General features: G+C 37.3%; 4 protein-coding genes across 8 annotated transcripts; 1 reads left to right on the top strand and 3 right to left on the bottom strand.

Moving 5' to 3' along the window:
• Window positions 1-7919: 7919 nt before the first annotated feature.
• Window positions 7920-17783, bottom strand: rest (RE1-silencing transcription factor). Its single transcript, XM_053650425.1, has 4 exons — window positions 17553-17783; window positions 13001-13869; window positions 12556-12639; window positions 7920-11678 (listed from the first exon to the last, which is right to left on the bottom strand). The coding sequence occupies exons 2-4, from the start codon at window positions 13857-13859 to the stop codon at window positions 9646-9648; spliced, it is 2976 nt and encodes a 991-aa protein (XP_053506400.1). The 5' UTR covers window positions 13860-13869; window positions 17553-17783; the 3' UTR covers window positions 7920-9645.
• Window positions 17784-24003: 6220 nt separating this feature from the next.
• b4galt1l (DP-Gal:betaGlcNAc beta 1,4- galactosyltransferase, polypeptide 1, like) lies at window positions 24004-69173 on the top strand. 2 transcript variants are annotated; one of them, XM_053650413.1, is made up of 7 exons: window positions 24004-24567; window positions 25020-25198; window positions 35517-35752; window positions 45185-45372; window positions 52272-52394; window positions 55382-55486; window positions 62315-69173. In XM_053650413.1, the coding sequence occupies exons 1-7, from the start codon at window positions 24545-24547 to the stop codon at window positions 62442-62444; spliced, it is 984 nt and encodes a 327-aa protein (XP_053506388.1). In that variant the 5' UTR covers window positions 24004-24544; the 3' UTR covers window positions 62445-69173. The 2 variants fall into 2 exon arrangements, with proteins under 2 accessions (XP_053506388.1, XP_053506380.1); XM_053650405.1 differs by having other exon boundaries at window positions 24007-25198.
• Window positions 69174-91229: 22056 nt separating this feature from the next.
• Window positions 91230-103514, bottom strand: LOC128623354 (uncharacterized). Of its 4 annotated transcripts, none has more exons than XM_053650365.1 (7): window positions 103253-103514; window positions 101889-102218; window positions 100231-100473; window positions 98229-98387; window positions 97698-97802; window positions 97078-97161; window positions 91230-95438 (listed from the first exon to the last, which is right to left on the bottom strand). In XM_053650365.1, the coding sequence occupies exons 1-7, from the start codon at window positions 103338-103340 to the stop codon at window positions 95251-95253; spliced, it is 1197 nt and encodes a 398-aa protein (XP_053506340.1). In that variant the 5' UTR covers window positions 103341-103514; the 3' UTR covers window positions 91230-95250. The 4 variants fall into 4 exon arrangements, with proteins under 4 accessions (XP_053506340.1, XP_053506349.1, XP_053506357.1 ...); XM_053650374.1 differs by having other exon boundaries at window positions 98325-98387; window positions 103253-103512; XM_053650382.1 differs by lacking the exon at window positions 98229-98387 and having other exon boundaries at window positions 103253-103512.
• A 7429-nt stretch (window positions 103515-110943) lies between these two features.
• LOC128616830 (uncharacterized) lies at window positions 110944-112348 on the bottom strand. Its single transcript, XM_053639660.1, has 3 exons — window positions 112247-112348; window positions 111575-111898; window positions 110944-111251 (listed from the first exon to the last, which is right to left on the bottom strand). Exons 1-3 carry the CDS (start codon window positions 112299-112301, stop codon window positions 110944-110946), a joined length of 687 nt encoding a protein of 228 aa, XP_053495635.1. The 5' UTR covers window positions 112302-112348.
• Between the last annotated feature and the right edge of the window lie 8426 nt (window positions 112349-120774).

Here is a 120774-nt window from a genome sequence, read left to right as displayed (position 1 = left end):
GATCATTATAACACTATAACGTGTAAATTAATGTTTATTTTCTTTTAAAAGTTATCAGAGTATCTATACATTGAATTATCAGACAAGAAAACACAAATCTTCACAAGAGCCCTGAGGACCACAAGTAATCAAAAGCATCATAGCATCAATGATTCAACACTGTATACTGTACAGTGCCTTCCAGAATTATTGGCCCCCATTATAAAATGTGCAAAAATTCCACATAATTCATATTTTACTAAACTAAACTAAAAATAAACTTTTTTTCTAACAAAAAAGAATCATCCTCATTATAGCTAGTGATGCACTAATTGTACTAATGTATTGTAATGTTTTAAACAAATAAATAAATAAAAATTCTTGAAAAGCTTGTATTCATTTTCCAGAAAGTCTGTTGTTGCCATTATAACCATGTCTTCAGGTAATGTACATAAATTTATTTAATGCCTATAAAGTACATATGCCATTAAAAATGCCATTAAGCACAATTATGCCCGTATCAAAATGTGATATCAAAATCTGACCCATTAGCACATTGTTCCCCACACAGTATAAAGGATGGTGAAGAAGAAAAAAAATACAGCAACAACAAAGATCACAGTTTTAGAATTAAACAGAGCTCATTCTTGTGGTTGACAGGTTTCGAAATCAACTGCTAAATGCCACTTCATTTGTAGAAAATATATTATGAAGACACATTATGAGTTCATTCCATCTTTTTAACACTAATGAGGTTTAACATGGTTATCTTTGCAGATGTATCCTGTTCCTGTGACTGTAACAAGGACAGATGCTTAAAAAATATAAAACATATTGTTAAACTCGAAATGAATTATAATTACCTATAATAAACTAACCTTATGCACTGACATAACTCCAGTTATTATTACATATTACACTGTTATTTATAAGTTTAATAGGTTATTTAGATTTGATTCATGTAATATTTTCTACATTGTGTATGTTACATGTGTATGATCAAATATATTATGACGTATTTCTTTATGCTGCATTTAGTTTGCAAATGTATCTTTGTCTACATAATATGGTTAGTTTATATGCACTATTTTACATTAACTTCTACTATTCTTCTCAAACTGCACAATACAGTGGAATTCAACTACATGGTCATGTTGAGACTGCACATGTTAACAGAGAAGACTGAATGAAGCATAACTATATACAAATTGTAACAGTAATGTAAAAATATAATAAACCAGGTTAATGATCATTTACATGTAACCTGAAGTACCAAATTTAGATACTTTGAAATGCAAATTGTCCTGTGTGGTCCCAATTCGTAGTTTCTAATCTTTTCTCACTCTAGCTGTGACTATCAAAACCTGAAGCGGCACACAGATACACACCGAAACACACACATGAAAGCTCTATCAAGCATTAAAGTTTTCTGATTTGTTAATCAAATCAGCTTCAGCTGTTCAGGTTCAAGCCTGAACAATGTGTAATATGATCAAATATTACACATTTTAATATATTAATATACATGGCCAAGAATGGACTCACTTTTCACTTATAATGTGTGTGTGTGTGTGTGTGTGTATAGTGTCCTCCACTAATATTGGCACCCTTGGTAAATATAAGCAAAGAAGGCTGTGAAAATTTCTCTTTATTGTTTAACTTTTTGATCTTTTGCTCAAAAATAATTCTCAAAAATAAGCTGCTCTCATGGATATCAAACAGTTGCAAATAAAACACATACTACTTTGTGCTACATCCCTTTGCCAAGATAACAGCTCTGAGTCTTCTCCTATAAAGACTGATGAGGTTGGAGAATACATGGCAAGGGATCTGAGACATTCCTCTATACAGAATGTCTCCAGATCCTTCATTTTGCGGTACGCTGGTGGACTCTCCTATTCAGTTCACCCCACAGGTTTTCTATGGGTTTCAAGTCAGGGGACGGGATGGCCACAGCAGGAACTTGATTTTGTGGTTAGTAAACCATTTTTGTGTTCTCCCTTCAAAAGATTTACTATATCCAGTCCTGATAGCATCATAGTGAATAAACTTCATCCACACCAGTGGTTTGTTCAACTGTTGTCTTATTCAGTGCGTGTGGTTGCTTCCAAAATCTAGATCCTCTGCAGGAGAGACTGAGAGTTTCTCCAGGTTTCTTCTGCTCTGTTGTTTGTAATGGTAGAAGACTTTGACTTTTCACACCTGCTGAAGCAAGTTGAATATTCAATTAATTAAGTTTAGTGCAGGTACATACAGATAAATGAGTGAATCACAGGTTTCAGTGGAGAACTCACTGATAAGGCAGGAAGAAGGAGAGTGGGATCTTCATGGTGAGTCTTGATGAGACTCGACTGCTTCACTCAGCTCAGCTGCATTTAAAAGCAATGTTCACACATGCAGAGATTTAATTGCTGCAAGTTGCCAGGTGCACAGGCCTCAAATCCTAGCTCCTTCTGCCTTCGAGCAAGGAAGGCTACGAATCAACTGTCTTTACTCCCATTGGTAGAAGCTGCACCAAGTCACTCAATATTTGCATAAAGTTAAACTTTTCTCAACTTTGTCGCATCTCTGGACACTCCCACATCTACTCGCCACGGGTCGCTTTGTCGCCGCATGTGTGAACATACTGTATGGACACACAGCACTCTGGATTTTCATTAAATGTTACATTGAATGTATTTTTTGCATCTTTAGTGTATTGTGTTCTCCCCTATGTTTTTGTCAAGGCTGATCAGATGTCTTTAAATGTTGTCTGCATGTCTTATTTGGTTTGGTTGTTTCGTTGTGTTAACATGTAGTTTTATTTGCTCCCTTATTTGGAGCCTATTTTAGTTACTTTTTTACCTTGGTTCTGTTCAATTAACCTCATTGGATTTTTTTGGTTGTTTTTTTTTTTTTCTTTTTTTTGGAAATTAAAATACATTTTTGACCAGGTAAACCTGTCTTACTGTCTTGGTCCATCACAGTGAATATAAAGTTAAAGTGAGTGAAGAATAGGCCCATCTGTCTTGACATGGTTTCAGCCTCTTGGCTAACTTGACAACATTTCAAGTTCTTGTAATCAGTGATGATGCTGGGGAACTTAGCTTCCTCCAACCAGTATTGCCACACCTCCAAGGTTTTAAGCCCTCACAGCTCCCAGTTCCCCACATCATAGTCCCTTTCTGAAGCTGTGAGTTTTCTGGAGGCATTACTATGAAACACTCTCTAGTACAGTAGCTATGATAACATTAACATCAATTATGCCTTGGCCCCTGTTTTTGTGATATTCATAGCCTGTACTTGTCCTCAGTAACTGATAAAAGAGCTACAAATCAGTCTTATACCAACAAACACAATGGATACTTTCAAAAGTCTGATTTTGAAAAGGTAATAAAAAAATAATGCTGGAAATGATGGAATTAAATCAGATAAACTATGAAAAAACTATCAATATATTGATTCCATAATTCTTTCATAAGTCATTTTAGGCTAGTTTCACTGTAAGAAACCACAGGCAGCAGTGTAGCTAAAAGAACAGGTGCATCCTGTTTGTGTGACAGTCATTAATTTGTAACCATATCCAATATTTATAAATGTATATTGTAAATGTACAAAGTTGCATGAAAGTTTGTGACCCTCTGGAATTATAAAGATATTTGCATTGATTATGAAATGTCCTCTATATACAATAGCAACAAATAACTCCACTTGTTCATTTCAATACACCATTTAAATAGCCACAGTATAGGTTTTTTAAAAGTATACGAAACTCTGTGGCCTCCAACAACCTCTCAAAAAGCTAAACAGGTGTTATGATTCTTAAGATAAGATGGCAGATGAGCGATGTAGAGATACCAACCCCTCTGCCTATTAAAAATATACTAAAATATGTACCCACTCTGGTTATTGACAGAGTGTGCGTTTCTTAACAAAGATGTACTCTTGAACCATGCCCCAATCAAAAATAATTTCAGAGGGCACTATTTGAAGAACTGTGCATATAAATACAACTAAAAAGAAGGCTAAAAAGTATTTCAAAAGATCTGGTTGTTCAATCTACACTAAATATTGTTCAAAAATGTGTATAAATATCAAGAACTTGCAAATGTAACCAGGTAACATCCACTAAACAAGAATGGTGTTAATAAAAGTACACTATGGAAGAAAACATTGCAGATCTCATGTCTGCAACTCTCAAGTCTCTGCTTCAAAACTGCTGGGACAGTGCTATATGGACAGAAACCTTACAAAACATTTTAAGATAGACTTTTTGGCAGAAATCCATAAAGAAAAAAAAGCCACTGCACATCAACTTTAAAACATTAACCTAACTGTGAAGCAAGGTGGTGGGAACATCATGGTTTAGGGCTGATCTGCTGTTTTGGGGTTTGGAGACCAATGGGAGGAGAATGACAGGGTAGTGACCAGTCACCTGAAGCTTAGTTAAAGTTATTTAATGGCTCAAGGACCCAAAATACATGAATGAAAACAGAATGATTAAGAAAGAGAAAATAGTTGGGGAAAGCCCATTCGGAGTCCAGATCTTAATCTAATCAAGATGCTGTGGTCAAAATTATTTATGCAAAACTATTTATGCACAGTTTTGTAAGGCAAGATAGTGTACTATTCCTCTTCACAATTATGGAAATCTCAATAGTGCCTACAGGAAACCTTTGTCAAAGTTATTACTGCTAAAGGATTTTCTACAAGGGTTTACATATTTGTTTCAGCCTGAAGAATTTCATATAATTTGGGAATATGTGAGTTTACAGTGTAGACTGAATGAAACATTACTATATACAAAATTGTATAGAATCATGATATAATTATCGTGTGTTTATGATAAGTTACAGTTAGACTATTTGAAATGCACATTTTCTAGGGCAATGTCCCTATTCATAGTTCCTAATCTCTTCTTACCCCAGCTGTAATTATCAGAGCCTGAATCAACGCACAAAAACATTCCAAAACACACATAAAAATCTTATGAGATTAAGAGTTAAACTTTTGTTAATCAAATCAGCCCAAAATCTGTCCACTGTGCCCACAATGGGTTTAAGGTATTAAACACTAATATGACATTTTTGTTAAGCAAATTGAAAATTAAACTCTTAGTTCATGTGTACTGCAATAGTTCTTCAATCTTCAAAGGGACTGAAGGTTGTGATGGAATGTAATTAAAAAGAATTCTACTATCCGATTGAGCTGTCTTTCTACATTTTTTTTTTTACACACTTTAAGCTAGTGGTTATAATTTGAAATGAAATTGCAATGGAATGTAATTGTGTCACAAACCTGGTTATAAATGTATTTAAAGCCAACAGTCCAAAATATAATAATAATAATAATAATAATAATAATAATAATAATAATCCCTAATTATGCAAAGAGGAGTTACTGTTACCACCCTGAAGTTGATTATTTTCCTATAACAGCATATTGGTCATACCACAGCAATTTGCCAATGATTATATTTTTTACTGATTATAGAATGTCGCATCAAACTTTTTGTCCATTTATTGTTACATTTAATGTTGTGGAATGTACACAAAACAAGTTAGTCCCTCTTATTAGATACATTATAGCAGCTATAAACTGATCCCCTACCACTTTTTTCTCTCTCAAAGTTGATAAGACAAAAGCCACAGTTTGTCATAACCTCATAACTTGTGAGAAAGCAGGTTTCGGCGCCCTCTGCTGAATGTGTGGTTAATTGCAATTTGTATTAAATTACAAGTCTGATTTCGAACCTGGTCTAAGAATTCAGACACAGAGATACAAATTTCATTTTTTGTTTGCCATTTCAAAAAGATAAGAGATAAGAGAAAGGCAGAACGCTTTCTAAAGACAAATTATATAGTATGTCTAAATAATATCTGCTCCAAATATCAAAATTTACATGAGCTGTAAGTACATTTATTTCATCAGGTCCTGAATGCTCAAAACAGTTAAAAGTATGTGCTATTTGATACAAATGTACATGTGAATACATTGTCAGTTTATAAGTTGATATCTGGTTTACATTTACCTAAGAATTATTATTATTTTGGTATCAACAATCCATGTCTCATTTGTTAATTGTCTATACCCACAGATTACAAAGTTTAAAATTATATAACCATACTGCACAAATTCTAAGCTGTCAGTCCAAAACTACAATAGTATACAGCCAGTTATGATAAATAGGGTAAATATTGAAGGTACAATTGTAGAGCAGTTTTGTGAGAGGACACAAAATCATGTCATCATATGACCAGATGACGTAGGGGATGTTCAGAGAAACACAGGCTAAAAAATTTTCAACCAATAATAGTTTACATCAAATCTGTTTATAGTTACATCGATATATAAGAACAATGTACAGTTGTTCCCTCAAGTTAAGATAAAAGATGCAGTTTGTTACGAAGAAGCTGTACCTGTTCCCACTGTATCCTCAAATTCCTGTTCTTGGCTGACAGGAGTGGAACCGGCTGTGGTCTTCTGTTATTGAAGCTCATCCACCTCAAGACCCAGAATGCTGTGCATTCTGAGAATGGTTGTAAAGATTGGTCATTTGAGTTAAAGTAGACTTCCTGTCAGCTTGAACCAGTCTGGCCATTCTCCTCTGAACTCTTTCTTTAACAAGATATTTCCATCTACAGAATTGATGCTCGCTGGAGGATTTTTGTTGTTTTTCTCACCATTCTGTGCAAACTCCAAGGATTGTTGTGTGTGAAAAATACTCAAACCAGCCCATCTGGGACCAACAACAAAACCACGGTCAGCCACAAAGATCACATTTTGCACATTCTGATGTTTGATGTGAACATTAACTGGAGCTCTTGACCTGTATATGCATTATACATTACTACATTATGCATTGCACTGCTACCGAATGATTGGCAAAATAAAAAAAATCGCATAAATAAGCAGGCTGTAGGTGTTCCTGCAGTGACCACTGAGAGTATATAGAGTATATGTAGTCCATTTATACCTAGCCAGCCAGCCAGCCAGGTAGAAGGCATTTTTTCTGCTGATACCTAATGTATTAAGGCAGCAAATTATATACAGGTGATCCCAAAAAAATTATACTGTGGAAAAGTTTATTTATATTGTGGAATTTATATCACTAATCATGTAATTTTGTAGGCTTAAATTAAATAAACACCTAAATATAAAAAAATAAATAAACGAGGTTTTATTTGAGCACTTCCGACAGTGAAACAACGTGTCTTGTTGTTGCAATGAGAAACAGCCTGGGGGCGCTGTGGGATACGGTATTGTGATTGACCCGGGGAGAAGAAGGAGAAGTGCAATGAGGAACTTGAGAAGTGGGCAATGTTGCACGTTTCTCTCTCGTTAGGCACAAATCCAAGATGTTCCCAGGTCGTTGGGTTTCCCCAACAAGATCCACCGCAGCGGCAGAACCCGAAGTGAAACAGCAGAATTCACCTGACTGGATTTTGCCGCTCAAACAAACCCGCACCAAACTAACAGACAACACCTTATAAGGCGTTTGATTATGAAAACGTAATTTGTGTATTAATATAAAATCTCCCGCTATATTGTAGGCTATAAATACTAATTAATATTACAACTGTTATTATTATTACACATGCATACAAAACGTTGTACTTTGTACTTATAGCTCACACAAGCAGAAACATAACGTGGCGTGTGACGTGACGTCACCGCGGTAGTCATGGAGATAATTAACTGATTAGATCTCTTCTCAGGTCGACCTTTCTGTATTATAAATTATTTAATCTAATATTTGAGATACTGGATTTTTCCATGAGCTGTAAGCCGTAATCATTAAGATTAAAACAAACAAAAAAAAGGCTTATTTCACTTTGTGTATAAATATTTCAAATATATTTCACTTTATGTGTAATGAATCAATATGGAAGTTCAACTTTTTGAATTGAATTATGGGGGGGGGGGGGAATGAACTTTTCCACTATATTCTAATTTCTTGAAATGCACCTGTATCATTAGGAACATTTGAAAGCATTTTGCCTTTTATAACACCAACTGGTTAGATGACTAGATGTTAAAATGTTTTTATGCCAGCTGTTTACCTTTAATGTTTATTTGTACCTTTTTTGCCAAGAGACATTCACATTTAAGAGTTCAATATTTTTAATGATATATTGGTTCTTACATACAAGTACACAGAATCACAACAGTTTCTAAGGAGCCTATTTCTTCCACAAAACATTTAAACAGATCCATTGTTAGTATCTGCACATATTATGAACTATAAAGCACTCTGGATTACATCTGTAAAAGAATATGCAAATCCATATGTAAGTAAAATCTCCAAGAAACATTTACAGTAATAGCAATTCTAATCTAACTTTTATTCTTTACAAAAGAGAGTTAGTTGTGGGTCAGGGGAGTTTTTCCACTTTGGTATATCCAATATACATTATTGCACTTCATAAAAAAATCTACTTGTATTTTGTTTTTAAACAGCACAGACAAGTTAGGTGGCCATGAAAATTGAGCATGGTTCTAGTTCACACACATCAGATCAATGGCACAAGGTTAGAATCAGAATTCATTTTGATGAAAATTAGCAGACAAAGCAGGAAAGAGAAAGTCACAATAACAACAAAAAGTACAAAATGACCAAAGGGAAAAAAAAAAGATTGTCAGAAGCATCTGGAGTTACACATACAGTGTAAAGCTCAACAGTTTTCTCCCTACCCCCATATGTAGTTTGCTGGTTTAGCTTTGCACTCAAGCTACAAATTTAACGCTGCTAACCAGTAAGAGAAGCTTACAGTATATAGTTCAAGGGGAACAATGTGTGCATTTCATTTTTGGCCAAACTCTTCCTTTAAGGAACAGGAGCAAGAGACCGTCAAACAGTCTTAAACAATCTTTGGACTGAATTATGAAGCTGAAAATGAACAAAATATTCAGTCTCTCTCCACTCGAGTGCTCAAAGATAAAAGTATGGAAGGAAAAATCAATCTACAAAGTAACATTTGCTTGTTTCTACACATGATTAATTCCCATAGGATTACATAATAAGATAATTATCAGGCATGTGCTGAGATCACATATTATGATGATTTTGTGTAACAGTTCTGAAAACTTTCACAGAACTTTTGTCTTATAAATGGAATTATGTGATTACCTTCTGAGAGGGATACACAGTTAAACCGTTTTTTTTTTTTCTTTCTTCAAATTTGTCCACAATAAGCAACCATACAAGACACCCACCCTTAAATAAAGGCCATCTTTAAAAAAAAAAAATAAAATAAAATAAAAAATAAAAAACTTTGTGTGCAAATATTTTTGTACGCCAAACTGAACAAAAAATTCCAGGGAGACTGACCAGTTTTGTTAACGCTGATTTTCTTCGTACTCAGGTGCACATGTTGATAAATGCTAATCAGACAGAAATTACCAACCATATTCACAGCACAGCTGATTTACATTTAGATATGCCCAGAAAAAGCTCACAGGGAGAGGTAAATGACAAAATGATGATTAATTGGTGAAAGAATGCCTCCTAAATGCACCGTCTGCTAAATCTTCCAACTGTCATCTCTGTATAAAGAATGCTGAGGCTTTAAGTCAAGATGTCTAGAGGCAAGTCAGGCTTTAAATGATAGTCGAAATCCAGCTGCCTTGAATTATGGTTGCTACTGGACACTTTTAAATGACCAAGATGACTGAAAATGAAGTCTACTATTTCCCCGGTGTTGCAGTGTCCAGGTAATAGACGTTAACCAGGTGGCGATTGAGATGCCGCCTGTAGTCCATCTCCAGCGGGAAAGTGCGGTCACAGAACACGCACGTGTGGCTGAGCAACTGTGTGGGCGACGGAAGCTCTTCAGTCGGTGTTTCCGGAAGCTTCCCGTTGAGCCCGGAGTCGTAACTTACCTCCGAGGCACAGTCGCTGATGTCACTAACGCTGTCATGGCTGTGGATGCCCTCATCGTCTTCACCATCCTGAGATTTGCTACACGGTGGTTTGGACAGGTCCAGTGTTGGACTATCTGTCCCACTATCAATATCTGAAGATGTCTGTGCTTCCACAGTGCCCTTTCCTTCAGTGGTGGTCTTCACGCTTGTGATTTCATCTTCTAAAGACGGCTCCTCTGATGGATTTTTGGTTATGCTCAGCTCTTCAGAAGTGCAAGACACTTTCTCTGTTGAGATTTGAACTTTTACTGGGCTGGACTGCACTTTTTTAGGTTCGGAGGAATGTTCCAGAGCTTTTGCTGCCTCAACACCTACCGCCGCCTTGCTTGTCTTTCTGCTTTGCCTTCCATTGCCCTTTGACCTCTTCACCTCTTCAGATGTGCTTATGCTTGTGTGTTGACTGTTTGCAATCTTCACCTTCCTGCGTTTGGTCTTATCTGCCTGAGGAGAGGGAGCACTCTCTGCTTTTTTGCATTTCACCATTTTCGGCTTGGCTTCCTCACGATTCGGAGGCTTCTCCAGAACATCACAATTCACTGCTCCTGCCTGTTTCTTGGTTGCTTTCCTGGTTAGTGCCTTTTTGGAACCTTTAACATTTTCCACCTCTCTTTTCTGTACATCATTTTTCTGGAGTTTGCTTTCCTTCTCCAGCCTCTCTCTTTCTCTCCATTCCTCCTCCTGCTTTTGCTTCAGCTCCTTCTCCCTCAATTCTCTCTCCACTCTCTCGCTTTTTCTTCTTTCCTCTTCCTCCTCCTGCTGCTTCAGCTCTTTTGCTCTCATTTCTTTCTCCAGCCTCTCCCTCTTTCTCCGTTCCTCCTCCTCACTTTTCTCCTTCATTTCTTTCTCCACCCTCTCTCTTTCTCTCCTTTCTTCCTGCTCCTTCTCCCTCATTTCCTGCTCAAGTCTTTCTTTCTCCTGTTGCTCTTTTACTCTCCTCTCCTCCTCCTCCCTGTGCTTCTGTTCTTTCTCTTTCTTTGCTCTCTCCAGTCTTTCATACTCCTGCCTCTTTCTTTCTCGTCTTTCCTCCTCCTCTCTTTGCTTCTGCTCCTTTGCTCTCGTTTCTTTCTCAATCCTTTGATTCGGCTGCCTCTTCTCGAGATCTGCTCTGTTTTCCTCTTCAGAACCATCCTGATTTTTGGTGAGTATGTCTTTCTTTTCCTTTGCAGCCTTTTCTTCTTTTTTAGTGCGACTTTTAGTGACTCTGTCAGCAGATTTTGCAACCTTCTCTGCTTTTTTCACCTCCTTGTCTTTCTTTCCATCTTGTTTCTCAACACAGGGGACAGTTTCTTTAATTCTCGCTTTCTTGCTGCTTGTTTCGTTTCCTTCATTTCTTGGCGCAGCTCTTTTCTCCACTCTCTTCAAACACGTTTTTTCTTTCGTGGGTTCGGATGTGGGTTTTTTGGCACTCTCACCATCCAAATTTGTCTTTCCACTCTTTTTAATAGAGAGGTTGATGGGGCCTACGTTTGAATCATCCCCATCTGCTTTCTTCACCCTCAGCCTGACCTTGGACACGTCCATGGAGATATCAGAGCATCCTGGGTGCCTGGACTTGATGTGATACTGCAGGTTGCATTTCTTGGATGCAGCATACTTGCAGACGGGGCAAAGAAACTGCCGTGGATTGAGATGCAGCTCCACATGCTTTTTGAAATTGCTGCGATCGGCTGTTTTGTACTGGCAGTAAGGACAGCTGAGTGGTTTGGGTCCGTTATGCACCTGCCTGGCATGACGCGTCACCTCGTGTTGATTGGCTGCCAAATAGCTGCAGCTGTCACATTTGAACGGTCGCTCACCTGTTGTAGAGATACATGAGATCAGGATATGGTTGTAAATACTATGGTTTACTTTGGGGAGTGACTAAACACAAACGCCGACCTCATGCAGAAAGAATAACACACACATACAAATGCAATCCAATCACACTCACTCATAAAGGTACATAGTACAAACCTTTTACCATTTTATCCCGAACCATCTGGATGCATGGTATGCAACAAAGAAAAAAGGTTTAGTGATAAAATGAAGGCAGACAGCTCTCCTAAACTAAGCACTAATTGTTAAATATGTACTATGCACAACAGAGATAATAAATTCATATTTGTTTAGGGGAGCTGGTGGTTAACACCACAGTGACTATACTTATAGCGGCTACAGTTAAATTTTTTTGTGATTAGCCTTCAGTGGTTTAAAACATGCTGAAAGCTTCCACCTCTTTAAAAGAATGTTGTTTCAGATTTTAAACCACACACCATGCCTGGGAATAACATTATTTTGATATCATCTACTGGTGTAGCATAACAGGAGTGGACAAATCAGTAGCCCAAGCACTTGGGACAAACAGCTCCACCTATCTGTTTTTATTCAAAACTGCTGAAACAGACAAGTAGGAGTTTGAGTGGAAGAAATCGAGTGTCCTGTGCAGAGCCCTGACCTCCACCCCACTGAACACCTTTGGGATGAATTTAAACACAGACTGCACCCCACACTCACACAGTACCTGACATCCATGCCTGACCTCACTAATGCTATATAACAATTTAAAATGTCATATCATGGTATGACACACAAACACAGTATCCTAACCAACATAATACAAGCTGAACTGACAGACCAGGCATTGTATCGTGTACTGAGAGTTTTGAGGCTTCAGATGATGAAAGAGTGACTCACCAGAGTGTGTTCTCATGTGCCGCGTGAGATGGGTCTTCTGAGAGCTTGAATAGTCACAGTAAACACATTGGAAAGGACGCTCACCTAGAAAACAAACAGGAAATGGCAATTCCATTCTAAAAATAAATGATATTACAAATTAATGTAATGTAATTTAAAAGGCATGGCAACCAGCAGTAAACTTGTTCTATACTATGTGCATCATGTGTTGTTGTATGGTTGTGTACTGCATTGTGGCTGTGTGTTGTTTAACCGCTTCATCACCCTGTATAAATATAAGTAGAAATTAGATGACAAAAATAGGTGAGACTCAAAAATGACCATGAAAAGAATCATAGAATATGATGCCACCATATTGTGTGTGTGTGTGTGTGTGTGTGTGTGTGTGTGTGTGTGTGTGTGTGTAGTCTTGTTTCTTCTATAAACCGGAACCAAGGCTGCATACCAGTGTGTGTGCGAATGTGCTGGATGTAGTTATTCTTCCTGTCAGAGAAGTAGCTGCACTGGTTGCATGTGAACAGCTTGCTGGGAAAATGGTTCCTCAGGTGCTTCTTCCAGTGATACTGGCTGACAGTGGAGTATGGGCAAATGGTACACCTGAACACTCTCTGCTCGTCCCCTTCGTTCTTGTGGTGCCTCAGGTGTGCGACATAGTGATCGTAACGGTTAGTGTTATAGCCGCAGCGCTCACAGCGGATCACGCCCTTGACACAGTTTTCTGCAGATTTTTGCTGTGCCTGATTTGATTCGTCATCTGAATTTCCACTTCCTGCCTTTTCTGCAATCAGTTTTTTAGCACTGTGGACACGGATGTGCTGGACAAATTCCTCTTCACACTCAGCTTGAAAGTGGCATGGCTTGCAGTAGAACGGCTTCTTCTTTTTCTTTGCAGGTTCTGTTGCTGCAATTGGCGCAGCAACAGAACTTTGTTTAGGCTTTGCGGAAGGTTCTGTTTCAGGAGATTTCTTTGAAAGGTCAGTTGGCATCGTCTCAGTAGTTTCGAGGACTTTTTCTACTGAGTTTTCTCCCATCCCGGTCCCTTCGTCCACATTTTCGGCCGCATCATCGAAGCTGTAGTGGACCACGTTCTCGTCCTCGCTGTCTGAGTAGCCACAGCATCCGACGTTTATCAGTTCTGCCATCTGCTTGTCCTCCTCTGGTGGTGACTCTGTGTTTAGGGCCACGTTGGCCAGCATCACAGGTTGAGGCATGGGAAGCTCTGTACCAGGTTCCTCTGGCAGTGAAGCGTCTCCAGAGGTCACAAAGTCATCCGTGCAGAGATTAAACGCTGTCTGGGAAGCCATGCTCAATCAACTGAGAGACAAACACATAATACACACACATTATTTATATATTTTTTACATTTCACATTATGTATTTTTTAACATTTAATTTCATTATTTTTGAAAGCATCATATATATATATATATATATACACACACACACACACACACACACGATATTTTTAATGAAAGTTGTTTATTTTTTATATATATATATATATATATATATTTTTTTTTTTTTTAAAGAAATTTGATTTTATCCAACAAGTTAAACATTAAACATATGCTTAAATACCTATTTTAATTAATAGGTTTAAATATGCAATTTTATTTACAAGCTATTAAAAAACAAAATACTTTAATTTTGCAAAAAAAAAAAAAATCTCTCATTTCACGGTTTACACACTTCTTAATACATGAAAGGTCACAGGAGCATTCTTCCTCTAAGGCAGAAAGCATTTCCTGTCATAAATCATGAAACACATACAAGGGTAACTGAAGGGCTTGGCTTGGCAGGCTTCACGACAAGATACATTGCAAAAGCTATGAAACACAAACATGAAATGCCTAATTGTGATAGCATTACTCTATACTCAAAATGGCTGCACAACTGCGCAATAGTTTTAAGATCAGTGTAAGTATAGCCTCTGGGAATTATCACTCACAGTCACACTCACACACAGCTCTTGTTCAGGACTCAAGAGCCTTATATGGACACACTCCTTGTGACTGTGAATGATTCAGCATACAGAACTTATCTATTTTTTTCCCCTAAATTAAAGCCTGAGGCTCGGAGAACAACTAGAAATCAGAGAACAGACTAGAACTTACACAGAAGAACACTGATTTTTTTTATTTTTTAAAGATTCCTACTAAGTATAGCTTGTGTATATAGAGGTCTAGTAAAATATGGCCAGCAGTCTAGTCTAGTATGAGCTGTACCCTGATAATCTTCTTGATACGCATCACGATAAACAATTTCACTGTGGTTTTACTAACATGAGCTGCTATAGGTTCAGATTTTTTATGTGCAGCATTTAAAAAAATTTTTTTACAGTGAGTAGCAAAGGAGCTCAGATCATGAAGCGTTACCGACACTTTCCTACATAAAAAACACATTTACTGTACCAAAAATAGATGAGGGGGTAAAAGCACTTGGGCAGGTGGGGCACTGTGTGCTGTTGTGACAGGCAGATATCATGTCTAGCCTGATATAAACAAAATAGCATTATATGGTTTATGTAGTCTTAAAAATAAATAATAATATGCTCAGGTCTCACAGCTCAAGTCAGTTTAATTGGAAGAGTAAGGGCAGGCGACTGGAGCGCACAGAGCAGTATCAGCGAGCATGGTCTTTAAAAATGAGTGCAAGGTGCCATGAACTGCATGCACACAAAAGTATTCGGGAGCAGAAAAAAAAGCATGCAGAGTAACTGCCGTATGTGAGAGAGAGCAATTCAGTTCAGCAAGCACTGAGACACGTTTCCATTCACCTTACACACCAAAGTCTACATTTTGCTTGTGAACTAAGTTGATTAAAAATAAGAGCCACGGCTTAAGATAACAAAAGTCATTTATATTCTTTGTTAGTGGTTTTAAATAAAAAGCTCAACTGAAAAATGTGTCTTTTTTATGAGGTACTTTACCACCACCTTTGAGAGCAATCTGCTATTGTGAATGCTATTATTATTATTATTATTATTATTATTATTATTATAGATGGCACAATACAATTTTTTCTTTTCCAATACCGATACCCATCCGATACGGTTTTCTTAAAAACCATTAAGCTTTAAAAAAAAAAAAAAAAAAAAGCTTAGTGGTTAGCATGTTTGCCTCACACCTCCAGAGCTGAGGGTCCCGTGTGCACGGAGTTGCATGTTCTCCCCGTGCTTCGGGGGTTTCTTCCGGGTACTTTGGTTTCCTCCCCAAGTCCAAAAACATGCACCATAGGCTGAGTGGCATCTCTAAACTGTCGATAATGTGTGCGTTGGTGTGCGAGTGTGAATGATTGTGCCCTGCGATGGGTTGGCACCCCATCCAAGGTGTCCCCTGCCTTGTGCCCCAAGTCCCCTGGGATAGGCTCCAGGCTCCCCCGCACCCCTGTGTAGGATAAACGGTACAGAAGATGGATGTATATATTTATTCTCTAAATCCAGTTCTAATCTTAGGCATTTGTTACAAGATGCGATATCCGCTGTTTTCTTACCACAAGTTTTTGCTGGTATTTGCCAATACAGCTACTGGGTATCGGAGCAGTACAGTGTCTAATAATTATTGTTGTTACTGCTTTGTGGGGAAAAAAGGTAGGCCTAATCAAAGTTTAAATAAATAAATAAATAAATAAATAAATAAATAAATAAATAAATAAACTCATGGCCGTCATCCCGTTGAAGTGTGGGCATCAGGTTTTTCTTGCGCCCCACATTTTCTGGTACATATAGTTTTTCCCCTTTGTGTGTTCTTGTGCATATCAGGTTTTTCTTGTACATATTGCTTTTCCACTCATACATGTTCTAGTGCATACCGCGCACATAATGCCCCCCAGGTTCTTACGCATATCGGTTTTATTCCGCATTTTCACGTTCATATACATTTTCTCGTGCATTTCGTTTTATTCTTCACGCATGCTCTTGTGCATATAGGTTTATCTCGCGCACATCGTTTTTTTATTCCTCCTCACACATGACCTTGTGCAGATCGGTCTAATCTCGCATGTTCTCGTGCATCTCGTCTCTCCTCGCGTGCACGTTCTCGTGCACCTTCAGGGTTGTTGTTTTTTTCTCCTCGTGCATTTTTTTCTCAACTCACAGTTTCATGACATGTTGAACTATGCGGCCATTTTCCCACAGCACCACAACGCTGGCAGCCCAAACGCTTCAACTCCCCAGCCTGAATGAGAACATTCTCCCAAATAATAATACTAATAATAATCCGTTAGCTGTTTCTCTGTTCATGTCATAACTTATTAGAAAGTGTCGATATGCGCGAAACAACTACAAAAGAAAAACTTTTTACTCGTGTTAAAAACTGAGCGTTTGTTGGACAGCTCCCAGAGTCAGGAAATAAAATCAGCCATGATGGAATGACGAGGAGGGGAAACACTCCATATTTGATTTAAAAGTTTTTACAACATGTCATACAAGTCGAGTAGTTCTTATTTTCTTAGTAAAGTTAAGTGTCGACTTTTAAAAGTAATTGAAAAAAAATGTTATAAACATTAGAAAGAAAAAATTCCGGCCTCAAAAATCACGTCCAATTAAAAGTCGCTGTCCAGCTTGGTCTCGGACACACACACACACACTTCAGCAGTGTTATAAACTGTATCACACCAATGTTGTGAAGTTGTGTTATAAACCCTGCCTCTACCTGCTAGCTAGGGTTAATAAACTAACTTTAGCTAGCTACTTTTCCGGAAGAAGTACATACATGACCACAACGCTTTTTTATAAATGAACTGTTTAAATATTTTTTTTCTCGACGATTTTGGTGTTTTGTCGTGTCAAACATGTATTTCCAGAGAAAAGCGTTTAGTTGTGAAGTGTGTGAGAGTGTGTTAGCCGTGGTCCTGATCTCCGTTGCTGGACAGCGCCTCTCACACACACCCTGCCTCCATTTTACAAGCCTACACACTTTTACTCAACTCCGAAAATAGTGGAGGAAAAAGTGCGATTTCCGGGCTTTAAACGCTTCTTGGCTCGATATAAAACTTACCCTCGGCGTTCGTCCAACGTTCGTCGTGGTTTTCACGAATTTCTGATAAGTTTTATACTCTCTCAAAACTAACTTTTCGTCTAAACTTGTTCAGGGAAGTCGAGTCTCGACGCATTCCTACACAGCGCTGCGTGGCGGACTTCCAAACGCCTGCAGACTCCCTAGATAGGTACACTGGATAGGCTACGAAACAATGGGCTCATACGCACTAAGTAGAGCGCTGCGTGTCCAATACAGAGCCGTTTGGAATTGGTCCTGCGTTCCATGTTACGTCAGCGCGCTGCACGAGGCCGCCTCTAACTCGAGTTAAGTTTATTGCGCTTGTGTTTACTAAAGAGCTTAAGTAATGAATTGTTGGGTATAAATAACATTGAAAAAGATGCAGTTTCGGTAGATACTGTTTAATATCTAGCATTTTTGCTTATAATATTTTACAACGTTTATAGAGTTTTATACGTTTGTAACTGTATAGAGGGTTAGCTCGAGCTGCGTTTGTTAGACATGACATTTATCATGGCAGTATTTCAAGTTAAAGAAGAACTCGACCTAAAAACACATTAATTATGATTATATTGAAATATTTGTGATGTGTTGAGTAATTCTGTTGCTAATTTGTTAGTTGGTGCTGTAATGCTTTTATGTCACTGTAAGAAGTCTTAGGTTGTTCCACGCTGACATCACAAGGTGACATTAGCCCTATTCAGATTGGATTAATTTACCAAGGGAGCATCAGTAAGATGTTAAGGTCATAAGGTTCCATAATGACAAACGTCTCATATCCGGACAGAAATAAAGTTCCCACAGGACGAGCGAGTTTCTTGCAGGTTGTATTTTCTACTTATGGATGTTTGCGCCACATGGGCATATGATCACGCTCAATTCACAACATGGCTTCTATTCGGTTGAGGATGCACTGGACTAGAGAAGTGATACTGGCTCTTATTTCAAGGTTCCAGCAACAATTTGAAAATACAATAAAAGAATCACAAAGTATACAAGAATCATCAATTCTTCATTTCGCAATTTGGGAAGTGTTTAATATCTGAGGGAGCGTCACTGATACACATTCTACGAGACTAAATACAGCAAATAGCAGCAGTCAAACGTCTTTTGTTTTGTTTGTGAGGCGACGTCTGCATAGAAATTCATGGACATGTGTATCCAAAACAGCAAGAGCTTATTTCTCACTCACCATTTTCCATGTGCAGTCTCATGCTAATGATACAGTCCCCTCCGAATCTACTGGAATGACAAGGCCAATTCATTTGTTTACATTTATTTTTGCTGTAGACTGAATACATTTGGGTTTGAGATCAATGATGAATATGAGAAGAGAGTTTAGAATTTCAACTTTAATTTCTTGGTATTTATCAGTCTGTACAGGATTTCTCTGCTTTTTTTTGTGATTTTTGTGGCCAAAAATGCTTGATTTTGCTGCGGCTTTTTTCAAAATTTGCTATGCGATTTGTGAAATTTTTTGTACTTTTTTTGCAGAAAACCTCTCGAATTTGCATTGATGTTTGTTGATAAATGAGACATTTTAGCTGTACTCATGTTCGACGCACGTGAATCAAAGAGGGCTTTGGCTGAATGCGCGTTGTGATGATGTCACATGACGCGTGTGGGCCCAAATTGTTGGAAAATCTGCTGTAATTTTGAAAAATTGCAAGCTCCTCCGAATATGTAGATGTGTTAAATGTAGATGTGTTAAATGACATAGAACATTTTGTATCACACCACCCAATTTGTAGGTGAAAAAAATATTGGAATATGTGACTTATTACTTGTTACCCAGGTGTGTCCTGTTATGTTGATTGTTTAAACAATAAATAGCTCCGAACATCTACTCTTGGTTTTAGCGTTCAGTTTCACCTGTGAAGACTGCATTTGTTGTTAAAACGGATAAGCCAACATGAAGATGAGAGCTGTCTATGGGAGAAAAGCAAGCCATTTTGAAGCTGAGGAAAGAGGGAAAATCAATCCAAGGCATTGCACAAACATTGGGCATAGTCAGTACAACAATTTGGAATGTCCTGTAAAAGTATGAAACTATGGTGTACTGAGCCACAGACACCAAAGAGCTGATGAAAGAAATATTGTGAGAGCTGTGAAGAAAAACCCCAAAACAACAGTCAGTGACATCACCAACAACCTCCAGAGGGCAGGAGTGAAGGTATCACAATCCATCCGTAAGAATCAGAAAGCAAGATTGGAATTCATGAAGAAAGTCAGAGATGAGCCATAAGCTCTGGAACCAAGATTTACCTCTACCAAAGTGATGGAAAGGCAAAATGAGGAGAAAGAAAGGATCTGATCCAAAATATAGAAGCTTATCTTTGAAACAGACGGAGGTAGAGTTATGGTTTGGGCTTGCATAGCTGCTTCTGGAAAAGCCTCACTAATCTTTGTTTATGATGTAAAAGTGGAAGACTGGCCAAGTCAATCAACAAACCTTAACCCTCCTATTATGTTGGAGAAAAAAGTTACATCCATTATGTTATCTGTCAAAATGACTTACACAGTTTAAATACACACAAAAACAGCAAAGAACAGCTTAAAACAGTACAGCTTTATTAAGGCTCATCTGAGACGAGCCATAAGAAGAAATATTTGCATATAGGTTTACAAATGAGGAAAGTCAAAAAATTTCAAAGACAAAAAGAGAGATTAACCAGTTTTTCAGGCATCTTAAATGTGGAAATTGAGCCATAACATAATAGGAGGATTAACCAATTGAGCAGCATTTCACATCCTGAAGTGGAGAAACCCCCAAACACATATTCACACACTATGGACTATTTAGAAATGCCAATCAGCCTACAATGAATGTCTTTGTATTGGGATGGAAACCGGAATACCTGGTGGAAAACCCCAATGCACAGGGAGAACATGCAAACATGCAGGTCTGTGCACACATAGCGGAGGCGGGATTCAAACTCCCACCCCTGGAGGTGTGAGGCAAGCATGCTAACCACTAAGCCACTGTGACTTAATTAGATTATCAAAAGATTATCAACAATATTGAGAGATCTCAACACCCATCTTTCTGGTAAATTGTCACCTGGGGTGTATGAGTTGCATGTAGGAGTATTCCATGTCTTTTTACAAATTGGAAAGATTTTTAAAAGAAATTAAATGAAATATTTTGAATTTCAGGTAAGAAGGTTTATCTGCATGACAGGACCAATCCATTAGGTGTTTAGCGAGGGACTCAAAATGGCTATGTAGTTAAAAACATGTTGCACTGGGGGTAATTGCACAGATCACTGTGATGTCAGTGAAAACAAAGGATACAACGCAATTGCACTGAGTTATGATAGAGACTCGGCTCAGCTCGTACAAGATCTACACGATGAAGAACACAATTATGTTTATGGCAGAATTAGCATGAAAGCTGAAGCTTGGAAGCTGAATTGTTTGAAAAGAATGTACAGATGAAATGGTGACAGAGCTGGGCAAACTAATGGACTAAATTGCTGCTGCACTGCACTCTTTAAGTTAAAATGAGGCTGGGGTAATTTCTACTGGTACCACTATCAGGAAAATAGGTAGGAATCCATTAACCCGAGGTGACAACAGACCAACATGAAAGAAGTTTAGTATATACAGATGGAATAAATATATTTTATTAGTTGTAAGTATAGCCATAAAAATAGTTTACATCAAACAACAAAGAAGTGGATCAAACAGTGATTGGTTGTTGGAAACAATGGTGATCAGTGGTTGGTCATTGGGAACTATGGTGATCAGTGATTGGTTGTTGGAAACAAAAGGGGCTCAGTGATTGGTCATAAAGAAGTATGGTGATCAGTGGTTGGTTGTTGGAAGATGGTGTTCAGTGATTGGCTGAAGTGCATGTGGAGTTATAGGTCAAATCTGTTAGGTTAGTTAGGTTAGTATGAGTTCTGCCATAATGAGAAATGTAAAATAAAATAAAAATTATCAAGACTCTGATACATTGACATGGTGAAGTGAAACGTCTGTGGCACAAGTGGAAAAAAATGTAACAGGCAAGTGTTACTAGATCGTAAATGCTAGTGGGAAGGACGGAGCCCAAGTCAGCGTTGGAACACATGCTCCTGTCTATCGAAGCAGATTCAACACAGTTTGTCCTTCCCATAAGTGGATACTTCCTAAACATGAGACAATGAAAGGGAATATCGATATGTATTTATATTTATGATTTTTCTTATATTACACCATGGTTGGAGGCTAATGTGATTTCAATGTGCATCCATATTCCGTAACGGCAAGGTCCACTTCTACCACCCATCAACCATTAAGTCTAATGTACATTAGGCTATTTAATCAAGAATCAGTTAGGTTTATTGATAATCTATTATTAGCTATGTTTCTTTTTTTGTGTGCATGCAAGCTGTGTCAGCTCCACTAGGTGAAAACAAGACATAAGGATTTAAAAAAAAAGATTTTTAGTGGTCCTGTCAAGAGCACACTAAAATAATGGTTTATTATCATTTTAGTTGTTGGAAATTTGAGCATTTTCTGGAAGCTTCAAACCTATAGTATTGTGTGAATTATAAAAAACAACACAGTTTTACAGTCTATCATCTATCAAGAGAGGCACATACACACAGGTACACACGAGAAGTGCATAAAAACGCTCGTGCTGACTCATTTCTGACTCATCACATATGTAAAAAAATTTTTTTTAAACAAATACAAGATTTGCAGGTATAAAATATATGTAATATGTTCTACTTAAAAAAAAAAAACCTGTCACACTGCAGTGAAGCAAAACCATCAGCTGGGCATTTTGAAAGCAAACTTCCACGTTTGTTTCTACTCTTTTTTACATTTACATTTACATTTATTCACTTAGCAGACGCTTTTATCCAAAGCGACTTACAAATGAGAAAGATACAAGCAAAGCGATATCAAGCAGAGAACAATACAAGAAGTGCTACCATACGAGATCTATTAGTTGAATTCCAGAAGAAGCAAAGTGCAGAGTAGAGGTGTAAGTGCATTTTTTTTCTTTTTTTTTTCTTTTTTTTTTTATTATGACTTTGTTAGGTGTCCATAGAAGAGTTGGGTCTTTAGTTGTTTTTTGAAGATGGTGAAGGATTCTGCGGTCCGGATTGAGATTGGAAGTGCATTCCACCACTGAGGAACAGTTAGTGTGAAGGTTTTGGAAAGGGACCTTGCGCCACACTGAGTTGGAACTGCTAAACGTCGGTCGCTAATCGATCGCAGATTGCGAGAGGGAATGTAGGCCTTCAGGAGAGAGTTGAGGTAGGAGGGTGCTGTTCCTGACAAGGTCTTGTAGGTGAGCATCAAGGCCTTGAACTTGATGCGGGCAGCTACAGGAAGCCAGTGGAGGGAGATGAAGAGGGGTGTGACATGGGTTCTCTTGGACTGGTTGAAGACGAGGCGCGCTGCAGCATTCTGAATCATCTCAAGGGGTTTGGTGGAGCTGGCTGGGAGGCCTGAAAGCAGTGAGTTGCAGTATTCCAGTTTAGAGATAACAAGAGCCTGGACTAGAATCTGTGTAGCCTGTTTGGTGATGTAGGGTCGCTGTAGGGACCGCTGACGCTTTTTTCTGCAATCCCTATGCAATCCCTATGCCTTCACATTGTATTAAAGAGTTAATGACGACCTGTTAGCTGGGTAAGTTCTACAAATTTGTTAATGCTCTGATTGGTGACAATATTTCACACTTGAAATAAAAAATAGGAATGACAAAAATGAGCAGGTTTTGGGAGTGCTTGCGTGGTGTGTTGGTGTATTTTGTACACACTTTTTTAGTGGCACAGTGCTGCAGTAAGCATGACAACGCAAGGCGGAAGTGCAGAAGCAGCTTATATTTCATTTTAAAATTATTTAAATTCAGCTTTACTATCCTCCCATTTAACTGCCTATGATTAGACATCGGCTTCACTAAGGTGAAGCCTAACTACTGTACGTCCACAAACCTCTGGCCATATAGTGTAAAGTGAAAGGACTTTTAATTACCATTGCAACCACTAGGAGGAGTTCAAACTCAATAAATATCACAAATGGTTTCAATTTAGTTTCCGGCATTTCTCTCTCTCTCTCTCTCTCTCTCTCTCTCTCTCTCTTTGACGTTATGTTTTAATTTACACTTTAAAGTTGACACTAAAAATAAGACATACTGAAAATAGTTGTAGTTCTTAGTTTATTTGTTTGTTTTAAAATTAGAAGTAACTTCAAAAGAAGTTTGAAGAAACTAAACGCACTTTCATGTCAGAAAATATACACAGCTGAATGAGTACAGTAATATTAGGAAACAAACAAGTTTGTAGAAGTTTAAAGTTAAAGCTTAATTCATATTTTAAACTCGCACAGTAGATAGAAGTAAAAAGAAAATATTTATTTTCCTAAATATTCGTGTGTCGTGTGCAATGGGTAAACCTACAGAAAATTAGATAGACAGACAGACAGATAGATAGATAGATGTATAGATAGATAGATAGATGGATAGATGTACTGAGGTTAGAGGGGCGCGTGCATCACTAGCCGTCTTGAGTACTGAACTGATGACGTGTTTTTGTTCACGCGAGCTTCTTAGAGCGCGAGGCGTACCTTATCTCCCAGTGTAACGGGAAGTAGTGCGTCCTAGAACGCATTACGACGGCTCACGGTCTCTTTTATAACTTTCCTTGGACTAACATTTCCTCTTCTTTTTTTTTTTTATACCGTGGGGTTCTTTTAAAACTGTTGGAGAACCGTACCGAAAAGGACGACAAGTTGCCTGAAGGAAAAGCGGATTAAAGTTCGTTCAAGTCACGAGTAATTTAGCTAAGCTAGCTAGTTAGCCGAGTGAGCATGCTAACGCTAATGAAGCAGTGACATGTAACAGTTTTTTTTTGTTTTGTTTTTTTTGTTTTTTAAACAGCATATGTTATGGTAATGGGTTTTAGAAAACGAGTAACGAGTAACGTTATTTAGTGTTGTTTTTTTTTTTTTTGGTAACATTATATAGACCGACCGGCTGTATAGAAAACTAATAAATGTTTGTTGAACAGGAAGTGAGGTAGGTAAATTGGATTAAAAAAAGGTCAAAACTGTAGTATTTATCTTTGTTTTATTATTATTGTTTTTTTTGTTGTTGTTGTTGTTTTTTTTTTTTTTTTTAGCAATTTCCTTGCAAACACTGGATTTTCTTTTTCTTGATTGTACAGTGCCAAATCAAGCGAGGTGTATGTAGATGTAGTATTTATTTTGATGTAGCCGCTTTATTTAGTTAGATATTACTCTGTAATTTACATCAACACATAGCTAGCTAGACTTAGAGTAACAGGTCTTGCTTATTCGCCTTTTGCTTTTTTCTGTTTTTGTTGTTATTGTTTTTTTTTGTTTGTTTTTTTAAATTTATTTAAAGATGCGCGATCCAAATGTGAATTTTAATTTCCTCCATAAGACCTGCACTCTTGTTGTGCTCCTTTGCTTCCTGCACATCTTTGTCACTGTAGTTTATTATGTCAGATCGCTGGACTTCAGACAATCATTTGTACAAAACCAGCAACAAATCCACCAGGTCCAGAGGAAACTGGAAGCGCATACAGGAAGCACCGAAGAACCAAAGACAAGCAGCACTTTAGCTTCTAACAGCACTGTTAAAGAGAAAGAGCTGGAAAAATGCCCTGATCCGTCTCCTTTGCTTGGTATGAAACCTTTTTAAACCTCTTATGATTGTGTTTAGACAACGTTTGCTCAAATGTGGTCATATATTGTCAAAGTTTTCCAATTTCCAATGTTTTTTCGCTGACCCCAGGTTTCACATCTGACATGGGTGAAATTACCTGCACTTACATCACCGAACAATCCAGATTTTTTTCCTCACTGTTTTATGACACAGGTCGGATATTGTTGTATATTCGTTAGTTCACATGCTGAATCCGAACCATATCTGCATTTGACTCCCATCAAACATCACACTTGAATCGTGCAGGGTCGTCAGTGTAGTCCCTTCATTATCCTGGGACACACTGGGTGTGAGGTGGAATACACTCCACACCATTCACGCACACATTCTCACCTAGGGGCAGTTCACTTATTTGCATGTATTTGGACAATGGGAGGAACCTGGAGAAGCCAGAGGACACTGATATCGAAGAACATGAAACTCCTTGCAGAGCGTAACCTCAGGATTGAGCTCAAATCGAGGATGTGTGAAGTGATAATGATAACCCCTTTGCCACAGTGTCCTTGTCAGCTCAGGCTCATGAACAACTTCAATTGGTGTGCTAATGTTTGGGCATACAGGGCTATGAAAAAGCTTCTTCTAGTATAAAACTAGGTGTAATGAATCAGATTTTAGCTAACACTGTTTGTACACTGTAAAGAATTATTTTTTATATCCAGTTTGACCAACTTTTATTTCTTAAATACGTTTACACATGAGGCTGTGCAAATATATTGTTTAGTATTCCTTAACTTCGTCCAGGAACATTTTCTGCAGGTATGGCACCAGTGTGCTTAAAAAGCAAACCGTATCGTTTCAGAGAAATTAACACACAGTCTTTAATCATGAGTTGATACGGAGTCAGAAAGAGAAACGTCTATCTTGTTGCCTGTCCTTTGTCAAACATTGTATCAGTCAGTTCAAGTGACATGCTTAATCATGGTGATATAATCATGTGCTTGTCAAACAAAGAAAGATTTGTTTTTGCAAAGAAAACTTATCTGATTACAAGCAGTTGTGACAGTATCTTTACATGGACAACAATATTAAAATAATACTCTGATTAAGAAACTACCATGTAAACGACGATTATTGATTAATCTGACTATAGTCATACTCGAAGTAAACACAAATCAAATAAAGGCGTGTGGAGTATTCCTGTTTTAGTCGCATTATCGAAGTGTGCATTATAGACATGTACACACCTTAATCACACTATTAATGTAGTGTGGGAGTTTTCACCACATTTTGCGACAGGATACATACATACACACGGCAGTGCTCAACCGTTTGACAGCAAGCAAGAGAGCACGGCTATGTCCGAAACCGCGTACTTACCTACTGTATAGTAGGCGAAATACATGTATTTCGGCTACTGTATAGTAGGTAAGAACGTGCTTTCGGATGCAGCTGATGGCTTCAAGCAGTCGTCTATTTGCACGTATCACATGACCAATATTTAACTGCACTTGAAGCTTTCGTAAAATAAAAAATGAAACACCCAAAACTGTATACGGTACCATAATGAAGACGAACTGTATGTTGATTGTACGTGAAATTCTGGAGGGAACGTCGGACGGCATAGCATGAGGACGTAATGATGTGCTGTTAATCGATTTATGTTCTATAACATGTAAAATGGGAATATGAAAGGATTATTCTAAAAGCAACTCATGTAAACACCTTAACCACAGTATTGTCTTATTCAGAATAAGGTTAATAATGAGATTACTCCTGTCCATGTAAATGTAGTTAGTGAGTGTGTCTACATGCACAAAATTATCTAATCAGGTTTTGGCAATAATTCTTTTCTAAAAAAAAAAAACAATAATAAATCAGCATTGGTGGTTAAAGCACGATAAGTGCAGCTGGAAATGATAAGATCTCTTGTGCAGGGTTATATTTAAAGCGGGACAATCAATACATGAATAATGATGCGTAACCATACAATATATTGGTTGTATGGTTATGGTTGTAAATTAATAAATGACTCCTGAAATTTAAAATGCATTTCCTGGAGATTTTTTGGAGATTACGTTGTTGATTTGTTCTAGATATGACACATTCCCCAACTCTCTGAATGACATCTCAAATGTTGGTACTGTTCCTGATTTCCAGTGTTCTAACATCAAGTTTCTAGCCAGTATTGTACTCTAAGGAGTGGATACTGCCTCAGATCTGTTCATTATAATGTCTAAAGTCCCTGCAGCAAGTGATTGGAGGAACTGTACTGATCTCCATCTTAAAAGCTGTGGATAAATGTTGAAATAGAATTTTTCTTCTATCAACACATTTATATGCACTTAAGTGATATGGTAATGGGAAAAGTGATTGTGTTGATTCATGATTAATTGTTGATATTGGGGAAAGAGGAACCAGTGTTGATGCAGTCAACCTTATAGTTCTTTTCCTTGATGCTGGTTTGGTTCCATCAAAGGTACAGCTTTTGTATGTGTTTTCACCTGGGAAGGAGCATGTGGTATGGTAGGCTGATGTAGGCTGAGATATTTGTCACTCATACAGGGCGCACGGTGGCTTAGTGGTTAGCACATTCACCTCACACCCCCAGGGTCGGGGTTCGATTCCCACCGGGGCCCTGTGTGTGCGGAGTTTGCATGTTTCCTCCGGGTACTCCGGTTTCCTCCCCCAGTCCAAAGACATGCATGGTAGGCTGATTGGCATGTCCAAAGTGTCCGTAGTGTATGAATGGGTGTGTGAATGTTTGTGATTGTGCTTCCTGGGATAGGCTCCAGGTTCCCTGTGACCCTGAAAAGGATAAGTGGTATAGAAGATGGACGGATGGACATTATAGAACAATGAAATTCTTTTATTCACATATCCCAGCTTGTTAGGAAGCTAGGGTCAGAGTGCAGGGTCAGCTATGATGCAGCATCCCTTGAGCAGAGAGGGTTAACAGTGGCGGTGTTGTGGTTTGGACCCCCAATCTTCAGATCATTAACCTGGAACTTTAGCTGTTTAGCCACCACTGCTCTTAATGGTGCCACCCCAGCAACATGGAAATGTACAGTCTGGCGCCTTCATTTCTGAGGGTGTGGAATTATTGGCACGCTTGGTAAGAACTGTTGAAGTTAAGTGAAGTCGTGCTTTATTGTCATCTCAACCATACACGCCGTATGCCAAATGTTTGTGGACACATGACCCACACACTCCATTCCAATACCCTGGCTGTTAATATGGACTTGGTCCCCTCTTTGCTGCTATAACAGCCTCCACTCTGCTGGGAAAGCTTTCCACTAATGTTCTTATGCACTGACTTTGCTAAACCATTCCTTTATGGACCTTGCTTTGTGCACAGTGACATTGTCTTTCTGGAACAAGACTGGGCCTTTTAGTCACAGTAATTTGTGTGCTTCCAGATTAGTGGCAACACTTTAGGGAAGGTACAAATATGGCTATCAAGGTCATTTGTCCACATACTTTTGGCCATGTAGTGTAATTAGCTTAATCCCACAATTCAACCTTTTATTTGAACTAAATTCAGTCTAAGAAAATTAAAAGGTTTTTATCACAAATACAATTATTGGCACCCCTGCATTTACTACTTTGTGCCACCTCCCTTTGTCAGCATAACAGTACAAAGCCTACTCCTATAATCCTTGATGAGATCAGAGAATAGAGCCTGAAGATTTTGAAAACTCTCCTCTATACAGAATCCAACCACATCTTCCAGTCCTAGGTTCTCTCTTGTGAGCTCTCCTTTTCTGCTCCCCACATAGGTTTAGGTCAGGGAACTGGGATGGCTCTGTGAAAAGCTTGATTCTGTGGTCATTGAACCAGTTTGGTGTGGGTTTGGACTCATGTTTTGGGTCATCGTCCTGCTGGAAGATCTAACTAACCTACAACTGACGGAGGAGTAGCAGATCTGCAAATAAACAAAAAACAGTCTTGACTTCTTTAAAAAAGAAATACAAGACTGGATTAGGTAGCTGAATTAAAAATCTGTAATGTGTTAGTTGCATTAAGAAAATAAAACACTGTTGCTTTCAACAACATTAATCAGTGCAGCTCCTTACAAGCCACTCCCACCTAGCTACTGGCTTCACTATTTCACCATGCCAAGCATTGCATTTGGATACCATCTCTTCAAACACTTTCAACTCGTTAACAGGTCCAGGCTCCTGCCAGTTTCCACTGACTATATACTTTTGGATAATCTCTAGTGGGCAGCTGGTTCAGTAGTATCTGTACTGGAGAGTGACCACCAAGGCCAACAAACTGCACTTTCAGTATGTAATGGCAAAAAAATGAAGGATCTAGGCAAGTTGAGTGGGGAAAATACAATGTACGAGCCAAAAGTGGTTTTCATCTTAAAGGTAATTTCCTTCAGGGAGAGAAAAAATTCTGTAAAATGCTTGCTCAGTGTCTAGCAGCCATACAGTCAAATGGCTCCAAAATAATCCTTTGGTTGTAAGAAGTAGTATTGAAGGGCATGTTGCAATTGAGAAACCAATTATTGCAGAAAGGCAACACAAGAGCCTTTACTACTCTCAAGATCATACAACAACCAGAGGCACAACATTTTATAGAAAAATTAGTTTTTAATATTTTTTAAATTTTAATTAGTTTTAAAAATTAATTTTAAATCTTTTTGTTTGTTTGTTTCTAGTATGTCAGGAACATTATTGGAATATGTTTACCTTTAGTTTTAATACTGCAAAAAAAAAAATGTAATAATTCATCCATGCTTTTCTGTAATCTGTTTTTTATTTTTTTTTTAAATCCCTCCAGATTTACCAGGCAGTGTCAGTTAAGATTCATATGTTGATTAGCTCATCTTTGTTTTGTTGTGGAGAAAAATACTCTCTTCTATGGAAGCCCTGAGCAGCCATGCATTATTAATTTTTTTTCTTTCTTGTATTCTCGTGATCTTGACTTAAATTTTCTGTGTACTCGACATCCATCTTCCCGAAGTCAGTGGGGTTTTTTTAATGGGTTTTTGGTTAAATGCCTGAAATAAGGTCTGTGGTTAACACAAACTCAAGATATGTTCACATTTTATACTATGACATAAAATACATCAGTAATACCCCACTCGTGTTTTTTGAAAGCTTTTACGTGTCTTGAAAAAGTGGCTAAATGGTATTACAGAGGTTCTTGGGGACATTAAACGTCATCACGCCGAACAAGAAAACTCATCTGCTACAGCCTCTTTGTTTTTATACTCGTGCTCTTGCGAGCTGTTCCAACTCAAACTTTCCAACTTGTAGATTTATTAGTTTATAGTGTAGTGTAGTAACAATTGTAGTGTTTTTTTTTTTTTTTAAATAAAGACTGAAAGAGTTGTCGGAAGCGTAGCAGTGGTGACGTTGAAGTCATGCGACCGTGGTGTAGTTCGTTTATAGCCTAACATTAGCGTTTTACTTCTGCCGATTGTATTTAGGCTTCAAAATCCATATAAGTTGATTTGTGAAGATTATCTTAATGAAAAAAACATGTAAGAATCATAAACTTTTGTTGGTCACAGAGTTTATTTTCTGCAATAATCCAAAAGCCAATGGAAAAATCCTATTGGTTTTTTTGTCTAGGGAACCATGGTGATGCTAACTTCTGGGGTGGCCTACAAAAATACTTCATCCCGGCAGGACGACTTCTACTTTAGTGTCCCACACTTGAGAAGGGGACACCCCTCTCTCCTAATGCGGAGATAAAGCCCATTTCTACATTATATATTCCATTACACTTATGATGGCAAAGATGCCAACGTGCATAAAACACCAGTCACATTCACAAGGCACGAGATTTTCTCGTGATAAAATTATGTTGTGTGTAAACAGCTTTTGGTTATGTCAAGATCATGTGAAAACAACAACAAAAAAACATTAATAATGCCTGGCAGCTTAGGGCTTCCATATGTTTTGTCATATTTCTGACTACTTCAGTGTTAAATTGTATAAAGGTTGATTCCTCATGCTGTATCTTTGAGAAAATGACTGACTGGTAAAACAGCGTGATCTCGACCATTCAAACACACTGCAGAAATAATAAGATCCAGACTATAGTACAAAAATAGCCTTGTTGTGAAATGTGGAGTGTTTCACAATTTTAGATGTCACTGATTTAAAGTCTCTTTATATTCATGTTTATAGACACAATGATTTGCGGTGACCCAAAACTGACAACATTTGAAACGCCAAATCTTTTTAGATGAAAAGCAACTTGTGCATCCAAATGACACATGATTTGGTGTTCACATGATCTCCTGAGTTTTCACAGTAGTATTGTGTGTGTGTGTGATGTGAAGTGAATTCAGTCCTGTCGTCATAGCATTCAATTGTATGTTTAAGTTGCGCTGCCTGTGAAAGCTAAACTTGACTTAAGCTTCTGAGAGAGTTTTGTATTCCAGGTCAACACAGGATTTGTGCAGATCATTTTTTTGTTGCTACATTAGGATCCAAAGGTCACAGGCATCTATGAGGACCTACATTTATCTAACTGTTTATTTAAAAAAATATATATTTAATCAGAGACACATTTGTGGCTGAAAAATAAATCTATTCTAATCACACCTCAGTTTTTCCATTTTGCGCTAATCCTCAAGAACTGTGCTATCATCTCGCTTATTTTAATTGAGTAAAGACACTTTTGAAGTTATATTAATGAAGAATGATGGACTATTTCTTGATAAATACACCTGAATGACATGTATGTTTAAACTCTTGGTTTTATTTGCAATTTTTTTTCGATATTTATACAATTTTAAATGGCTGTCCGATCGCAATGCACTTTTTGAAAGTAGAATCGATAATGGAAGTGAATTTTTAACCTATTTCCTATTAACTGACATATCAAAATGCTTGATCAAAACCATTCCTTTATGTGAAGTTAATTTTCACTGAACAGCATTGGGTACCAGAGTTTCCTCTGAGTTTCATGGGAGAGATTCAACAAATTAAGCCTGCAGCACAGAAAAAGTTGATTCAGTGCTGGAAAATCAATAGTGCATGACTTCTGAAGCCTGCAACTTTTATGCTCATCTGACATCTTGGTGCCTTTAGAATGGGTTTTCTCAGCCTCCAGTCCAATTGTGTAAGGACATAAATCTTTTTAGGTAGGGAATTTTGTTCCTATCTATAACTCCATAACAGCATCGTGAAAGCACGGAGTCAGTGTCAGTCTTGCTCTTTCAGTTTGTGGTTAATCATGTTTCAGTTCAGTAAGCCAGCCAATAGGTAGTTTCTGGAATAAATGTGCAAGCTAACGTTGGCTTATATCCAAGCTTCTGATCTGTGTGTCAAGTACTTAAGGTACTGATGTTCCTTAAAATCAATATATATATATATATATTTTTTTTTATAGCTCTGCTTTTTTTTTTCTTTACATAACACTGAAGAACTGTTATTGACACATCATAAATTCAATAGCTAGTCCACTAGAATGCAAATGAAAGCTACGATGTGCTGCCAAGTCCCATGTTTTGGTTGAAAACTTAATTGATGCGGCTGAAAAGTTGTAGTTGACGTAATATAACAACATATGGTAAGCTAGTTAAGTGTATTAATAAAGACCAAAGTCCTTTTCTGCGTCTAAAAAAAGTTTCTGATGGAGCACACAGCTGTGGTGGTCTGTCCTAGCAGCACATGTAATCACTCAGTGTGTTTACATGGACAACAATAATCCACTATTAACCCAATTAAGACAATTCTCTGATTAAGAAACTACCATGTAAACAGCAATTTTTAATTACCTTAATCTGATTAAGGTTATACTCAAAGTAAACACAAATCGAATTAGGACATGTGGAGTACTCCTGTTTTAGTCGCATTATGGACGTGTATTACAGACATGTAAACACCTTAATCACATTATTAACGTTGTGTGAGTTTTCACCGCGTTTTGCAACAGGACACGATCACACACGGCAGTGCTCAACCATTTTACTGCAAACAAGAGAGTTCGGCTGTGTCCCAAACCGCATACTTGCCTAATATAGGCCTATAGCTGGCGAAATACATGTATCTCGGCTACTATACAGTAGGTAAGTAGGCGGTTTGGGACGCAGCCCATGGCTTCAAGCAGTCGTCTATTAGCACGTATAGCATGACAAATAATTGACTGCATTGGAAGCGTTCGTAAAAATTTTTTTAAATAAAAACACCCAAAACTATATATACGGTACCATAACGAAGACAAACTGTATGTTAATACGTGAAATTCTGGAGGGACGGCGTGGTGCGGTGACGTAATGACGTGTGCTGTTAATCTAATTATATTCTAGAACATGTAAAACGGGAACATGAAAGGAGTATTCTAAAAGCGACTCATGTAAACACCTCGATCACATTATTATCTTACTCAGAGTTAGGTCAATAATTAGATTACTGCTGTCCATGTAAACGTAGTCAGGGTTTCAACGTACCTCAGATCTTCTCTGCCAGTGTGCATAGTGCAGCGAGTGGTGGAATCAACCTGGGTTATGTCAATAGGAGCTTTGATTAACATAGCATTACTCTCTCTCCCCAACAACTAAAGAGTTTTTTCAGTCATCGTGTATCTTCCCAACATAGGGCATTATCTAAATCAAGTAAATAAGCAGATCTTAAGGTCAGCATGAGGTTCTGTGGTATGTGAACAACCTGATTGAATTCAAATGAGTGAATAAATAAAATAGAATAGAGTACACGTAGAAATTACATGTTGGCAACTTAACAAGCCATTAACTTCTTCCTTTCCCTCTTAAGTATGAATTTGCATGTATGTGTGTCGATGATGGTAATAAAAGCAATGTAACAAGGCAAAAGGCACATCATGGGGCCAAGACGACATTTAAAAAAAAAAAAAAAAGGGCGGTATGTTTAGACACGAGTATTGAAATTTCATTCCAGATCTTCCTGCTTCCAAGAAATTAAAGGCTGTCTAGGGAAAATTATGCTGGGAGTCTGCTGTACTGTACAAATGAACCTCCTGACCCAAGATTGTTGCCATTTTTTTCTCCGCAAACAATCAGTGGGTCCGTCCAAATTTTTTTTTTTTTTTTTTTACTGGAGAATACAGATGAGGCCAAAAAGCTGAATTTAAACCTAGCTGGATGGGAGAAGAAGCCTTTATTTGTCACATATACATTAAAGTACAGTGAAATCCTTTTCGTCGTATATGCCAGCTTGTTAGTAAGTTGGGGTCAGAGTGCAGGGTCAGCCATGATACAGTGCTTCTGGCGAAAAGAAGGTTAAGGGCCTTGCTCAAGGGCCAAAAAGTGGCAGTTTGGCAGTGCAGGAGCTTGAACCTCCTACCTTCTGTTCATTAATCCAGAGCCTTAACTGTTGAGCCACCACTGCACTACTGAGTATGTTTGGATTTTCACTCTCGATCATGTATTGAGAGTGCTGTTGAATTTTGCTTGTTGTCTCCTGTTACCTTGATCATTTTCCGCTCATCTGAGGAGCTTCATGAATTCTACGTATAAGTAGAGAAACATATTATGATTGACAGTTCCAGGGGTTTATGTCAAGGTGTTAAGGCAAATTTAGCAGAACTTCAATGACTAGCCATGAGGCTCAACCCTCTAGCCTTTTGCCTCCAGGAAACACACCTAACACCAAACAGCCCTATGTTTGACAATCTTATTATATAAAAATTTTTTTGAGTCTTATTAAAATTCATATAACACAAATGATAAAATGAACTACATTTTTTTGGACTTTTCACAACATTACGCATAGCTTTAAATGCATGTACAGTATAACGTATATTTTTATGTATATACGTGTGTGTGTGTATATATATGTGTGTGTGTGTATATATGTGTGTGTGTGTGTGTGTGTATGTATATATATATATATATATATATATATATATATATATATATATATATATATATATATATATATATATATAAAAAAACAATATAATAGGGGCTTCATTTATCAATTATGAGTAGTTTTATTTATTTAGTTTATTTTCACAAACTTGTCTCCATGGTATACTTAGTCCCTGACCTAGTCGGCTAGCGTAATTCATGCAAATTACATGATTTGAAGTTGAGGTTTATATTATGTAGTCTTCTAATTGGTAAATTTACACTTTCAGGAGCACGAGTAGGATATGAAGGTTTGTGGGATTTTCTTTAATGCCATTAAGCATTAAGCTTGATGAATGAGGGCCATTGTTAGTAAATTGTTATGGTATAAAAAAAAGTCTGTTTGGAAATGTGGATGAGGAATTTTATATACGTGTAGGGGTTAAAGATCTATAAAGGCAAGACATCCGTGCTGATTGTTAGCATCGCATTAATGGCTGATGTTGCTGTGAAACTAACTAAAGACTGTTCTGTGCTGTTGCAGTGGGTCCACTCCGAGTCGAGTTTTCCACTCCAGTGAGCCTTGATCAGGTGAGGAATGAGAACCCAGCGCTGCAGGAGGGAGGACGCTTCAAACCCAAAGATTGCGTAGCTCTGCAGAAAGTGGCCATCATCATCCCCTTCCGAAAGCGAGACGAGCACCTCAAATTCTGGTTGTATTACCTGCACCCGATCCTGCAGCGGCAGCAGCTCGACTACGGTGTCTACGTCATCAACCAGGTAAGTCCTTCTCAACTCTGTTAATGTGTGTAATTGTATAAAAAAAAAATAAAAAAAATTCAGGTTTTTTGCGATATGTGGTATTATTGAGATTTACTCGTTCATTCATTCATCTTTAGTAACTGCTTTATCCTGACCAGGATAATAAACAAAAATACACTATGGCCAAAAGTATGTGGACACCTGGCCACGACACCCATATGTGCTTGTTGAACATGGCATTATTATGGAGTTAGTATGCTCTTTGCTGTTATAATAGCTTATCTTCTGGGAAGACTTTCCTCTAGATTTTGGAGTGTGTCTGTGGGGATTTGCTCATTCAGCCACAACAGCATTAGTGAGTTCATTAGTGACGTTGGGTGAGGAGGCCTGGGGTGCAGTCGCCATTCCAATTTATTCCAAAGGTGTTCAGTGGGGTTGAGGTCAGGACTCGATGCAGGCCACTCGTGTTCTTCCACTCCAGCCTTGGTAAACCATGTCTTCGTTGACCTTGCTTTGTGCACGGGGACATTATCGTGCTGGAACATGTTTGGGGCCCTTAGTTTAAATGAAGGTAAATTGTAACACTACAGCATACAAAGATATTGTAGACAATCATATGCCTCCAACTTTGTGGCAAAAGTTTGGAGAATGCCCACGTTTGGGGGGTCATGGTCAGGCATCCACATACTTTTGGTCATATAGTGCACACAGGTTCTGGTGGAGACTGCCTGGATACAGTGTGTACTACAGAGATGTTCATTTAGACAAACATGCAAACCATTTTTTAAGAGTAGTAATGCCAGTTTGTTTTTCCACATTAAAGGCAAATGTAGGATTCTGTTTGATAGACAGAAGGTGTGTGAAACAGAACTGTGTCAGAAACAATGCTGTGGTAGTGTAGTAGACCGATTAAGTGTTGGTCAGGCATTATATAGGTGTATTATTCACAAATGAATATGGTAAAAGCCAACAGATGGCTTCAGTAAAGATATCTATTGGTATACTGCTGGCAAAGCTAGTTAAAATTTGCATGCACTTTTATGTGGCTCTGATGGCATTACTTCACGATGACTGATCGGTAGAATCTCTGTAGATTTCTCTTTTTTTTTTCTACTTTTTTTGTGGTTTCACAGCCAGCACAGTGTTATTAAGGTTTGAATTGAAAGTAAAAATTTGGTACTAATGGTACAAACCCTTCATTTGCAAAAGAGTGTGTTTATATTTGCCTTTTCCTCTTTCCAGACTTTTTAACCACACACATTTCCTGTATTGTGTGTTATAGCTATTATCATCTGGTTTACATGTGCATGAAATTATGGTTTCCTTTTCCAAGATCTTGAGAAGTGAATAAAACATACTTACACCTGAGCAATGTCAAACGTTGCTCTTCGTTTCCTCTGAATAGCAAATTTGTACAGGTCTCTTTACAGCATACAGTCCTCTCTCTGAAAGTACTGGAATGGCAAGGCCAGTTCAGTTGTTTTTGATGTAGACTGAAGATATTTGGGTTTGAGATAAAAAGATTGATATGAGATAAGAGGTTAGGATTTCAGTTTTAATTTCCTGGTATTTACATCTAGATCCATTAAAAGGTAGAATAATTTGTAAAACATGGAACATTTTCTATCAGACCACCCAATTTTTAGGTGAGCAAAAATATAGGAACAGATTGAAGTAAATTAAAGTAAACAACACTTAATATTTGGTTGCATATCCTTTGCTTACAATAACTGCATCAAGCCTATGACTCGTTGACGTCACCAAATTGTTGGTTTCTTCTTTTGTGTTGCTTTTCCAGGCTTGTACTGTAGCCTCTTTCAGTTGTTGTTTGTTTCGGGGGGTTTCTCCCTTCAGTCTCCTCTTTATTAGGTGAAATGCTGCTCAACTGGTTTAAGGTCTGGTGATTGACTTGGCCAGTCTAAAACCTTCCATTTTCCCCCCGATAAAGTCCTTTGTTTAGTTTGCAGTAGGGATGTCGCGATACCAAAAATCTAGTAGTCGGTACCGATACCACCAAAACTACACAATACTCGATACCAAAATCGATACCACTGTGTGGTATAAAAAAAAATAATAAAAAATTTAAAAACTCTCCTGGAGGACATCCTCCTCTGGCTGAGAGAGAGAGAGAGGATATTTTAGTTATCAAACACTGTCTAACAATGAGTGGAGGCTACAGTGGAGGTGCACTCCTAAGCGCGCGTGTGCACACCTTATACTCTGAATGCAAGCATTAGTTTAAATTCACTCTCATTGTGGCAGGCCAAAAAGATTTATTAAAAGCATGAACATGTGAATAATTATTAGTCACATTAGGCTACATTTTGCTGACAGGACACGGGCTGAATGGCGATGCATGGTGGCCCGTTAGAAGGTAGTTTATAACACTGCAATGCGTTAGCGTCATTAACAAATAACTGGCTATTGCTAACATTACATGGAGCATAGCGTTAGCTGGTTTCACGGCTACAATGCCAGCTGCCTCAAACAAACATAATATAGGACCGTCTTTCAGGTGCTTCGCCAGATTCCAGGTGTTTCCTCGCTTTGTTTGAAATGAACGATAGCATCGGTTGCACACCGGCTTCAGAGCATCAATTATATGTTCATTGTCATCCGCCTCGAATGAGAAGTATTTCCATATTCCATGTGACTTTTCCTTTCAACGAGTCGGGGTGGAGCTAAACTTCTGTAGTTTTTCCCGTGTGCTTGTAGGCGTTCTTCTTCTTCTTCACCACTTGTGGTCGACTAAAACACTTGTGCGTATTTGCTGCCCCCCCCCTCAGTTCCGGAAGAATTGCAACCCCGGTACCGTCATAACAATCGATACCAACGCTTCTCCAGAAAAACAAGTACTGTCACATTTTAATAATGTTGGTACAGACTTGGTAAAGAAGTATCAGTTCTCATGACATCCCTAGTTGGCAGTGTGTTTTGATCATTGTCTTGCTGCATAATAAAGTTCTTCCTGGTTTGTTTGGATGCATTTCTCTGTAAATTGGAAGACAAAATGTTCCTGTAAATGTCTGAATTCATTCTGTTACTCCCATCATGAGTCACAACATCAATAAAGATTAGCGAGCCTGTTCCAAAAGCAGCCATGCAAGCTTGGGTTTTTCTTCACAGCTCTCACATGGTTTGTCATCAGCTGCTGCTGTTTTTCTTGGCCAACCCATTCATTGTCTGTTGCTCAGTACACCAGTGGTTTCTTTCTTTTTCAAGACATTTCAAATTGTTGTACTGGCTATGCCCAATGTTTGTGCAGTGCCTCTGGTTGATTTTCCCTCTTTTCTGAGCTTCAAAATGGCTTTGTTTTCTCCCATAGACAGCTCTCTGATCTTCATCCTGTGTTATGCTTTTTAACATCAAATTTAGTCTTCACAGGTGAAGACCAAGGCTAAAACCAAGAGTAGATGTCCAGAGCTATTTATTCTTTAAACAGTCAATCTAACAGGACACACCTGGGTAACAAGAAACACCGGTCAGTCTTATGTTCCAGTATTTTTGCTCACCTACAGATTGGGTGGCCTGATGTATGTAATATATTCTATGATTAACACGTCTACATATAAATACCAGGAAACAAAAACTGAAATTCTGAACGCTCTTCTCATGTTCATCTTTTGATCTCAAACTTAAATGTCTTCAGTTTACAGCAAATACATATTACAATACATTACAGCAAATTACCATTCCAGTAGTTTTAGAGGGGATTGTAAACACTTGTCATTTTTATTTCCTTCCTTCTCATAAGCATGGTGTTGAGTGAGGCATTTTTTGTTGATATGCTCACCATTCCATCACAATGCTTTCTTTTGTGCTCTACAATGCAAACACTTCCTTAAACTTGTATGTATGATAGCGAGGGAGTGGCGGAGGATGGGTAAAAAACTGCCATTATGGAAAGAACAAACCTTTCTTTAAATATATGAAACATGGAAAAAAAAAAAAAAAAGCTTTGCTACATATAAAAAAAAAACTTTGCTATGGTAATAAATTATTCCTCTCGCTGTACGTTCAGTAATCACACTTCCATGACCTTTTCCTGGCATGGAAATGGTTTGCAACACTTTAAATAAGCTGAACATGCTGACTGGGCTTGTTGTTCTAGTCGTGTTGACACTAGTTTATGTCCTCCTTTATGGTGTGACTGTAGAAACTGGGATGCATTCATTCACAGTGACTGTTTCCTTCATACAGAGGTCAACTTGACAGATGAACGGTTAAAGTAAAAAGTAGTGGCTCTGTTATGCTGTTGGGGCATTTATTTATTTTGTGTGCATGAGGTTTGGGTCCACTTTTCATCCTTGGAGGGAAACGTCACTGCAAATCAGTACAAGTTCTTCTGACTTCTGACCTTTATATTATGATGAAACATTTCTCTCCTAATGGGCGCAGTCTCTTCTACGATAACCCCACCCAATATACAGGTCAAGAAGGCCTCACTGAATGGTTTGATGAGGATGAAAATTATGTAAAGAATAAAAAAAATAATAAATCAGCTTGTGGGAAAATCTTTCGGAAGAATAGTGTTCACCACTCCAGAGACTTAAACGCCTTTCTGGTGGCTAATGGTGGCCAAATACCTTACTAAAACATTTTTTGTCACCTGTCTGTATGCAATTCTAAGAAAAAGTGTGAAATTGTTTAATCTGTTGTTTCTTAAAAAAAAATAATCTGAAAAATAATCTAAAATTATCTAAAAAATAAATTATTTTATTTTATAATTTAATATAAATTTTATAATTTGCATGAAATTTTCAAGGCAGAGTGGAGGTGAATACAAAACAAAATCCAGTGGAGTTGTTCTTGAAGCAAAAATCATGTCAAAGCATTGACCTTGCACTGAAAAAAGATGGACTGCTGAAGACACCAGATTTCACCTAGAGGTTTAGGTTTATCAGAAACAGCTGTGTGATGCAACATATTTTTCCAGTGTAATTTTCCAGTGTCCATTTTAGACTGTAGGTCATAACAGGACAACAGTCTGATTGTGGACAAAAAAATTTTGGGCAATGAACACTGTCAAAGTTGTCACCTTTTGTATTTGGATCTTCTTTTAATATTTTATATAATTTTTATTTATTTATTTTTTACTGTGCAAAATGTCTGACATTTCTGCTTGCTCGTACCATGTTCCTGTAGCTTCTGGTGTGAACCAGCTGCAGTTCTTTTTGCAAATTTTCCCAAATAAGGGAAAAGCATGAGAGTGCAGCTACTGCTTTATACACTTTAATCTCCTCTGGCTGGTTTTCCAGGCAGTTACTCAGCCTTGTCTCATGCTTTCTGCATTAGTCTGGATCTTTATCTTCAATATAGGTCTGTTTTGGTGTATTAAAAAGGGTGTAGATGTTTTAAAACGATTTTTCTTCCTTCTCTGAATGTTGTCTTTACTTGCTGCTCTGCTCACTCTTCTCTCTAATTTTGTCTCTCGCTCTTTGCCACCCCTCCTTTCCTCTCCACTTCGCCCTTATTCTCCCACCCCACCCCTGGTCAATCCCTCCCTGGCTTCCTGCCATCCTCTTCCTGACCAAATTGCCGGTCTTTTGCATGATGGCTTGCAGTACCTGGCGCTAACAGCAGTGTGGTGATAAAGGTGAGAAAGGTCTACTTGCTCTTTGTCTAGCCAATCATGAGTTGCTACTGAGACTGGGTGTCACTGCTGGTAATGTGTTTCTCTCTTTCTTTCTATTTTTCTCTTTTGCTTAATTTTTCTGCCATTTTCTTATTGTAATGACATTGTTATTATTTTTGGTTGAAGCTTAGTGACTCATGCACAGAAGTGCCATCTAATCTCTTAACTTCTTGAAAGAGGCCTTTCTTTGCTTTGATTTAATATTTCAGCTCACAAAGTTCTTATGTTCAGAATAATAGTTTATATATTCACACACTTTAGGAGTAATGTACCACTGCCCATTTGTGCAGTTGTCCGAACAGCCAATCATTTGGCAGCAGCACAATGCATAAAATTATGCAGATACAAGTCAAGAGCTTCAGTTAATGTTAATCATCATGCATCAGAATGGGGGGAAATGGCATGGTGGTTGGTGCTAGACTTCATGGTGTGAGTATTTCAGAAACTGCTGATGTCCTGGGATTTTCATGCACAGCAGAGTTTTGCCGGAAATAAGGGAAAAAAAAAAGCATCCAGTGAGTGTCAGTTCTGCAAATTGAAATGCCTTGTTGACGAGAGAAGTCCGAGGATAATGGTCAGTCTAACTTGCGCAGACAGGAAGCCCACAGCAACTCAAATAATCACTCTTTACAATTGTTATGAAGAGAAAAGCATCTCCGAATACACAACACGTCAAACCTTGAGACAGATGAGCTACAACAGCAGAAGATCACATCAGATTCCACTCCTGTCAGCCAAAAATAGGAATCTGAGGATACAGTAGATACAGGCTTACACAAACTGGACAGTGCAAGATTGGTCTATGTAAACTCTAGAGATTGTTGTGTATGAAAATCCCACGACATCAGTAGCTTCTGACATAAGTAGCGGCCACACTAAACTTTTCAGTTCCATTAACCTCCATTTATACGCATACGAATGCTGGAGACCAGAAACGCACGCTCAATGTGAAGAAGGTACGCATTTCGCTGCGTTTCCAAAGTTCATGCTTGATGAACGCCGACCTGCGAATCCGAATCACGTGAAGACTTGTGACTAGTAAAGGATCGACATGTTACGGCGTGACCTTTTCAGAAAATCGCAGATGGAGGAAGCACTGATTAAAGCAGTGTTGCACCATACGATTCTATACAACAGAGCTTTAAAAGAAAAATGAAATCAACGTGGAAAGAGAATCTGCCTGGTTTGTGGTGTTGCTGCATTGCTGCATACAGGGACAAATGGTATATTTTAACACCAGAACAACTATTTGTAAATTATTTTGTAATGGTTTCAAGGGTTCTCTGAAATATTTACTGCTTTAACGTTATTACATGCTGCAGTGCTCTGTGGACAGTTCAAAATTACTTTATATTGTACAAAAAATCCAACACCATGGTGCATGTGGTCACACCCGTTTGCTGCACATATTTGCAGCAGTCTCTGAAGAAAATTCACATGCTGAAGTCTAGTGTGACCGCCGCTTTACTCAAACCAGCCTGTCTGCAGCAACAAGCACATCACGATTAAAGTCACACAGACATTTTTCCCCATCCTGATGTTTGATGGGATTCTCTAGTAAAACTCCTTAAAAAAAAATGTCCCTCATTCCCTCCTGCCGTGAAGAACAAGCACAGCCAAGGGCCCTTGCAGGTGACAGATTTCAGATATCTCTGTCTGAATGCTTTTTCTCTTTTCTTTACTCTCTTTGTTTACTGCTCACCGTAGAGAGCATTTAACAGAAAGCCTTTATAGGCTTCATCTTTGACTATCTAAGACTCAATCTTTCACTGCCATTGCGTTTTCAAACGGCAGACTCCTCCAGTCCTCCAGAGACCACAAGGACAGATAGAGGCCTAAAAGCACCTGAAAGGATTTGCATGGGAACTTGAGACGACCTGAGCTTTTGTCCTAAGGCAGGGGATTCTCACATTCATTACATTGATACAGAGCTGTTTGGTTCCAAGTTATCTTCAGGTTCATTGTCATTTTTATTTTTTCACGTTGTGCCATCTTTCACGCTGTCGTATCACATTATGTGCAATATGTTTTCTAAACTAAACACGAAAACAAAATCTATACCTTAAGAAGATGTAGAAACTAGGGAATCACTGTTATCGGTCTGATTGTGTGCTCGTAACTCTTACTCGTAAAAAAATGCAGTGATACCAATATTGGATACCAAGTAATAGTATGTGTTGTTAGCCTAGTGTATGTTGTCGTGCTAATGACATAACGGGACGACACAGAATGACTGCGATCTGGATATATTTTATTATTAATGCATGGTAGTCAAAGCAAAGCAGACTGTAAATACCAAGGTGAGGAACTACAGCATCCTACAACAATACAAGTAACTGCCAACCTGAGCATGTAGAGTGGTATCAGCAAGCATGGTCATTATAATGAGTGCAAGGTGCCATGAATTGTGCACACACACAGCTATTATGGAGAAGTGAAGCACGTAAGCAGAGAAACTGTCACACTTCATTTATGCGAACACTGAGACACATGCTGTTTAATAAAAATACTATTGACATCCTACACAGAAAACTCCACACAAGGAGTTTTTCACGTTTTTGCTTAGCAGTAAACAGCAACAACCAGCATATAGAGAGCTAATTAAAATGTTTAATGACACCTCTGATTGATTAATACCAAGTAGCTTACTTGTTTCAGTATAAACAAATACCAGAAAACATATTCTCAGTATAAAAAAAAATGCAACCAATCAGCGGTCAAAGTAGCTAGTGAAATTCCACATGATGCAATCTTGATACATAACAAAAGGTAATATACACAATAGTGTAATATGAATGAAAAACAATTATCTATCAGCCCATGCTGACCCCATGACAAAAGAGAACATGCGTAAATAGATACTACTCATAACATGCAAGTGCAAAGGGCATTTCTGCATAGATGTACAAGTGCTTTCAGAGAAAGAAATCTGATCCGAGAATGAAACTTCCACCCTGGTTTAGTGTAACACACTGCCATTGTCTGGTTAAACAACTCAACGTCAGGCCGCCTCTTCAATCAGGGCAGTTGTGGTATGGTAAAACTCCACTGTAGGCAAGACTTTTCAGCTTTTATATTCAAGCAACGGAGAATGCCCGGGCATCAGGTTTTGTGTGATCATTAACCTGGTTCTAACAGTGGAACCATGACAACTGGCAGTAAAGTAAAGATGCAAACGCCCAATAGCAAGCAGTGGAGAGAGATTTGCATACTTGAGGGGGGAAAAAAATCTGAATGCTGGTGAGATTTTATTTTCTGAGCTTGATGCTATCATTAATCTGAAACTAAATTATTTTGCAAATTATTCATATATAAACATAAGCTAATGTGAAAGGTCTTAAATGTTGGTAATTAGAAGTGTTTAAAATAGCTTAAAATTGTACAGCATGCCATTTGCCTACTTGAATACATTTTACATCACATTATTTATATATATACTTATATATATACTTATATATATATATATATATATATATATATATATGTGTGTGTGTGTGTGTGTGTGTATGTATGTTGCTGCAATTGTAAGAAATCTGCATACTATAGATATTGCTAGAATTATTTTTTTTAAAAAAGAGAGAGAGCTGTATGCAGCCTTTTTTTTTTTAGCTAGCTGGCTGAATTAATTTTTTCCTTTTTTAAAATGTAAAAAGGTGTATGTGTGTCTGTCATTTTTCACGATATTATCTCTACTCTTCAGCACGTGAAATATGTTGTGTAAACAAGGTGCAAATCTCTCGATTTCTGCTTAGATGTGTAAGTGAGAGTGTTTGTGTATTGTACTTAAAAACATCCATCATGATCTCATCTCTCAGGATGGAGAAGAGACGTTTAACCGGGCCAAACTGCTCAATGTTGGCTACGCTGAGGCCCTGAAGGAATACGACTACGAATGCTTCGTATTCAGCGACGTTGACCTCATTCCCATGGACGACCGAAACACGTACAAATGCTTCAGTCAGCCAAGACACCTGTCTGTCTCCATGGACAAATTCGGCTTCAGGTAACCCATCACTAGTGTTCAGCTCCCTTTACTTTGGGAAGTGAGAGTTTGAAAAAGCAGTTATACATCAGCCCTACAGTTTTCCTTACTTCAGCTCAAGCCCTGTTGAAATTGCAGCATCTTAGTCCAAAAAAACCCAAAACTGATTGGATTTAAATTTATTTGAATTGTTGCAGCCCCATCATTATATCCTTTGTTGTACTATGAAGTGATATTGAGCCTTCCAATTCTGAAAATTGCCGAGGGTGCACACTTAATTATGTTTTAATCATGCTCGCAATTTTGGATTTTTTAAATTAATTAAACATAAGCCTCTGTGATTATTGGTGAGCAGAGTTATGTTTTGATAAAGTTTTGATGAAGTAATGAAGTGCAACAGCACTATGGTGTACTTAATTGTAACAAATAATAGTGAATTTAGTGATGAACAAAATAATTTACTTTTTATCCAAGGTCTGAAGTGCTGTACAACAAATTACAAGAGCTAAATTGCTAAAGAGAACAGTACACTAGAAGACTCTTATTTTCTGGCTTTCTCTGGGAATTGCAGCACTTTCTCCTGAGGTTTAATTTGCATCGAGTCTCAGCAACACCTGTGTTTTTCCATTTTGTTCAGACTTATCTCTGCCTTCCGTGCTCCCAACTAGTACTCTGGAGCCTCATTTGCATTCCATTTCTTTTCCACAACACACACGAACACACACAAAGTAAAGTGTGTTAAACCTGGCTTAAAGTGTCACTATATATGACTATTTATATATACATACATGTACAGTATCTCACAAAAGTGAGTACAGCCCTCACATTTTTGTAAATATTTGATTATATCTTTTCATGTGACAACACTGAAGAAATGACACTTTGCTACAATGTAAAGTAGTGAGTGTACAGCTTGTGTAACAGTGTAAATTTGCTGTCCCCTCAAAATAACTCAGCACACAGCCATTAATGTCTAAACCGCTGGCAACAAAAATGAGTACACTCCTAAGTGAAAATGTCCAAATTGGGCCCAAAGTGTCAATATATTGCGTGGCCACAATTATTTTCCAGCACTGCCTTAACCCTCTTGGGCACGGAGTTCACCAGCGCTTCACAGGTTGCCACTGGAGTCCTCTTCCACTCCTCCATGATGACATCACGGATGGTGGATGTTAGAGACCTTGTGCTCCTCCACCTTCCGTTTGAGGATGCCCCACAGATGCTCAATAGGGTTTATGTCTGGAGACATGCTTGGCCAGTCCATCACCTTCACCCTCAGCTTCTTTAGCAAGGCAGTGGTAATCGTGGAGGTGTGTTTGGGGTCGTTATCATGCTGGAATACTGCATACTTTTCATGCTCTGCTTCAGTATGTCACAGTACATGTTGGCATTCATGGTTCCCTCAATGAACTGTAGCTCCCCAGTGCCGGCAGCACTCATGCAGCCCCAGACCATGACACTCCCACCACCATGCTTGACTGTAGGCAAGACACACTTGTCTTTGTACTCCTCACCTGGTTGCCTCCACACACGCTTGACACCATCTGAACCAAATAAGTTTATCTTGGTCTCATCAGACCACAGGACATGGTTCCAGTAATCCATGTCCTTAGTCTGCTTGTCTTCAGCAAACTGTTTGCGGGCTTTCTTGTGCATCATCTTTAGAAGAGGCTTCCTTCTGGGACGACAGCCATGCAGACCAATTTGATGCAGTGTGTGGCGTATGGTCTGAGCACTGACAGGCTGACCCCCCCCCCCCCCCCACCTCTGCAGCAATGCTTGCAGCACTCATACGTCTATTTCCCAAAGACAACCTCTGGATATGACGCTGAGCACGTGCACTCAACTTCTTTGGTCGACCATGGCAAGGCCTGTTCTGAGTGGAACCTGTCTTGTTAAACTGCTGTATGGTCTTGGCCACCGTGCTGCAGCTCAGTGTCAGGGTCGTGGCAATCTTCTTTTCGCCTAGGCCATCTTTATGTAGAGCAACGATTCTTTTTTTTCAGATCCTCAGAGAGTTCTTTGCCATGAGGTGACCAGTATGAGGGCGTGTGAGAGCGATGACACCAAATTTAACACACTTGCTCCCCATTCACACCTGAGACCTTTTAACACTAATAAGTCACATGACACCGGGGAGGGAAAATGGCTAATTGGGCCCAATTTGGACATTTTCACTTAGGGGTGTACTCACTTTTGTTGCCAGCGGTTCAGACATTAATGGCTGTGTGTTGAGTTATTTTGAGGGGACAGCAAATTTACACTGTTATACAAGCTGTACACTCACTACTTTACATTGTAGCAAAGTGTCATTTCTTCAGTGTTGTCACATTAAAAGATATAATCAAATATTTACAAAAATGTGAGGGGTGTACTCACTTTTGTGAGATACTTTATATGTATACGTGTGTGTGTGTGCACACTAGGTTTCACACTTTTTTACTATGTTACTTTGGCATATAAAAGTTTGGAGACACTTGACTGAAATGTTTCTCATGATCTTAAAAATATTTTGATCTGAAGGTGGATGATTAAATGTTTGAAATCAGTGTTGTAGACAAAAATATAATTGTCAACATATTAATTTCTTTCATTAGAAAACTAACATTTTATTTCCAAAAAAATATTTTTTTAAATGAGTGACTTGAGCAAAATATTCCGAAAAGCAGCCATTAAGTGTCCAGCATAGGTAGGAACTCCTTTAATAGTGTTTAAAAAGCATCTCAGGGGAATTCCCCAAGAAATTGGTTGAGAAAATTTCAAGAATACATTTCTGGAAATTCTAGGCAAAAAGGGTGTCTACTTTGAAGATGCTAAAATACTAAATTATTTTTGGATTTTTTATCACAGCATAATTCCCATAGTTCCATTTGTGTTATTCCTAAGTTTTGATTACTTTAATATTATTCTAAAATGTGTGGGTGGAAAAAAGATAAAGAAAGAATGAGTGTGTCTAAACTTTTGACTGGGTATTTATATTGTGCGCGCGCACACACACATACAGACACACCCACTGATCAGCCATTGTCTTATAATTAAGACCGCTGAAAGGGTAATTGAATAACATTGATTATCTCGTTACAGTAACACCTGTCAAAGGGTGGGGTATATTAGGCAGCAAGTGAACAGTCAGTTCTTCGAAGTTGATGTGTTGGAAGCAGGAAAAATGGGCAAGCGTAAGGATTTGAGTGACTTTGACAAAAGCCAGATTGGGATGGCTAGATGACTGTGTTGGTGCATATCCAAAATGGCAGGTCTTGTGGGGCTCCCTGGTATGCAGTGGTTATTACCTACCAAAAGTGGTCCAAGGAACCAGCAACAGGTTCATGGCCGCCCAAGGCTCGTAGCACAAATTGCTGAAAAAGTTAATGTTGGCTATGATAGAATGGTGTCAGAAAACATAATCCATTGCAGCTTGCTGCGTAGCTGCAGATTGGTCAGAGTGCCCATGCTGACACCTGTCTACCATCGAAAGTGCCTGCAATGGGCTTGTGAGCAATGGGGAAAGGTGGCCTGGTCTGATCACATTTTCTTTTACTTCATGTGGACTGCTGGGTGCGTGTGCGTTGCTTACCTGGGGAAAATATGGCAGCAGGATGCACTATGTGAAGAAGGCAATACAGCGGAGGCATTGTGAATTTGTGAACTCGTTGTGAACTCTGGGTAATATTGTACTGGGAAACCTACTTTGACATGTACCACCTGCCTAAACATTCTTGCAGACCAAGTAAACCCCTTCACGGCAACGGTATCATGGAGTCATGTGAAAAAATAAGTACACCCCAAGGAAATTGTTGGCTTTTTTGACATATTTGGACAAGCAAACATTAGCTTTTTCAATGATTTATTCAACAGAAATATCAGTAGATGTGATATTCTTCTGTGGAAAAAGTAGATACAATATGGAAAAAAGAAGCCTGTTGTCCACACACTGAATTTAAAGCTACAAACAACTTTTTATTGAAAAATAAAAAAAACTCTTGAAAGTTGGAGCTTTAAATTCAGTGTGCAGACGTCACACTGCTTTTTTCCATATTATTATTTTTGTTGTCCTGCACCTAAGCACAATTAGGATGCGTTGGATGTGCACACCTTTTGTTGTATTTTAGAAAAAGTAAATACACCCTTGGCCTCAGAAGCTAGTATTGCCTCCTTTAGTAGGAATAACTTCTTGTAGACATTTTGCACAATTGTCCACCAGGCTTGCTGGAATTTTTGACCACTCTTCCAATATTCTTTCAGTTGCAAGATGTTTGAGAGTTTTTTCGCATGTACTGCCTGTTTCAAATTCCCCCACAACATTTCAATGGGATTCAAATCCAGGGTTTGTCTAGATCATTCCATAACCCTCCATTTCTTCTTTTTGAGCCATTCCTTAGTGGATTTGCAAGTGTGCTTAAGATCATTATCCTGTTGAAAGGTCCACTTTCGGACAGATGGCCTCACACTATCTTCACGCATTCTTTGATATGATGCAGAATTCATAGTTGAATCAATGAATGCAAACTGTACAGTCTCTGAGGCAGCGAAGCAACCCCAAACCATAACATTTCCACCACTGTGCTTCACAGTTAGTATGAGGTGCTTCTCGTGAAAAGCCGTCTTTGGTCATCGCCAAATATGCCTGCTGTTACTGTTGCCAAGCAACTCTATCTTTGATTTGTTTGTCCAGAGCACATTATTCCAAAAGGCCTGGTCTTTGCCTATATCCTCGTTGGTAAACTGTAGTTTTCCAATTCTTTTTCCTGGCACGCCTCACATGCAGGTCAAATTTGTGCAATCTCTTTCTGATTGTAGAAGACTTTTACACCAACAGTTGCAAGACTTACTAGCAGATCCTCTGATGAAATTTTGCGGTTCTTTGAGACTTCTTTTCCCATCAGACGGTCTGCTCTTGTTTTGAATTTTCAGGGATGGCCAGCCCTGGACAAATTGGCATTCGTTTGAAATCTGTGCCACTTGTAGGTTATTTTTCCTTACAGTGTTATGATGCATTTCATATAATTTGGGGATCATTTTAAATGCCTTGCCAGTCAACCAAACATGTGGCAAAAGCATAATGCATATAATCATGCAAATACAGTACAAGAACTTCAGATAATGTTCACACATACAAAAAAAAAAATCAGTGGCATGTTCCTTGTTTGTTCCGGATGGGCTTATTTGAATTTCAGGAACTGCTAATCTCCTTGGATTTTCACCTGTAATAGTCACGAAAGTTCATACAAAATGGTGCCAAAAAATAAACAGAAAAGCATCTGGCAGGTCTGTAGAAGGCACACCCTGTTGGTGAGAGATGCCAGAGGAGAATGACCAGACTGGTTTGAGCTGTTAGGAATTCTACAGTAACTCAAATAACACCTTACAACCGTGGTGAGCAGACAAGCCTCTCAGAATGAACAACACATCTAATCTTGTAATTCTGTCAACCAAGAACATCAGTATGGGGCTACAGTGGACACAAGCTCACCAACAATGGGCAGTTTTCTATGTTTTTCCAATCTTCAACCATTGGTATATAATACAGATAGACAGTTGTCTATATGAAGTTGGCTGTATTAAATGTAAAGATGAGATAGAATCGGACGATTGTGAAACTACGAGACTCTTCCCCTTCTAACACACACATTATCATCCATCTGGTGTGTACGTGTGTTTTATGGCATCTTAATAGCATTTTCCCCTTCCAGTGAACAACCGTTTCTCCTACCAGGTTGTAAAGGCATCTGGTTGTAATTTTACAGCATTAGCTCACAACACAAAGTACAGAGAAAGACATCAGCCAAAGTCTTCATTCTTTATCTGTAAACAGAGGTTGTGACAGTGCAGCATGTGGTCTGATTTTCTGTTGGGGGTAATATCAGGCTTTAGATTTAACAAGGATATATCTTGCACTGGAAAAGGTAAAAAAAGGGAATTTGTTTATATTCATTTAAATTATGCACAGTTATACACTCTAGTTGTGTATTTACACAAAACAAGTATATATAGTACTTTTTCAATTTCCGACAAATTATCAAATTGTGCATAGGCTTTTTCATGTGTCCTTTTTTATTTTATTTTTTTATAAACAAAAGACAATTTGACTTAACCAAAGCACATAAAACTAGATGTTGTACCAATGTTCACATTTGTCTTTGAACCAAACATTTGAAGCATCTGCAATAGATTTGTTCGGATAACGCTCTCTCACTCTCTCTGGGTGACCCCTCCTCCAAACACACACACAGAGCACCATTTCCTAAGCATGACCAGACATTTCCTATCTCATTTCCTTCTGGGTTGAAGTGTAATTTCCGCTCTCACATGCTATTGCAGTGTTGCATCTGTACTGTTTATTTTTGTGTTTGTTTGTTTGGTGTTTTTATGTATTTATTTATTTAATTAATTATTGTACTTCTTCCTAACATCATGTAGCCAAAGGTTGCCAAACTGTGTGCGTGCCAGCTCTCTAAGATAGAAGAACACAAACAGGGAAAAAAAATAACTGATAAGGGTTTTACAAAATATGAGACTTCATGACAGATTCTAGAGCAAGGGTGTCCAATATTATCTGTAAATGGCCGGTGTGGGTTTTCATTACAACCAAGCAGAAGTCACACCTGAGTCTATTGAATGCGAATATCAACTGAATAAACAGGTGGAATGAGGTGTGAATGTGGCTCCTGCTTGGCTGGAATGAAAACCTGCACCCACACCAGCCCTTTGCAGATAAGATTGGACACTCCTGCTCTAGAGGGACATAGGAATACATATCGAATTTTGTAACAAGTTTATTTTTTTGTAATACAATTTTCAGTTTTGTGTATTGTAATGATTAAAATTGGTTTACTTCAAATCAGTGGATTATTTGATTATTGTATTGCTATTCTGATAATTTTTCACACACAAACCTAACACACTTTTCTTTTCTCGTGTAGACTTCCATATAACCAGTACTTTGGTGGTGTGTCATCCCTAAGCAAGGAGCAGTACCTGAAGATTAACGGCTTTCCAAATAACTACTGGGGCTGGGGAGGCGAGGATGATGATATTTTCAACAGGTCTGAGAAGTTCTAGTGTTAAAACACACACACACACACACACACACACAGAGTTCAGATGAGCACAAAGCAGAGTTACTCTTACCAAACAGAAGTTGTAACACTGCAGCGATTAGCCAACAATTACAATTTTATTAAAGAGTTAAATATTGTACATTTTCTTTGTTATGAATGTTAGTACCTGTTATCACCTACAAATAGTCATTCCATCATCTGTCTCTCTCTCTCTCTCTCTCTCTCTCTCTCTCTCTCTCTAATAAGGCAAAAAATGCAGCTTGTTACTGACAAAACTGCAAAGACATGTCAACAAACATTAAACTTTATAGCTTTTATTCTATATATATATATATATATATATATATATATATATATATATATATATATATATATATATATATATATATATAAAACACAGCACTGTGGTATAAACCTCATATTTAACATATACCCAGTAGTCCATTTTGGAAGAGGCTGGCCCTAGGTGCAGCACTTAATAATTTGTACATTAAATATGTGTTTTAGATATATTTACTGTTCTACATCTTTTTATAAAGGTTATGTGATTATTGCAAATACCTAATGAGCAGGTCTGGAATTCATCTGAAAACGTTATCACATAGTTTTATAAATACATGGCAAGATGAAGAAAAACAGACTTTAGGGCAGAGTTGGAATAGTCCCTCAATGCAGACAGTTCTCATTTTCAGTGGCGTCCTGCTTTCAAAACATTTCGGTCTGCTCAGCGTTCTTAGATAAGGTGATTAATGTACACAGAGAGGAGAAACAGAGCCGAAACATAGACCGTTAAAATGTATTTATTAGTATTATTTATTTAGTATTTAAGAGCCAAGTTGAACATTTCTGGCATAGTGTATTCAGAATAAGATGGTGATTTTGTTTATCCAGATGGATGCATTAGTTTTTAAGGCACCTTTAGACAGAAGAGGAATATGAATAGTGTCTTATATTCAGCACAGCTTTTAAAAGGTGTGAGAGATGTGGATAACTGCAGGGCAGTCATAAACAAATCTGTGACGGTTAATGTCCTAGATAACCTAAAACTATGCATTCATGCTTTAATGGTTTTATTTTAGAGTCTGAACAACTTAAGGAGTGAATGCTAACCTACTGACAGCAGGCTGTTGTTATAATTCTATAATTGGGTTATAGTGCTATCCAATCATCTGCACTTGTGCCACTGTTCTGTTTCAACTAAATCACGTGTCCTTTATAGAATATTAGGCCTAATCAGTGAATTCATCAGGCTTTTATTTAGCAAGGTTACCATATTTCTTATGTCTTGTTGGCTTTATTTCAATGTTGCTAAATGTTTTAACACATTTTACAGTATTTTCCTTTCCTTTGTATGTACAGTACTGTGCAAAAGTCTTAGGCATCCTATTTTGTTTAGTACAAATGTTGTTATAGATTTTTATTTTATGCCTTCTACATTATCGAGTCAGAAAACATTTCATCAGGGTTCTTACAAGGGGCTTGATGTGGTTGAATTTGGCTTTTTGAAATTTAAGGACAACAAAACCTTGAAAATAGCCATTTTTTAATCTAGTGGTGCTTAAAAAGTGCTTGAATTATCAAAAGTCAATGAATACGAAATCACTAAATAACTTGTTTATTAATAAAGTGTTTATTTTTTGATAGAACGCATATACAATCCTTTCACTCAATATATGACTCCCCGCTACAGCCCCTTCCTTTTCTCTCTCCTCCTGCTATTTGCTTACTAATTTTAACAGAAATATTGCCGGCCCACTTTTCAGGCCTATTTCGCAGCTTTTTTTCTGCCAAAAAAGCACCTAGTGACAAATCGGCGACTTTTTTCTGCGCGAGGTCTTGCTTTCCCACCGTAGGTACCTCTCTCTCTGTGTACTCTGTTCAGTGAGGGGCAGAGAGGAGGAGTACATTCAGTGTGATGGAAAGGATAAGAGACATTCTGTCACTTCTAACTTTCTCACCGAGTGATCATTTTACATGTAAATATAGCCAAAATCACAGCACAGCTGTTGTCTTTAAGTTGTGTGTCGGGTGAATTTGTCAGACGACATTCGGTTATAAATCAGGATTTTAGCAGTGCAGAGCAGCAGCTGGGAAGTGATTGCTGGTTGACCTGTTGTAGCCTTAATGGGCTGTGTTTCAGTCTGACAACAGAAACAGAAAAATATGTAAATGAGAACAGCTTTATTTGGAATTTGGCTGTATTAATATACAGTATTTGAGCATAGAGAGTAGGAGAGAAGTTAACAAATGTAAAGGGCCAGCACTAGGCAGAATGCAAATATGCGATGACGTAATGAATATGCTAATTGGCACATGGCATCATCCAGCGACATTTAGCGACTTTCTATTGAAAGTTGTTGGAACTGTTCTCCTGTCACTCACATAGATGTTAAGGTGAAGACTAAGCAATGCCTGGGAAATGCAAATTTAGTCCAGCATGGCTGGAAAAGGCACCATATGAAAATTGGTTGTTTATTATTATAATATATAAAAATATGTTTGAATGACATCTGTTGTATAGTTTTCGAAAACAAACAGAAAAAATGGTGCTTGAAAAGTCTTTGAAAGTCCTGGAATTTCATTATGAAGCATCTGTACGAACCCTGTTTTATATTTCCAAACATTAGTTTTCTAACAGAAAATTAAAAATGTTTGTATGTCAGTAAAGAAAGCAGCATATTATATAAGAGACCTTTTTTTTTTTTTTAAACATACGGTCATTAAACTAAGTAGTGACTTTGTTTTATTTATTACTGTACTTTATAGTTTTTTTTTTTTTTTAAGTGTAGAAACCTTTAATTTCTTTCTTTTTGAAGGCATCTTTGCTGTACAGCATTTCTTAAAAAAATTTTCTTTGCATGTGCCTAAGACTTTTGCACTGTACTGTATTTACATTGCAGATGCACAATTTTTATCTTCCCCCTACAGCTGGTCCTGAAGGTTACTAATCAAACATGTTGTGTTTTTCACAGACTGAGCTCCAAAGGGATGTCCATATCCAGACCCAGCGGTGTAATTGGAAACTGCAGGATGATCCGTCATGAACGGGACAAACAGAACGACCCAAATCCCCAGAGGTGAAGCATAGCTCTTATAAGTGTGCTCTGTAAGCACTCATAAGTAAACCTCGGAGTACAAAGGTCCCTTCCAGCATCATTTTTACTGTTTACTCTGTATAGATTAGATTAGGACATTACTATGGACCTTTGAACACTAAGTTAGAAAGACTTTAAAGCACTTGTCTAAATGAATAGGCTCATAATAAAGTGTGTTTACAACAATTAATCAACAAAATCAACCATTTTCATAGCTGTAGCAAACAGTTTATGTTCATATTTATCCATCTTGCCTGCCCTGTCAGAAAATATCATCTTGTGCTACTTTGGCCAAAAAGTCAGTATTTTGAATGAGAACTCAATGGGTTGTAAATGACCAAACATGGTCTCGAATGATTAATGTACGAGATGAAAACCCACTGATGTCATGAGGCATGTGTATTATGCAGTGTTGGGAAGTACCATAGTGTTTCTTAGCATAAACAAAATATATTTTAATATATCTTGTGTGACCAGAGAAGCCATCCTGCTTTTGGTTCACATCGAAGTCGACTCACTGATTCCAAGCACTGAAAATGAAAAGTCACCCCAACCTCATGTCTAATTTGATAATATTCTCATGCTGTGAAAGACTGAGATAAATGTCAGTAATGCAGTATTGCAGTTAGTGGCCTGTTGTTTAATCAAATCTTGTTAAGAGTTATGTAGTACTATTACTTAGTTAATATACTGCAAAGAAGTGTTTTTAAATAAATAAATATTTTTTATGTTTAATATATGTTTCAGACAATACAGCTAATTAATTTTTTTTTTAAAGTAGATTAATTGATTATCAAAATAATTCTTAGTCTCATATCACAGCAAACCTGTGACTATATTTCACATCCTGCAAACATGGCCACCATGGACTACACCGCACACACACACGCGCACGCATGCTCGCGTTCACCTCCGGAATTGTAATCACACACACCTGTTGCCAATCTCACACTCACTCACTCCACGCTATAAAAGAGACTTATTGAACACCATGAATTCACGTAGTATTGAGCGTTATCACCATACCAAGCATTTATACCTTGTTTCTTGTATTGATTCATGGTTTTTCATTTAGTTTCTTGTTACTCGTTCTCAATTCTTGCCTTGCCTCGTTTATGCCTGTTTGTTGATCGCCTCACCCATTGCCTGTTATTTCGACCACACTATTGTCTCACGATTTGGATTTATCTGCTTGCCTCTCTCTAATAAACTCTTATCTGCATCTGTATTTGCATCTGTCCTAACCTTTATTACATGGAATACATGACAGTTGCAGCTCTTCGTTCCAACCTGATAGACGTTTGAAGGCCAAGATGAACTGATTTAAACCCAGATCTGCTTCTTGATTAGTTGGATCAAAAGCATTGTCTATTTGCAGATAAGACTAGACAGCCCTGTTGTAGAATTCAGGTATTCATTCATATAAACGTTCCCACATAACAGGTAATCAAGATTTACTACTATCCAATCTGCACAGCTGAGCCAGATCCAATTTTGCTACACATTTTGAAAAAAATATAGATATGAATAAATAAATACATGAAAATTGTTAATATTATGCTATTTATCTAGAATCTAGAAAAATGGTTGCCTTGGTTATATCTTGTCTGTTAAGTAAGTGTTATGCTACAGTCTAGCACTTACATAACACAGCTACATTATTTAACATTTTACATAATGTTTACAGTTAGGCCTGGGCGATAAAACGGCATCGATAACGATAGAAACAATTTTCATTATAAAGCTCGATAAAATGTAAACAGACATGAAGTTTGGCTGTATGAACAATCCTCAAGCATGTGCCATCCCTGGATCATAAACAGCCTATCATATGCCTTGATAAAGTAGTGTGCTACGAGTAACAAGCAAACAGTCAATAACAAGTTGCGTATCTGTGGGGTTCGGTTGCGTCATCAGAAATCACATGTGAAAATGAGTTCAGAGCCTGCTGATGAGATTGTGAATAAAAGAAGGACGTGTCAGCTTACCAGTGTGGCAAGTTGTTTTTTTTTGGTTTATTTTCGTCTGACCGACATCAGAACACAGTTGTGTATAAGCTTTGCAAAAAAAAAATATGCTGTTTCTCCATATAGCCAAGTACAAGCTGTGAGAGACTTGTAGGGCGCATGAGCAGTGCTCCGCACATGTACAGTGCGTGTGATTCTGAACAGCGGGCAAGAAGAAATGTGACATTTTGCCGCTCTTTGTTTTCTGTTAAAATGTCGGCTCTGGGAAGGATAGTGAGTGTCCTCAGAACAGGAGCTCGACTCGTGAAACACAGACCTCAGAACAGTGTTCTCTGGAAGTAAGTGTTAAAGTGGAAGTTTTATATGAGGTTAGGCTAACTATGCTAACAGGCTGAGCACAAACCAGAACATCAGGAGTCACATTATATGCTATAGTGCGATGTTGATCTCCCTTAAAGTTTGCCTTGATTGTTCTACGTTAACTTTTACATTACACACATTTTGTAACATTTATGTTCAAGAGTTTCTTTAACACTTGTTTATTTCATCTTTAGATATTTGTTTAAATTCTATTTTGTTTTTGACTGTTAAAACTAAAATTATTTGATGTTTGCCTTGACAAAGTGGGTAAATTAAAAATACAATGGCTAAATTCAAACCGTTTTTTGTTTCAAAAACATTAAAAATAAATAATTATCAATACTCAATGATCTGAAACACCATATCGTCATAGATTTTTTTAGCTGTACCACCCAGCCCTAATTACAATTAAGTAAAAAGTTTCAGTATACCGTGTGTTGAAAAACAGGTTCACGTGAACAATAGGACAATGCAAACTTACATGTTCTTAATAAGAAGTGAAGCCTGAAAGGCAGTGGCGTGGCACTAAAGCTGTATAACACACCCTTACACGTTTACAAATGCACAAATATGTATTACTTGAATGGATTCTTTTCTTGTTGGCCTTTCCATACTTCAAGTGGACTGAAGTAAGCAGATTTTATTTTTTACTTTGTTATTTAAATATTTTAGAGACGGGTGTAGAAAAATATACAATATATGTCATAAAATTGTATGCTAACACTCAGGCAAAAAGTTAAAGATTCACTGTGCTGCTCAGTCCAATGTTTTGGTTGTCCTGAATCCTTATTGACCAGGCCAGTGGCTAAAGTAATATAATAAAGTATGCCGCTTAAGTAGAGATGTAACAACAGATTGTATAATGCAAAAAATATAACGTGTTACATGAGGTGTAATATACATTTCAGTGAAATCAAAACCACAACCGGTCCGCTTTATCTCGGTGTCAGGAGAGACTGCAAGGGTTTAAAAACAAGCATGCTGTTTTTCACAAGCCAGTACTATGTATGTGTTAGGTTGAGAAAATTAAGCAATGGCTACGGAAATTCCCCCAATGCTTTAAATGCATAAATACGAACTATTATCCTCTTCTAACAAACTTTATGTAGCACATTGTGTTTGTGCCCTATACAAAAAAGTCTTTGGCCAATTTTTCACCAACAAGATGTGTTCTGTCTTTGCAACTCATGTGAAAGACATTATCTGAGTTTAGCTGTTCACTGTGAGGTGACTTATTTATCGTATTGTGCTAGCTGGAACGTTATATGACAGTTTTGGGCCATGTGTTTCCACATAACCGTGTGTCCCTAGTTCAGAAAAGATCGTCTGTAATTCATGTACACTAAATAATGCAACTAGTAGAACTCGTTCCACCATCAACCAGATCATTCTTTGACCCACATGGGATTTGGTATCTTGGGCTATAATTCAGTTTTATTTGTATAGCGCTTTTTACAATAGACATTGTCTCAAAGCAGCTTTACATAAATATCAACACGGTATACAGATATTAAAGGTACAAATTTATCCCAACTGAGCAAGCCACTGAGTGGCGACGGTGGCAAGAAAAAACTCCCTAAGATGTTTTAAGAGGAAGAAACCTTGAGGGGAACCAGACTCAGAAGGGAACCCATCCTCATCTGGGTAACAACAGATAGGGTGAAAATGTTCATTATGGATTTATATGAAGTCTGTTTGGCCTTAGAAGCAGCCGTAATCCCAGCAACCTGGAATTGGAGTAGATGAGAGCTCCATCCAGAGGTAGGACTGAAACGGATCAGGCAGGTCCGGAGAGCAGAAAGGATCAGGATCTGTAGTATCTCCATAAAATTGTGTGTGGCTCGGCAGAAGGAGAGAGGGAGAGAAAAGATTACTAAGGGTATTACGCCATTAAGCGTATTTAGTTTAGCCGTATGTTTGTAGATAGCTGATCGTCACACCCATATCCATCCCATTCCAGATTTAGTCCCCCTTTGCACTCTTCTGGGAAGGCTTTCCACTAGATTTTGGTGCGTAGCTATGGAGATTTGTGCTCATTCAGCCACAAGAGCATTAGTGAGGTCAGGTAAAAAACCTCTGGAGTGCAGTCAGCATTACAGTTCATCCCAGAGGAGTTCAGTGTGGTTGAGGTCAAGGCTCTCGTGCAGGCTAATCGAATTCTTACACTCCAACCTTGGCAAACCATGTCTTCATGGAGCTCGTGTTGTGGACAGGGACATTGTTGTGCTGAAACATGTTTGGGCCTCTTCGTTCCAGTGAAGGGAAATTGTAATGCAACAGCATACAAACACATTCTATATAATTGTGTGCTTCCTGTTTACAATGGCTTGGGGAAGGCCCACATATGGGTGTGATGGTCAGGTGTCCACAAACCTTTGGCCATATAGTGTAGTTGCATAGCAGATGTAAACTTTTGATTTGTAAAAGTCATTAAGGTTCGTGGTTTTTTTTTTTGTCATTTTCTGGTTCTGCTGGACAAAAAAAAACAGCTAAAAGTCCACACACAAAATCTGCTTGATTGAATTGTCCACTGCTACTAGAAGAATGTTGTACATGGTGTGATGTGAAAATTGAATATCACTATTTGCCTTGTAATTAAAGGGATGTGTTTCATCATATGTCATAATTATGTAATTATAATGTTATGGCACCGTTATTTACCGTAACTGGTTATTGCCACAACACTTGCGATATGGTTTAATGTCGCGACCCAATTGTTTTGAGCGTCCCTATGACTTCATACTTCATAGCAACTGTCATACTTTCTGATTATATTAAACTCACTGATGGAGCTTTAATAAGCATGGAAATGCTATCTTGAAATGTTTCCTGAAATATCAACTGCATTGTGAGCCAACCTTAAAGGTGACCAAGGAGATGAGGAGTACTGCAAGTAAGCAATTACAACCCCAATTCTGAAAAAGTTGGGACAATATGGAAAATGCAAAAAACAAACAAAAAGTCACTTGAAAATTCACTTCACCTTGTATTATATTGAAAACACCATTATTAACTCATTTGATGTTTTACTTTGTGAATTTAATTTATTATTGAAAATATACACTCATTTCAAATCTGATGACTGCAACACACTCCAAAAAAAATGGGAAAGTGGACTGTTCACCACTGTCACACCGCCTTTTCTTTTAATAACACTTATTAAGCATTTGGACACTGAAGACACCAGATGGCTAAGTTTAGCAAGCGGAATTTTCCCCCATTCATCCATTATGCATTTCTTCAGCTGCGCAGCTTTATTTTGCACTTCATAATGCACCACACATTCTCAATTGGAGACAGGTCAGGACTGCAGGCAGACCATGCTAGTACCCGCACTCTCTGCTTATGCAACCATGTGCTTGTAATCCGGGCAGAATGTGGTTTGGTGCTGTCCTGCTCTGGATGGCAGCATATGTTGCTCCAAAATGTGTACATATCTTTCTGCATTAATGGTGCCATCACAGATGTGCAAGTTACCCATGCCATGGGCACTGACACACCTCCATACCATGACGGAGGCTGGCTTTTGGACCTGACTCTGATAACAGCTTTGATGGTCCTTTTCCTCTTTGGCCCGGAGAACACGACGGCTGTTTTGTCCAAAAACTATTTGAAATGTTGACTTGTCGGACCACAAAACACGATTCCACTGTGCTACTGTCCATCTCAGGTGAGACCGAGCCCACAGAAGTCGGCAGTGCTTCTGGACAGTGTTGATGTATGGCTTCTGCTTTGCATAGTAAAGCCTTAATTTGCATCTGTGGATGCAGCGGCGAATAGTGTTGACTGACAAAGGTTTACCAAAGTATTCCCAAGCCCATGTCAGGATATCCATTACAGTCTCATGACGGTTTTTAAGACAGTGATGTCTAAGGAATCAGAGATCACACGCATTCAGAAGTGGTTTTTGGTCTTGCCTTTACGCACAGAGATTTGACTGGATTCCTTGAATCTTTTAATTTTATTGTGCACTGTAGAAGGTGAAATGCCCCAAGTCCTACCGATTTGTCTTTGGGGAATGTTGTTCTCAAAGTGTTGGATTAGTCACTGACTCATCTGTTGACAGATTGGCGAGCTTCGATCCATCCTTGCTCTTGAAGGACTACATCTTTTTTGGAGGCTTCTTATATACTATGATTAGACGATTACCTCACCTGTTTCACATCACCTTCTTATTTCAACTTGTCACATCGCTATTAGTCCTAAATTGCCCTTGTCCCAACTTTTTTGGAGTATGTTGCATGCATCAATTTCAAAATAAACATTTATTTTCAAAAAACTATGCAGTTGATTAGGTAAAACATCAAATACCTTTTTTTTGTTTGTCTAAATACAAGTCAAAGTACATTTTTCAGTCACTCCTCTTTGTTTACCTTAGCATCTTCCATACATTTTCAGAATTGGGGTTATAAATGGCAAGCTGCTCTAGGTGTTTACAGAAAGCCTGTAATTACTGTTCTAATGATGTCCTTTCCTGTCCCAGGTTTGACCGAATAGCACACACCAGAGAGACCATGCACAGAGATGGCATCAACTCGTTGTCCTATAAAGTGGTGAGAGTGGAGAAGGACCAGCTGTTTACCAAAATCACAGTTGATGTCGGCAAACCATAAAACCGACGCATTTTACAAGAACGAACTCCTAAAAGATTTTTAAACTATCAGGAAAACGATGCAGTATCCAAATGTGCCTTGACATTCTAAGTCGCATATACCTTCGAATTTTTTTTTTTTTTTTAAATAATCTATCTTTTCGAAGTGAATTCTATATTTTTAAAAGACATTGGAAATTTATATGCCATCTTTGCACAAGTGATGGTGAACTGAAAGAAAGTGTATGTGTGAATCGAGGTCATAGTGGTGTGTGTTTGAGGATTTTTCTTTTTCTAAAGCACTCTTTACTGGGATATTAGAGCATCTCTTGAGCCACAGTGGATGCAACTTGCCAAGCAAGGCATTATGTAAAGAATGTATGCTGCAGCGTGTGTGTGTGTATGTATGTGTGTCTGTTCTCTTTTTCAGCTTTGCCTTATATCACATCTTTAGACATGATGATTTAGATAGGAGTTTGTGCTGGACTTGCTAAAATTCCAAGTCATGCAAAAAGTTTAAGCCTTCTTAAAATCCTCATTCCACTTTTGTGACCAGAAACCAAAAAGAAGACTTGTGGGGTTTTTTTCTGAATGTATTCTCGGTGCTTTACTCTTTGACTGTAAAGAAATCTAACACTCTGAGGTAGGTAATTTAGGCAAAGAAAATTGTAATATCCCCATTCCTTTCATAATACATATTAAAAATGTAAAAAGTCTATAATCTGTTTGTGGGGAAAAATCATTTCAGTGTTTAAAAAAAAAAGGCATTTAATATTGGAGAAATAGCATACAACAAGAAATGAATGAGAGATACATAATAGGCTTAAGTCCAACAATGCAGTACAAGCCGTATCAAAAGTGCCAACATATATGGTTTATCTGTAGCATTCATGATTCTTGACACTTTACTCTGGTGATATGGGAGACACCTTAAAACACCCTAAAAAAAAAAGATTTTCTGCTTTCTCAGCAATAACAAAGGAAATTCACTGAAGGGGAAAGGACATGAGATTTGGAAAAATTGTAAATTTTTTCTTGCTGTGGTTACTTTCACTTTTTGCAACTTTTTCTAGCTGAATTTGAGCTGTGAAGTTACGAGCCTCAATCTTGAGACATTAGAAAGCAAATGGGCAGGTTTGTGGTCTCTTTGGTTGGTAAAAAGTGGAGGCGCTGCTTATTATTAAGTATCACACACCTTGAATCTGTTTGGATGCATTCCAAAATCTAATCAGTTCTTCAATTCCGTATAAATTCTGCAAAAATTCAACCACTCAGTCATGAGACATTGTTGTAAGGAGAATCTCCTACACACAGACACATGCAAACAACATATGCTAGGGTTTTTGTGGTAAATTTTTTTAAAGGACTTTCTTATTAGCGATGTTGGCACCTCTTCAATGCCCATAATTTACTTCAGATCACAAACAGATAATGATATTCATTGCAACAACAAATCATCCACCCCTACTCTAAGGTTGTGGTTATCTCGGAAGATTAAAAAGCATGTTATAATTTATTACATATCTGAATATAAGTTTGGTTTGGGGAAAACCCATATTAATGTAGGATAGCTGGCCATATGTCTGCATTTTCTATGTTTTATTTGTTTGCTTGTTTTCCCATGAGCCACAAGCCAGATATAATTAATATATTAAAATGCCTTTTGTTATTTTGGGTGATAACTGTGACGTATCCGGGTTTATGGAAAAATATGTCCATTTCTGGTTTGCGCTTAATTTGTTTCATAGCCTTAATTATTTTTCAGGGTTTAAAAACTGAAAAAGTTCAATACCTGATTTTCTTTCTGCTTCTGTACTTCCTTAGGAGGTTCATCTTGTATGGTGAAATGTTTTGTGGACTAGTGTGCTGTCAGAAAGCAGACATGCATTTATTTTGTTGTGAGAGGAAAACAAAGCCATTAAAAATTTCAGTAGCTTAAATATCTTTCTATCTCACTGAGCCTTCTGAACCCAGTATCAATTATTCTTCTTTTTCTTCTTGAATTCCAAGTGGTGACCTTGGGATTGAGCATGATTGGTTCTCAATCCCAAACTGAATGTGTGCTCTCTATAGGTTGCAATTATTTAATACCTTTTGTATTTCTTTTATATAGACAGTAAACAAATTGCTTTTTGTTAGATAGTCAGCAATCTGCCAGCAAACCCAATGCTTTCCTATATACAGTTTCCTCTGAAACAATTGGATGGCAAGGCCAATTAATTTTTTTTTTCTTTAGACCTAAGACATTTGGGTTTGAGATCAAAAGATGGATATGAGATGAGAGATTGGGATTGAAGCTTTTATTTCCAGGTATTCTGGTATCTAAATCTGTTAAACAACATAATAATACATAGAACCTTTTGTATCAGACCATCCAATTTTTTAGTTGAGCAAATGTAAATGAACAGATAAGTAAATTAAATTGAACTAAATTTAAGTTAACATCACTTAATATTTGGTTGCATATCCCTTACAATAACTGCATCAAGCCTGTGAGCCATTGACAACACCAAATTGTTGGTTTCTTCTTTTGTGATGCTTTTCCGGAAATAATGCCATATTCACAGGTGAAACTTTAGGCTAAAACCAAGAGTAAATGTTTTCTTTCTGCTTCTGTACTTCCTTATGACGTTCATCTTGTATAGTGAAATGTTCTTTGGACCAGTGTGCTATTTATTGTTTAAACGGTCAATCTTAACAGGACACACCTGGGTAACAAGAAACACCTGTCAGTCATGTGTTCCAATATTTGCTCACCTACAAATTGGGTGGTCTGATACAAGATGTGCTATATTCTACGATTAACACGTCTACCGTCTACATATAAATACCAGGAAATAAAAGGTGAAATTCTCATATTCATGTTTTGATCTCAAACCCAAATGTTTTCAGTGCACAGCAAAAACAAAAAAGCCTTGTTGTTCCAATAGTTTTGGAGGGAACTGTACTGAGCAGCTTTCCAGGTGTTTTCCCAGCTGGGTACATAATTTACAGAATATTTAAGTCCTGCAACTGAGCGCAAGACACTTTCTTCCTTTCCAATCCACCCCCCCCCACCTCACGACTCTTCTTTCCAGTACTCCCCAAACCCCAGTGACTTCATCAGCATTTCCTGTGAAAGTACTCCCATGCCTCCTAAACTTTCCATTCTCCTCTTTCTCCTGTCAAGCAATGTTGCCATAATCAGGCAGTCATCTACATTTTCTATCTATTTGGACAATGGCCCTTGATCAGAGAACCAACACATAGTTTTGGGGTTGGATTTTTCCTCCCTTAATCATTTTTACAAACACTGTCTGTCTTCATTCTCTTTTTTTATTTGTGTTTGTCATGCTTAATTTCGACACACAAAGATACAACAATTTCTCTTGATTACTGACTTTTGTTTTTCATATTGTATTGCTGAAGATAAATACAGTTCTGATCTTTAAGAATTAAATTCTGATTTATTGTATCCCTGATTTTGTCCTTGTCCCTTTTAGTCTCATTTTATATACAGTATACAGTGCTTTTGCAAACGCTACCAGCTGTCCAAACTGTGCTGTGGATAAGCTTCCATATAATCTGGGCATTTAGTTCAGGTAATAAAAAAAAATATTGAAATATGTGTGATGTCTTCAGAGATTAAGGTGCTAATTTGTTGGTTGATGCTGTTTTAGTTATTCCCATGAGAATATTATTGAATTATTCACATCTCAAAAATAAGGGAAAACGGTCATGTTTCACTGGAATCTCTACCCTGACTCGCCATTTTTTGTGTAAACTTTGGACTCAAAGACCCATAATGCAGTGGTGTTGCCATGGGTATAGAGTGGTGCAGGGATGATGTAATTTTGTACCAGAACCCAGAAATTACATAGCATCACACTAGTTCCCTTGACAAAAACCCAAAAGGATTTTCCCATGGGCTTTTGGATTATTGCAAAAAAAATAAATAAAAAGCTCTGTGAGCAACAAAAGTTTACAATATTAACATCTTTTGTCCATCAAAAATAATTTTCACAAATGAACACAACTTTTTTGAAGTTTGAAGCCTAAATAAAATCACCAGAAATAAAAAAGGCTAAGAAATAAAAAGGGCTAAAATGCTAACTCGTTTCCAGGCTTTGGCATACAAAATGACATCATCCCTGCACCACTCTATTAGAATGAAAGTTGAAACTTTGGAAGCTGATCTGTTTGAGGCGTGTGGAGAGGTTATGAGGTGAGAGATCTGGACAGACTAAAGGACTACTGCATTGCTCTTTTTAGGTAGAGATGAAGAGCTCCCACTGCACTGCTATCATCAGGTATTTGAATGGCATTGTTGGTAATGTAGGAAACCATTTTAAAGTTGAAAATTGTGCAAAATGTCTATGAAAGATGCTTAAACCAAAAAAAGTCTACTCTAAATTTTGTTGGATGCCATTGAATATCACGTTAATTCATGTGGTTCAGAGTGTTTTTTTTTCCTTTAAAAACCTGCTGAATGGCACCGGTTTGGAGCGATTTGAGTGACATGGGGTGGAGAGTGATGTCACACAGCCAAAAAAAAATCATTTTTAATATTTCAAACAATAAACCAGCATAAACGTTCGTTTTTGCAGCACAAATTAGCACAAACGAATGGCATAGTTTTGGGGATTACTTAATTTCATGAGGTGCCAACATCATGTTGGTTTACCAAAACCCTTCTATTTCAGTGTGTTCCAACTTCTGTTACTCAATAGCAGTAGCACTTAGTGATTCTTCTGTGGAAAAAAAACTTGAGAAAAGAGTGTCACCTTTCAAAAGAATCCAAAACCATGCATGTACTCCAAATGGTTCAAGAACAGCTTTAATTTTACTTTGAGTTTGCCTTGGATATGTGTTTTAGGCTAATTTGACAGGGACTTTTAGCTGCTCTGTATTTCTTTATTTGTTGAATATTGGTAATGTACAATCAATACAATACAATCAGTGTTAAAATATTGCCTGGCAACTCCTAAAGTAGTTGCAGCATGTATATGTGTTTGGGTTAATTGTAACACTCATAATAATTACTTGCGTTAACTCCCATAGCCGGAGGCTTTTAAAAACCCAGTCATTAACTTTGTCTGTGCACTTCGCTTGCAGTAATACATTCTTTTGTGACAAAGATTATTTCCTTTGTTTGTTCTCTGTTAGTAATTGAATGATTTCAAAGCACTCCAAAGTTGTGCTCTTTTAGGCATGTATTGTACTACAGGGAGTAGAACCTTTCCTTTCATACAACATTAAATATAAAACTATAAATGGAGATAATGTAAAACGTGTGAATGTTTAATATATAAAAATGTAATCTTTGGCAAATTGCTGTGAAATAAAATACTTTGGGACATGCTGTTAATATAAATTTAATCAAGTTCATCGAGGTAACTGGTACTCCGCTTCATGCCGAGTCACATCGCACCTGTGTGTCATTGAATTTTAAAAAAAAAAATTTTGGGATAACATCATGGCAAACATCTTTGAATATTTCAACTCCGAATGCTCAAAGTATTTTTTTTTTTCCAATAATGCTACAAATTAATGAATTCATCAAGTCACTGTTCAGTTGTTAGTTATTTATCTGTGCTGTTGTAAGCAAGGGATTTTACAATTCCCTCAAATTATTGGAATAACAAGGCCAATTCTATTGTTTTCGCTATACATTGATCACAAACGCAAATGTCTTCAAAGGATGAATGACACGATAAATCAGAATTTCAGCTTTCATTTCCTTATATTTACATCTAGATGTGTTAAACTTAAAATATGCCTTCTTTTGTAGCAGACCACCCAATTTTTAGGTGAACAAAAGTATGAGGAAAAAGTAAGGAACAGAGACTAAAGTTAAGTAAAGTAAATAAAACTTAATATTTGGTTGGATATCCCTTACTCGCAATAACTGCATCAAGCCAGCAACTCACTGACATCACCGAACTGTTGCATTCATCTTTTGATCTCAAACCCAAATGTCTTCAATGTACATGTAAGTGTAAAAAATTTTATCGGCCTTACTGTTCCAATATAGCATGCAGTTTGAATAGCCAAGGAATATGGCTTCAGTATGCCTGAGATGATGCTAAATAAACAAGAATGTATCAAGTTTCTGCTAAACCTATTTCCCAGTTTTTGAACATGTTCTGCTGTACAGGGGCCAATGCAAACAAACTGCAAGGCAAACAGTCTTTGATCTCTTTCAATAAGATTGAAGTTCTATGAAGCTTGCTGTGCTTGTGCCTCTAAAGGCATGAAACAAATCCAGATAGCAGGAACTACTGTGTTAATGACTACTTCAACTTCTAACAAATCTTTATTGACTTACATTAATGCATTTATTATGTCTTATTGTCCTTCAAGCTCTCCTTATTCTTAAGAAAATGTTTTCCTGACACGAAGGGGTGGTAACCTGTGGACATGTCCCTGAAGATGTTTGTATTTAAGCTGTGTGTTCACAGACACAAGCCAGACCAGACCAGATACCATACATATTCTGGAGATTTAGAAACCATCAATGATCAGAGCATTCACTTTAATAATAATTCACATTACATATCACTTTTTGTTTGTTTCCGTTTTTGTGTGCACTTAATACTTGTTAATCAGACAAAAAAAAGCATAGCTTGTTATGTTACAGAAAAAAAAGGCAGAAAAGCACACACCCTCTGTCCTGAAGACTTTCCCTTGTCAGAAAACTTTTACAATGCAGTGACACTGTGGACTCCTCTCATAAATTTTAATAAACATCTTACAAAACAGTTACATAAAATGTATTTGTTTTTGACTTTTTTTTTTGGTATTTGATTAGTTTTTTATAATGTCAGCTGTCCACTATAGTGCAGTGTCATTTCTGACACTGACCTTGAGTCTGCAGTCTTTAGCTGTTTAACTCTCAGTTGGTGCAGCCATGCTGAGCTCCAGCTGTGTTTGGCAGCACTACGTCCTGAGAACAAGCCAAACTCGTAAACACTAACGGGAAGCCCATTTGCTTCGGAACATCTGTTTTTGTTTTTGCAGGAGCTTTGAGAATGTTCGAGGATGGCCTTGTCTTTTATAAAACACATTGTTATTTTGACCAAATTTTATATTGTACTTAGCTGTGTTTGTGGGGTTTTTTTGTATTGTCAATCAGTTTATGTAATAAAATGCTGTTACGTAACAGTAGTAACCTTTTAGGTTTATGAAGGGAAAATGATGGACTGAATTAGCAGGCAGATGGGAATGAAAACTGTGAGAGAACTGGAGAAGAGGATGAAGTGTTTCAGACTTCATTCACTATGCAATGTTCTGTCCATTGTTCGAGAGTGTCTCTATACATTGTATATCAATACATTTCTCTGTGATAGAAACATTCATTCATCTTCAGTAAAATGTTATATCCTTGTCAGGGTTGTGGTGGTCATGTGAAACTATCCTGGGAATACTAGGTGTGAGGCAGGACACCCTGGATTGGATGCACACTCATTTGCACACTCATTCACACCTCAGGGCAATTTAGCACAGCTAAATCACCTACCTGTACCTACCGCAAATTAAAATAGAAAAAATTGCTGTGAAGCCCCTAAATTAGTTCTGGTGCAACCAATCACTATCAAAAACCACATTAGATGAATTGAGGTCACTTATGTGCAATTAAAGTGTTATGTGATCCAATGCAAAAACACCTGTTACTGGAAAGCCCCAAAGCTTTTATCTGCAATTAGGACTGGATTTTGACAGTAATTTTTCCAACACTGTATAGAGTATGGCCAAAGGTTTGTGAACACCTGACCATCATACCCATATATGCTTGTTGAACATCCACTGCAGATTTAGTCCCCCTTTGCGGTTATAATAATCTCCACTTTTCTGGGAAGGCTTTTCACTAGATTGGGATTTGTGCTCATCTAGCCAGGTCAACTTTTGGCTATAGAGTGTAGATTGGTAGTTTTGTGTGAGCAAATCCCAACATCTGTGCCATCCATGTTTCTGACTAGGATCCTTTTTTAATGGAGGTCAATTGGAAATCAACTGGAAACAGATTAGCACACTTATTCTGACATGTTGTCTTTACATTCCTAGCCATAATTAAGAGCAATAGAAAGAGTACAGCCAGGAATAACCCTACAGATACTTCCCAGCTGTTTCCCAGCCCGTTCCACAGTGTAGCATATCACTCCAGTGAAACAGAAACCAGTTACTATTTTTGACACGTGATCCGCTGGGACATGAGTTGGGATGTCTGCTACATCCACGTCAGCCTTCTTTGTGTTATTAGAGCTTCTGAAGGGCTTTTCCTTGTCGTCTGCTAGAGCATTCAGCTAATGTTTGGTCTGTTTACTTTGGCAGTAAGCAGCAGCCGGCGGTTCAGAGCTTTTATGTCCCTTCAGGAAAATAGTCATACATTCATGGAAGATGCTGCCAGGCCAGAAAACGTTCACATCTAGTTATCTGTCAGTTATGTTGCTGTTAAAACTGGGTGAAAATTCAACTGTAAATGAGAGGATTTAAGTCCAAAGGTTCTGTTGTTTACACTGGGAAAGTTAAGTGTATTCACCTGCTTAAGTTACCTTTCTGATGGCACCATTCAAATTCCGCAAATCACTTGCATGCACTTCATGCCTCGGAGGATTTCTTGAATAGAAATGGGAGAGGGTTTTTCAATAACCACCATCTCCAAATACAAACACCTGCCTTTCAGCCTGTAAAAATTCATAGATAGAAAATGCAGACTTAACAAGATTTTTTTCTTTGCTGTCAAATGTAATGTGATGTTACAAAAAGCAAAGAACAAATTAAAAATGAAAAATAAAAAGAAGAAAAAGATGGAAAGCACTGAAATAAACCTATTGTACTCTGATATATTTCCAATATACTACTGCATGACTAGTCTTAGTTATAATGATCAGAATAATCACTGCAAATTTGATTTAATTTAACATGGCTTCCACACTCATTACTCAGCAGCATATAAAATAACACTAGATCCAGCACGTACTATAATTTTGCTCTTTTGTTGTTGTTGTTTTTATATTACATGCCGATAGTTCATTGCACCCACACATTCAAGGAAGCCATGAAATATTAAATCAACATCATGTAAACACAATGTGTGTACATGAAGTAGGCTATTTTATTACACTTTTAGATTTACTATTTTGCGTTGGCAAATTAGTAGTCGTATTTTGTTATTACGATGTGTTCTCCTGTAAAACAAACACACAGCACAAAACCAACATGCCCATGGTTTAAGAATAAGTTGAACAAGCACTCATCCGCTATGCTGTGTTGTCCATAAAAATAATCAGTCCTCGAGATGTTTTATATTAAGATGATAAATGATTAATTAATGAATAATGTTGTATTTATTGGCCTCAGATGGCATTCCATTCTTTGTGTGTATCTACAGCCCAAAATATACATTTCAGCATGACATATTGTGGTTAGATCAAACTATCAGTCAGTGGCGCTGCTTTTTTCTAACATGCAAGAAAATTGGGCTTTAGTCAGAATAGCACTTGAGTTCATAAATCATGTCTGATGTTTGGATACCGATTTGCATACTGTCTATATTAAATCCTCACTATGTGCTTATCTCAACTCTCAATAAATCCCTTCTCTGTGTGTGTGTGTGTGTGTGTATGATTTCAGAAACGAGAGTGTGTGTACTACAGAACACTGTGTTCTTCATCCAGAACTAAGTATGGAGTTATCAAAGCCCTCCAGGTTCATCTTACATGTTACACAGTGCATACTTCACACTGTACACACTAAAGCTCCATTGCAAGATGTCTGTTTATTCAATGTAATGCTTGGTATAACCCTAGTTTCAAACTAGCAAGTGACAGGTTGCTCATGTCATTTATAGCTTGTTGTGGTCGGGTAGAAATTTTTGTTTTGTTTGTTTTTTGTTTTTTGTTTTAGTTCCTTTGAATAGCTATGTAAAGCTTCTAAATATAACTAGTTATCTTAATATTAAATAATGCACTAACCAGTGTGAAAGTAGGTTTTTTGTTTTTATTTTACATATTACATGCTAAGCTGTTTGCAGATTAGCAAAGCAAGCTAAACGTTCTACACACACACACACACACACACTAACATGATGTTATTATCACTTGATTAGCCAACTGAAGTGTTTGGAGTTGAAAAGCTACATACAAAACACAAATTATTTTTAAAATTTGAAAACATTTGCTGCTTCTGTAAGTGAGATTTAGTCCTTAGACATGAACAGGATTCATTAGGTTACAGTAACACCATAAACACACACAGTAGAGGATGAGGAAACATGGCAGAGTCTCAGTGATGTCGCTCTCTAGTGGTTAATATAAACATGTGCAGTTTTGTCTTTTGTATGGAAAAGGCTGTTTGTTTGTTTGTTTTTTGTCAATAATTTATAGTTTCTAAGATTTTATACACAAGATAAATTAAGTCTCCATCCTGATTTACTATTTAAAAAATTATTTTGAATCTTTCAAGAAAACTTCAAATTTAGATATCCATTTTATTAATTTATTCTTTTTCAAACTCCTAGAGCTCCTAATAACAATTAATAATGTTATTATTTAAATTGTTATTTTGTATAGTTGCAAAAATATATTGCAAATATACTAAATATGCTAAGCATTTATTTATTTTATTTTTGCTGGCATGGTTTTGCTCCACTTGTAACCTTTGCCCTACAACGAAACATTTCTATCTTGAAGGGTGTGGTGTCTTACAGGATATCCTTGCCCCTGTCCTCAAAGAACTTTGGAGATTGGCCTGGAATGCTATACGATTGCAGGCTGCAGAGTTGGTGACAGTTGTGGTGAATGCTTCTATAAAAAAAAAAAAAAAAGCCTAACAAACAGACAGGTAGACTAAGTTCAGATACCTAAATGAGGGTCAAAATCATGATTATCAAACTCTTTTATCAATTATCACATAAAGGGTTGGTATCCCAGCTGCAGAAACAGTGCTAACCGAATACGTCACACAGTGTCTGTCTTGGGAGCGTGCTCATGTAGTGCAGTGGTGATTGAGTCCAGGTGTGTGAAATCAGCAGGTGAACATGGTAGCCATGTGTGTAGATGGAGGTGCACTCTGGGAAATGAAGTCAGACACAGCATTGACATGACACTGTGAGGGAAATTATAAATTTTACTTTGTAATAGTTTTGTTCTTTTCATGTTCATCAGAGGATAATGCCTAAGAAGGACATGTCATGTCATTTAGATTAGTACAGAATGTTTATCTGCTTACAGAGACACACATGTTTTTCTGTTAAGGGTTTGACTCTGAAACAAAGCCTGTTTACACTGCCTCAAAGTGCTCCTTATCGGTACACAGAAGTGCATCGTGCCCTGCGCTTCATATATATAGTACAGGTCCTGCACAAGCGCCCTAGAGCACTCTCTTTCTTCTACCTTGTAGTCATCCTTCTGTAATAAACCTTTTTACCTGAGAGAATGAGTCTGCGAGTGTTGTGTAATTTCTACAACAACAGACATAAAATATAAAGGCAAAGTTATTTACCTTAATAACTAGATGAATTCTTGCAACAGAAATAGTTGCAAACCCCACGAAAATCTTGTTGAAGAGGAAAGTCGCTGTTGCTGCACGGCATTTTACAGATGTAGAATATGGAAGCATCTAGATTAAATTTGAGGGTTTTTTTGGGTTTTTTTTGGAAGAGCACATGAACGTAGCCCATTATGGGCATCATAAAAATTTACAAAGTCACATTACCTTAATATTATTTTTAAAAAATTAGTGAATATTCTATTAAATGAATAGACAGATACACAGAGAGAGAGGGGGGGGGGGATTCATCAGTCAGAAGAATTACAGCAGAGATATGCAGTGAAGTTTCCCTGTACGGGGACAAACAGACCCAAACCATGCTAGCAATAATAAACATCCCCACAGCATAACACAGCTACTAGATCCCCTAACTGTATAGCCAAGCCTTCAGGCATCTACTGGTCTCTTGGTGTACACCACACATGTACAAAAATGGTTAGGGATGACATTTTAGGCTTTAAAATGGTTGGCTGTTCCAGTGGATCAACTTCATGCAGAGATTCTGTTTAGTGTGAAATGTTAGTGTTAGATTAGAGTTATGTAATTTATTTATTAATTACAATTTATAATTTATGAGTAATTATACACTCATAAATTAAGCACTCTGATGGCATTTTGGGGGGCAGTGGGTTACTGACTAGAAGGTCGGATGTTCAAGCCCCAGCACTGCTGCCACTGTTGGGCCCTTAACCTCTCTGCTCCAGGGGCGCTGTATCATGGCTGACCCTGCACTCTGACATGCTGGGGTTTGTGAAGAAAAGAATTTCACTGTGCATATGTATATGTGATAAATAAAGACTCATTATAAGGAATTTTAGAAAAACATAATTAATTAGTGAAAAGTAAAAATAAAACTTTCTTAACCATAAGTTTATGCAGTGTTTTGGGGGCCCTTGGTAGATCGGGGCCCAAGGCAATTGCCAACCTTTGCCTAATGGTAAAGTCTGCCCCGACCTTGTTATATTATATGTATGTTATATGGTCAGTAAAGGCACGATGCCAAACAGACAGAGAGGGCAAAAAATTAAAGAAAAACTGAAGGAGGCAGCAAAAGGGACAGCTTCCTTATCAACATGGGTGAAAAAAGGTGAGCTAATATGAGACAGATAGTTACAAAAAAAAGCATCATATATATATATATATATATATATATATATATATACATATATATATATATATATATATATATATATATATATACAGTGAGGGAAAAAAGTATTTGATCCCCTGCTGATTTTGTACATTTGTCCACTGACAAAGAAATGATCAGTCTATAATTTTAATGGTAGATTTATTTGAGCAGTGAGAGACAAAATAACAACAAAAAAATCCAGAAAAACGCATGTCAAAAATGTTATAAATTGATTTGCATTTTAATGAGGTAAATAAATATTTGACCCCTCTGCAAAACATGACTTAGTACTTGGTAGCAAAACCCTTGTTGGCAATCACAAAGGTCAGACGTTTCTTGTAGTTGGCCACCAGGTTTGCACACATCTCAGGAGGGATTTTGTCCCACTCCTCTTTGCAGATCTTCTCCAAGTCATTAAGGTTTCGAGGCTGACGTTTGGCAACTCGAACCTTCAGCTCCCTCCACAGATTTTCTATGGGATTAAGGTCTGGAGACTGGCTAGGCCACTCCAGGACCTTAATGTGCTTCTTCTTGAGCCACTCCTTTGTTGCCTTGGCCGTGTGTTTTGGGTCATTGTCATGCTGGAATACCCATCCACGACCCATTTTCAATGCCCTGGCTGAGGGAAGGAGGTTCTCACCCAAGATTTGACGGTACATGGCCCCGTCCATCGTCCCTTTGATGCGGTGAAGTTGCCCTGCCCCCTTAGCAGAAAAACACCCCCAAAGCATAATGTTTCCACCTCCACGTTTGACGGTGGGGATGGTGTTCTTGGGGTCATAGGCAGCATTCCTCCTCCTCCAAACACGGCGAGTTGAGTTGATGCCAAAGAGCTCCATTTTGGTCTCATCTGACCACAACACTTTCACCCAGTTGTCCTCTGAATCATTCAGATGTTCATTGGCAAACTTCAGACGGGCATGTATATGTGCTTTCTTGAGCAGGGGGACCTTGCGGGCGCTGTAGGATTTCAGTCCTTCACGGCGTAGTGTGTTACCAATTGTTTTCTTGGTGACTATGGTCCCAGCTGCCTTGAGATCATTGACAAGATCCTCCCGTGTAGTTCTGGGCTGATTCCTCACTGTTCTCATGATCATTGCAACTCCACGAGGTGAGATCTTGCATGGAGCCCCAGGCCGAGGGAGATTGACAGTTCTTTTGTGTTTCTTCCATTTGCGAATAATCGCACCAACTGTTGTCACCTTCTCACCAAGCTGCTTGGCAATGGTCTTGTAGCCCATTCCAGACTTGTGTAGGTCTGCAATCTTGTCCCTGACATCCTTGGAGAGCTCTTTGGTCTTGGCCATGGTGGAGAGTTTGGAATCTGATTGATTGATTGCTTCTGTGGACAGGTGTCTTTTATACAGGTAATGAGCTGAGATTAGGAGCACTCCCTTTAAGAGTGTGCTCCTAATCTCAGCTCGTTACCTGTATAAAAGACACCTGGGAGCCAGAAATCTTTCTGATTGAGAGGGGGTCAAATACTTATTTCCCTCATTAAAATGCAAATCAATTTATAACATTTTTGACATGCGTTTTTCTGGATTTTCTTGTTGTTATTCTGTCTCTCACTGTTCAAATAAACCTACCATTAAAATTATAGAATGGTCATTTCTTTGTCAGTGGGCAAACGTATAAAATCAGCAGGGGATCAAATACTTCTTTCCCTCACTGTATATATATATATATATATATATATATATATATATATATATATATATATATATATATATATATATACACAACAATCCTGCTAGTAGACCATTCAATACAAAGAGCATAGGTCAAAAAACATAGTGCATATATACCTTAATGAGTACAGAATTACCAAGATGCATTCATGGTCTAAAATAGGGTGTGATTTTGGATTAAGGGATAAATACCGAATGATTCATTAATTTAGGGCTTAATTTATTATCATCAGAGGTGTAGAGTTGCAGAGTGCTCTTAGCCATCTTCTGTTTAGTGATCCATTCAGTATCATTGTAAGACTCATTATAACTATAACTTAGTGTAATACAGTCCCCTCCAAAACTATTGGAACAACAAGGCCATTTCATTTGTTTGTGCTAAACACCAAAGACATTTGTATTTGAGCTCAAAAGATGGATATGGGATGGGAGTTTAGGATTTCAGCTCCCTTATCCCATCTCCCCCCCAACTATGGCCTCTATATTCCTGCTTTCAAAGTCTTCTTCGAACGATGGATTGTGATAGCTTCACCCCAGCCCTGTGACCAAGCTATTATTTGAGTCTGACTAAGTTTATCTTACAACAATTTAAATGACAGGATTGCACTTGAACTTGTTGTGTTTGGGTTCATCAGTGGGCCCACATATCTGCATCCTAATTAATTGTTATACGAGTGTGCTAAAGCTCCAGCAATGAGATGACAATTAAGTTTAAATATACATTCACCATCTACTTTATTAAGAACACCTAAAGCCCTGACCATTCATGCAAATGTCCAGTCAGCCAATTATGTAGCAGCAGCCCAATGCATAAATCATGCAAATACAGGGCAAGAGCTTCCTGTTAATGTTCACAACAAATATCACAATGTGGAAAAAAATGTGGTCTCTGTGACTGTTGCATGGTTATTGGTGCAAGACGGAACGTTTCGACTGTTTCAGAAACTGCTGATCTCTTGGGATTGTCATGCACAACTCTAGAATTTATAAATGTGGGGAAAAAATATATCTTCGCATATCTTAGCTTATTCAATTGTCTTATTCTAAGGTCTCTTATTCTGGCCTAGGCGTAGAACAGCTAAAAGGGAAAGTCCAAGACCTGAAAGTGTAGCGACAGATGGTCCAAGAGTCAGACCCAACTGAATGGATAACATCATCATTCTAAGGCCAGTTAATTTGGTTTATTTCAAGTGTTTGTTTATAGAAGGAAGCACAATTATATACCATTAGTATAAAACAATTTTAATCTTGAAATTAGTCAATTATATCTAAAAAGAGGCATAATTGTCTTATTTGTTATAATAATTTCATAATGAAAAATATTATATAAATCAACTTGCTAAAACATGAATCCATGAATCAGGCAGGGAGTATGGTGGTGGCCCTACCCAGTATCAGTATGTTGTTCCTTATAATGTGGCTGATGAGCACACATACCAAATGACAACTTTTACTTTGAAAAAGTTAAGAAGGGCTATTTTTTTTTTTTTTGTTTTTTTGTTGTTTTTTTTCCAAACTATCATTCAAAACACACACACACACACACACACACATACAGACCGGAAATCTGCTTGTGACAGACACCTTTGTCCACCCATGCATTATGTAGGCGACTATTTTGGGACTGCAATATGAAGTGATGTGTATTAGGTGCAAATTCATTAAGGTACATTAAGGAAGGAAACATATAGTGGTGCTTGAAAGTTTGTACAATTTTCTATAATAGTAGAACTAATAGTTTTATTAATAATATGATTATATTAATAATAATAATATTAATAATTTTCTATATATCTGCATAAATATGACCTAAAACATCATCATACATTCACACAAATCCTAAACACAGACAAAGAGAACCCAATTAAACAAAGAGGGAGGAAGCCAAGGGTAAAAACCTTTATGCTGAGGTGCAATAAAAAAAATGGAAAGGGGCATAGAGTGATACATCTGTTTATCTCTTCACACGTCTTGGTGGTGTAAATGAAAGAAGCTGTGGTAAAATTAGCTAGAACTGAAACTGCACCAACACCAATGCTATAAAATTGTATCATGGGGGGAGCCCAGAAGCCCCCAGATTTATTTATAAGCTCAATTTTAATGATTTAATTAATTACATTTTTAAGAAATATTAACTCATTCATCTTCAGTGACCACTTTATTCTGGATCCAGAGTTTATCCCAGGAGCACTGGATGTGAGATTGGAATAGACCCTGGGGAAAACACATTAGTCCACTGCAGGGCACCATCCATATATACATTCACACTCTCATTCACACCTAAGAGACATGCTCGAGACATTTGGACTCCACCAATCCATTGTCAGACAGATGTACAAATGGAGGAAATTCAAGACCATTGTTATCCTCCCCAGCAGTGGTCAACCAACAAAGATCACGCCGAGATCAAGATGTGTAATAGTCTGTGAGGTCACAAGGAAACCCAGGGAAACTTCTAAGCAACTAAAGGCCTCTCTCACTTTGGCTAATGTTAATGTCAGGACATCTGTTTGCAGCAAGACAGTGACGCTAAACACACAAATCGTTCTACTAAAGAATGGTTAAAGAAGAGTAAAGTTAATGTTTTGGAATGACCAAATCAAAGTCCTGACCTTAATCCAAGAGAAATGTTGTGGAAGGACCTGAAGCAAGCAGTTCATGTGAGTTCATGTGAGGAAACCCACCAACATCTCAGAGTCAAACCTGTACTGTACTGAGGAATGGGCTAAAATTCCTCCAAGCCAATGTGCAAGACTGATGAACAGTTACCGAAAATGTTTAGTTGTAGTAACTGCTGCACAAGGGGGTCGCACCACATACTGAAAGCAAAGGTTCACATACTTTTGCCACTCACAGATATGTATTATTGGATCATTTCCCTCAATAAGTAAATGACCAAGTATAATATTTTTGTCTCATTTGTTTGATTGGTTTATCTTCATCTACTTTTTGGACTAGTGTTAAAATCTGGTGATGTTTTATGTCATATTTATGCAGATATAGATTATTCAGAGGGGTTCACAAACTTTCAATTCATCACTGTAAGCAGCATAATGAACAAGGAACATCATTCATTTTAAAATCATACCATGAGTGATAATGTGAGTACAAAAGATGCAACAGCTGTGAGGAGCACTGAAACAAACCAAAAACTGCTGCCATTTTTCATGTTGGATTATAGTAAAAGAGGGAGGAAGCTAAGGGTAAAAAGCTTTATGCTGAGGTGCAATAAAAAATAAAGTGATACATCTGTTTATCTCTTCACAACTCTTGGTGATGTAAAAGAAAATGAAAGAAGCTGTGGTAAAATTAGCTAGAACTGAAACTGCACCAACTCCGACTCTATAAAATTGGTGGGGGGAGCCCAGACGCCTCCAGATTTATTTATATGTTTAATTTTTAACGATTATTTAATTTATTTTTTAAGAAATATTCATTCATTCATCTCCAGTGACTACTTTATTCTGGATCCAGAGTTAATCCCAGGAGCACTGGGTGTGAGATGGGAATACACCTTGGGGAAGACACATTAGTCTACACACATTCACACACTCATTCACAGCTAACGGCAATTTAGTAGAGCTTTTGAACATGGCTTTTTCACGTTCAAAAGTTTGAACTCTTGCACAAAGTAAATGGTGTGTGTATGCTCGAGACATTTCTGGATCCTTTGAGTTCAAAAGTTTCAAAGAGTATTCAGATATATCAGCACATAAATCTATCATTGCTTGGCATCTTATAGCGTACATTTATGGGTTCAGGGACTTTGCATTAATTCACTGTGCAAGACTGGGTGAGAGAGTGTTATTTTTTTTTTTTTCAAACAATTATTTTTGACCAGAAACAGACAAAATGACTTCATGTGAAATGTTTATTCACTATTCTATACACTATAGTCTATTCACTTTAAAATTATAATGACAAGGCAGGAGCAGTCACACCAAACATGTAGACGAATGTGTAGAAGGGGAAAGGATATGGAAATTTGAACAAGGAAATTTGCTTCAGGTCATAGTCATTTGGATTTAAATACATCTGCTGTAGGTAAACTATAACTACATGTACATCTACAGTGTTTGAGTACATGTTTCATTGTAAGCAGGGATGAAGGAAGACGTTTTACACTGGAGGTGCTGGAATTTTAAGCAGCTTACATGTGGTGTGAGCTAGGACGTTACACCCGAATGATAGTCAAGTCATTCTTTTTTTAATAACGAATGTGTGCTTATTACAATAATTATGCTACAGCATGGGTCTGAAGATATTTATGATTGTAACATACAGAAATGATAGATTTATATTAAGTTCATATCAGTGATAGATTCCTGTAACAGCTCATTCACAGGGACTTGGACATGGACACTCCAAATAATTTAAGCTTAATAATAAACTAACAAATAAACCATGTTTTTAGGCGTCTCAAGTGTCAGCACTTTATTAAAATGTCCACAAGTTTCCCAACATGAAACTTAGTTCCTCTTGTCACTTACATTACCGCAATCAGCTATATAGTCTTGCACAGTATGTACAGTCACATGCCATGCAGCCTCCATCTGTTAATAATAAGCATAAAAAAACACAAATTGTCATGTTACCGAAAAGTCAGAAAATGCTGAACTCATCTGTCCTGTTGAGTGTCGCAGACATTCTGTGACATTAAATATAATTATATTATAACAGTAATAAAAAATAAATAAATAAATAAAAAATTTATAATTCATTAAAACTGTATGACTAATTGCTGGCAAATTATTAGTATTAGGGATTCAAGCCCGAAGGTCTGAAACTCTACTATAATTGTAAGGATTTTTATTATTCTTTTTAAAAAATTATTATTATTATTCTGTCCTAAAACTGATTGTGCAGATGAAACCGTAAGGCCTAGAGAGCTGAAATTTTGAGGGAAGGTAGTACCCCAAAGTACTACAGCGTCACAACGTTTTGGCCTGATCGGCCAGATGGTGGCACTATAGTGAGCATGTTTAGAAAAATGGCCATAATATTTGAACCATTTGTCACAGAATCAAGTGTCTTATATCTATGGAATCCTTCAGACCAGACGAACAAAGTATTTATCTCAGATTTAGTTTCCGACTATAAAAATTTTCTGCTATCTTGTATGTTTTGTAAAAGTAGTCCTAGGTTTTTCATCCGATTGGGACCAAACTAGTGCCAAACGAATCTATGGAGTCTCAATATCAAAAGTTATCAAAAAAGTTTGAACTTTCAGCTTGAGGTAGATACGGTATGCGAAGACACAGGAAGTAGGCGTGGCCACTTTTATGTAAATGGCTATAACTCGGCTACATGGTGGTGCTATAATACTGAAAAAACATGAAATTGGCTGTAACTATGGAACCGTTGATGCACTTGACTTCAAAATATGCATACAGTTTCTTTGTCTTAGTTGCCATCACTGTCTATGAGCATATTCATGTATGTTGAAAAACATGGCCACCATCAGCCAATCAAATTTCAATAGCTATTAGACAAGGTTACCAATGGCTGATCGGAATGAAGAGCTCTGGCTCCACCTGCATCCTCCTCATCTTCTCACCCAGCAACTCTGGCTGGACGGTATTGAATGCATTTAAGAAGTCAAAAAGCATAATTCTAACAGTTGCATCAGAAGTGTCGAGATGTGATTAGACCCCCTGGAGCATGTATATGAAGGCGTTGTCTACACCAATGTTAGACTGATATGCTAATTGTTGAGGGTCAGTGAATGTGCACACTTTAGGTCTGATGTGAGAGACGACCAAGTGTATTCATTAGATGAGAAGTGAGGGCAATGGGTCTGTAGTCCTTGGAGTCGGTCACGTGTTTCCTTTTGGGAAAAGGGACCAGGCAGGATGTTTTCCACAACAAGGGAATCCTCTGCAGCCACAGGCTCAGATTAAACAGAGAAGTAAAAATTTTACACAGCTGACTAGAGAAAGATTTTAAAAGTTTGGGGCTAATCCCATCGGGTCCAGCTGCCTTTCCCTGCTTTAGTTTGTCAAGTTCACTCTTATCCTGGATAGTCAAATCTGTTAAAAAACATATTCAGGTTATTAGCAAGGACTCGGCCACCTTCAAGCAGAGATCCCCCCTTTCACTCGAGACTGGTAATTTTTCTCATTCCTGACCAGACCTGCTTCACCCCATCCTGCTCCAGCTGCCGTTCCAGTATATGTCTATATGTTTGCTTCCCCTCCTTAATTTTCACCTTCAGCTCCTGCTGTATTTCCTTTACTTTAACCTTATCACCCATCCTAAAAGCCTTTTTCTTCTGATTTAACAAAGCGTTCAGGTTGCTGGTTGCCCGAGTTTTATTATTGGGGTAACACAGAATCTCTCTTTTGGGTATGGTGATGTCTGCACAAAATTTGATGTAGTCTGTGACACAGTCTGTGAGACCATCAATATTATCTTCATGGGACTCACAAAAACATCCCAGTCTGTAATTTCCAGACAACCTTGCATAGTTTCTATGGATTCTTGGGACCAGCATTTTAAGGTTCTGGTGGTGACAGGCATTCTTTTTCACAACAGGAGCATAGATGGGGGAGAGATTAAAGAGACAGTGATCTGAACCCCCTAAAGGCGACAGGGCAGTGCAATTATAGGCGTCTTTTACATTAGCATATAAAAGATAAAGTGTATTTGTTACGAAACGGGAGGTGAGGCAGAAGCAGGTGCAGATCAACGTCTTTGTTTCCAAACAAGCAGACAAAACACAGGAAACACAGTCTATACTGGACAAGATCAACGAGGCTAGACGTAGAACTACAGTCTAGGCATGGAACGAGAACAGGACATGAAAATAAGACCGCTTAGCAGGCGTAACGCATTTACCATCACATTAACGTATATGAATAATACTGTGCAAAGTGCACAGCAACACGAGGGGTTTAAATAACCAACATAATCATGCTTGAGTTCAGATAGCTGGAACCAATTATGAGACACCCTCGAAAATAAAACAATACTGGAACAGGAAGAGAACAAAACCAAAACAAAGGCACGTGTCCGTATACTAGAGTTCAGTCTCGTGCACGCGTGCTCTCTAAAGCCACGCCGCAGTGCCATCTGCCGGCGAGGGCATAACAGTATTATTGTCCCTTGTAATGCAATCAACAAACTGTTTAAACGTGGGCAGAATGTTAGAGAGGGAGACATGGTTAAAATCACCGGATATAAAAATAAATGTGTCCGGATATTTAGCTTGCATACTCATGGTAGTAGCATGCACTACATCACAGGCTGTTTCCATATGCGCAGATGGAGGAATGTAAACAACAATGGTGATCACAACAGAGAACTCCTTTGGTAGATAATACAGTCTCAAACTAACAGCCAAAAGCTCAGTATCCTTGTCGCATATTTGTTCCTTGATGGTAGCACGTCCAGGGTTACACCACCTGTTATTTATGAACAAAGCAAGCCCCCCGCCTCTTCACTTACCAGTTACTTTTCACTGTCCACCCAGATTGTTCGGAAACCATTTATGCTGGTGATGGAATCTGGGATACAGTCCTTGAGCCACGTTTCACAAAAATAAAAAAGGTTGCTCTCCCAATACACTTTCTGGCTCCTGACGAGGGATTCTAGTTAAGAACATTAAGGCTCGTCTGAATTTTGCTTAAACACACCTTGGTGATCCTCAAACCTTTTGGGAGAATGGTCTGTGGATTGATGAATCGAAAGTGGAATTGTTTGGAAGACAGGGGTCCTGTTATATCTGGTGAAAACCAAACAGAGAATACCACAAAAAGAACATCATGCCTACGGTCAAGCATGGTGGTGGAAGTGTGATGGTGTGGGGATGCTTTGCTGCTTCAGGGCCTGGGCAACTTGCAATAATTGAGGGAAATATTCTCCACTAGAAAATCCTAAAGGAGACTGTCCAGTCTTCAGTCCATAAGTTGAATCTCAAGTGCAATTGTATTATGCAGTAAGACATTGATCCAAACGAAAGGAGTAAGTCCTACTCTTGGAACTAAGTGAAAGACTGATCTCCAGTTATCGGTTGTTTTTGGTTGCAGTTATTGCTGATAAAGGTGGCACAAACAGAATTTAATTTTAAGGGGCATTTAGTTTTTCACATGAGTTATAGGTGATGGATAACTTTTTTTTGCTTCAACAAAAATAAGTACTGTATTGTGTGTTTACTCAGGTTGCCTTTGTTTTATGTTGTATTTCATTTGAAGATCTAAAACTATTTCACATGAGATATACACAAAAACAGAAGAAATCAACCAGATGACTTATTTAATCATGCTTGAGTAATTCCCTTGATAACTACTTTTACTAAAGTGAATTATTACTACAGGAGCAGTACTTTTACTCAGGTCAGTGGGTTTTGTATTTTTTCCACTATTGGTTGTTTATCCTGTGATGTTCATTTTTGACCACCCACATCAAGGTAAAATAGTGGCACCTGGATATTCCAGGAGCCTTCCTGTCACTCAGAGTGAACCTCAACTGCCCACGATGTTAAAACCAAGTAAAGACATTTAAAATCGATTTGATTCAAGTTCTGTAGTCACACGTGTATAACACCTAAAGTAACGGTAGAAATGTCTTCTTGAAAATTTGCATACAGTTTGCACTCATGAACAATGAGCCAGCAGTTTGTTTGAGGCCAGCGACAGTCAGTTCATCCAGAGGCAGAAAGTGGTCAATGGCCTTAAACCAGGATTGTCTAGCCAGCTAGAATTTATGAAAATATAATCATGCATGCACGCACGCACTATCACACAAACACACACACACACACACACACATTAATCGTTCCTTGATCCTTCACCTGGTGCTTACTGGGTTGGGGCTAGTTAGATAAGATACGGTTGCATGTAGACTCAGACTAAGAAAGTTAGTTCTTTTTTTGTTTACCTTCACATATTTAACAGTAAAGACAAAAAAAGAAAAGTTGTGGTAATGAGCTGGAACTGAAAGTGCAAAAACACGCACACTGTGAAATGCACCAAGTCCTAACACTGCAAAAAATGACAAAAATGACTACTGATGTGCGTGCACTAACCCTCTGCAGTAAGCACCTCACAACCTGGTCAACTATTGCAGCCATGGGTCTTGATCTCATGCCTTTCTCCTCATTGAATTAAATAAAAATGCTGTTCAGCTCATTTCTAGATCATTATTGTGTGTAAAGGAATTGTTTTTGTGGTTTGTGATGGATTGAATGCCTTGCAATATGCGTCGGGTGTCATTACATTTTGGCTATGTGTCTTCCCACAGACTTTTGTTGTAAAGACACCTTCTGATGATAGACTATGGCTAATTATCTGTGATGTACCCTCGGGTCTTCAGCCGAGGTTGATCAGGCCTCAGCTTGAGCCCTAGCAGCACCCCACAGATCAGCTCTCTTGAGCCAGAGCCACCTGGAGTCTCTATGGCCTATATGATGTTATAGATGGCTCTTTTCCTCCCTTCTCCTGTGATGCCAAATGCAGAGTACACCCTGCAGAAGGACTGCCCTTCAGGCATGAATTTTCCAGTTACTGACCAAGCCCTTGTTCTCCTTCTTTAAACTGTACTTAGAGTAGAAATGTATAGCTTGGGACTGTACAGGAAAGAGGTGTCCAAGTATGTGGTACTGTATGGATGTGCCCATGTAAAGGTAGAATAGATCTGAAAATTTGTTGTTTTAACCAGAACCTTATTTGATTATATGCAAACTATATTGCAAAAATAACAAAAGTGGCTTGTTTCATGTTTGTCCATGAATGTAAAAGAGGAAGGAGATTAAAGATTAAATGCTTCATGCTTCATGAATGAGGGGTGTTTCAAGATGTGGTAACAAAGGCTAAGTTGTTCAGGTACCATGAATTTATGTTGTTAACATCAACATAAAATACATGCGCTCTCTCCCATGCAAGTGTATGTATATATATATATATATATATATATATATATATATATATATATATATATATATATATATATATATATATAGTTTTCTGTTGTCTTTATAATACCTCATAAATGTAAGTAAAAACAACATAACAATATGATTATTATCCTTATGTTGCAGTGGAAGTAGTTTATGGTCATTACGTAAGTCTTCTGTATTTTTAAGAGAGTTGATGTTGACAGATAGATGCGTTGACAAAACAGTTTCCATTGGTGGAATGATATCAAACTCTATAGATGTTTTCTCATACTTTCCCACTCTGGGCTCAAGAAATAGACAACTTAATAATCACAGAAAGAAATGAATAAAATAATACACAAAAGAAAGAAACTAAAAATAATATATATATAAATATATAACCACCCTGAAATTTATAAATTAATCAATAAGTGAGTAAATAAATTAGTAAACAAAAAAGATCAACAAAGCCATAATAAAGCTCACAATACTGGTGTTATTGATGATGTGACTGCTGATAGAAGTAGCAGGATGAATTCTGAAGCATACAGAACTATACTTCATGCTCAGATTCAGTCAAATGCTGCAAAACTGATAAGACAGTGTTTCACAGTACAGATGGATAATGACCCAAAACATACCGCAAAAGTAACCCAAGAGCTTCTTAAAGCAAAGAAATTAAATGTTCCTAAATGTCCGAAGATTTCGGACATGACCCGATGACCTGACTGAGCATGCTTTTCACTTACTGAAGACGAAACTGAAGGCAGAAAGGCCTACAAACGAGCAGCAATGGAAGGAGGCAGCAGTAAAGACCTGGAAAAGCATCTCAAGGGAGCAAATGGAGCATTTTTTATGTCCATGTGTTCCAGATTTCAGGCAGTCATTGACTACGTTTACATGGACAGCAGTAATCTAATTATTGACCTTACTCTGAGTAAGATAATAATGTGATTAAGGTGTTTACATGAGTCGCTTTTAGAATACTCTTGTCATGTTCCCGTTTTACATGTTTTAGAACATAATTAGATTAACAGCCCGCGTCATTACGTCACCGCGCCACACCGTCTGACGCCCCTCCAGAATTTCACGTATCAACATACAGTTCGTCTTCGTTATGGTACCGTATATATAGTTTTGGGTGTTTTTATTAATTTTTTTACGAACGCTTTAAGTGCAGTTAATTATTTGTCATCCTGTACGTGCAAATAGACAACTGCTTGAAGCCATGGGCTGCGTCCCAACCGCGTACTTACCGTCTATATAGTAGCCGAGATGCATGTATTTTTCCCCACTACAGGCCTATAGTAGGCAAGTATGCGGTTTGGGACGCAGCCCCAGTCTCTTGTTCGCTGTAAAACGTAAAACTGCTGTGTGTGATTGTGTCCTGTCACAAAATGCAGTGAAAACTCTCACACGATGTTCATAATGTGATAAAGGTATTTACATGTCTGTAGTACACGTCCATAATGCGGATAAAACAGGAGTACTCCACCTGTCTTAATTCGATTATTGCTTACTACGAGTATGACCTTAATTAGTTTAAGATCATTAAAAATAGCTGTTTACATGGTAGTTTGTTATTCAAAGTATGGTCTTAATCGGGTTAAGAGTGGATTATTGGTGTCCATGTAAACGCACTGATTGACTGCAACGGATTTGCATCCAATTCTTAAAAAAATAATCCTAATATTTATGATTGTTAGTTTGTCCAATAACTTTTGAGCCTGCGAAAATTAAAGGGCTGCAATTCCTAAATGGTGAATGCAATATTTTTGTTAAACCCCTTGAATTAAAGCTGAAAGTCTACACTTCAATCCCATCTTGATTGTGCCATTTCAAATCCATCGTGGTGGTGGTGTAGAGAGGCAAAATTACAAAAGTTGTGTCCAAATACTTATAGACCTGGCTGTATTACTTAGTGTAGCCGATTGTTATTTCTTTTCTGGTTTTGATCATTGACTTATTTCCTGTTTACCGATTCTACTCCTGTCTATTTCTGTCACCTGTTACCACATGTATGACCTTGAATTGCATTTTAGATTTGTTTGCCAGTTCTATAATAAAATATTTTACCCTGCACTTACAACCATCTCTGCTGCCTGACAACTCTGTCTATATTGACCTGAAAACTTTTGTATTTGTATTTTATGTATCTTCTTCTCCTGTCAACAAAGATCCCTGAGAGTGTTTTAGTTATGTTCTTGGAAAAATTAATTTTATCATTTAATTTTGAACACATATTCAATGTCCACACATGTTCTACATCTAAAACCACACGTTGCCTTATTGTGGAAGTCCCCTTTGTAATCATGTACAAAAGAGCTGAGGAAGTTTTGCAATGCACTGCAACATGTTGTGTCCAAAAAATGCTGTGTACAGTATTTTGAGTATAATTATGTTTGAAGACAACTTATATGGATATTTTTGTACTTAAACCAGACCTGTGCCACTTCTTCTGGCTTGCACACAGGTTAGAATTTCTGTTTAAATGGCATCAACACCACCAGTTTTCCCTAATGACTATAACAATTTTGGGTGCCTTTCCTTTAACCAGATGCATTGGTACCCACTTTTTTTTTTTATACCAATACTGATACCTAAATGTATAACCTAGATAGTATAACCTAATAAGCAACCAGGAGCACCAGGGAACATTTTATTTACCTTTGCTTATTTTGCTAGCTTATTTTATTATGTGCTGCACTCCTAAAATGCACTCCTTGTTCCAAGTGTTAGGATGTTATAGTGGCTGCTTCGAACTACACTTCTCAGAAACCACAGCAGCCAACTCATTCCCAATAATTCCCTGACTTCTAATCACACATCTCTAACTCACTATATCGATGTGAAGTAAACGCTCAGTTTGTGCCGGATACATCTGACTTTACCATACAACTTTGCCTTTGATTGTTGTTCTGGTTTTCTTGGATTCACATGTTTGTTTTTGCCTAGTCTACTCTGTTTGCTCATCACCTGACCCACGCCTGTGTTTTGACCTTGACAATTTGGGATTTTTCTGCTTTGCCCTTATTAAAATATTGAACTGATATTGATATTATTGTTTTTAAACTTAAATTAAAATTAGGTTTTTTATTTTAGAAATAAATCTTATTTCCCTATCAGTGCCAGAACGTATTCGGTGTCTACAACATTTTTTCCCATACTTGATTATGGAGACATTATATATATGTGTGTGTGTGTATATATATATATATATATATATATATATATATATATATATATATATATATATATATATATATATATGCATGCCCCAGAGCAAAATCTTTAAAAAAAAAAAAATTAGACACTCTTTTTCACAGCGCCTTACGTTTTATTACTGGTTGTGACTGTAAAACGCACCGCTGTTCTGTTTTATGTACAATGGCATTCACGTTGGTACTGCTTCATTTATAAATAAATATGTGCCTTGTTACCTACTTATTTGTCATCCATCATCTCTGTAAAAACCAAACATTGCAATCTTGACTCAAAGGACATTATTCAACTTCTTGTTCCCTTTGTTAGGTCTGAGCTGTGGGATTTTTTCTTTTATTTTAATGTCTCAACAACGCGGAACAACTTACAGGAACACTTAAAACATACTGTGCTCCCTTCACTGGTTGAATTTATGGCACTTGTAAATAACTTTGAGTATAACCATACTGGAAGTTGCTTCTGTGATATTTGATTGTATATTACTATGTATTTTTTCTGGGGAGAGATGGGGAATTTTTCTTAATGTGTTAACTCTTGCTGTGTCTTTAATTGTTGCCTTATTGGCCAGGTCACTTGCAAAAGAGATTTTATCTCAATGAGTTTTATCCTGATTCAATAAAGGTTACAAACAAACAAACTGCATTTGCATATATCTCTACTCACTGAGCAATATGTAGCATGTGACACTGTGTTAAAACCAGTATGAAAAAATAGCCCAGTGAAATTTAAATGTTCCTTTGACCATAAGAATAACCTTTAACCTCATAATCACTATATATAGATGAAATTAAAAAGCATTAAAATGCAGACCTTTTAACTGTCGCATTGTAAGAGGTTGCATTTGTACACATATACAAAAATATAGCTTCTCTTTATGGGTTACAATTATAGTCAGTAGTGACATGGTACAAGAGGAAATGGCTCTACAGCTTTTAAACTTGATTTTTGACTAACCAGCAGGTAAGGTGAGATGTAACTGAGCTGAAAGACATCAAAAGGTCAGTATATTAAGTACAGCATTGTTTTGGACACATTTACAACTCAGCTCCAAGGGCCAGTTCTGCAGAATCTAGTGAGCTCTAGCACATCTCTCTCTCTTTTTTTTTTGTGTTACAATTTAAAAAATGAATCGCTGTGGGGTTGAACAGTATCAAAAACAGTAAAATAAATAATTAAACCAGTATCATCTCTCTCTCTGTCTCGCCTGATCAGTAATAGTGTCTCCCACACATGATAAATATGTCACTGGCAACAGGTTTGCATGAGCATGTTTGCATATGTGGTCTAGTGTGTTTATCTTTTTTTCGTTTTCCAGAGCATGGAAATAACCCCCAACTCCTCCACTGTGCCACTACACTGTAAAACATCACTGCTTTATTTAAGAGCAAATATAAAAACAGAGGCTCTGCAGAGGTACAGAAATAGGTTTTCCATCAATTATTACAACATAATACAAAGCTACAAGGTTGAAATTGACAATACAACCAAGGCATTGTTAAATACAAATCATTCACATGTACAAACACATTTACACATTAAATGACAAAATCTCTCTCTTTTTTTATCCAAATACATAAATTAGTTTGGATGCTTTAAACTGAAAGGTGAATAAAATAGAAACAAAATGTATGGAAGCCCATTCAGTCGATACTGTATATAGCATACAGTCATTGCCTGGATGAGAGAACTAGAGATTTGTAATGAGTACTCTGAAAATCTAAATAAAAACGTAAGTATAAATTAAGATATGCAATTTAATAAGGTATTCAATTTCCATAATGGTTAAGTAAAGTATAAATCCTCCCTAAATAATACTTAAGTAGAGTAACAGACTACAATCACTGAAGTATTTTCTACTAATGATTATTTGGACTTCTTGAAGTTGTACTTGCACTGTGATTGAAGGTCTCGATAAGGAGCTAATTTTAACAGCCCCATGAGATAAATGCACAGCCCCCAATGGAAACGGAAATCATGAGTAACATCCTTCTAAAATTCATATCAGTGATAAGAATCTGTTATCTGAGCAGTAATGGCTGTGGTCCCTTTCTCACAGTACACTGGCGTTCCTTCTGCCTGCGGAATGGAATTTGAAATATTGGACATTTACAATCAGTATAAATTTGTTTTATCACCACAAGTCTGCTATAAGATTAATCAGGACATTGTTGGCTTTCTCTGTGTAGAATATCATGTGTTTAGCAGCTGGTTAGCAGGGTGATAGGAAAGGGGAGGGGTGTTATCCCAGTGATGGGCAAACAATTCACACCTCTCCACTATAACATTGGTACAGAGTTAAAGCAGACAGCTCCAGCTCAGAATGCTCGATTCTGATTGGTCAGAAGGTGTTCATTCATCTATTTTAAACAGCAGCTCTGACAGTAGTTTTGTCTGCAAGGTTGACATAAATTAATGCGCTCTTTCTACTATATTATTGTTTAAAAATGTGTAGCTTGTTTACAGAAGTTGGAACCTACAGTATGTGATGTAAGATCATGAAGTAACCTGAAAGCTGTACATTTATTTTAAACACATACAACGTGTTGTTTATGAATATATTTAGTTGCCAATTTGCTGCTGTATAAGAGGGATAAATTATTTTGGAAGGTAGTACTACAGAAAAATAATCAATGCTCATCAAAATCTCTGGCAATACCAGTCCACCCTGTTGTTGATTACTTTCCTAAAATAGCATGGCCCAAAGAGATTTTAAGTGAACTAGTTACCTGTTAGCTGTTTCACAGAAAGATTTAGCAGCAGTGGATAAGTAGCTACCAAATAAGATGTATATGGTAATACTGTAAATAGTAAATAATAAGAAGAATGTGTAATAAATACATTTCTTTTAAAAACTTTGAAAGAAACAAAATAAAATACACAAACATTTCAATCAACATCACTGAACCACAACAGTTTTACATTTCATAAGCTGAAAAATCATTTATTTGATCCAAGTAACATTTTTTAAATAGTAGAGAAAAAAAATAATCTCATATTTATTATGTACAGAACTTGACCACAGAGGCAAGGCGGTGTTTTTTTTTGGTTTTTTTTCTTCTTCTTTTCATTTTGACATTCATGACAGAGAAGCAGAAATGTTGGTTGGAAAAAAGGAGCAATTCAGACTTCCTCTTTTTTCTTGCTGAAGTATGTGAAACAAAACAGTGTGTAAGCTGCATTGGAAATTCACAGATGTGAATTAAGTTGTTTAAAAAAGTAAAAAAAAAAATCCTTCCTATTTATTGTCTCTTCATCAACGAAACAATACTGATAAAAATAGAAATACTACTACTAATTATAATACTGATTAAAAAAAATAAGAGTCCGACACTCTTAAAAAAGGTTCTTCAATAGTTCTTCAGTAACCATTTTTCATTGTATAGGGTTCTTGAATTGAGATATATGATTCTTTGGAGACTAAAGAAGTTATTTATGGTTCATTATAGGTTGTTCAGAGCAGTGTATTGGTTCTTCAAGGCATCATCCCATTAAACTGAACCCTATAAAGTTCCTTGTTGGACTGGAAAAAGTTCTCCTGGCATCCCTCTTAAGAATCTTACTTTGGTTCCATAAAGCACAAACTAAGGGTTTTTTAGAGAACTGGTGATAACATGGTTCCTTGTGACACTGCTATGAAGAACCAATTGTGGGTTCTTTAAAGCACCAGTAAATAGATGTTTCTCTAAAGAACTTGAGAGTAAAAGGTTCTTTGTGCAACATAAAAGGGTTCTCCTATGGCATCAGCCCAAAAAACTCTTTTTGGTTCTAAGACTGCAGAAGCGTTTCTCATGATTAAGGATTATCCTGAATGCAGACATGTGTTCACAGGTGGGAGAGGAAATATGCAAGAAATGTGATGGCTACTAGCTTTTTTTGGTTCAGAATTCCATTTTTAGTTTTGCCTTGTTACTGTCTGGGTCAAACTGTTTCAAGAAAAGTGTCTTGTTCATGGCTCAAGCACATAAATCTATTCAAGTTATGGTTACAATTAGAATTGGACCATTTTGATCCAAAACAGTAAAATCATTAAAGAAATTAGTCAAATAAAAATGCATAACTAACAAAATAAGAATAATTCAATGTCCAGAGAGGCACAGCATTCACATGAGGCCATCTAGCAGGGGTTTTTTGTTTGTTTGTTTGTTTGTCTGTCTGTCTTGCAACTCTGTCTGTAGTTCATTCACAGGGATTTGTATGCTGGACACTGCACATAATCTAAGTATAATAATAAACCTAAAACATACTATTTACAAAGCAAAACATATAATCAATAGTTTCAGGAGCCTCCCATGTTGCCACTTTGTAACAATTTGAGGTAAAGCTGTAAATTTAAGTTTTCCATGGCAAATTCTAAAGATGGAGAACATTGTGCTTTCTGGTTTCTCTGTAACATGACAAGCTGCATTTGTTTTTTCTTATAAGCTTCAAGAGAAGGTGATGCAACAGTGATAAACTGTTTTTAACTGTTATACTGTGCGACAAACTGTTTCACAGACATTCCACAACATTAAACAAAGAGGGAAAAAAGTATGTCCCTCTTTAATAATTTTTTTTTTTAAACAATAGCGATCGGAAACTTGTTGCTTTGTAAGAGGAACTTCAGGTTGTGCTGAGTTTAGAACTCAATCAGCTTCACAGTGGTAAAGGTAACTCAGCTTTGTGTAGATTATTTTTTCTCTAACAGCACAACCCCAAGTGTTTTATTCCTTACTTATGTGATTATTGTAAAACAAAAATAAGATTATGAAGGCCATTTCTGGAGATATTTACTCATTTCAAGCTTGAAATTATCTTAATAAATTGGTGGATAGTGTTGCCTATTTCGAGCATTTAGCACTAGATAATATCAAATATATTTGCTAAGATATTGTTGTTGTTTTTTGCAGGGTTATTGCAGAACCAGTGATTGGTTTATACACCATATGACATCATGTCATTCGGCAGATTGGTCTTACTTTTGGAAATAAGTTCAGTATATTTCCAGTTCTTAATAAAGGCACTGATGTGGAAATGAGCACAGATACAAGTGCTCAAAAAATGAATGATAGCAAACATGAATCTGCTTATGCAATTACTTTTTTGAATGTGTTTTTTAAAAATTGCCTTTGTTGTGAGAAAATGACATAAAATATTAATGATTTGTGAAGTTTTATTTTGGGTAAGAGAAGAGTCTGTGTAAGAGATGACTGATTAATGGGTGTGAGGGTGGAACATCTCCAGTTGCTACTTCCTCTACCAGAATGATCTTGCAAAATAAAAATGGATGAATATAGTTGCAGCTTTTAAAAAGATAGCATTTAGATATTCAGGCTCCAATTTGATGGTGTATAAAAAATATAATAAATCTGCTACATGCTGAGACTGACAGAGAGTGTAAACCTCACCGACCATGATGGACCTGAGAGTACACACAGTCGTCTTGCACTCTGGGTGTCTCACGCTTGTTTTTAGCAGGATTGTTAAACACAAGCTCGCCGTACTGCACCTCGTCATCTTTCTTCATTGCCTTTCTTTTGTTGGATCGAGTACCCACCATGGCATACTCCACATCCTCATCCTGACCTTGGGCTGGACCACAAGACAATATCACACCAAGAAATGTTAAAATACAATTTATTTTTAGCATCTGTAGCACATGGGTGTCCAATCTTGTCCAGAAAAGCCTGGTTTGGGTGCAGGTTTTCATTACCACACCTGAGTTCTTTGAGTTTAGTTAAAGGCAAGATGATTAAACAGGTGTAATCAGGTGTGGCTCCTGCTTGATTGGAATGAAAACCTGCACCCACACCGGCCCTTTGAGGATAAAATTGGACATGCCTGCAGTAGAGCATTAAGCAGGCTTGAATCTGAATATTTTCCTTATCTGTCAACTTATAAAAGTGTAGAAACCATAAGTCCTTCTAAATGTCTCTTATATACACTCTTATATATCCAGCTCTGCAGCTAGAAACATTTTGTTCATTTTGTACGTTAGGCAAGAATGACCAGACTGCTTTGAGATGACAGGAAGGTCACGGTCACTCAAATAACCATTACTTAAAACTGTGGAAAACAGAAAAGCATCTCAGAAAGCACAACATGTTGAACCTTGTGGTGGAAGGCCTACAACAGCAGATGACCATCAGGTTCCACTCCTGTCAGCCAAGAACATAAATCTGAGGCTACACTCACCAAACTCAGTCAGTTCATGAGGTTTGCATGGTTTTCAGTCACATGGCCAGATTAGAACCTTACAATACTGAGATCACAATATTACAAAGGAAGGATGCTACTGGGTGCATGTTCTTTATTAATGTCATTATTATTATTATTTTCTCGGGGCCAATATCTAATATTGCTATTAGTCTCACATTAGACAAATGTGAACAAGTGTGAAAGCTACTAGGCTCCTTTTAAACCCCCGTCACAGACATTATGTCATTAAGTATCTTAGATCTTAGGATTATGTTAGTTAAGTTTATTAGCAGGGACGGTGAAACCCATGATCCTCATCTTGAAATAATGCAAAATAAAGTTTTTTTAAAAAAAAAGGCTTTTGTTGTGAAAATTGACATTTTTTGTGATTTTTTTTTACTAGCTGGGCAAAATGAGCTAGAAGCTTCGGCCAAAGTAGTGGTAAGGTACAGTAGGTAGGGCATTAAGCTTTAAAAAAAAAAAAAAAAATTGGATAGAAGGTCTGCTGAAGCTAAAATTGGTAGAGAAATTAAAATTGATCCACTTCTGCTGGGACTTAAGCTACATGTAGTTATTTCATTAATTAGTTACACTCAGAATTTCTATTTATTTGCACTTTTATGAATCTGTGTAATTAAATTCCTACATAATCTGCAGTTCAATCAATTTCCCTAACTCAGAAAAGTTTTACAGGTATACTGTATGTATAACATCTGCTTGTTCAAATGTAAATGATCAAATCTGACTTAGATATTTTAGCTGACTGTATGGGTATAGGTATGATAATTGCACAACCAAGAACACTAAATGCTCTTAGTGATTAAATGCCATTTAACACTGTAATAGCAGGGCAAAGGGTTTAATTACTTGTAATGTTAATTATATAAGCATTTCAGATTTCCTTACTGTAGTATTCCTCCATACTGGTATATTATCCCACTCTTACGTTTTGTGAACATAAAGTGTATTACATCCATGAAAGGTATTTGGATTAATCCAGTGCATATATTAATAAAGTGTGTTATAATCTTACATATCCTGGGTCTTCTCTCTGTCGTGTCCATGGGTAAATGGGTGACCTGCGAGTACACAATCTCCATGCCGTCCTGAGAAGGGGCTGTCAACAAAACACACCCACACATCTATTAAACTACTATTAAACTTCATAGAGCTGTAGACAAGCAGCTCAATGGTAAAGGCAGCAGCACAGTGCATAAAATCATGCAGATGCAGGTCAAGATCATTAGTTAATATTCACATCATACATCACAATGAGGAAAAAATGTGATCTCAAAAATGTGACTTTGACCATGGCATTGTTGGTGCCAGATGGGCTGGCTTAAGTATTTCGAAAAACTGCTGATTCTCAGGGATTAACTTCTGGGATGCACAAGAGTCTCTAGAGTTTAAACAGAATGTGTCATGTGAACATTCACTGAAGCTCTTGACCTGTATCTGGATGACTTGCACTGCTGCCAAATGACTGGCTGATTTGATAATTGCATGAATGTGCAGGTATACACATGTTCCTATTAATGTGAGTGAACATCATAACAATCTTCTCTCATCTAGTAAGTTAAGTCCTGTAAAAAAGAAATAAATATACTAATAAATTAATTAATTACTCAATTAATTAATGTGCAACCTTCTGACCTTCTTTGTTCTTTCGGCCTTGTTTCTTCTTGTACATGTAGAATGCTAAGATGGATGTCATGATGAGAAACACACAAACTGAGCTCAGGATAATCAGAGTGATCTCTGCAAGAAGATTGAAAGAAGAAAAAAAAAATCAGTTATTGAAGATAGAGTTAGCTTTTCAGGAGTGAAGAGAAATTCAGGCCATGACATAACAACAACGATGATGTCAGATCAAATTTTAGCTTGGACATATTCAGAACATACATGACTTTAATACATTTACGTTTATTCATTTAGCAGATGCTTTTATACAAAGCGATTTACAAATGAGAAAATACAAGCAAAGCGATATATCAAGCAGAGAACAATACAAGTAGTGCTACCATACAAGATCCAGTAATTGAGTTCCAGAAAAAGCAAAGTGTGAAAAGAGGTGTAAGTGCCAGAGTAGATACAGTTGTTTTTTGTAAAATCAGGCACATCTAGTTCGTCTTTGATTTAGCAACACATGAATTTGCATATCCATGTCGTTATCTATTTACTTACTTAGAAACCCTGAGTTAGTATTGGAGCTCGAGGCACTCATAGAAAGAGCCTGATTGTAGCTCTTAGTCTCTTTGTTGCTTACTGTGGTATTCGTACCAAAGTTTTGTTCTGTTGACTCGTCCACACTGGTCACGTTTCTTGAAGCCGAAGTTGTGGGCTCTGCAAGTGCACATCAATGAAGTATCACTAGCACATACTCTAATGACAAGCTCTGCATAAACTCACATACACTAATATATAAACATGTACATTGAGTTGCTAGTTTATTAGATATATCTACAGTGGTGTCCAAAAGTATGAGAGCTTTTGTGAAAGAATATGCTTACTATTTGGCATTCTTTTCTAATTTTACTACAACAGTTTTCCTTACAAATTATATTACTGACAACAACTTTGAGTGAAAAATAGAATCTGTGAAATATTTCCATGAATTTCAGTGTTTTTTAGTATTTGTTTTATGTCGTCTTTCTTGCTTTAATGACAGTGTGCACTCGAGCTGGCATGGACTCCACAAGTTTGTGCAACAGCTTGTGATCCATTTTAGATCAAGTCCATCAGAGTGTCATCTGAACTCATGCTTCAGCAGAAGAGATTAGGCATGAGGAAAACCTGATCTTTTGTACAAAGCAGGTAGCATGGTGAATATCACAAATTTGCGTACATTTAAACAGGGACCTAGAAATAGTGCAGAATCTTGAATATGGACTATTCAAGATATTGAAAATGTACTTTCTTGGTTTTCAATATTTCACAATTCCCAGAATTTCAATGTGGTCTGCACTGGATGTTACAGTTTTTTAGAAACTGCCACAGTGCAAAATAGTAAAAGAGTGCTGTGTGTGTGTGTTTGTGTACAATATAAAATGATTTTTTTATATATATTTTTTCTGTTCTTATGTCTATACAGTGCTGATGGACAAGGCCTGTGGTGTGGCACTGTACCTCTTAGTGGGCAGGAACTGCTATGAAAAACGGCACAGCTAAAAGGACACTGACATTGGAGTACTGCACAGACTGGGGAAAAATGCCTGTGACTGATCTGTTTTACTTGAAAATAGTTCATTAGAGTTTCCTGTTTCTCATTTTTTAAGTTTATATTTTGCATTTATGGTGGACTGACAAGACTGAAAAATGGAAGGACTGACCAGACAAAAAAAAAAAAAAACGCCTGTGACTAATCCGTTTTTTTGTAAATATTTCACTATAGTTATTTGCTTTTCACTTTTAAAGTTTATATTTTGCATTTATGGTGTTGAATAAAAAATACTTTAAAAAAACCCCATTTCATTTAGCTTGTTTTCTTAATTTATTAAATAAAAAATCTGAGTTTTTAATAGGTGTTTTTATCTTCTTAAAATTTTGGAAGCACATAAATCAATACAGTATCTTATAATAATAATAATAATAAATATTCTTGAAGCTCAAGTTGTGCTGAAAAAAATATACCAAACACTTAAGTTAAAAAAAACAAACATTTTAAAGTGGTTTAATATAGCAAAATAAAATTTATGGCAAAATGTTTAAATTCTTTTTAAGACTTCAAAGGGTTAAACCTATATGATACTTGGAATGAGGCAGCTTGGGCACACCTTGTTTTTAACACCCAATCACAGGCTTAGTCATGGAGTGTGTGCATGACACAAAGAGCGAAGCCTCCACATGACGTCTGTTTGCTCTGCAATTACGTTATATAGTTTTGAAACATAATTTGAGTATGAAATATGATGAGACGTTTATTCATTTAGGGAAAGTGCTAGAACATTGTTTAAAACTGACCCACAAGCCATTTGTTGTTTATCTGCAATATGTAGAAATTCTATAGACGTGCATTATTATTTGAAATAAAGACTTTAAGTGGGAGGGTTTGCTTGGATCATATCCCCTGCAAATGATCACAGATTTTTTTTTCCCCGCAAAAAGCATGAGTAGTGACACTGAAAACTGTTGCATCATCGTTGTTGTTACTGCTGTTTAAATTATTATTTAAAAAATACAGACTCACCAGGACATGGGTGGAGTTCAGTGGTATTGTGGTCATGGCTGACGTGATTTTCTACATGGCAAGTGACATTTCCATGATGTTCTTTATTCAGTATGACAGTGCTGCTCCCGTTCTCCAGTTGAGGGAGTGTGTTTAAATCAGAAGTCCAGTTGAAGTGGCGGTTGTCTCCATCAGCAGAACAGTAAACATTCATGACTCCAGGGGACAAGCAGCTGTACCACATTTTCACTGAGGACACCTCAGCTGCAGATTACAGATGATAGAAATAAAATAATTGTTATTAAAGAGCCTACTTCATATATTCCTCACTCCTGCTTTCCTCCAGTTACAGCTAACCTTAATAGTTAGTCCCAATATGTCTTGTTAACCTGTGTACCTTACAACATCATGTATCCACTAATACTGCAGGTTAGAGCCCTGGGCTCCCTGGTTTCCTGTAGCCATTGGTTCTCTATCCTGTATGTTGGATTGTAACTCTGAATATGGATATACCTACAGTATGATTCCTACAGTATGACAATCATGTGTGTGTGTGTGTATATATATATATATATATATATATATATATATATATATATATGATTCATTTACTAGGCTAATTCATGTAAGGAACACATGGGGACATGTTATAGGTGGTGGTGTGAAACAGTTACTGTTACCGCTACATAGTTAATTATTTTATTCCTCTTAAAGACACACAGCAATTTGCTACCAATTATATGAGGAGGTTTGCCAGTGATTTTTTTATACTTTGCATGCATTTAAAGTTATGTTAATTAGGTTGCAACATCTGCAAAACAACACTTTTCTTATTATCACTTGCACTATAAAGATTTTCCCTCCAAAGCCTTTCTTTTCTATCTCTCTTGAAGTTAATAAGACAAACTGTGATTTAAATCAACAAAAAACAAAGAAAACATAATGACTGTTACCAAGCTGACCAATCAGAATCTAGAATTCAATCAAAATGCATTAAAATGAAATATATCATTGAATTTATGCTTATACTGTATATCAAATCGAAGGCTTAACGCCTTGAGTACAGTATACCATATAGTATTAGACCACAGTGAGGTTGAATGCTTGAGTCTGATTGGTCAGAAGAAGGTGTGCATTATTCACATGTAACAGCAAGGAAAGTTCCAACTGTAACATGAATGATAGATTTATGTTAATGCAATCTTTCTAATACATTATGCTTCTATAGTAACATTTCATATGCAAGGACTTGTACGGCGGACACTTCACATAATCAAAAGCTAATAATAAATGGATTTAAAAATATGTTGTTTAGCAAAGATAATGTAATAATCCTTTATTTAAAATTTTTGGAAGGAGTCTCGGTTGGTTGTGTGTATATATATGTGTGTGTGTGTGTGTGTGTGTGTGTGTGTGTGTGTGTGTGTGTGTGTGTGAGAGAGAGAGAGAGAGAGAGAAAGAGAGAGAATGTTTACCACAGCTATAATGCAGGTGAGAACAAGAACTTGTCTCCCTTTCTTTGGAGCACACTGACATATGCGCATCCTACTACGCAAGTAAAACTCATAAGAGGCGTTAGATTATAGATTATAGAATACATTGTTGTATTTTATACATGTATCAAATAACTTGTAAATGTTGTGTGCTGTGTGACGTGATTAGAGGTTGTGTGGTCCTACCTTCAATGTACAGCTGGAGAGTATAAATGCCTTTATTATTCCCGTTTGCATCAAAGGTGTCTAAAGTGTATGTTCCAGAGTCGTTCCTCTCTGCACTGGTTAGTACCATAGTTTTATCATCTTTAGCAAACTGCCATCTTGGGTGATTTGGTGGGTTACTTTGGGTTTTTTTATATTTTAAAATTAAACGAGTGGTAGATGTCTTGTCTGTGATCTTTAGTTCAAACCCATCCTCCAGGGGAATTTGCAGGTGCAGTCGTTGTCCCAGAGCTACATAACACTGACTACTCTCATTAAATCTACAGACAACAGGATCCTGAAACAGCAAAGCTGCAGAGGAAGAAAAAATCAGCAGCATTCTGTTAATATTATTACACACTGAAACTTAAACGTCACTCCATTATTACTGGAGAGCTGGAATTCAGTGCTTTGGTACGATTTCTAAATACAGAAATAATAAAATTTTCTTGTGTGTTTCTCGTGAATAATCTGTTTAAATGAAGACCAAATATTATCAAAAGTGAATTACTTTCACAGTTTAATGAAAACTTTGGTGCAAATTAGCCAAACTGGGAAGTCAGTCTAAAGTTATTAAAATGCAATCTAAAGGTTTTACAAGAAAAAAAGAAAGAGAATTAATTCATCAATACCATGCCATAGATAGATAGAACGTAGCTGTCTATTCATACTGTTACTCAGTTTGAAAACTTGTGTATTTTTAGGATTAACCCTTGTATGATAAATGTGTGGTATGGCTGGAGTCTGACTTATCTACAATTAACCACACTTTAATAAGATGAAGAGAGATCATCATGAGAATATACTGTATTAAAGTCAGAATTAGAGATGACCCAAATGGCCAGAAAGCTATACTGTACATACTATATTAGCAAAATGCTAAACAAATGTTGTCCAGTCTGTCAAATTTTATTATATTTGCTGATGATTATTGTGTTTAATTTGATCTTTTACTTCATAGATTAAAGCTGAGCAAAATATCTGTGCTTCTGTCATTTTTATTATTATTTATATTTAGATTTATATACCAACATGACATCTAATGTTTTCCCCCCATTATTTTAGAACTCTATATTCAATACAATCCCAGAAAAAAAATGTAAAAATATTTTCTCTACAAGATTAATAGTTTTTTTTTTATGTTGAGACAGCGTTTCACTTTTTTTTTTTTAAATCAAAATGATCTCCGCAGCCACAGTGAAGGTTTAGAAAACTGTTCAGACAAAAGTGTGTCTGAGTAAAACATTACATACTGTAGAACGAAACTTTCACTTAAAAAAAAACAAAAAAAACAAACAAAAAAAAAAAACTCAAAAAAATAAATCATGTTTCTGGAGGAAACCTACCTGAAGCAGCTCCTGTGAACATCAACAAGATCCAAGAGACGTCCTGCATTTTTCTCTCGCTAAGTCCAGAGAAGAGAGGTAAAAACATCCAGAAGCCCACAAACCAACTGAAGGGAAATGAACACAGTACAGTTCTCTCTGAAGCTTTTCACTAGCTGGAGATCTTTACACACACACACACACACACACACACACACACACACACACACACACACACACACACAGAGAGAGAGAGAGAGAGAGACAGACAGAGCTTGAGATCTGGGAAACAGTGCAGACAGGGTGAAGCTGTAGGTAATGTTTTACATGCTAAATAATACATGATAAAAAATAAAAAAGAGGAAGTAAGATCACATTTCTGCAATCGCTCACTTCCTGTTTTCTTACCCAATGAAATGGACAGAATGTTACAATTGGTTTCAAGCTTTCAAAAGAAATTTAGTTTCAGGTTTAATGTGTCTGTAGAAAATTCAGCCCACTGGCTGTTTAGAACTACTGACACATTCTTCTCTATTAACTGGGTAAACAATATTCAAATAGATTTAATCTGGATAATCATTAACTTGTACTGTTATATTTTACTTTATATTCATCTTTTATTTATTTATCCTGGTCAGGGTCTTATAGTTTTATTTTATACACATATAAAACAAGTGAGCACTGTATATTTTGCAAAGTCAATTTCTTACAACTGGGTAAGGCTCAATAAGTTGCCAGAGAAGTAGATATTTATTATTATTATTATTATTATTATTATTATTATTATTATATGGAATAAAACATGATGGGGCATGCTGTTATAGGAAAATAATCGACAATGGGGTGATGTGATACAGTGGAGTTACTGTTAACCCCCAAAGTACATTATTGTCCAATAATATCAGTTGCCAATTATTTCATTTTTTGAATGTAACAAACATCATGCTTTTTATCCATTCATAATTACATTTAATGTTTAGTCATTTAATGTAATGACCACAAGACATTACATTAGTTCCTGTCATCACTTAAGTTGTAGCAGCTATAAACAGTAGTTCCCTCTCAGGTCTCTCATGCAGCTTGTCATGTTGTTTAGATTTAACTTTATTAACTTTGTTAACATTACCATACAAAACAGGCAACTAACCTTAACAGGTAAAAATTACACATTGTGGCATCCACATTACATAGCTTTTTTGTCATTAAATATATTATCAAATGTGATCTACAGAGGCTGAGCAAGAGGCTGCAGAACTGGGGCACTTTTGCTGACTTTGGAGCTCTGTTTCCAGTTAAAAGGGTGCCTCAGGTGCAGCTACAGAACTCAATATGTTTTAGTTGATCATTTTCCCCAACTCAGAGACTTTGTTTGTTCAATTACATTTTTAGGAGGATTTCTAAATTTCATTTTAAGATATGGTGAACATGTAGTACATTTTGTTTAGAATATTAAACTTCTGTTTTGAGCAATGTTTGATGTATTTAGTTTTATACAGACGAAAACAGACACTGTTTGCATTGTTTATGGTTCAGAAATAAAGGAGTCTTTACAGTCATAATTTTACATCATTAACATTTTTGTTCAAAATATTCTGAATATTGAATTGAATTTAATCGTGAAGCCAATATCATGAATTGAGTGTATCGTTACATCCCTAGTTGTTGTCTGAAAATATTTCGTATTAGCTGAAGCCAATTCTAGTCAGCTGCACTACCCTATGCTGGGAAATACATACATACATATATATATATATATATATATATATATATATATATATATATATATATATATATATACACACACACACACACATTCTTCTTCTTTCCCACCGAAAAAGTGTTTTCAGGGCCACCGCTTGCACGTCTTATAGGACTGTGGGGATGTGTGTGGATCTATGTGCAGGAGGTTTAATAACAAACACAATATTGCAAAATTCAAAATCAGAAGCCAAGACTAACACAAAGTACCTAAAAATAAAAAGCCATGGCCAAATCCAAAGAGTGGTTAAAATAACCAAACAAATCAACAATACAATTAGGCAAACACAGACCAACAGTTCAGAATTTAGATAATAAGCAAGGCTCGGAAAACGGACATTGTGTGAGTCAGCATTACATAGCCCATGGACAGGAAATGAGTTTGACAACGGAAGAATAGTCCTCGAAGTTGGGGGTAGGGCCCTCTGGTGGTGTGTTGATGAATTGCCTCTTATGGATATAACAGTTGCTATCTAATCCAAATCAGAGTCAGAGTCTGGGCATGGCAGCTCACACAGGCCAATCTGTCCTCCATCTATCATTAAGCTATAAGGAGCTTTAACGCTGTGTTGCATGCTCTCAGTTTCAAAAGCAGCAATTTCAGATGAGTTATCAGCTCATCCACACACAAGTGCATTTTAGTTTAGTTTGAGTGACTGAGAGTGAACGCTGGTGCAGTTAGCTGTCGATGCTCTTGAGAGGTTACACGAGGCTAATTGATCTACTTTTGGCTCGTTCTCTTTTGTGTTTTTGTGGTGTTTTGGCTGCTTGATTCTGAAGTTGGCTCTACCTACCTATCTCTGCAACTGTCTGTCTGCCTGCTCTATCTGTTCACCGCTGCTTGACATTTTCTCTTCCCCCTGGGATCTACTGTCCTGGGCCTCTGGGTGGGGAAAGTATGAAGATCGCCGAGCTGCCAGCATGGACTACATTTGTTTGGATTATTCTGACATCCATATGTCATCCTGTGACCTCGACGCTTCGGTATACGGCGACTGAACTTCTACAACTGCGCTCCCACCTCTGCGAGCCACTATCATCCCTTCCCTTTTCTCTATCTGTCTTCAAAGCCCACTTGTGTTATTCCTCCACCCTCTCTATGTAATTGTCTGTCTGCAATTAAAACTGGGTTTGAAACAACTTCCTTAAACTTAATAACAACAAAACTGAAATTCTACTTGTTGATTCGAAAAATAATCTTGCAAAGTCAAATTGTTTCTCTAGATCTATTGACAATTCTCCAGTCTCCCTCTCTAGACAAGTTAAGAGCTTAGGTGTTTTGTTTGAAAATACTCACGTTAGTAATATTACTCGAATAGTATACTTCCATATGTAACATTAACTGTCTCCTTCCAACAAGGAGCACTGCCATAATGGTCCATGCCCTAGTCACATCACATTCTCTTCTCCATGGACTTCCTCTGAAACTTTTACATAAACTTCAGTTAGTTCTGAACTCGGCTGCACGAATCATCTCTAGAACCCTTTCGGTTGAGCACATTTCCCCTGTCTTTTAACATTTGCACTGGCTTCCTGTTAAACAACGCAGTGAATTTAAGATTTTACTTCTTACCTATAAGGCTCTACACAACCTGACTCCTTCCTCCAATTGAGAATGTGTGGCTCATTATGAAGCACAAAATAAGGCCCTGTACAGGCCCCAGTACAGAAATGCATAATGGACGAATGGGGGAATATTCCGCTTGCTAAACTTAACCAGCTGGTGTCTTGAGCGCCCAAATGCTTAATAAGTGTTATTACAAGAAAAGGTGATGTTATACGGTGGTAAACAATCGATTGTCCCAACTTTTTTGGAGTGTGTTGCAGTCATCAGATTTGAAATGAGTGTATATTTTCCAAAATAAATTAAATTCACAAAGTAAAACAGCAAATAATCTGTTTTAAATATAGTACAGGGTGAATTAATTTTCAAATTACCTTTTTTTTATTATTATCCATATTGCAACTTTTTTGTAATTGGGGTTGTAGATGAAGTGCAGTTTGATGTGTGCTTAGGTACTGTCCACTTACAGTTTTTGCCCTAAAAAGGGAAAAGATGACTACTTTTTTGAATTACTGGTCAAGTGGTAAAAAAATAGTGCAATTCCTAATCTATATGACTATGAGACATCCAAGACAGGTTCAATATGTGGACATCTAACTAGGAACCCTTTTAAACAAGGTTATAACTGAAGGTCTGGATCAAGACAGTTCCAATATCATCCTCTAACTGGGCCAGCAGTTTCAAGGGTTTTTTTTAAACTGCGAGAAAAGGCATAACGTGAAAAGAATGTTAATGCAGAAATACAAAATAAATGGTATTGCAAGTAAATAGTGTCCAAAAATTAAAGTAGTGATGGAAGGAGAAAAGCATGCCTTATTTCCTTGTTTTTGTTTGTAATATTTAAATATTGAGCAAATATAACAGTTATTCACGCTTTTTGTTGGAGTATAAAACGAGGCCTAAGGTATGACCTAGCTGGCTAGTCATATTCCTCTTCTTTTTTTTTTTTTAATCCAGAAACTACAGCTAGTTCATTTAAAATAAATTGTAATCCTATAAAATTTGCATTTAAGAGAATTTGACTTGTAGAGCAGACAGCTGTCAGTAAATAACTCTCACCCCCACACCCACACCTTGCCTTTCATTGTCTCCTTGAATTTATGAACTTAACTCATAAAAACTAGCTTGACCCACACAAGAACATCAAGTGAAGTGAAGTTAGGTCTATGTGATGTACGTAAGGATACCAGCAGTGCAGTAACTGCACATCCAGTGAAATTTGTTATGACAATCCTAATTTATTTTTGTATGTTATTGCTCTGCTTGAATGTCACCTACGCTACAATTTTACACTTTGACCAGTAGATGGCGAGTTCTGATTAGTAATTTTATTTTTAACTGCAGACATGCACTACTGTTCAAAAGTTTGTAATCACTCAAATTGCCTTGATTTTAAAAAGGAAATCACTCATTTTTTTCAATTAAAAATGTGTAGGAGGATACACTGTTATTATTAAATAGCACCCACAAAATACACTAGTCTCATCTTCAGCTGTGAAGAGGGTTTAAAAAAAGCCATATTTGCAACTAGTAAATAAAAGGAAAATATTATAATGGGAAAAAGTACACAGACGTTGGATGGAGGATAATCAGGGGAAAAAGTTGTATGGACAGATGAATATAAGTTTGGATCACAGAAGAACATTGTTTTAAATTACAACACAGAATGCGTCCTGATTGGTCTCTCTTTGTACTAACTAACCTATCAGTTTTCTTGGTAGGCGGGCTTTACAGTCGACCTCTTTCTCTCTCCAGTTCATTAGTGATGGGAAGTTCAGATCATTTTACTGACTCAGATCTTTGAATCTTGTTCAGCAAAGTGAACGAATCGAATGAACGAATAACTTCATATAAGTATCTTTCTTTGGTACGTTTATTTTCCACAATGAGTTAGGTGAAGTATCAGCAAATTGACAGGATCCTCAGCTCATGTTGCCATACCTCCGACCATGAAAGAAGACCCTTCCTTTTCTGACCACTCTATGTTCAGGCCTCACATGCACAGTAACTGGACAATTGGATGCACACCCACACACACACACACACACACACACACACACACACACACACACACAAAGCAAACTCCATGTTTCCTTGATTTCTTTTTTCCTTTCATATTGCTCTACTCAAATTTGTTTAACTGTACTTCATGCATTTGTACTGAAGCGGCCCTGACCCACTTGTACACCAAATGCTGAGGCCAGTGCCTGTCAACTGGGTGTATTGTTGTATAGTTCTTTATATTATTCTTTGTACCTTGCACTGATTTTAATCATTATTAAGACTCATGCATAAAATCATAACTGGTTCATGATTGTTCATGAAACCTTTCCCCCCCAAATCTGACATATATTATGTTAGAATTTGAGAATAGAGAATCTCCGGGTTATGATTCTTAAGAAGAGAGAAAGCGAAAGTTCATAAGAAAGACAGTGCCCTTGTCCCACTACACACTTCCCACACCAAGCTTGGGAGACTTTGCCAAATAACACACAGACATGCAAAGTTCAAATGGCAAGATCTCTGATTTATTCAAAGAAAGCCAGAGGCTTGGCACACAACAGAAACAATGGGTTAACTATCGACTGGCTAGGCAGAAGGGCATATTTGCATGAAACAGGAAGTATATCAATGTAAGACAGGAACAACACCATATATGGTTACTAAGAAGTCATAGGAGTATGAGCAAATGTTATTCAGGAAGGTATGTAAATGAGCACGAATGGTATTCGGGGAGACAAAGAAATATGTAAATGGTGAGGGGCTTCACAGAGGAACAAGGAGAAAAAGGTGCCAACACAGGAAACGGGGGGAGGGGGGGTGTTCACGGGCAGGGGAGAGTGTTCACAGTAAACTTATCATATTAGATTGTGGAAAATAATTTCCACAAAAGCACTGTTGGCATGATTGTAACAACAGCATTAAATCATTGCATCAAAGCTTGACAGAGACAAGGCCAAGGAACCTGCAGGAATCATGAGACTGCTATAGTTTTGAACAAGCAAAACCTAAATGTGGTTTAAAATTTAATTTGTGTTCCGTTTAAACGATCTGTTATTGATGCCATGAATGCGATGGAGACTGATGGTGACTGGCATGGAGGACAGCAACCATGTACTGCTTCTTCTGTTACTAATCCACATTTACTGATCTGTGGAAGGAAATGACACTCAGGTGACCACTGCTCTTTCATCACCATGGACACTTTAGACATAACATTTCTTGCTGCTCATGCTGTCCTGGCTTTACATTTTGACATATAGTATACTTGAATATGGACTCTTGTGCTTGCTGTATTTTTAGTTAATAAGTATTAAAGTCTTACCGTTTCCTATACATTCTCGTGTAGATATAAAATGTTCCCACTAACAGTAACAGCAGGATGATGACTTCAAAGAGCCACACAGTCACAAACACCATGAAACCTGAGAGAGAGAGAGAGAGAGAGAGAGAGACAGAGAGAGAGAGAGAGAGTGAGTGAGTGCATTAACTGAACCAAAAAGTAATGGGACATCACCACAGTGCTTTAAAAAGTGATGGGTTCTAATGCCTGCTCCCTCCTGTTGTTCCAGCGGCCTTGTTCACTGATTATACTTGTTCAGTCCCTTTGTAGTCTTGTTTGTGTTCTCACAATATTTCTGATCTGTTACACATCCATGTTTGTGTTTTGTTACTTTGCAACAGGTTCAAGTTTGTATCATGAGTAAAACACATGTACATGGGAGTACATCTGTCTACTATAATATTATTGCTCTGTTTCAGTGTTTAATAGGGGGTTTTGGTCAGTTAATCATCATTAGTTGCATGGAGGAATTAACACATACAGACATCAGGGAACTACAGGAACTGAGAGATTGTAAAATTGGTCACTACAGAAAAAGAAAAATTCATATTAAGCAGATCATCTGCATCTTGCAGGACGTTGCTGAAATTAAGGTTATACTGAAGAATAAACTAAAAATAAATAAATAAAAATATAGGCTTGATGTGCATAATGTCAGGTTAAATGGATGTTAGAAAATAGGTGTGCCCTAGCTTTTGACTTGTAAAAACCACCTGCTCATGCAACTTTTTGCTACATCTCATCGAGTGCCAGTTCTGATGGGTGCCTCTGTTCTCAAATAAATGCCCTTCTTACAAGCTCTCTATAAAAATTAATAGTGTGCTTCCTATTTATATCTGTATATGTATCTGTTCGAACACATTATCTGTTAGTTCCAAACAAATGTATAGCATTTGTATTGAGTTACATCCCTACTCTGGACAGTGCATTGCAAGTGATTATGGTTTTTGCCTCAAGCTTCAATAAAAACAATCTGCTTTTACAATTTCCTGCATTATTTTTTGTGTATAACTGTGATTTCAATTGTCATTTGTTTCTATGATGGTACTATGTCCTTGACTGCAGCTTGTTTTTGTTGTTATTGTTCTTCAATCCATTATTTAAAAAAGACTCACCAATACATGGATAGAGTTTGGTGGAAATTTGTGCGCTACTGACGTGATTTTTTACATGGCACGTGACTTTTCCATGGTTTTGTTCCAGCAGGAAAGTACTGTTCCTATCCTCTAGTTGAGTGACTGGGTTTAAATCAGAAGTCCAGTGGAAGTGGAGGTTGTCTCCATCAGCAGAACAGTACACTTTCCTGATCCCAGGGGACAAGCAGCTGTATGACACTTTCACTGAGGACACCTCAGCTGCAGATTAGAGATAAACACTTCAGGATGAATTATTACAGAGGCCTATAAGTGCTGAACACATTAACAAACCAAAAATATAACAGGACATGAGAAACGTATCAACTTTAACTCAAAACAGAAAAAGGAGGTCCTTGTAAACAACATCACACATTCGTTGCTGATTGGACACAAGAAAAAGATCATACGTAAAGGTAAACTCATAAGTAAAACTTATAAAAGGTGTTCGATTATAGACTGAGGTTATACTCAGTACATTTATCAAATAACTTTTAAATGTTGTAGTTTGACGTGTGATGTGATTAGAACTGGGGTGGTCCTACCTTCAATGTTCAGCTGAAGAGTATAAAATGTTGTAATATTTCCGTCTGCTTTATTGATCACTAAAGTGTATTTTCCAGAGTCGCTCCTCTCTGCACTGCTTAGTATCATAGTTTTATTATCATTAACAAACTGCCATCTTGGGGGATTTGGTTTTGGTGGGTTAAGTTGGGTTTTTGTATATTTTAAAATGAAGTGATTGTTGCTCAGTATTAGATAAAACAAATCCTCCTCAACCATTTGCAGATGCAGCCGTTGTCCAAGAGCTACGTTACACTGATTAGTCTCTGTAAATCTACAGACAACAGGATCCTGGAACAGCAAACCTGCAGGAAAAAAAAAAAGATTATTGTCTCATTAAAGCACACTGAAACCACTGAGGTACATAAACAATATGCCACTATTACAGGAGAGCTGGATTTGGTACTCTGGTGCAGTTTTCATTGAAGAAATAAACAAGGAAATAAGTGCATGTATTTGGTAAAATCCTAAAATGTGTTTTGTGTGTCTCTATTTTGTGTTTTGTGTATGTTTTCCAAATTCTTTAAAGGAAACTCAAATGTGATAGTAAAAAAATAAATATTTACTTTTTCCTGAACGAGTGGATAAAAAACATTCTTAACATTTTCTTAAATGTGATTCTTAACATAATCTGTCATTCAGAGGAAACCTACCCATGGCAACTCCTGGGAACATCCACAGTATCCCAATGATGACCTGCATTCTCATTTCATCCACAAAACAGTCCTCTCTCGTCCTCTCTCTCTCTCTCTCTCTCTCTCTCTCTCTCTCTCCTATCTAGAGATCTTTTTTTTTTTTTTACTAATAACCACTCCCTTCCTGTACACAAAGTGACTGGGCAAAAGGAAAGAGAAGGATAGAATGCTAAAATTACCATGTTTATCCGGTCCATTGAAGAAGTCTTATTATTTTATTCATATAGTCAGACTATAAACAGCTATTGTTGCTAAGCAAAGTGTGTTTCTTTATTAGCGTAAGGTGTTTAAATGTGCATGGCTTTGCACCCTTGACCTGAACTGACTCATAACTTGTGCAATCAGAACCACTGTGGTTTGGATGACTTGTAAGAGGAAATATTTTTCTCTGTCACACTTATGTAGACAGTTGGGAGATAAATATCTTGCTATAGCCAGGTCATTTTGGTTTCAGCACAATCACAGAAGTTTGACCATTGTACGACCATGGTGCCTGATGCTATGTGTAAACCTGAGGTAACCAGGGACAAATTAGTAAATCCTCGGCCAATGAGCAGGAACATAAGCAGGGCTCTGTTCCCACCCTGAGTTCTGACTGTCCCATTGTGCAACCCATCACTTGCATATAAATAAATAAAATGCATACATCACTACATTACATGTTGATTATGGAGTATTTGAGTAATCTCTGTAGTACACAGAAGGCAGTCTTACTACTTTCTTACTTTTCAATGCGCAAAGTATTAAAAAGCACATTTAGTGTGTGTTCATGGTTTTCCATGTTCTTTTAACTCAACTAGCTCTGACCATTATCCATATCAAATTCAAACCTACACAACAAATATTTATCAGAACTTATTTCATATTCTGGGACTGTACATTTATTTGTTTGTGTTCTGTATTGTGTTGTGTGTGACAGCATAATGGCTTAAATCACTTTAAATATGTTTATTGAGGGCCCCCTAATGGTTAGAACCCTGGGCACATGTTCAGTAGGTCCTGTTAGTAATCCATCCCTGGAGGTAATACTGCATAATACTGTTCAGTAACTCAACGGTAACTATGCAGCAACTAAACAAGAATGAATGTTCAATAAAACTAATTTTAAGTTACGGTGTGGACTTGTGCTTCCTTTGTTGTAATTTAAAATGTGAATTTAAATAAACTGCATTTGACCTAGAAAAAAATTACTATACATGAAGGCATAAAAACTTCATTTTAAACTTTGTAAAGTGTTTGTGGAAGCCTATAATGCAGAAACCTTTTACAACAATTTAATTGTAAAATAAATCCCATGGATACGCTTAGTACAGTTTAATTTCATAAACATTATTAAAATGTATACAATAATGCTTAGGCTATTTGCTGAAGCTTTCTGTTCCTGAACGATCCTCCAATAGAACACATTTTCATTAAAATGGTTATAAGATTTAAGCTTGACAGAATATCAGCTAGGAATTTTGGTCATGAGTGATAAGCAACTACAATGGCAAGGCGAAGCTCATTTACACTGAAAACATTAAACTGAGAAGTAGAGAAAGTACCATACCCCTCACTTCCTGTTTTCAAAATGACTGGACAAAAAGAGAGAGACAGACAGAATGCGAAAATCAGCAACCTCTCTGTTTCCTGGTAACGGACGTGACAAATGTGAAGTGACAAAAGAAAGAAGGCCTCTGAGCGGGAAGTGAGGTGAAGTAACAGATTGTATAGCCTGAAGACTCAGCTAAGCTATTAATTAATCATTTCTGTTTCTCATAATTCAGCCTTGGCTGCATTAGCCTATAGTTTATTTTTTATTCCAAATGTGATCATTTGCGTAAGTAGGCCTAATAGATGTGTTGGGGAATTTAACGTAACCTTTTAACTATATTCTGCTGAATTGAACGAAATGACTTGAAAAAAGATTAATTCATTTTGCTGTACAAGATTCAAAGATCTGAGTCAGTAAAATGATCCAAACTTCCCATCACTAAGCCGTTGGTGAGAACAGCCTAATTCCATCACAAGTTTTCATGGGACCCTTCATCCACCAATCAAATCATTTTGATATTTTTTGGTGGTGCTTAACGTAAAAAAGGTTCAGACAGTAAGGTGACTAGACGTCCCGCCTTGTGTTGTAATGCACAGCATTTTATTCCTTTGTCCTGCATTTTGATTTGAAATAAAGAGTTAACTCACATTTGAACAGACTAAGTGTGAAAGTGCGCTCAAGCGCCGGGTTACACATCTACATTTACATTTATTCACTTAGCAGATGCTTTTATCCAAAGCGACTAACAAATGAGAAAAGTACAAGCAAAGCGATATATCTAGCAGAGAACAATGCAAGTAGTGCTACCATACAAGATCCATTAATTGAGTTCCAGAAGAAGCAAAGTGCACAGAGTAGAGGTGGAAAGTGCAAATATATATAATGTTTTTTTTGTTTGTTTGTTTTTTTTTGTTTTTTATGAGTTGGTTAAGTGTTCACGGAAGAGGTGGGTCTTTAGTTGTTTTTTGATGATGGTGAGAGATTCTGCGGTCCGGATTGAGATTGGAAGTTCATTCCACCACTGAGGAACAGTTAGTGTGAAGGCTCTGGAAAGGGACCTTGCGCCACAGTGAGTAGGCACTACTAAGCGTCGGTCGCTAATCGATCACAGATTCCGTGAGGGAACGTAGGCCTTCAGGAGAGAGTTGAGGTAGGAGGGTGCTGTTCCTGACAAGGTCTTGTAGGTGAGCATCAAGGCCTTGAATTTGATGCGGGCAGCTACAGGAAGCCAGTGGAGGGAGATGAAGAGGGGTGTGACATGGGTTCTCTTGGGCTGGTTGAAGACGAGGCGCGCTGCAGCATTCTGAATCATCTGAAGGGGTTTGATGGAGCTGGCTGGGAGGCCTGAAAACAGTGAGTTTGACCAAAATGTTACATCTGTGGGGAATTATACTAATGAATGTTCTGTGTTGCAGTGATATGCACCTCGAAAGACAGAAAGAAGCAACCAGCTGTGTGTGTCTATAAAATAAAAACGCTGAAAAGTTGTTGCAAGCCTCCAGCTTCCTCATTCCCTATCCGAATCTGAGAAACTGTCACACTAAGGTTTTAGGTTTTTTGTTCTCTCATGTTTCTACAATAATATTAAAGTTATAAACTGAAATAAACTGAAAACATAAGTTGCATCACTGAGGAAGCAATCGATCCTAGGGGACGGGTCCAAATCTGACATTCATCTAATGGCTGTGGAGAAAGTTCTGAAGCCTGTCATCGGAGGGCTGTCAGCTTTTACCCAAACTGGGCTCACGTGAGGTCAAGCCATAGCAACCCCCCCACCCAACTTAATTTTTTAAGCAGTAATGTTTCTCTTTGTTGAATTGTTTGACACAAAATACATAAATATAAAGAAATATAAATGGGCTGAGTGTACACATTTCTTATTCAAATAGATAGACATCAAAATGGAAGGCCTGTGGGTGTCTGAAATATGTCCCACATAATGTTTTATTATTGTTTCTTTAAAGAAATAAGATGTGAATCAGTGTTATTTAAAAATATTATTTGAAAACAAAATTATTGTCATCCATCCATCCATCCATCCATCCCCTACCACTTACTCCTTTTCAGGGTCATGGGGAACCTGGAGCCTATCCCAGGAAGCATCAGGCACAAGGCAGGGTACACCCTAGACAGGGTGCCAGTCCATTGCAGGGCACAACCACATACACACTCATTCATACACTATGGACAATTTAGACACGCCAATCAGCCTACCACACATGTCTTTGGACTGGGGGAGGAAACCAGAGTACCAGGAGGAAACCCCCGCAGCACAGGAAGAACATGCAAACTCTGTACACACATGGCCCCAGTGGGACTCGGACCCCGGACCCCAGAGGTGTGAGGCGAACATACTAACCACTAAGCCACCGTGCGCCCCCAAAATCATTGTATTTATATTTTATTGTTATTTTTAAATACAACATTTGATCTTGCTATGAAAATGCATGTTTTGTTCAGGTTGAGTAACCTTATGGAAATTTCTTGAATTACATTTCTGTGAACTTAGCAGATATAGTTCTTTTTTTAATTATTTCTTCTTTTTTTCCAAGACCAAGACCGTCTGCTATGTGGGTTAGTGACTTTTACTTAGACTTTTCTTGTTGAGTATATTTACACATGATTTGTAAGGGATCTTACCAGAGGCTGTGTTGAAGTGCATTTTTTCCTAGTCTCCTAGAAGGGGACCTGAGATTTCTGGCAAATTTGGTGTGATGATGATGTGTGGATTAGGTTCATTGTCCTCAGAGCTAACCACCCCAGTGCAGTAGTCCCTGAGCTGTAGGCGCTCCTCTGATGTAAGTGCAAACCTCCAACACTGTAAAAGCTGTGTAACCACATGAACAGATCTCACCCTTAGATGTGCTGCTACAGTACTGTTTCCAGGTGAGAGAAGTCCAGTCCTGTCAGTTCCTCCAGCTGCCACAGTGTTACAATCCTTGAGGAAGTTCTTGTCAAAGCATGGGTGGTATGGCTTGTCACATGAAGCCGAGTGCCATAGATCAAGGGTTCCTCAAGGAGCCAGTAAAGCTAAACACATCTCTAACTCTGCAACTTTAAAAAGTCCCAGTTAAAAAGCAGGTAGTCCAGATAGGTTCAGTTGCTTAGTATCCATTAAAAACAATGACTTGTCCAGATCCCAGCCTCCCACCATGTGCAAGATTCCATGTACTATTGCTCTCCACTAGAGGTTCTCTGGGCCGTTGAGGAGTTTCTGCAAAGAAATGGAGATGAAACGCTACAGTTTTGCTGGATAACTGAATAAGTCTGTCTCCTCCTGTGTAGATATAAAATGCTCTGTGGTATCCAATGCAACTTATCCCAAAAAAATCCACTAATCCTGCTAATGCTTTTCACTTGCTGCCTAATATATCATACTCCTTGAAAGGTGCCACTGTAACGAGATAATCAATGTTATCCGCTTCACTTGTCAGAGCTTTTTAATGTTATGGCTGATCGGTGTATAAAGACAACAAAAATTTAATTAAGAAACTGTGAGTCTTACCATCATTAGACTGTGTGGAACTGATTACTGCAGTAGGAGGTTCTGATGAATGAAATAAAATATACAGTATTTGGCCATGGCACAACAAACTAAATATTTATGTCTTTACACAATACTATAACTATAATTTCTAGAAATTCAAAGACACACAAAATGAAGGAATAGCTTACTTTTGTTACTTGTAAACATTGCCAAGAAGAGCGTTTAAAATGAAGTGTTGGGGCATCACAGTATTTTGAATTGTTGTTTTCTGTTGTTTCAGTGGTCTTGTTCACTGATTATACTTTTCGTCTCTTTGTAGCCTTTTTTGTGTTCTCATAGTATTTCTGAGCTGTTAACAGATCCCTGTCTGTGTTTTAGTTTCCCTGCCATCAGTTCCATTTAGTATCATGAGTAAAACCCATTCATATGGGACTACTTAGTGTATGCTGTAATATTACTGCTGTATTTAATTATTTAATTATAGCACATCCAGACATATAAAAACATCAGAAAAATGCAGGAACTATGAGTCTTACCATTAATAAACTGTGTGAAATTCAATGCTAGAGTAGTAGGTTCTGAAAAATTTTCCGGCACCGCATAATGTCATGCATTATGACATATAGAACATTTTATAATTAGGTGTGTCCTAGCTTTTCACTTGCTGTATTTATTTATTTTATTTGTTGTTAAATCTGTTTTGCTCTCCCTTCTTCAAAAAATATGCTAGAATTGTAATTGCCTCATTATACACAAATTGCTGCATTGTCAGATTAATTATTTTAAAAAGATAGACTCACCAGGACATGGGCAGAGTTCAGTGGTATTGTGGTCATGGCTGACGTGATTTTCTACATGGCAGGTCACATTTCCAAGATGGCCTTTATCCAGTATGACAATGCTGGTCCCATTCTCCAGTTGAGGGAGTGTGTTTAAATCAGAAGTCCAGTTGAAGCGGAGGTTGTCTCCATCAGCAGAATAGCAAACTTTCATGAATCCAGGGAACAAGCAGCTGTACCATATTTTCACTGAGGACACCTCAGCTGCAGTTTAGAGATGAACACCTCAGGATGAATTACTACCGAGGCCTGTAAGTACTAAACGCAATTATCAAACCAAAAATTCAACAGCAAATCAGAAGCAGAGCAACATTAATAATGATATTTAACAATGTGTGTGTGTGTGTTTTCAACAATTCAATTTCTTTTATAGACCTTAGAATCCACATTTAAAACTTTTATAATCAAAACTGTCTTTTCCTTCATATAATTAAAACACAAAAAATCTCAGCTTCTAGATGACCGGCATTTGTGAAATTTTACATGTTCATTACTTTCCTTAATTAAATGGATATTATAGAGGGCTTTTCCCAAAATGTTTATATTTTTTTAGGTTTATAGATTTTACCCTGAAAAATGGCATAAAATATATTTTTTTTATAACAAGGCATGGATTTTTTTGGATTAAACAATAAACAAACAATTCTGTGAAAAACTTTCACTTGAGAGCTTGTATGTACATTTCTGCATATTTAATTAGGTTTCATTTGCATAAATAAATTTTACATTTTGTTAAAATAAAATACTTGTGAGAGATGAATGTTTATATTCGATATATTTATGAAATAACTTGTTGTAGTGCGAAGTGATTATAGGTTGTGTGTTCCTTGTTTTTGCACACATTGGTAAATAAGACCACCAGTCTGAGCTTGGAATGAAATGAAAATGTGGTAAATGAAGTAATTATTTACAAGTATTCATCATCATATAATTACAATTCATTTGAAGAGTAATATAACTCAATAATGTACAAGTAAAAGCTGATTTATCTTTTTTTTGCTATAATAAAAAGAAACAAAACATGGACAGGTAAACATAAAAACACTGTCAACATATTTTATTCTTCTACCAGTGGTAGTTTTGTCAAACAGGTGATACTGTAGTAGACAGATATTTTAATGATTCAACATAACATTTAAATTCAGTTAATAGAAGTTTAAAAATTGGTTTGCATTTTGTGTGTTTGGCTTAATGTATGTGGTGTAAAGGCTGATTTCTACTTCTGCGTTAAAGCATGGTTTTGTATCTGTGTCATTATGTACAGCAGGGATTTATAGGTAAGCATGGAGCATATAGGAGCACTGAAGAACTCACATGCTGTCCTATGAGACGTGAACTAGCGTGCTGTGCATTAACAAGCCTTTTGTTTGTTGGGTTGTGACGAGACATGACCCTTCATTATTAAGGAATATACAGTAATAATTTTCCAACTAAAGTGCAAACAATATAATATTCCTTCATAGCATCCAGTACTTTCCATCTTCTAGATTCAGAGGACTGTAATCTGTTAAAATTCTTATAGAAAATAACATGATATAAACTAATGAAAACTGCATTGCAAAAATATCAGTTTAGACCTACTCACACTGTTAGTTTCTTAGACTATTGTCTTTAAAATGTCTCCACTATAAAAACAACTCTCAATGGAAGTCATGTTTTCCTTAGATTTTTTTTCTCTAAAACATAATTTTATTTATGAAGACATTCACAGGAAAAAAAAACAAACAGATTTTGTACTTTTGAAGTGGAGGACGTGTACATTAAAAGATGGCCGATTTACTGATATATGATCTCACTTGTTTAATTCTCATTTATACCATTTGTCATTCCATAAAGCATAAACCATACAATTGTACATTATATTAAAAATTAATCGTGCATTTTGAGAAAATAAAACCTACCCGTGGCAGCTTGTGTGAAAATCAGCAGGATTCCAAAGACCTGTATTCTCATTTTGTCTAGAGAACATTCCTCTCTGTATTTAGAGATTTTGGTCATGAGTGATGAGAAACTACAATAGCAAGATGAAGCTCCTTTTAAAATGAATAATTATGCTTTACTGAGAAGTAGAGGAAGTTTTGTGATTATTGTAATAACCGCTCACTTCCTGCATTCTAATTTACAGGACAGAAAGGAAGAGATCGACGGATTGCAACAATTAGCATTTTCTGTAATTACTGTACAAATGTAGAGGTGTGCTTAGCCGGTCTATTAAAGAAAAAGCTTGCTAGTTTATTCATAGAGTTGATCAATAAATACATTTATGAGTGAAATGTGTTTCTTTATTAACGTAATGTATTTCAGTATTCCACCTAGCTCCCTTGACTTGTAAGTGAGAAAAATTTTTTCGCACCACTGTGGTTTGGTTGTCTTGTCTGATTTTTTTTCCTCACGCCTACTTACATGGTCTATAAACATCTCACAACAGCCAGGTCATTTTGGTCTCATCCCAGTCACAAAAGCTGAACCATAGTATAGGACCATGGTGTCTGATGTCATATCACTGTTTATGTCTATTCCAGATATGAAATTGATACTGTCTGTTGTATTTAGGGGCAAATTAGTTCATTCTCTATCTCTGGGCAGGAACCTAATCAGCAAAATATCAATTTAGACCTACTCACAC

Source organism: Ictalurus furcatus, chromosome 2 (genome assembly GCF_023375685.1).
Source record: "Ictalurus furcatus strain D&B chromosome 2, Billie_1.0, whole genome shotgun sequence".
Taxonomy (NCBI): Eukaryota; Metazoa; Chordata; class Actinopteri; order Siluriformes; family Ictaluridae; genus Ictalurus; species Ictalurus furcatus.
This window is presented reverse-complemented; position numbering and strand designations above follow the sequence as displayed.

What these genes read in the sequence shown, in the direction of transcription:
- rest (XM_053650425.1), bottom strand. Translation starts at nt 13,859, where the DNA reads ATGGCTTCCCAGACAGCGTTTAATCTCTGCACGGATGACTTTGTGACC. An exon ending in GCACATTCGCACACACACTG is followed by an intron (nt 12,640 to 13,000) that starts GTATGCAGCCTT and finishes TTTGTTTTCTAG; the next exon opens with GTGAGCGTCCTTTCCAATGT. An exon ending in GCACATGAGAACACACTCTG is followed by an intron (nt 11,679 to 12,555) that starts GTGAGTCACTCT and finishes TCTCTACAACAG; the next exon opens with GTGAGCGACCGTTCAAATGT.
- b4galt1l (XM_053650405.1), top strand. Translation starts at nt 24,916, where the DNA reads ATGCGCGATCCAAATGTGAATTTTAATTTCCTCCATAAGACCTGCACT. An exon ending in ATGGACAAATTCGGCTTCAG is followed by an intron (nt 45,373 to 52,271) that starts GTAACCCATCAC and finishes TTTCTCGTGTAG; the next exon opens with ACTTCCATATAACCAGTACT. An exon ending in GATGATGATATTTTCAACAG is followed by an intron (nt 52,395 to 55,381) that starts GTCTGAGAAGTT and finishes TGTTTTTCACAG; the next exon opens with ACTGAGCTCCAAAGGGATGT.
- LOC128623354 (XM_053650365.1), bottom strand. Translation starts at nt 103,340, where the DNA reads ATGTTTTTACCTCTCTTCTCTGGACTTAGCGAGAGAAAAATGCAGGAC. An exon ending in TCTCCAGCTGTACATTGAAG is followed by an intron (nt 100,474 to 101,888) that starts GTAGGACCACAC and finishes TGTAATCTGCAG; the next exon opens with CTGAGGTGTCCTCAGTGAAA. An exon ending in AGAGAGAAGACCCAGGATAT is followed by an intron (nt 95,439 to 97,077) that starts GTAAGATTATAA and finishes CTTGTGGTCCAG; the next exon opens with CCCAAGGTCAGGATGAGGAT.
- LOC128616830 (XM_053639660.1), bottom strand. Translation starts at nt 112,301, where the DNA reads ATGAGAATGCAGGTCATCATTGGGATACTGTGGATGTTCCCAGGAGTT. An exon ending in GTTCCCAGGAGTTGCCATGG is followed by an intron (nt 111,899 to 112,246) that starts GTAGGTTTCCTC and finishes TTTTTCCTGCAG; the next exon opens with GTTTGCTGTTCCAGGATCCT. An exon ending in TCTTCAGCTGAACATTGAAG is followed by an intron (nt 111,252 to 111,574) that starts GTAGGACCACCC and finishes TCTAATCTGCAG; the next exon opens with CTGAGGTGTCCTCAGTGAAA.